The sequence below is a fragment of the Fundulus heteroclitus genome, chromosome 19 (assembly GCF_011125445.2).
Source record: "Fundulus heteroclitus isolate FHET01 chromosome 19, MU-UCD_Fhet_4.1, whole genome shotgun sequence".
Lineage (NCBI taxonomy): Eukaryota > Metazoa > Chordata > Actinopteri > Cyprinodontiformes > Fundulidae > Fundulus > Fundulus heteroclitus.
This window is the reverse complement of record NC_046379.1, coordinates 469976-610913: the sequence shown is the minus strand read 5'-3', so window position 1 is coordinate 610913 and position 140938 is coordinate 469976. Positions and strand designations below refer to the sequence as shown.

Genomic DNA, 140938 nt, shown 5'->3' with positions numbered 1-140938 from the left:
TTCTGTAAAGTTGCATACATTTTATTTATTTGTTTCATTTAAAAAAGGACGTGCCATGCTCCTGGATCTTTTGGAAATGAAAGCTGTTGTAAGAATCTTGATCTTCCCACGCTGTTAGAACAGATGCAGAAACAGTGACCACATCTGGATGTGTCCTCTGAAGGAGCAGAGAAGTAGGAGCTGCTCTCCATGACTTCATCTGATGCATTAAAGTCTTTTTACAGGTGATTCTTCCTCAGGTGTAACTCCTCTGTCAGCAGAGCTCAGATGTTTGCATCCATGTTCTCCCACAGATTAGTTCATCTTTCAACAGATTATGCCTCCATTTATTAAACAGTTGAAATCTTGCAGGATTTCACAGCAACAACTTTGTGTTTGAGTCATTTTTACATTCCTAAAGTTACCAAAAATGAGATTATGGTGCAAATAAATGCGATTATTTTATAAACCTTCTCTGAGTAACAGATGTAGGAGAGTGTTTTCCTCCCCTAACAGGTAGGGAATATATTTAGGTGAACTATTTGTGGACATTTGGACAGGATTTATCTGCTTATAAATATAATTTCTAGGGGAGAACAGTGTTGGCCCAGTTCTCCATAAACAGGCAGACGATCCGGCAACGATAGCTGCTCCCACAGAGCTACCTGATGGAGGCAGGACTGTAAGTTATTGAGGTGAATCAGCCGTTTCAGAACAACACCAACAATTTGCCCTTCTCCCCCGAAGCCGAAATGAAATCTGCGCTGAGCGGGTCAATATTTTTTACCAAGATAAAAGCCTTCAACAGCTATTTTTCCCAGAATGAAGTGCTCCCTGCTCCGCCGCGTTCCTCCTTCCCCTGGAGGAACATCTTTTAGCCATAATGGGTGGCCATATTTCTGGGAGGTCTTTTAGTGGCGTTCATGTGAACTCTGCAGCTCTGCAGCTCCGAGGCTCTGCAGCTCTTGCTATTTCTATCTCTGCACTCCTTGCCTACGGAGCCTGGTGAAGACTCAACCCCCCCCCCTCAGTGCTGCTGTCCATAGTCTGCAGGAATGAAATGACAGAAAGTCAATAGAACCAAACTTTTATGCCCAAAAGACAAAATTAATCTGGACGTCTAGCATCTTGAGATATTAGCAAAGGGGAACTTTCTATGTACCACATCTGGATGGTTTGGCTGCAGAAGAGGGTAAAACAGAGCGGAGAAGAATGACAGCTGCTTCATGACGATGATGATGATGATGATGATGATGATGATGATGATGATGATGATGATGATGATGATGATGATGATGATGATGATGATGATGATAACGAGCTATAAGAGAAAAAGTGAGACTGATGAGATGAGAGGGCCAATCAGAGCGAGGCAGGTGAAAGGTACCGTAGAGGTGAGCAGAGTGATGCTGACCCACAGCCTGGAGGAAAGGAGCGAGAGAGGAACCAGTGAAGGAGCCTAATGTGGTCTACAGTGTATGTTGGTGCTCCACATGTCTGAACGTGCCTTCCTTATGGTCCTGTGACAAATTAAAGCCCTTCTACTTGTTCTGTGCCGTCTTCCCTCCTTTTTAAAATGTTGGTGGGGTTCTGAAGGCAACCTGGTACCAGAGAAGGTGGAGAAGTTTCCTAAACCAGTGAAACCAAACTGGAGAAGATCAGCTGACTCTCTAAGGCTGATCCTCAGAGGCTTCTTAATATTTCAGAGCCAGCAGATCAGAAAGCTAAACTTTGAGGCTTGTTCTGCGTCTTATTTACGGACCGGTTCTCTGGCCTCAGTTGTCGGTTCCTCAGGTTCTGTCATCAACAGATTTTAACGTCTGGTATTTTTCTGCTAAGCCGTGTTGAGGCTGTTCCACTTCAACCATTTGATCAGTTTTAAAGCTTTTAAAGGCTGTACCGTCTCATGCATATTATTATTTAGTGTTGTCTCTTCTTCAGGTCTTCAGTTCTCTGTGAGATGCTGGAAAACGACTTTCCTTAGATAGCAAACGTTTTGTCCAATCTCCATGAATTAATTTGTTTTTGTAAAGTTCTTGAGATTATGCATGTTGTGAATTGGTGCTACATAAATAAAATAATTGATATTTGAGCCATGTCGCTATCACATATCATTTATTCTCTGGACTAAGGATCTTCCAGATGTTCTAAGCCATCAGGAGGAGGAATTGTTGGAGAAAATAAATTTGTGCTCTTCATCTTCAATCTTCCTACAGATTTTTTTAGGTTGTTCTTGGACAAAAGTAACTTCTTAGCTTTTTTTCTGATCCAAAGGTCTGTGTACAGTGCAGACATGTCCACTGCAGCTGAGCCTCTGAAGTTTGTAATGAAGAAAAATGCTGATTTAGTTTCATCATACCTGACTAACTGTGTAAAGGTTTGAAACAAAACTTAAAAATTCCCAGCATCATTATTGGGGTAATCCATATTAGTTATAGAGAAAATATATATCCACTATATTTAAAATAAAACATGCTAGAATTCACTGAGGTTCACTTTTACATCAAACATAATATTTAAAGCCATAAAGCTACTACTCTGATGTGGAAATTCAAGTTTAAAAACCTGCTTTGATGACAGTTTCACAAATGTTTTGCAAGGTGTGGAAACACACTGATTGATTTAAGCAAAGTTTATGCATGAACTAGTTTAAAAGGGTATAAAGAAGGATTTATCTGCGTGTTTTCACCAGTATTTATCTGATAATCCATGAGTGGTTTCCTATATGCAGATAAATTACAGTCTATAATCATTGTTTGGCAGATCATTGGGGTTACACAACACAAAAAAACAGTAAGTATTATAATATTAGATAAGCAGCGATAAAGGAGTGTATGCATATTATTATTATTATTATTATTATTAGGGTTATTAACTTTAATCTGAGCAGTTTCATCAGCCAGCAGCTGTGTCCTGGATCTACAGTCATGGTGGCTGCATGCCTTTCATTACTTTCATGCACATCTGCCTTTAAGGAGCGACCGGATGGTTTTTAACACTTCAGCTGAACTGAGTCTGTAATTACGCAGAGCAGCTGGGTTTTATTGGAAAACTGAGCTCCTCTGAGTTATTCCTCAGCTGACGATGAAACGAAAGCATTTATTTAATGAGGGAAATCAGAACTTAGCCGACGTTGATCCATGACTGAACGCCCATCCGACGGTTTCCTCGTCAGCCAGAAGTTTTGTGTACCAATGATTTGTTGAGCCAGGAGAGTAAACCCAGATATTAACCTCCCATCTGTTTACACGGCTCTCCATTGGCTGCAGTCGTTCTCATCTAAAATTAGACTCTTCCTGGGAATTTTACCCTGCATTAGCTCCCAAACTCCTAAACCCTTTGCAAATTTATCTGCATAAAACACACACCAGGATCAAAAGGAGAGTTTGTGCAGAAAGAGGAATGAAGGTTTGCACGATGAGTTCCAGGGAACCTCCTGTGGATTCCAAATGCTGTCCAACTTTAGCTGAGCTGAATTTATGAGTTTCTCGTCACCAGACTTTCAGGTTTGGTTTCTTAAGCTCTGGGGTTGGCGTGTAGGCAGACTGACAGGATATACTGACTCACTGAGGGAAAGCTGGAGTTTCTACGGCCCAGAAAAGGCTGCAGCAAAGCTGAGCAACATAACGCTGTGCCTGTCGGATGTCCACGCCTGGGCTGTACCTCTTAAAATAAAAAACCTTCACACGGGCTAATTTAAAGGTAAAAGATCAGCCAGGTGTGTCTGCAGAGAATATTCTGATTAATTTGGTATCTGCTGCTGCTGTGTGATCTAACCTTCAAAATCAAAACCGGATTTCTGCTCTGCTCTGAGAAGGAGGGAGAAAAGCCACAAATATAATCTGTTTAAGTCAATAAAACCAACAGCAGCGCAGTAAGGACAAAGAAATACAGGAAAACAAAGAACTGTCAAAAAAGTTAGGACAGAAAGCAGAAGCCTGGGGGCGGCAGTCGGCCCACGGCTCACCAGGCCAGCATCTGCTGACTTAGTGACGTAAGGTTAGTGAGCAGATAAAAAAAAAACTGTGAGAATTTTCCAACAGTCTTAAAAATAAGCCATAATTTAAAAGGATTTGGTGGAGAAACAAAACTTTATTTTTCAAACAAACAGAAATTCCAGCATTCATTTTGCCATTATTCCCTTTATGAGGACAAAAGTCACATTTTGGGGCTAAACTTTCATTAATATCAGTGTATCCAGGTTGGCTTTTTTCAATGAAACTTTAATTATTTAATGTGGTAGTTTGTTTTGTTCCTGTCTGCATTGATTTTGTGTGTCAAGGACTGCAGATGGAAACGTGCTTTCTTCTGAGATTAATTATATGTAGTCCCTGTTTAATCAACTAGAAAAATAAAGAAAGAAACAGACAAACAAATATAAAAATTAAAATGGTTTTGGCTGCATAAAGGTTCCTTTTTCAGAGTCTTCTTGGTAATGTGGATAATTATTGTTTAAGTCCATCCTAAAAAGGCTCTTGCATTGAAATTTAGCTGAAATTTCCAACATCTGATAGATTTCTTTCTGGATTTTTCTCACACCCTTCCTTGCAGCAGGGGACCTGAACTAAATACGACGATGAGCTGCAGGGAAGGGCGCTGCAAAGTGGTCGGCTCAGTCAAGGGCAAGGCTGGCTTTGAGAAACGCCGGTCCCTAGAAGGACGACTGTCAGAGAATATATTTAGATTGCAGCTCTGGGGCTCCTGCAGACTGACCAGGTGAGGCTGATGGAAAGCTTCCTGTCGCCTCTTTGCCTCAGGTACAGAGGTACGCCTCTGTTGTCCGCTGTCCTGCCGTTAATGTGTGCTGCTGTTTCCAGATGGCTGACAGGGAAGCGTAATGAGGGAGTAGTGATGGAGGTGAGCGCTCAGCGTCCACAGGTAAGGGACCCAGTCATATTTAATGTGAAGAGACTTTCTGTTGTTGAGCTCAGTGCAGCTTTGGACCCTGTGTGTCAATCAGAGCAAACAGCGTAATTATATTAGCACATTTTAAATGTTCCACTTTTGGAGGTTTGACCATAACAGCAGAGACGATTCTTCGCCTTCCTTCCTGCCTCTCACCTTCACTCAGAAGATCCTGAGCTGCTTTTATTCAGCAGAATCAATGCATGGTGGAATTATGTGGCAGGAAAAATGTGAAACTTGTCTAAAATGAGTCTTTAATTAGGAAGTAAAATGTTGGTTTCTCTACCGTTCTCTTTCTGAAGCAGAACACATCCAGAGTCGTTGCTGAAACATTTCCATATAAAGCAAGAAGTAAAGGCCTGAAATGCGTCTGTAGAGGCTAATAAATGAATAATCCATGTTTCATGCTGGTTTCCTGGGCTTTAGTTCTGGTAAAGTCCACCGTGTTTCTGGCTTTGCTTTCTTCTCATTTTCTGCAGAGGTTTCCTGACTTTATCAAGTGTGAAAGGATCAGCGGAGCAGAAAAATGCTGCATCTGTAGAAAATCAGTGTCTGCCATGTCCTTGTGTCAATGTCAGGACTCTGCAGCTCCATGGCTGTCTGTCCGACCGCCGCCGAGCCAAAGTGTGTTTGTCACGGCGCCGATGAAGGAGTAATGGGACAAGCTGTACAGGATAATCAACACAAGTGTCTGCATGCTCTCACACAGGGTCCTGTTTTATGTTAGACTGGAAATAAGGTGTGATCAATATGTGTGCAGTGATAAATATGCAAGTCTACACATGGGGTAAAGAAATTATGAAATATGAAAACTTCTGCCTCTATTTTTTGTCAAAATAAAGGAAGCAGGAACCTCGGTGAGCATGTTCCACACGGCGGAGAGTAAAATCAGGAACAACTTGTAACCATTAGCTTGTGAAGCTTTGGTTTTACTTTTATAATAGAAGCATTCCAGGTAAACTCTGGCATGATGCATGTTTTGCCTGACAGGTTAACGGGGGCTGCATGGTGGTGCAGCTGTTTGTAGAAAGAAGGTCCTAATTTATTTATAGAGGTTGTCTTGATGAGATCCAAGATCTCATTTACAACAGAAGGCTGTTTTGATTTGAGTTTACCTGCTGAGTGGTTGTTGGACATTTCTTCCTCTCTAAACAGGCCAAAGAGAACCTCCACCTGATGGAAAATGATCACTTTTCAAAAAGCTCACAAATCTGCCTTTACTCCAAATCAGGACCAATCTTGTGTCTTGCAGATGCTGGAACAGACAAACATTAACACTTCTGCTGCTCAAGTAGCAGAATCTAATTCTCCAATGATATAACTTTGGAAAATCAAGTTTTCAACCAAAACACTGTCCTCCATCTAGTTTAGCCTAGGAACCCCATAACGTCCCTTACCGGCACTGAGAAGCCTTAAGGTCCCACAATCCTTTGCATTACATGACGTATCACCACAGCCTCCTCACAGAAACCAACTAAAACCTCCGTAGAGCAGAGAGCGTCTCTCTGTAGCTCATGTCCAGAAGGCTGTAGGATCTGACTCCATCCTCCATGTCTCTGACAATGGAAGCTGGTAGAGAAGAAATGGGAGGAACCATCATGGAGGAAAAACCTCTACATGGGATGTACCACCGACAGACAGCTGAAGTGCTGATATAATCCTGCCAATGACCAGAGAGGCTGGACTGAAGAACATCCCTGAAACTCTGATCATGGCAGCACAGCAGCAGAGCCATAGAGGCCTAGATCTACCTGACCAGGTAAGATCCCAGGTGAAGGCGATGCAGAGAGACGCAGAAACCATCCAGCATCTCACAGCAGGGAGTAGGATTCTAGCAGGGAAGGAACACATGGAACGCCATGACCACGGCGCTGGTTTAGTGGACAGAAACATCTGTTCAAAACATCTGGAGACCCCCAGGTCAGCATGGGAGTCACCTCCCCAGGTGGTGGAGAACGACAGAAGATCCTGTGGGACTTCCAGACACAGACAGACACAATGGTGACGGCCAACCAAGCGGACATTGTGATCATTGATGAGCAGCAGGGCAGTCAGAGCAGTAACCTCCACTCTGGAGAAGTGGCTGCAGAAACCTGGAGAAACATCAGACATCTCAGTCCAGAAGATCTGAGGAACAGCTGAGAAGAACCCCATATATATATATATATATATATATATATATATATATATATATATATATAAAACATTTTACCACATTAAATCAAAGAAACAGAGCTTACAGGCTGGATTGGCGAAGGTAACGTCCAGGAACAGAATGTGAAGCTGACAAAGGATCCGACAAGGAGAGAGAGGAAGCTGGCCGTTTAAATAGGAGAGAATGAGAGAGGAATGCTAGTGGAAGCAATTAGCAGAGGTGGATGATAGGATGGTAATGAGCTGAAGTTTAATGAAGGACAGGGACAGGAGGGAGGACCTAACAAGACAAAGAAGACTACTGACTGAACTGAGGACAGAAGACAGGCAGGCAGTAGCAGATCTAACAGAAGTAGAACAAACTAAATCCATAAGGAAGAGAAAACTAAATCATGACAGGGAAGGAGAAGGAAGGAACAAAATCTGCAGACTATTAAACCATGTATGCAAAATGCACCATGCATTAAAATGTGAAAGACAGAAAGATGGGCAGGGGTCTGATATATATTATTTTACTGTTTATGCATGTGTATTCTACCAGTTAGATGTCTATAGATCTATGCCCGGCAGATATCTGAAAACTGTTTGTGACAGTCGGCCTGGAGTTGTATCCTCCAATCAAGCGGATCCTGGCTCTTGGTGAACAATCAGACGATTCCCCCTGTCACTTTCAGCTACATCTGCTATGACAGCAGCTCTTCACAGGGCCACAGCTGGCCAGTAAATTGCCTGACTTTTATTTTTAGATCAAGTTGTCAACTGAACAGGTCATTTCCTGGGCTGCTGAGGGATTTCAAGAAACACGGCACGGTAAATCTGCCTGGCTTTGCCCCGAGAGGATTCAAACCGGCGAAAAAAAAGAGTCAATGTTGTTTTCTTGCAGAATGAGTCACTAAAATGATTACCTGAGCACCGTGCAAAAGTTTTCAGTCATCCAACAATTTATATATTCTTGCATAAAGTGGCCTTGAAAAAGATTTAATCTGGTTTGATGGAGGATTTTTAAGTTTGTTTTTTGTCAAACCACTTTATTTTCCCAATGAATCATTCAGGGATAGACTGACTCCTGAGCTCAGTATGAACCAACGCTGTCCCTAAGTAACAATGACATAAAAATGGGTCTGTAGGCTTTTTGTTAGCTCCTCTCTTCTTTGTTTCTTAAAGAATGGACTTTCAGATAGATTATATTATTATATTCTTCATTTGTCCTTCATGAGTCTACTTCCCTTATTTTCTACAGACTGCACAGTAAGCTGCAGTGGTCAGGACTGAGGACTGGGCAGAAAATGAAAGGTCAAATTAAAACCTTTAAGGAAGTGTGATGAACTATCAATGAAGCTCATTTTAAAATAGTGTGACTCTCTGGAAGCCAAGTAGAAAGGGTTTCTAAGTGTAAGGAGAGCTGTAATTCCCCTTTACACTGAACAGCAGCCTGGGTTTGTCTCCTCTCTGACTCAACGTTTATTTCAGGAACCAGACGGCAACTTGAAGCCTATACTGAGCGTAACGTTCACACTAAACCCTCTGCAAATACCTGCTCACGTCACTCACACAAGCACAGGTAGCAATTTGACTACCAACAGAACGAGATGAAAAGTCAAGACATCAGAGCAAAGGTCTGGATCAGATTATATGGCTGTAAGTACCAGAGCGGGAAAACCATTTTATTTTAAAGGATAAAATACCTAAACCTAAATGGATGACAGCAAAGTAAAAGTTAAAGCACGGCCAGTGATCACCTGATCAGTTCAGCAATAGGAGGAGAATATAGAGCTCATTGTGTATATATATATATATATATATATATATATATATATATATATATATATATATATATATATATATATATATATATATACATATGTGTGTGTGTGTATATATATATATGTATATATGTGTTTATATATATATATATATATATGTATGTATGTATATACGTTTATGTATATATATATGTATATATATCTGTATATCTGTATATATGTATATATATATATATATATGTATATATATGTATGTATGTATGTATGTATGTATGTATGTATGTATGTATGTATGTATGTATGTATGTATAGATAGATAGATAGATAGATAGATAGATAGATAGATAGATAGATAGATAGATAGATAGATAGATAGATAGATAGATAGATAGATAGATAGATAGATAGATAGATAGATAGATACTCTTACTCTTTTAGTCCATATATTGTCTAACATTAAATCCGACAAAAGTTTTAGGTTGGTTAGGATAAACAATCATTGATATTTGCAAAGATTTTTATATATATATATATATATATATATATATATATATATATATATATATATATATATATATATATATATATTTAATATACTAAGTTTCCACAAATGCCCCTCAGTATTTAGTAAATTCCTTTTTAAACTCTTAAGTCAGCTGCTTTGGGTTTCCTTCTTTGTTGGAAAGAACAACAAACCAGCAATATTTCTGAAGAACACTCCAAAGTCATGACAACATCACTGTGTTATTCTATAATTGTTTGAAGGCATAATTTATGTAAATCCCTAAATTAGAAGAAAGTAATAAAACAAATCAATCCATATATGTGTCTACACAATCTTCTGAGCAATGTCATTTTGCTTTCTCATAAGTTCAAAGACATTAAGTTTTCCATTACAAAACATCATAATGCTATTTCCTGTCAGCAGAGGGCTGAAATGTTCCTCCTTCAGAACAGTTAATGATTAGTATTTTCAACAAATGGACCTAACCAGAACCCTGGCCGGTACCAGACACCGGAATGTGTTTCCTCTTCTGCTCTGCTTTGTTTAAACTTTTCCCTCATCAAGGAAGACTCGGTGTCTACAGGGTTAACGAGGAGAAGATGGAAACAGATGGAAGGAAAGACGAGGAGTGTTCCTCGACCGCACCAAGACCGAAGTTATGTAGAACCTTCCCGTCATCAAGTTCTGCTCGCTTCAACAGTTTTACTGCAAATTTGCATTAAATTACAGACCAACTATACGTTGTATTATTTCTGGAACATTCCTGTTTGTTTTAAATGAGACTAGAAGGACCCATTATATTTTTTTCTCAGTATTTCTTACAACCAGACCAATTAAACTCCTTTTTCAGCTGAATATTACCAAATATTTCCAAAGTAGTGTGAAAAATGACAGTCATATATTAGCTAAAGAGGTTATCTTAATTGTGGCCCCTGTCTCAGTCTGAACCTGGCTAGAAAAACTGCTCACAAAGCCTAACTGTGAATCTAGCCAATTAAAAAGTCAACCACTTTGCCTAACATCAAGCATACTCTAATTTAACTGCTGTTAATTAACTGATTGCTAATCATAAGACTTCCATTAGAAAGAACGAAGGGTGAGTGCCTTCTCCCGTCTCTTTCAGAGGAGTTGGAGCATTGCGGGCATCCAGCTTCGCCTTATTATTAACAATGCTGTTCTCGGTTTTCATTAACGCCGCATATTGTTGCAGCATTTACCCACAAATCTTGTGTTAATTAATTAAACTCATGAACATGTGTCTGGGTCGTGAGAGGGGCATTTTCCAGGACTCTGTGTGGGGAAAAAGTTTATTCTCACATTCCCTTCCTCTTAAACAGAGGGCCATATTATTACTACCTTCCTATTTCCTTAAGTAAGAAAATCTGCGTATTGGAACTGATTTTCTCATATGTTGTCCGTATTTGGGATGTATATGGACATATCACCACCTCATATATTACCGTATTGTTCTGCTTTTAGTCCAGTGGATCCGTTTCCATCTTCTCCTCAATAACCCTGTAGACGCTGACTGTTATTTTAAAGATAAAACCAGAAACAAAACTGATAAAGCGTACGTATAAATGAGGTCACAGCCAAAGTCTTACAGGCCAGAGTAAAAGTTGGATAAGAAAAAACTCACCTTGCCTTTGTGTTTTTATCATGAAACCTATGGACGTCTGTCTTGTTCTGGACTAAGCTGAAGGGAAACCTGATTTATTTCCTCATTGATACTATGAACACAATCACTGAGTCGCTTTAAGAGACTGTCTTCATGTGACAGAGAATAATTAATAATTAAGTAGTGTGTCATCAGCATAAGTTTGTTCAGATAAACTGGAACATAACAAAGCCGGGGGAGCGTGCTGGTATTGAAGACAGAGGCTCTGAGATGGGAGCCTGAGATTTAAAACCGGCACATTAACTCTTCACAACTACAGGTTCATATCTAACCCAGCATTTGTGCTAAACATGTTTGTGATTTATCCAGTTTTGATGCAGTTTTTATATCAATCTAGTTCAATTTATGGGACTCAACTGATTTGATTGCATTATGACTGTATTGTCCAAGTTTGACTAAATGATCAGATTGAATTAAAATGTTTCCAAACTGTTCATCACATGCAGAAAATCAGTCCAAAATGGCTGAGACGCCATATTAGCAGATCCATACAGGAACAAACAGCCATGATAACTGTATTAATATCTTTAGTTTTAAAAGTTTGTTCATCTCCTATTATAGTTATAGCATTAATCTGCAGGTAAAAATCATTTTCAAAAACATAAATAGATTTCTTTATATGACCAGCGATGGCTGGTGATTAAAATCTTTTGAAGACAGCAACATCAAACAACAATAAACTTTACTTAAAAATAAATCCATCCACAGTCACTCGCTTCTTGATGGATCTTTAAATCTGGTCCAACTCCTGTCCAACTCGTACATGGAGCGGTTGGTCTGGTCCAACTTCCTTTATCCATTTTCTCCTCCGGTAAAAGTCTTATGAAATTATTATTTATTAAATAAGTGACTGAATTTAGTTTTTTTGTTTTTTCTATATTGTTTTTCTGCTGTCTAGTCGTTGTTGTTGTCTGACTCTTCTGTTTGCATCAATATGTTTAAGGGCTGTTTGCGCATTAATCAAAGGGAATATGTCTTTAAACAACTTGGTTGGGATTGGGTCTAACATGCAGGTAGAAGGTTTAGATGAAGCTAAAATTTTAGATAGCTCAGAAAGCTCTACTGCTTCTAAACAGTTCAAACACTGCGCAGGTTCTTAAGATTCCTCCAACGCTGCCTCACTTACTGAGGACGAGGTAATCATGTTTGGGAGGATGCCAATTATTTTATTTTTAATGGAATCAATTTTATTTATGAAGAATCCCATAAAATCATTACTACTAAGAGCTAAGGGAATGGATGGATCAACAGAGCTATGGCTCTGGGTAAGTTTGGCAACTGTACTGAAGAGAAATCTAGGATTATTCTTATTCTCTTCAATTAATGATGAAAAATATGCTGCTCTAGCTCTGCAAAGGGTCTTTTTATACAACAATAGACTGTCCCTCCAGATTAGGTAGGATTCCTCTTGGTGTGTAGAGCGCCATTTTCTCTCCAATTTCCTAACATTGTGCTTCAAGGAACGCAGCTCTGAATTAAACCAGGGAGCCAGCTTCCTGTGAATAATCACCTTCTTTTTCAAGGGAGCTACATTGTCTAATGCAGAACGCAATGAAGAAGTCACACCGTTAACAAAGACATCTATTTGTGAATGGGAAGAAACAACATTGCTGTTATCTGCAGGGCATTTCTGCAATACTGATGATATTAAAAGGGGGACAGACTCTTTAAAGTTTGATGCAGCATTATCCAATAAAGATCTATTATAATGGAACCCTCTTTTGGAGGTGGAGAACTCAGATTAATGTCAAATGTCATTAAAAAATGATCAGACAGGACAGGTTTGTGAGGAAATACTGGTAATTCTTAATTTAGCTCACAAATATTTGCAAAGTAAAGATTATTGGTCTGATTATTTAGGTCTGATCACCTAGATCAGACCTAAAACTGTAGGTCTGATCTAGGTGAACAGGCACTTTCACAATGATGTCCTCAAAGTAAAGGCAGCTTCAAACTGAAGGCTGGTAACCTGGTTCTCCTACACCTCACTGCAGCTGCAGCCAAGAAAAACGGGCATTATGTGACAAAACTCTTCAGTCCCTGAAGGCAACATAACAGAAAGGTAATTATAAAAATGTCAACGCAGTGAGTGGCTTTGACTGTACAATTACTTGGCATAAATAGTTTTAAGTGGAGTGTTTGGATTCGTGACTATCACCACAGTTTGTATTGCTGTTGTGATGAACTGTGTGTGCAGGGCTGTTTTTCTCCTGTTTGCTTTTAATTTAACAAGCAGGCAGATTATTTTCAGGTCTCCCTCTTCAGTGGCTGAATGGTTGCGTTGCATCCGGTCCTGTAATGAACACCATAGCGCTTCATTCAGACGTCTGATTTGCTTCATTGATTTGTGAATTACGTGTTTACAGATGGAAATGTTTTCATGCCTTTTAGGTCAATAAAGAGGCTCTGATTGCTTTGTTTTAAGTGGCATCATATATAATACGATAACAGGAGAGAAGGCTCTCTTCTAGGCTGTAAATGGTCTAAACAGACGTTAAAAATAATAGAAGCTGCAGTTTTTCTTCCTCTTCCTTGTTTTCAAAGACAAACTGAGAGCTGCAGGCTACTGGGAGGAAACTTTGATTCCTCAGAGACAGAATCAGATCAGGAGCCACTTTCAGGCCTCAACACAGCTTCTGGACTCTTCCTTCATTTTGCACGATTTTAACCGACTGAACACCTGGACAACACTGGAGCTGCACACCTCTGTTTTTCCAGGTACAGTGAAACACAAAATGATATTATCTGCTAATATTGGTTTATTGCTGTAGCTGAACTTAATGTTGCTTCTGTTCTTCCTCTCTTTTTAGGACTGTTACTGACGTCTAAGCAGACGATGGGTCTAAATGAGGAGATCAGGGCTCCAACGCATTTTAAATGTCATTCACAGTGCGGCTAAGGCAGATGTTTCTGCAACGGTTAGGCTTTAGACGTGGAGGGAGGGAGGGAGGGATGGGAGGTGGGGCACGAGAAGAAATTACAAAATAAAAGACAGAAGGTCGAAAAAGCAGGGATAAATAAATATATGAGGGAGGAAGGACACACTTAAAACAAGGTAGAATGAAGGATAACAAAGGACATAGGGAAGGAATGAAGGATGAAAGGAAGGAAAGACGTGAGGAAAAAGGAAGAGAAAGAAAGACAACTTTTGGATGACGATAGGGAAGAAAGTCTGGAAATCTAAGTATTTTTCTGTTTTCTGATTTCTTTTTCCAGATTTTTCCAGACTTTGAAAGCGACCAAATCAAATCCCAGAGTTTCCCAGTCTGAGCAGAACCCTGTGAGACGAGAAGTTCTTGTATTCACAGTGTTGCAGCTTGCAGGGAACCTTAATCCATCCATTGTTTACACCCTCCTGCCTCTGCAGGGCGGCTGGTGCCTAACTACACCAGGATGGGGTTGGGAGACGAGGAGCGATTAAAAGAATCTAATAATCCTTTAACAGGGTTGCATCCAGGCATTGACACGTGATTGTGATGTTGGCATCTCATGAGGTCCTGGTTTTAAGTGATTGCACTTTAGCTTATTAACTCTGTGACTGATTCTCTTGTTTTATCTGTTACCCCCCCCCCCCCCCCACCCAACACACACACAGGTGGTCTTTAATTGGCAGAATGAGTCAGATTGGATTTCCAGAGAGAATCCCTTTTCTGTATGTCTAATGTTAGGATGGGGTAGAGTCCACCTACTACAGGAGATGGAAAACTTGATGATGCAGCGGAGACTGAAGCTGTGAAGCTGAGATGTCCCTGGACAGGGGACATCTCAGGTCTCCACTACGTGTGGAGCCCATCCCCCCATCCCGCTCTCCTCCGCTGGCTGGCACCCCTGTAAATTATTCAGTGATGGTATCAAAGTGTTGTTTGTTCCTGTAATACTTTATCAGCTGGTTCTGCTGTTCTTTATATCTCTCTCTGCAGGTGTAGAAGCAGACTCAGAGGATGTTATATTACTCTCTCCCTTTCCTCTCCTCTTTCTCTTTCTCCTTTTCTGCCTTTTAGCATTTTGTCTGTTTCTCTCCTTTTTTCTTCTTCTATCTTCCTGTTTATGTCCATTGAACATGAAATAGTCCCAGATTTATAAATTAAGCAGAGCTTTATGGTGAAAGCAGTAAGGCTCCACCACTGGTGAAAGTAAAATCTGTTTTTGGCATTAAGACAATAATTCTTAACACTACACTGACAGACAGGAAACACAAAAAGAGACTCCATATTAACAGTTTCATGCAGGATAAACAGCCTTAACAACTCTTAATATCTTTCGTCTTGGCAAGTTTGTTAATGTCCTCTTACAGTTATAGCGTACATCTGCATCTAGAAATCATTTTTAAAAATGTAAATAGATTTCTTTACATGACCAGTTGTAGCTGGTAGGATTAAAATCTTTGGGGTGCTCACTAGAGGTCGCCAACATCGAACAACAATAGACTTCACTTTAAAATAAGCTGTTTAAGTATGGTCGGTCCGCTCCAAGTTCCTTTATCCACTTTTCTCCTCCAATAAAACCCTTCAGAAGTTAATATTTAGTAAATAAGTGATTTTCTTTAGCTGCACCATTCTCTCCTGTCTTGTCGTTGTCGTAGACTGACTTCTGTTTGCATGAATATGTTTGAAGGACATCGAGCATCTAAGGAACTTTGAAGAATGAAACAAAAATGCTGACTGGCTGCAAGGAGCTGCAGCAGAAAGTTTAAATAACTGGAGAGCAGCAGGAAGCCAGACAAGGAAGCCGGATGTTTGAGGTGAGCCTTCATTTAACTCAGAGGCTGTAGATAAAGAAACTAATGACATCTTCATTTAGGCTATCGCAAGTTATTTTAAGCCACAGTAATGTTAGCATATGTGAATCTGTGACTTTGAAGGGACAATAAAAAAATGATTATTCTGGCATTTAAGAACTAGAAATGATTAAATTAAGCCTAACTGACCTAATACAGGAGGAGTGTCTTAAGGATGGTTTATAGACAGGAACAGATCAACACATGCAGAGAATTTCACTCCTAACGAGTTTCCACCAGCAGAAAAACGTGAGTCCAGCTCTCAGCCATGCTTCCCTATCTTCATCTTCCTGTCAGCAACTTTCTCTGGACGCATCTTAACCATTTTCCTGATGACGTCTGTCACTAACAGGCACGGATTTAATAAGCTCCTTCCTGTATAAAACTCATTTAGTCAGTGGGTAGAAGATGTCATTGAGAATTAAACTATAACATTTATAGCATCTTTGATACATTTATCCCATTTTAAACTGTTTCAAATTATATTCAGTTCAGTTCTGAAAGACATTGTTTAATATCTGATGGTATTTTGCTCCTCATTTTCCACCTTCACAGCTTGGTTTTTCTCCCAGAGATTAGCTTTGCTCCACAGGTTTAGTCTAAAACAGCAAAAGGCGTCTCTGCTCTCATGATGTCTAACATTTGGACACCAGACCAGCAGAAAAACAAGGAACTCTGGCTGCTTTTAATGCAGTCCTTGGTTTTTTGGTTGTTGCAGTCTGATGAGCAGATGAAATGGAAACATGGAGGAGAAGTGCTCTTCAACAGTGCAGACATTTTTTTTACTTGTTTATTAAAAGGAAATGAACAGAAAAAGGAGAAACATGGGACGAGAAAGCAAGAGGTGAAAGGAGGGAGGATGGCTGAGCAGCTGAAAGCTATAAAAGTCCCATTAAGCTCTCAGGCTTGATTGCTCTACAATTAAATGTCCATTTTCTTTGCCTGTATTGACAAGGTTGCCAACTTCACTTCACTGCTGGTTTCCTCTGCGTGTGCGTGAGTGGGAGGGAGCACTGCCGGGTGGAAAAGTCAGCCATGTTTGTAGAGTCTGAGTGGTGCGTCCTCTGCAACATTCACATTTCTCTGTCTGGGTCCAAAGTACCAGAATCCTGGAAACCGTGATTCAGGTCAGAACGAGTTAATTTAATAACAGCTGAGCTGTTGGCTTTGGTCACTCTGAAGGGGGGGGGGGGGGGGGGGGCAGGATCACGTGAGGGTGAAATCCTTCAGCTGTTCCTGCATCGAACACAGAGGATCTGCAGCCTGACGGCTCGGCTCCAGTAGAACCGAGGCAGCAAAACATCGGACCTGCAGGCCGGAGGCTCCAGAGCAGCTGCTGGTTCTGGTTCTGGTTAACCTCACATCCACCGGACGGCTGATCTGCCGTTCAGGCTCCTGCTGCCTAAGCCTGGGAGCTGGTTGTAAAGTTTTATAAACGCTTTTATAAATCCACCAACAATGATGCTGATGTTAAATGAGGTCTACTCCGCCTCAGACAGAGACTGTTAGTCCAGAACCGGACCGCCAGGACCGGCGCCATCTATCTGGATTCCTCTTTTTATTTGGTCCTGTGGTGACATCCTTCTATCCATCCATCCTTCCATCCATCCATCCATCCATCCATCCATCCATCTTCTTCTGCGTATCTGAGATCGGGGAACGGGTACAGGAGAGAACCAAAGCAGCTCCCAGGGACTCTGACCTTCCAGCGCAGAGCAGCAGAACCTCAGCGTAGCGCTGGGCTGAGTCCTTTGGAGGAAGTTGACGGTTCCTGGATCTCGTTGTTCTGGTCCTGATCCAGACCTGACCGGTGAACTGAACTTCTTGGCTCAGCTTTCTGCATCGCTCTTGGAGACTTGCCATGTTTCTCTCCACATTGTGTTTGTATTTGGTTCAGTCTAAATGTTTACTGCATGATTCTTTTTCCTGCATCCGATAACAGTTCTAATGTTAAAAGGTCTGAGGTGAGCGCTGCCTGGAGCGTTCACCTGGACTAAAATCAAACATAAAGTGATGAATTGTTTGAAATAATAAAAAACCTCCTGAAATCGTAACGGTCTGCTGAGAGGGAACAATTAACGGCTCTCTGTCTGGGTCTCGGTTTCTTTTGTCATCTGTAGACTTTACAGCAGTTTTAGTTCATATTTGGTGAACTTCTGGCTCTTCTTGAAGGTTTCTAGTCTAGTTGCTGTTTGGTTTCTCTGTTTCAAACTTTGTTTTAGTTAACAGCTTCTCTGGTCCTGGTTCTGACTGCTTGTTGATCCGTTCCTTCTCACCATTCCTGTTATCCTCCTCCTGAGTTTCCCAGGTCTCCCACATATTTTCTTCTCACTGCGTCTGCAGGGTTTCCCTTCAGTTTGACCTGTTGTTTTATTATTGTTGGTCTCTTTCCTGCACCGGTAATATATTTCCACTGTATTGTCTGTCTGTCCGTTAATCTCTGCTGCTCCATGGTGAGTCCTGAATCGGGTCCTCCTATAGATGCTCATCAGGATCAGAACAACATGCTGAGTAAAAGCAGGAGAGAAGCAGTCAGGTTATGTTTGGATCTTCAGTGTCAGAAAGAAGGTGAATAATTACATGTAAACTGAGATTAATATGATTACATTTGAAGGCAGAAGATTCAAATTAAGATCAAGTTTCTTTTATCAAGAATATTTTTGTTGTTAACTGATTGGAAAGAACTGAATGTTGGCTGAAGAGTGACACAAATTCTTCATGTTATTTTATTCATATCAGATCATCATAAAAAGCTTTGTTGGTTCTAAAGTTTTCTTGAAAACGTCTTTTCCCAGCGTAGTGATGCTCTTGGTTCTTTAACCACCAGCAGTCACTGCAGGAAGGAACCAGGGGGTTCCTGCCTGATCTCTTAAGCTGCACATTCACATAAAGGCTCTTCTTAAGACAAGCTTTTTCCTACAACGATTATAAAGCAAAGTATTTTCTCTTTTTTATTTTGTGAAGGTAATGAAGGCTTTCATCACCTCTCAGACTATTGTAACTCCTCATATGTTCAGAGCACAGCGGCTCATGTTTTAACCGGTACAACGAAGCATGAACACAGAACTCTGCTCCTAAAATCTCTTAATTGGATTCCTGTCTCTCATTGCATTGATTTTAACATTTTATTGCTCTTTTAAAGTCTTAAATAGTGGAGCTCTATCCTCTCGGTGTTTAGAGATCAAAGTTAAGACGTAGAGGTGATCGAGCGTTGGTTTGAATAGCTCACCTCTACATGTTCACACCACACACTCCCTAGAATCACTTAAATGTCGGCTTAAAACTCGTCTCTGTTCCCCGACTGTCACTGGTTCAGATTGAGACGCTAAATAGTTCTTAGAGATCTGAACTGGTCTGTGTGTTGTTTATTTTTGTGACTTTGTTTTTGTTGTTTGCTGTCATGGTTGGTGTGATTGTAACCTCTTTGCTCAGCTGTTGTTGCTGTAAATATGCTTTAGCAATAAATAATAAGTGAGTCTTATTATGTGCCTGATGAACATCATCATCTTCTTAGTAAAGCTGCAGCTTCATCACTTTGCATCAAAACAGTCTCGTTTGTAGGAAAAGTGCAGCTACAGACACTGCAGCAAGTCTTCTGGATCATCAGGAGCTTCACTCTGAGAGGTCCAGCTGCAGAGAACCAGCTTCAGGACGTCCCAGGTCCAGAAAGCTCCAGGGCTACAGGTTTGTGTTGCCACCGGTGCAGAGCTTGCTCAACACTGGTAGCGAAAAAGACTGAACGCATCTGCTTGAACACCCTTGGATGAAAAGAGCAGCAAATAAGCTACTTTGGTCCAAGAAGACAAGACCTCCAAGGACAGCAGAAGGTCTGCAGGAAGAACAGGGATGAGCAGCAGAGGACAGATTATTTGGGACATCTGGAGAAAAGGTGAAGAAAAGATGAGCTACCATGAGTCCATGTGGTGCCATCAGTTAAGCATCGTGATCCAATCCATTTGTGGTGTTGATTGTGCTGCAGTGGAGTGGACCTTCTGTAGATTCTGCTGAAGATCACAGCAATAGATAGAAATTCCCAATGTCCTACAACATTAACCTCTTCCAGTGATCCAGAAGCAGTTTGATGAGGATCTGTAGATTTTTCAGCATGAGAGAACAAATTATTTTACAAGAATAAAATAATAAAGTGGCTCAGAAATGGAAACGTTAATATTTTGGACCAGTGGTCAGGAACCTGCCAGACCAGAACCCCACGGAGAACCTGTGGACCGTCCTCCTGAAGCTGGAGGAGAAGCTGGAGGAGAAGCTGGAGCCACCAAGCTGGGATCAGATGGATCAGATGACTGGAATAAGTCCCAATCAGGCAGGATCTGGTCCACAGGTTGATCTCCATCAGTTCATCTCAGATGCCTACATCCAATTTGTTTCCCCTCTATTCATTTTCTGTGCAGCCCTGCTGACTCTACAGCTGTAATAACCCAATCCTCCCACAGGGAACATTAAAAATGTATTTGTGCCTTTTTATTTCTCACACCGTTTGTTCAGCAGTTAAAGTGGAGAAACAAACTCCGCTTTATGGTGATTGTCACTGAAGCAACAGATAAAAAGTCTACCATGTAAATGTTTCTGTATGATGACAGAACAGCTGAGGCTTTGCATGTTTATTATAGAGAAGCTGCCGTTTGTATTTTCCACCTGGAAAAACTGGCAGACAGAACAAATGCGGTTTTAAACCTCCTTTAACTCTCCACTGAGATCCAGACGGACGTAAAAAAACTAAAGTTGTATGTTTTTGGCCCACGTTTACTGTGTCTGATCATCTTTATGTGTCTAAGCTAACCCAGGAAGCTGCCAGGCTCAGGGCGGCGGCCCTGAAGGTAATCACCCACTGAGGAAGAGAGAAGAGAGACGGAACATAGAACCAGACATTTTCTTTTGCTTGTTGTCACTTTTTAAATCACTCAAATGTGTCCAGGAATAGCAGAGAAAAGTTGGTAAATATATTAGATGAACGCTAAATTAGCGCATTTATACGCCATCATGTCACTTCAGCTTTGTTGGTAAAAGGTTTATTGCAGAATGTGAACAGTGGCAGACGAGGCCGGCAGTAACGAGCAGAAGACCAGAGGATCCAGGTGGGGTTAAGGTGGTGTAGGTGGGGTGAACCTGACCAGGGGGTGCAGACAGTGACGGGCCAAACCAGTGAAGAAGGCAGGAGCTGACCAGAACAGGTGATGTGGAGCGAGGAACCTCAGAACGGGCAGAACCACCAGAACGGGCTGAGCGAGCGGCTGGAGCTCAGGAGGAAACAGGCAACATTCAGGAGAAGAGTCCAGGTGGCTGAGCACACAGGAACTGGTGGAGGAAAAGTCCAAACCAAACCAACAAAAACCTAAATCATGACAAGGAGAGCTGTACCGGAGCTTTTTATTACGGTCAGGTGGGACGTGCTGTCAGCACACATCCCCGTGAATGGGGCGACTCGACCCGTGCGCTGCTTCAGAGGTGCTTTGGGTCACCAGACCACGGCGGTGAACCTACATCTCTGCCTCACCACAGAGTCGCTCTCTGCAGTGTGACATGAGACATCCTAACTCGCTCTTTCCTGGTCCTAGTGAGGCTCACACCTCCTGCCAAATCAGTGCTTTAAACACTGACGGCCCCAAAATTACAAAACCGGCTAAACAATGTACCCATATTAAATTAAAAGCTGCTCTTGAACCCTTTGGAGTAGAACAGGCCCGGATTATCCATAAGGGCCAGTGGGCCAGTGCCCAGGGGCACCAACCATGGGGGGGCACCACATGACACATGCTTTAAAAATATATTTTTCATAAATTATTATGAATTATTTATAATTTACTTGAAATTGTTGAAATACCATGCATTATTCGTTTTGTGAACACTGATGTCACAATAATAATAAAAGATAAATAAATCAAGATTTTTTTTTGATTTCAACATTTTAAAATGAGATATTTGATTATTGCTCACTGCTCAAATGACTACATGTAGTTGTGTAAGTTAGTAAATAGTAAATTACATTACAGAAATCCCCTTGATTATGTCTGATGTTTTTGACCGGAGGACAGCACGGGTAAGGGGGGGGGGGGGGGGGGCACCACATTGTCTTAATACGGGCCTGAGTAGAGGCAAAAGCTTGGTGTGTATGTAAAGGTAACACTTTAAATATTTTAGCTAATAAGTCCAGTATGGGGTTCTGGTAACCAGTTTTTAGTTATTGACGTTGGAACACACAAATTGTCCATTTTTTACTCCTGTTTTCTTTCTTCGACGTGCAGCTGCAGGCTGATGCAAGGAGGTTTTAGCTGGAAATGAGGAAGCCAACAGAGAAAAGTCTTCTGTGTGACAGGTTCAGATTTTAATGCATTATAATAAAAATAACCGTTCTAGACCTGTTTTTTTCCTGTAGGTATGTCTAGGTGCTCCCCAAATCTTTTCTGATAAGTAATCAGAAAAACTCATTGTCACTCCTGACAAACTCCACTGCTTCTTCTGTAGCTACTCGGGTCTTTCCAGAAGCTTTACACACATTTCCTGGTGAAAATGTACGTCTAACACCAAAAGCTGACTTTAACACACAAAGATGCACTGAGAGCGCAGCGACCGGATGAGCTTTACGCATCTGCTGCTCCACCAGCGATACGTCCATGTGTCGCTAATCTCACCGGCTGTAATCTCCACACGTCACAGTGAGAGTCTAAACTGACCGGTCAAAGCAGGAGGAGGGAAGGTGATGAGAAATGAGCTATGGTGAGAAACTGAGGATCAACATAGTTGGTCAACAAAGGTGTCAATGAAAGGAGGGCCTGGGCAAGCGCCTTAAAACAAGAGTTTATAAAACAGAAGTCTATGGCAGGAACTACATGGCTTTGAAGTCTAAAATACCTTCTGATGGCTCATCGGTTAAATGGTTTTAAACTCTTTACTATTGCAGCAATAGTTAGTTACTGCTGTTACTCAAAATGACTCTTTAAATTCATATTTCTAAACGTTTTAACATTATGACTCTCATCCTGTGAGGTCCTGGCTCTCACCTGGAACATTTCTAACTGGTCTCTCCAGGTCCGGGTTGAGTCTCCATTAGTCGGTGGATATTAGGTGGAAAGACCGAGCGGAGCGTCCTCTGCAGCAAAGTCAGGCCGTTACTCTGGTCCTCTGAGGGGCAGAAAGACCTGAACTATGAATTTACTGTTATATCCATGTCCTAAAACTGATTAATGGCAATGAGATGCACAAAATAATGAGACGCTGGATTGTGACTTCTCAATCTCCTTTGTTTCTTTGTTGCTGCTTTTATTCTTCTGCTCACAATCTGAAGCGCCCTTTTCTTCATCTGCTGTGTGACGTCGGCTCCTATTGTCCCTGTTTGCCCACACAGCAAAGGGGAGACAGGATCTACACGGCAGTGGGTCCAGAGACACGTCCATGTGGGCAGGTGATTTACGTCAGACAGGCTCTGTGGTCGAGCAGATAGACGAGTGGACTGGGAGGCATCAATCAGCCTCTGGAGGATCCGTAGAGCTTCTCCTCGTCAAAGGAACCAGTTGAGATCCTGTTGCTCCAGGACTCGCTCAGATAAGTGAGGGACAACATTAAACTTCTAGAGGAGCAGCTTGCAGATTTTAATATTACCTTGACATTTTCTCTGCTAATTTAAGATGTTAAACTTCACCAAACTACAGATAGATCACCAGGATACTGAGTGCAGACAGTGCAGCCTGCCGGAAGGTGACATATATGGATGTAATTCACACATACAGCTTCAATTTACTACATCATTTTACGCTACTGTAAAAACGGTTTGAATAATACAATTTTCCAGACCTTTATATCATTTTTCCAAGTGCTCTTCGTTGGCAGTTCTCCAGGCTTTAAAAAGAGAAAACACGCTAAAGGTGAAGTACCTAGAAGTCAACTTTGGTCCAAGAAAGGGGAACAAATTCTGTTTTTATCACAGGCTGCTGTGAAGTGTTAAAAATCATTATTAAAATGAGTCACCTGCTATGGTGTGTGAACTTTAGTGACTCACTAAATAAAAACTTTATAGTTTTGTGTCTGTAAGATGAAACTGCAGCACCTCCAGGAAACCAGGGTGCCCAAACAATTCAACGCATGCCTCAAAGTTTTTGGACTGAGGCAAAAAACCGAATGAGCAGAAACACACATGCAAGGTTTTTATGCATCTGTGCCAGTAAACCAGAGTCCTCAGATAAAACCCTGCTGTGGTTTAAGGTTTTAGACTGCGGGAGAAACCAGAGAACCAGCAGAAAACTTCTCTACTGTGTGAAAAGCTTCCATGTCCTCAGTCTGAGTTAAATGTACCAACACACAGGATTAATCTGATGATTTAAAACTTCTGAACACTAAAGCAACAATCATCATGTGGTGAAAACTACTCAATCAAAGGCTGGAATCCAGACAACGCTCCCCGAAGAAAAGCTTTTTAACAATGGATGATATGCAGCTGAACCTGGACTGCTGAATCAAACTTGAAAGTGTGGATTGATCTTAGGAGAAAATGTGTGCTGAAATATTTAACAGGCTGGTGTCAGCTCAATGAAAAGATCAGCGACTGGATGAATTATGGACGCTGAAACGCTCTGGCCACCACATCATTTCTTAAATCTAAAGACGGATCCAGGAGCATCCTTAACGATGGGTCCATTATACTTTAGGCTCCAACTGAAGCAGCATACAAAGAAATAAGGATTTGATTAAAAGCATGAAAAGCAGCATCCTCACAGCGAGTTAACCTTTTCAGTTTAGCTCTGTTAGATAGATGTCGAGCTCTGAGCCACCACTTCAGTGCTGTGTAATGAGACTGAATCATTCAGCAGGCAGCTCATGCTTAGCCATTATTAATGCAATATGTTTCCAAAGTTATTTAATTACGTCCTTATCAGCCCCAGTCTTTGAATTCCTGATTTAAAGCGATTAACGCAGCTAAGTTAACCGTTGGCTGATGCCAAGACGAAAACCTTTCCTCCCTTTTCCTTCCATGCAGTCATCCTACTTCAGCACTAGAGTGACCATAATCTACCAAAGCCATCATCACATTAAAGGACAGAACTGTAGACGGTCACCAGATGTGATGGAGGAGTGATCCACATCCCTGCTTCCCTCCACCTCTCCGTCTCCTGCTCCTTCCCTGCTTCTCTCTATCTTTCTCCCTCATGAATACTGAGCAGCACATCAAATATTCATAGCACACACTCTCTTCCTCACATACACACACACACACACACACACACTGCGCACACACACTGCGCACGCCCGTCTTCGCCCACCCTGTCTCCTGCGCCTGAACGCACCGTCCACACTCATACATACAACACTGCGGTTATTCTCACGCTGTGAGGGAAGAAGCAGCTCCAAACCAAGCGGCCATGAAAGTTTAATACAGCGAGTGTCCGACGGATTTACAAACAGCCGCGCAGCGAGCCACGGGAGCGCGCACCGGGCCGCAGGAGCGCGCAGCGAGCCACAGAAGCGCGCTCAGGGCCGCAGGAGCGCGCAGACCCAACGCTGCTCCTTCTTTTAATCGCTTCATGAAAGTTTCATACGAGGGATGTGAAGTGATGCATTCTGCTGAGAGCCTGAGCTCTTCTTCTAAACAATCAGTAAATATTTCGGATTCCCTTTTCTTGAGTACCCACCACCACCATCATCATCATCATCATCACCACCATCATCATCGCCTGGCCCGCTCAGAGCTCTGGGACAGATTCATATTCATCAACGTGAGAAAACAGTGATCTGGCTCCTTATCATAAACTCCCTGAGGAACTGAGCTGTGCCAAATGTTACCGCCGCTGCTCCACACACACTTAACCTTTGCTCAGCAGCCCTGCTGTGGCTGGCCATGAGACTCACAATCACAGAATATATTTCACTGGATACACATGAGAAGGCCGTGTTGTGCAGGGTAAACCTGCTCGTTTGCAAAGGCTTAAGTGTTTCAGCGTAATTTGCTTCGTGTAAATCTCAGCCCAGAGATGATTCTGCTGTTACAGACGCATCTGAAGCAGCAGAGGAGCAGCGGCACCCTAAAACATTTCTCTATCCAGTAATCTTTAGCACTTTGCTTTTATGTTTTGTTTTATTTTGCCATTTGTCCCTCTTTGCTTTCCTTATTCAGTCAATTTCTCAGTTTCAAGGTTTCTCAGGTTTTGGTTCAGCTCTTGGATTTAATTTCTGCTCTAAGTTGCAATCTTTAGTTAATCTTAGTTCCTATTTTATGTTCCATTAACTCTGTATTTTATTCACATCCTGTTGTTGTTTCTGACTTTCTTTGTCACCTCTTGGTTTGTGTCTTGATTCACCCTTCGGTCGTGCCCTTGTCTCTGGCTGCTGTCTCTTAGCTGCCCTGGTTCTCTCTGTGTTCTCCTCACTGCTGACAGACACCCTGCTAACTAGACCCATCTGGGTTCAGTCCAGTTCTTCTGTCCACAGTATTTAAGTCTCTGAGCTTCTGCCGTTCTTTGTCAGGTTCTGTTCTTGCTCTTGTGCTCTCAGGGTTTCAGTTTTTGAATCAAACCTCCACTCAGCCGTCCATAACCCTTTGCTTTTGCTCCAGCCCAACGGCAGCAGGAGCAGAACTGATTGGTGGTTTGGGTGGTGTGACGCAGAGCGAGGCTACAAACGCACTAAATCTTCTGTGAAACTAATGAAGGAAAGGTTATCTACCTTTTGCATTGTTTGTTGTTATGTCAGCTTTTAACTTTTTGTTCTCTGTCATTTTCTCTTCATAGAAGGTACACCTGGTCTGGCGTTCTGTTAGCTGTGACATCATCAGGGGAGGCAGATCATCCTCTATTACCATCTAACATAGAAAGTACTCCTGGGTCAATGTGAGCTTCTGAGCTTTCTGTGTTTCTGCTCTGTCTTCTCTACCATAGAAAGTACTCCTGGGTCAATGTGAGCTTCTGTGCTTTCTGTGTCTCTGCTCTGTCTTCTCTAACATAGAAAGTACTCCTGGGTCAATGTGAGCTTCTGTGCTTTCTGTGTCTCTGCTCTGTCTTCTCTACCATAGAAAGTACTCCTGGATCAATGTGAGCTTCTGTGCTTTCTGTGTCTCTGCTCTGTCTTCTCTAACATAGAAAGTACTCCTGGGTCAATGTGAGCTTCTGGGCTTTCTGTGTCTCTGCTCTGTCTTCTCTAAGCCCCAGTGGGTGGAGGCAGATGAGCGTTCACACTGAGTCTGGTTCTGGTTCTGCTGGAGGTTCTCCTCCCTGTTAAAGGGGAGTTTTCCTCTCCACTGTCGCTTCATGCATGCTCAGTATGAGGGATTGCTGCAAAGCCATCAACAATGCAGACGACTGTCCACTGTGGCTCTACGCTCTTTCAGGAGGAGTGAATGCTGCTTGGAGAGACTTGATGCAACCTGCTGGGTTTCCTTAGAGAGGAAACTTTCTGACTATATATAATTATTATAATATTTTGAATATAATCAAAATGCATATAAACATGGTTGTTTTGCTTAAATGTTACTTAAATTATGCTTCTCCACGGCAGCGGCAGCCATGTTGTTTTTTTCACTGGGGGAAACCTGATAGTAAATCTGCCAAATAAAACATAGGAGCTAAATTATGACAAAACTGCGTTTCCCCCTGTGGACCAATGTGGATATTTCATTTTTTTTTTTCAGCAAAACAGGGTTGGAAGAATTGGGCTGTACTAAAACCTTGTTGAAGCACCTTCTCTTTTAATTTCAGTATTGTTTTCTTTTCCTGCCATAAATTACAGGAATTCAGATTAACCCCAAAAAATCATGTTTGTTGGCAGGCTTATGCTGACCTTTCCAGGTTGGGAGAAAGGTTACAGGGAATCAGAAGGATCTCATCAATCAGTGAGGAGGAAGCTTGGTGTGAACATCTCCACAGCACCAGGAAACAGTTAAGAACAAAAAAACAATGTGGAATCTGTTTTATGTGCTGTTCTGATTTGAAACTGTAGGCGTTGTTATTCATTTCTCCTTTAACTCGTGCTGAAGAAGACTGAATGCTGAAAGTGATTGAACAGTTTTTGTTTAGGTTAGTACCAGAGGTAGAGTAGCCAAATGTTGTACTCGTGTAAGAGTAGAACTACTTCAACACATTTTACTCAAGTAAAAGTAAAAAGTAGTCAGCCAAGAAATTACTCGAGTAAGAGTAGAAAGTATTCAGTAAGACGGCTACTCGAGTACTGAGTAATCACAGCTCATTTAATACTAAAACGTATGTAATTGGACAGACAACAATATAACATTTATGTACAAATTATGGTATTTTAAAGACAAAAATGAAAAAGTATACAAATAATAACATAGTTAAACTTGAAAGCAATACTTACAGCAGTTAATGTATATATAGAATGGTAGAACAATTTAAAGTACTTCCAATGACAACATCTACGTTCATCTGACCTCCAAATGGCTCAATAATCTCAGCAGGTAGAAAATAACATTAATACTATAAAACTTTAGTTAAAATAAGAAGTCTCACTTTAACATAAACTCCAGGTTTTTGTCTCTCTGGTGCATTTTTGGTTAAAACAAGTTTGTTCTTTGTTAATGAAATTACTCACAGCAGGTGAGTAATTTTATTCAAGTAAGAGTAACGATACTTGAATAATAATATGACTCAAGTAAAAGTAAAAACTACAGTCCGGTAAAATTAATCCTAAAAGTACATTTTGCTCAAAATTTACTGAAGTAAATGTAACTAGTTACCATCCAGCTGTGGTCGTTACACTGTTAACGTAGTTTTCTAGCAGCTCTGTCTTCCAGGTAACTTGTGCAGGACTGAAGAACTTTTAAATGATTCATGGTGTGTTCACTGACCACGTAAAGCTGGGATGTTCAGCTGCTGTGACCGACTGGAGGAGTAAACGTGAGCAGAAACCGTGGCTGGCTGTGTGACCCTGCTAAGGGTCATCTCTCCCCATCTGGCTCCAGATTTCAGAGATCTGCTCCAGACCTCCACGCCCCACAGACCTTCTCATGGACCTTTCTTTGTTGCTTGTCTTCCTGCATTCTTGGAGGCTTTTTAGCAAAACACAGCTTGTCTTGTAGTAGAAAATCTGGAGGTGTATTTAATTTATTTAAGAGAAAGCTTGGTGCAGAGGCAGCGATGCAGGCTGCCTAAACGCAGGACAAGAGCGAGAGAAATGATGGTTAAAAGAGACGACTGCTGCAATATTACAGCTGCTCTTATCTTCACTAACACAAAAAACATTTGCTGTTGTGTCTGAACTAAACTCATGGTATGAAATGTGTTTCACTTCTTCTATACCTGTTTACAGCGTAAGGACGGGGATCATTCAGGAGTCATCACTGGCAGAGATCCCCGGGCTGAGAACGTTACCCCAGGTGATGTCTGTTGGGGGAAAGGTGAGCACTTTTTTTTCTTCAGGAATTAAGAGTATCACTTAAAAAAGAAGAAGGTTCAAGAGAGCCCTTGATTCAAGTGGGAGAACATAAAGACTTCAAACACAGGATCAAAGTCGCAGAGGTCTGGTTTTGAAGAGAGCAGAAAGAAAGAGGGAGAGAAGGAGGGCAATGCAATCAAGGAGAGAGGAGAGTCCAGAGAGGAGGCAAGAAAAAATGATTGCAACAATGAATTCAGTCCAGACTTATCAGTAATTAGTGTACTGCTTCTGAAGTTTAAAGAGGACCCTCACATTCAGTCAGTAGATGGCTGGAAGTGTCCTTTATTCTTTATTGGATGTGTTAGAAGAGCATCTTATTCCAATAAAACCACCAATCTTCTCTGGCAGTGGAGCTTTTTCAGCTTAATTTAATCACAGAGTTCTGATGGATTATAAGGAACCTGCCGTCGCTCACCTGGTCGAGCGCTTTTCACCTGAAGGAGACAGGAAGTGACGCAGAGGAGGCCGTCAGTCTCATCTTTGCTCTTTTACAGATGCATTATATTTCATTTCTATTAAACTAAACATGTGGGTGCAAAGGTCCTCTGGGAAAACCGTGAAGAGCCAGAAAAATCCTTCACAGCGCTTCTTCAGTGTCATGTAGAAGTTCTGCAAAACCTCCAGAATGTTCCCATTTTCTGCTGGAGAGCAGCGCTCATGCTTTCATCCTGGTCCAGACCCGGATTAGAACCGCCATGCTGGACTCTCAGCGAGGCTGCGTTAGTTTCCACATCCTCCAGAAAGGTCCACCTTTGTCTCGTCCGTCCACACAGGAAGTCCAAAAGTCTTGGGTCTCGTCACGGTTTTGATGTTATCTGTGGTAAATGTAAGGCAGGTCTTTTTGATCTTTCGGGTCAGCAGTGGTTCTTCCATTGAGTCCATTTCTGGCCCGTTTCTCTCTGTTATTGTTAAAGCATGACCTCTGAGCCTAACTCAGGCGGTGAGACCTGCAGCCGGTTCTTCTGGGACCTCCTGCATGAGGTGGGCTCTCCTGCGAAGGTTCTCCTCTGTTCCGTGTCTTCTTCATTTGAAGATGTCGGTTCTCACTGTGGTTCCTTAAAGATGCTTTGGGATGTTTCCAGGCTGATTGATGCCAGTGACTTTGTTTCTCATCAGCTTTAGACTTTCTTTAGATTGAGACATGCGTTCTTTAGCCTACTTCCTGTTGTGAGACAGGTTCTGTTTAAGTGATTTCTAGAATCTGACCACAATCAGGCTGGTTGTGCTGCGGGGGGCAAGAGAAAGTAAAATTAGAACTTCTAAAAAAGGTGATTAATCCCAGTTAATTTGTGATGCAACAATGAGAGTATTTATATTTTCACATTGGGTCAGATTGGTATGGAGACTTTGTTCCCCTTAATAAATAAGATCATTTGTAAATGTTTATTGCCTTGGAGCAGACTGCTTTAATCATCAATCTTTAACATGTAACTAATGGTTTTTATTCCTGTTCGTATGATCAGAACAAAGAGAAAGGCTTAGATTGTCGTCCCAGACGCTTAGCAGCCAATCAGAGGCCACCACAAGGACTTTCACTAAATTATAACTTTAATAGCTTAATGCGGTGTTTTTTCAACCTTTTTTGAGCCAAGGTACATTTTTTAAAACAAAAATGTTAAACAAATGATACTCTGTAGCCGCCAATATTAACAATATAGTCATTCTTATCAAAAGTGTCTTCAATAGGAATCAAATAAACACAAAAATGTATTTTATCATCTCTTATATTTCCTCTTTCAAATAAAAAATGCACTTAACATGTCCACTTCTAAAATGCAGCTGGAGCAGCGCCACAACAATGTGCTCTTAAACTTAAAGAGGTAGTAGAAAACTTCAAAGTGTTTTATAAACTCTAATTCTGTCCAAAAGCATTCTGTTAGCAGGAATACAGAAAATAATGCTTATTCTGACAGAAGCAGTAATACTTGGCAAAGATTTCACTGTTACTATATGAAGAGAGTTGCATGTAGAAAATGTTAATCTCAGTCTATTTTACTCGCTTAGCTTGCTGTGGAGATGGCGTTTAAGCCGGCGTGGCACCACAGCGCCGTAGATTTTCACCTCATACCAAACACAACGCAGTCGCTGGGGATGACAAATGAAATGTAACTCTCACAGTATCTGCCTTCTTTTGACATCCACTCATACTAGAACCTTCATCTGAGTTTGAATTTTGTCCAGAGTTAGCATTTCACTGACACTTCATCATCTCCATCATCACTGTCCTGCTAGCCACAACGTTCTCACCGCCACCCGTCACATCCACGCATCACTAATTCTCTGGTCTTAATGTACAATTCACTACCTGCTGCAATCTACAGAAATGTCTCTGAAAATTAGAATATTGTGATAAAGTTCTTTATTTTCTGTAATGCAATTAAAAAACATGAAATGTCATACATTCATTACAAATCAACTGAAATATCGCAAGCCTTTTATTGTTTTAATATCGCTGATTATGGCGTACAGCTTAAGAAACCCAAATATCCTATCTGAAAATATTAGAATATCGTGAAAAAGTATACTAGTAGGCTATTCAACTAATCACTTGAATCGTCTAATTAACTGGAAACACTGCAGGGTTTCCTGAGCCTTGAAAAACACTCAGCTTGGTTCAGTAAACTAAATCACAAGTATGGTAGTGGTTAAGAGACGACATCAGATTCTCACAGTAACTGGTGTACTGACCATGGCATTACTGTCCTTGATTGGCCTGCCAATTCCCCTGACCTGAACCCCATAGAGAATTTGTGGGCTATTGTGAAGAAGAAGCTGAAAGACACCAGAGCCAACAATGCAAATGAGCTAAAGGCCGCTATTGAAGCATCCTGGGCATCCATAACACCTCAGCAATGCCACAGGCTGATTGCCTCATGCCACGCCGCATTTATGCACTAATCTGTGCAAAAGGATTCCCAACCAAGTACTCAGTGCATTAATGGACATTTTCAAATGTTTGATTGTGTTTTGCTGTTAGAATATTTCCTCAGACCAAGTAAAAACAAAAAAAATTTATAATATTTTGAGATAGGAGTTTTGAGTTTTCTTCAGCTGTACGCCATAATCAGCGATATTAAAACAATAAAAGGCTTGCAATATCTCAGCTGATTTGTAATGAATCCAGAATGTATGACATTTCATGTTTTTTAATTGCATTACAGAAAATAAAGAACTTTATCACAATATTCTAATTTTCTGAGACAGTCCTATAGAGATCAGGAATTATTACACGATTACGCTGCCAGGCACTCTACAGCACAGACCCTCAACAACGCCATATTATTTGCTGATAATAATAAATTAGTTTTCAAAAAAATCCTTTTAGACCAATTAGTTGAAATTGGATAATTTTCCACGGCACACCTGACAATCATTCACGGCACAGTGGTTAGAAAACACTGGCTTAATGGGTCACACAGAGGCTGTCCTACAAAGCGCCTGAATGAAAATGAAGTAACATCCATGGTGTCCTTTATCATTCAGGAACATGCCAGAATACATTTGGCATAATACATGTAGCAAGGGTCATTTTCAGGGTTATACTGAGCTCAGGATGTGGTGCCTATGGGTTTATTAATAATGCAGCATCCCTTATATATCCTACTGTGGAGAAATTCAGTGTCACAGTGCAACTGTTATTTTATAATTAAAATTAACATGTTTCCACTAGAGGGATTCCATGACCCAGGTGGGCCCAGACCCTCGTTAACGTGATCCCTGGAAAAAAGTTATGTTCAGGTGATTTCAAACACGTCATTATAGAACATCTGCTTATTTATGCAATCCTGAATTTTACAGCAACTTTACAGCTTTCTTTAACTTGCTGTGTTTGGTAATTGCAGCATTTCTCGACGTTTTTCTGAGCATTTTGTTCTTTGTGTTCTGGAGTTTGCATCATTCATGTGTGTGCAGCATGTTGGGCCCTTAGTGGCACATTCAGCCGCTTTCTGCACCTTTGCTCTGGTTGAATGGTGACAGAGTGCCGTTAAAACGCAGGAGGACGGGGCCGAGCGATGTGAGCGAACCGAGAGGAGAGAAAAGAGAGAGCAGAGCCAGTGACAGCGGAAAAAACAGCAAAATCACACAAATTACATATTTGTCAATTCTGATTCAGACGCTAATGATTACCTCCTGAAGACACGTGGCATTTGGAGCGACAAGGTTTTATAATATAGGATTATCAAATATCGATTTTGGCCATGCCATTTTAACCAAGTTAATCACCAATTATTACATCTATTATGTTTACCCCCCCTACAATGAAAGGGAATCTCCTCCTTAAACAGTTTTAATGATACTCGAGGTGCCTGATTTATTCTGAATGTGTGGTTTTGGAATTGTTGCTATGAATACTACTTTATAATAGTTTGATATGGGTTAAAGCTGATTTAAATAAAGGGAACAATATTTTTTCAGTAATTAGTAATTTATCTACATTAAGTAATTTTCTGTTGCTCCATGTCCTAATGTCAAAATCAGATAGTTTTACTTACTTTTTATAGATGAGATTTAAAAAGAAAGTGAATGTAAAAAGGATCCCAGACGAGCCATGTAAAATATTTATTTAGTTTTGACATGAATAAAACCAAATAAATAAGGTTTTGTAATGAAAAGCCACAGAAAGTGTTTAAAACTTTATCGTCCCCATAACTGAGCCGACTGAAACCAGAACTTTCTGTTTTGTGCCCTGGCTTTAGGTTCATTCTACAGATTTAGCCTCTTATTGCATTAGAAACAATAATAATTAAAAAAGCACACTGCTTGAAATCAAGCTGTGTTTTTTTCAGCACTTAAACTGTTCTCCCTGTAGTTTCCTTCATCCATCCCATCTCCTTTCAGCTTCACCTCTCCAGGCTTCATCTCAGCACTAATTGACTTAATTAAGTACTTACATTAAGGAAACACTCCTATTATGGTTTATTGTCTCTCCTGTTCACCCACAAACAAGAACAGACGAAACAGGATAGTAGATAATATGAAGCAATCTCTCTAAGGTATATCTGCTGTGGAGGTGTTTCTTTGTGGTGGATTAGAGAAAATGGCTGCAGTGAGAAAAAGTCCTGGAGTCCAAGAGTTTCTAACAAATGACGGTGTTTGTGATGCAGGGGCCAATAAATACATTTTATTTTATTTCATTGGCCCCTTTCATTGCTTTTATACTTGACTGACATGAAATGAAAATCTATGGCATTAGAAATGAATAAAGCTGCAGATTTTACTACAATAAGCTCATCTTTTTATGCATTGATAATCAGCACACAGGCCGTTATTTAATTAGCTGGAACGTGTGGCTTCAGTAGAAGCAGGTTTACTACAACTATTCAGCCATAAACGCACTAAAACGCTGACATTTATTTTACCTCCCGCTGCCAACGGGTGTTTTCAATAAGCTTATATAGAGTTATGAACAAGAAGAAGTTACTGTTATTAATACTTGCATCTCAAAGCATTAGAGCATCATGAAAAAGTTACTTTTCGTTTCAGAAAGTGAAACATTTCAACTCTTTATTTCTTTTAATTGTGATGGTTCTGGAAACAGAAAATTAAAACCCAAAATTAAATGTTTCATAAAATCAGAACATTACATCAGATGAATAAAAAAGGATATTTTAAAGAAGTCTGTTCATGTCTCTGCTCTCAGAACCGGGTCTGGGCTCGTTTTGCATGAATTCCTGCGTCATGGCGGCGTGTTGATTCACCTGAGGTTCTGCTGAGAGGTTCTGGATTGTTAATGACCTTCAGGTCACCGTTGGTTCTGGTGTCTTTCATCGTCCTCTGAACACTCCACAGGTTCTCTACGTGGTTCTGGTCAGGCCCGTTTGCTGACCAGTCTGTTTGGGTTACAGATCAGGAAAACACGACATTTAAATTAGAATATTACATCAGACCAGAAAAAAAAAACCTTTTATGTAGGTTTGATGAAAACTACGTTTGATATCTTCTTAAGGGCTTTATTTTAAAAAAGCTCCTTTTAATCTGACAACCGAGCCTCGTTGGATTCTAATTTATGAAACAGGACCGTATTATTCAGGTTTTTATCCACTGCCTCTCATTTCAGGGCCAACAGAAAACTGTTGGTTATCCATTCCTGCCATCTTGTGGCTGCATGCAGTTCCCTGTGATGCTCTAAAAGTCCAACAATAAGCCCTCAGCTTCTGTAGTAGAAGTAGCAGTTCTGGGTGTAATAATAAAGGCTGAAAACCTGGAGAATCAACATTTATGTGAGCAGTTTTCCTTCTGCTGTGAATTAAAGACGTGCATTCTCTGTATAAAAAGCTGAATATCAGAATATTCTGTGTATTTATCTGTTTTTACTGCTTAACTGTATTTATTCATGCAGATAAATATTGAAGAAATGTATTATTATAATGTATTTCTTTTAGTCAACCTGTTGGTTCAGTTTATTTAAAAGCAACTTGTCACCGTTGCTTTTTTTTATTCTCTTGCCGTTTATCAGACGGTTTACTTTTTCTCTTTGTTCCAAGAAATCGGCTGACTTTTCAAAATGCTCCCAGAGGAACCAGGAGGTTTTCCAGTCACAGCGCCGCCATCCAAACAGCAGGAGAGAAACTACAAAGAAAGGAAAAACAGAAAAGGTAGAAAAATACTGATGGAGAGATGGAGCGGAGGAGAGGAAAAAGGAGAAAAAATGACACCGGTACCACAGAACCCAGTTCAAGGCCACATTTAAAAAGCAACATCAGGCCTTTCTCTGAGAAATCTCCTCAGCTGCTGCTGATAAAAACAAAATTCAAATTCTGATCTCTGATCCGGTTAATCCATCGGTAAGAGTTTCAATCACTCCTTTCAGTTTATTTTCTATTTAGAGCCGATTTGCAAAAGAAAGCAGCTCACAGACAGATGTGATTAAAATAAGGGAATCAATGGTTGAGTCCAGTCCTGCATGAATCAGGAAGACGCGTCCCGTCTAGTGATGAAAAGCACAGACGCAGAGTTAGAAGCACGTAGAAGAGAAAGAGTGGAGCAGGAGAAGAACTCATCCTAAAGTCTACAGATATTCACTACAAAGGAAGGCAGAGGGTGCAGAGTCCAGAACCACGGTACCACTGGGTCTGTTCAGGACTGATAACGTGTCAGGGAGGGGCTGATCCTGTAAAATGAGCTCCAGCGTCTGTAAAGCAGACGGCAGGTCAACATGGACAAATGAGAAATGAAGCCATTTCAGAAGGAAGCAGTGAGGAGAACAGATTCACTGAGGGACCAGACATGTGATCAACCTGCTGATCCCTCCTAGAGAGAACATCCACATCTTCATCTGCCTCCTCCTCTTCCTCCTCCTCTCTGCTGACCACCAGCACCAGCAGCAGGCATAGTTAACCCTAAGCCGACCAATCTGGTATGAAGTTATTGACTCTCATGGTAGAGGCAAACATTTCAGTCTAAAAAATAATAAATCTTCATAAAAGCTGAAAACTCTTTTCTGCTGCTGATCATGAAGCTGAGTCACGTCTGGCTGCAGTTTCTTAGTTTAGCTTTCAGCTGGTTTTATACTTTACACATAAATGTGAAGCTGTTGTTATTCTGACCATGACTTTAGGTAATCTGCTGAGTTGGTGCATTAGTAAAATAATAAAAACTGAAATATGGATGTTTTGATGAGGGAAGCTGAATGAGGCTCTGTGATTGGCTGTCAGCTTCCTGCCTGTAGCTGCAGAGGCCCTGATTGATTGGCTGCTGGGGTTTCCAGAGAAATCAGTTCAACAAATGAATCTGATTCTGATCCAGAGGTGTGAGGCTCAGCGTTGTCTCTGATTGGCTGTCCGGTTAAAGCCGGGCTGTGCAGACAGAGAAAACATGTTCACATTCAGGGAGGTGAACATATCACCTTCTGAGCATGATGTTAGTGGTACAGATAGAAAAGCACACTTTCATACTTTTAGTCATTTATTTTTAACATACAAAAGGCATTTTGCTCTATTATCGAACTATAAATCTGTTTTCATCGCAAGGCTCCGCCCTCTCCTCCACCCCCGGTCACTTCGGTTCCCCCCATGTCGGCATCCCTCCATCTATTGCCACAGCCAACATGGTTTTTAACTTTCTGTCTGCAGCATCTGTATAAAAACATCAGACCCACGCCAGCGCAGACAGCGGAGACGATGACGGCGACGTCCTGGATCCTGCTGGACTTATCGTGGACCTGCACGCGGTACCGGACCACCGTCCTCCTGTGCTCTCTGCCTTTCACCTCCTCCACCGTCTCACAGGTGTAAAGGCCGGCGTCGGTGGAGGAAGGCGTGACGACGAGGCCCTGGCTGAGCAGGACGAGTCGGGGTCCAGGCTGGAGGACGCTGCCAGAGAAGCTCCAGCTGACGGGGAGGTTGGTGTCTGGGGAACAGGGGAGGAACTGTGCCACGCCAGCAGCCAGATGGACGGCGGTAAACGGCTGTTGCCCTGTGGGAGAAGACAAGAAGACCATGGAGATTCTCCTACTACTCTCCTCACTAGGGTAAACATGTGTAAAGAGCCTCATATGAGCAATCTTTGACTTGCAGTCAGCGTTGGGGCAACTTCCAACGTCTCCGTCAGCGAGGCTCTGCACCCTGCAACAGAGGAAAAGTCTCCTTTGGTCACAGAGAAACACCCTGAACACACGTCTCGGTTTACATCACATACATGGAGGCGTCTGAGGCGCCACCAACAGCAGCACACAGGCCTCTGAGAAGGTCCCAGCCACAGTACGGGTCTCTGGCCAGAAGGCAGTCGTGACAGGACGTGTAGCGGCTGCAGTCCCTCACGCTGAGCTGGACCACCGCAGCTCTGGCTCCGCCGTACAGCTGGCCCTACAGGACACCACAGGTCAGGCCTGCTCTGCTCCATCGACTCTGGGCTCACACAGAGGAAACCTACACTTCTGGAGGAGAGCTGGAGGAAGTAGATGGGCTGGGCGTCGTGAAACAGCTGCAGCTCCTCCACGATTCGCCCTCCTTCGCCGTTAAGCCACACCCCCTTCTGCAGCCAACCCGCGGCTGGAGGAGAAGCCAGAGTTCACCGATGCGGTTAGCGTGCGTGCTCCAGGCTGCGGTTACTCACTGGTGCCGATGAACATGATGTGGTGCTGCTGTCCATCCAGGGACGTCACTTTGTCCACAACAATCCTGGAGAACTGCGTGGCGGAGCGGACCAGCAGGGGCCGGCCGGTTACCGGCGCCACCGCCCCCTCCATCAGAGGGTGGTGCTTCACAAACAGCAGGGTGGTGTCCGACAGGTTCAGGGAGCTCACCACGCCGCCGGCCCGCATCTCGTCGTTGATGCACTGAAGACACAGAACACCGCTCAGATCGTGGGCTGAGCCTCGTTAAAGCCGTTTTTGTGCCAGTCTGGGTTCCAGGCTTACTGAGCCGGGGTAGATGAAAGGCTCTGCTCCCGCGTACGTCACCCAGCCGCCAGAATCGCTCTCAGTCAGGAAGCTGCCCCTGAAAACCTGACGGACGTCCGACAGCTTGTAGGCACAGACGGCAGACTGGCTGCAGGTACTGGACGGCTCCCTGCCAACGATGTCCCGTTAGTTCCAGCTCAAACACAGCGGAAACACCGGAGCACCGTTAAATACCGCAGCAATACAGATTCATACGGAGACGTCCAGGTCAGCCCGGTTTATACAGAGAGCCAAAGATCTGAGCCAATCTGCATAATCTGATTAAATTTGACTTTGGAAAGTGCCCTGAGATGACATGTTTCATGAACTGGCGCTATATAAATAAGATTTAATGGAATTGAATTGAATCTTCAATTCAATTCTCCCTGTAGCTCTACGCTACTCTCCCTGTAGCGTAGAGCTACAGGAAGAGTCGTCTGTATTGTACATGGCTTTTCAGCAATCTTTCATACTGAGCAAGCATGAAGCGACAGTGGGAAGAAAACCTCCGTCAGAACCGGGCTCAGTATGAACGGTCATCTGCCTCGACCGACTGGGGTTACAGAAGACAGAACAGAGACACAACAAGAGAGACAAAAAAGCACAGAAGCACACATTGATCTAGTAATCTGTTCTACATTAGATGGTAGTAGCGGGTGAGCCGTCTTCTCTGGATGATGTCACAGTTAACAGAACGCCAGACCAGGTGTACCTACTATGAAGAGAAAAGAGAGAGAACAGAAAGTTAAAGCAGAAATGACGACACGTAATGCATAATTGAAGAACAGGAGAACTCTATAGAGAGAGAAAATTAGACCCTGATGTCCTCCAGCAGCCTAAGCCTATAGCAGCATAACTATAGAGGTAGCTCAGGGTAACATGAGCCACTCTAACTATAAGCTTTGTCACAAAGAAAAGTTTTAAGATTAGTCTTAAAAGTAGACGGGGTGTCTGCCTCACGGACCAAAACTGGGAGTTGGTTCCACAGGAGAGGAGCCTGATAGCTAAAGGATCTGCCTCCCATTCTACTTTTAGAGACTCTAGGAACCACCAGCAGACCTGCAGTCTGAGAGCGAAGTGCTCTGTTAGGAACATACATCTTCACAGATCTCTTCGCTGTGCTAACTCTCCCCTAACTGTGGTGTGCAGGAGCTGAGAAAGTCTGTTCCAGCAAATCCAAGCAAAGATCTGAGCGTGTAATACCCAGAAAACAGAGCTCTGGTTTAAAGTTCATGACAGCACAATTAGAAAGACTAAACAAGTACGGAGGCAACGGGAAACAAGAAAAACTTTTATCTTAATGAAGGACCAGACTTCTGGAACCAGGTCTGTCGGGACAGAAGTAGAGATGTTTGCAGAACCATGTTTTTGGAAATGAAACCTAGACACAGACACCAGCAGCTGTTGAACACGGCGGTGACGGCTGATGATGTGGGCTCGTTTCATCGTTCATTAACTCAGTGGAACGTGAACTCCTCTGCAAAACTGAGCATCATGAAGTCAAACCGGAGTCCATCGGTCCAACAGCCGGAGCTCAGACCGAACTGGGTCACCAACAGAACAATGACTCCAAACACTGGTGTAGCAACGGCCTAGTCAAAGTCCCTTCCTCAACAGGACTGAAAACGCTGCGGTGGGATCTTCAGAGCGCCAAGCAGAAACTTCAGTGAACAGAACCACTGCTGAGTGGATCAGGGCAGTTGATCAGCGATGCCTGAATCAGGATTGATGCGGTTTTTGGGTGATAAGGTGATGTTAGCAGCATCAATGCTGACATGAGCTAACGTTCAAAGCCGTAACAAATACGTATACAGTACCAAGCTGCTGTACCGTTTAATCCAATAGGAAAATTCAACTGCAGTAGCCACGTTTCAACCCATAGAGGTCAGCACTGAGGCGGTTTTAGGAAGAATAAAACAGGTTTGCACAAAAATGTCAAAATTTGCACAGTAACTTCAATTAAATTCAATTCAATTTAATTTATATTGCGACATTTCATGAAACATGTCATCTCAAGGCACTTTACAAAGTCAATCAGATTATACAGATTGGTAAAAAATAAATCCTATAAAGGGAACCAGTTGATTACATCAAAGTCGTGATAAGCAGCATTCACTCCTCCTGGAGAAGTGATAATACCCATAAGGCCCAATTTCTACAGTTTATCAGCACATTTGGGGTTTATCTGCTCTTTAATGAGGGTTTAGAAGCTGCTTACTTCTTCCACGCAGCTTCATCTGTTTTACATAATTGATGACGCCTGGTGAAGCTCAATGAAACTAGAACAGTGTTCTCACTTCTTACCTTTGACTTAATGGCTGCCGGACAGCAGCTTCCAGTCTGTTTGCTCTAATTAATGATTTATTGGTTCATTTGCCCGTTAAATCCAGCTGCCTGCTCGTTAGGCAGGTTTAAGGCCCATTCATACCTCACGTAAAAGACGGATACGGATACGTGTGGAGTGTTTCATACGTTCGTCCGTATTTTGACACGAAAATTGGGAGCTTACGATTACGGACGAAACGGATCAATACGGAGCAATACTACCGGAAACGGTGGGGGCGCTATTGAGTTTGTAGTACAAAATGTCAACAAAATCACAAAGAAGGTTATAATTCTACTACCCACACATATATGATGTTTCGTGTCCGGGGCACAGGGACAAACAAAAAGTTTACTTACGGAGCAAATACAACAAAATCACGTCTTGGACGAATCATTGGCGCCCAGCACTGCCACCTAGAGGAAATATTGGTTATTGCGCACCTCAACGGACGGAGGTATGAAAGAGTCAACGGATAGAACGTACGGACAGAAATACGGACGTGCAGGCCAAACGTAGGGTATGAATGGGCCTTAAGGAGTTAACATCGTCCCAGGCAGAAGGGCCGAGATCTGAAACGTTTGTGGCACAGGAAACCTGAGCAGAGGCGACTTACGGGTTGGAGGTGAAGGTTGCGTAGAAAAGGCTCTCCATCCAGTTGTCTTCATCTTGGAGGAAGAAGACGTCCTGCACTAGAGACGGTGAACCCGCATCTCCAAACGGGCAGTCCAGGCGGGCCTTCAGGAAAGACGTCCACCTTCTCTGTAAAGTTCTCATGCCTCCCACGTCGCTCTGGGTCAGAACAAAAGTGCAGCATTAATGCTGACTCTAGGCGTCTGTGGGGGGGGCTTTGACTGAGACGTACTTTACACACGCGGGCCACCCTGGACAGCCGCAGGTCGCTGCGTCGCTCCTCCACAGCGGTCTCAGTGAAGAACAGGAACACGTTGTCATCCTCGCGGTTCTCTGTGGTCTGGTTGAGTTTGGCGAGGTTTATGGAGATCATGGTGGGTTCTGGGATCAGATCATTCCAGATGTCAGGTCAGGTGTGGCCACAACGTTTCAGAGAGAAAGAATAAAGAGGCGGCACCGTTAACCGGGCCAGCCTGCCGCCTCACCGTTGAGCCAGGACCGCTTGGCTTCGGTCTTGATGGGGTTCTGCCCGTGTCTTTGGAAAACCATGTCTGTGCCCAGGAAGTTTGAAGAAGCTGCTGAATATAAGGTGTTTCCTGTGGAGCGCAACGGAAAGGGTCACATTTTCATTCTTCAGTGTTTCCACCACTGTTGCTGAGTCCGCTGAGCCGTGAGGCTGGTTCTGCTCACGTTCCGGACCTGAGAATCTACCTGACAGCTAAAGCTGGTCAACAGCAGAACCGGGTTGGACATGAGGAAAAGACGCTTTCTGCTGGATCCAAAGCAGAATGAGTCTGAGCTTCAAACAAGAATGAAGAGACAAAACAGAGTCAACTCTCTAAAGATTGCATTTAAACTCAAACAGGCTGTTTATCAGCTGATTAAAAGCTTGAAAAAGTCAGATTTGAATAAATCTGGCCTTCACAATGTCACAGAGAATGTCCTGTGGTTGACCCACAAACCGTCCTCTGCCCTGAGCCAGAAGATCCAGGTCTTCCTGGTGCTGACTGCAGCCCAGAGACCAGAAGATGGCCTCTGCAGCAGAAGGGCTTAAAGAGGGGAACACCAAAGGTCACATCTCCTGCTTGGACCTTGCTAGGAGCTCCAACGTGGGACCTTCACAGGTAGAAGAAGGAGTAATTTTCTGATGTCCCGCTGGAGAAGCAGGCGCTGTTGGTCCTGGAGCTTTTCCTTCGCTGGAGCAACAGAGCTTCAGGTGCTGCAGGAGCATCAAGCTGCTGCTGGCGCTGTGGAGATGTTGCTGCTAGCTGAGGACCTTCATCCATGCAGAGATGACTGGGTCTCCAACCAGAACCACGCTGCTGTTCACACATGAGAATAACCTCCATCTTCTGGACCATCCTGCATGTCTCCCTGACCTGAATCCCATCTAGAACCTCCTGACCGTCCGTCCAGACTGTAGAAGACCTTCATGGAGCAACGTTCCACCAACAAACATGTCTCCACACGTTTGTGAAGTAATCCGGGTTTCTGTCTTAAACTTGTGATTAAATTGATAAACAGCCTGTTTGAATTTAAATGTCTTCAGTCGTAGATCAACTCTGTTTGTTTCGTCTCTTGCTCTCGTTTTTCTGCTTATAACCTTGTTACAAAACTTAGACTTTACTTTAAAGGTCTCAGAGGGGCAATTCTTTCACAACGGGCCGTTGCAGCAACCATCACCCGAGCAATTTCACAGGCAACTGACAAGACATGAAGATGCAGCTTCACGAAGGAAAAACCAGATCAATATAAAAAATACAGCAAAATAAAATAAACCACAAACTGGAGCTGAAAGTTAAAATGCAGTAATTTGATGGAGACTTTAAATCAGCACATTATCATCTACAGTTAGTTTAAACTTTAAACTGACAGCAGGAACAAAGGTCTGCTGCTTCTCCACCGTGGTGGGACAGAGGGGCTTAAAGGTGGGTCCACCAGGACTTTATGGCTTTGGTTAGTGAACCGGACCTGAAAAATGTTTTATTTCTTTTGTCTTTAGACATGTTAAGGTCCAAACAACAGCTGGCAGCGGTCCAGAAGGTCCAGAAGGTCCAGAAGGTCCTGCAGAACAGCGCTGCAGCCGGTCAGGGCCCCACCATGCAGCAGGCATCAGAAAACGTTCTGATGATTCTGACGCTGACTTTGACACATGTTTGCATGAAGGACAAACAGCAAAGGCAACAAAATGCTGCTGCTGGAATGACATGCAAATGCTTTTAACTAGAAAATAAGGTTTCTGACACGTTCACTGTGTAGATCTGTTCTGGTCTAAACCATCATACAGCTGCAGGTCAACGACTACGCAGACGTTTCTCTGTGCAGCCCAGAGGACGCCTGCTGGACTAATAAGTTACTATTAAGGATTTCTGAAAACATTAAGAGAGGGAAGCATTAATTACTGCTCCAGCTGTACTCAGGATTGGGCTAAATAACAGAGATGATGAGCAGTTTTGCACCGACCATCCATCATGGAGGCAAAGTCCTGGTAGGGGTCAAAGGGCACCTTCCCCCTGCCATCCTGGACGGCGGTTTCCATGGTGAGATTTCCTCCTTTGAACGTCTGGAGAAGAAAGTTTAAATGTTACTCAGTTTATTTTAAATGTTTTATTTTCTATTTATCAAAAACTCAAGTTTAAAACTGCAGAAGTTATTTCACTCATTCTTCCATGCAGCTGTTTTTTTTTCTGAGGGTTAAATGAGAAACCAAAGCAACCTTTCTACACTTTGGTGCACCCGTCATTTTATTACCATAACCTGAATTCTTCTGATTAAAAACGACCCACTGCATGGTCTGAGCCAAAGGTTCTGGTTTTAAGCTTTCTAGTTCTGCTCACACCCAGCAGGTACCTACCAGGTATGAGCAGGCCGGGCTGAAGGCGTTGGTCCCACACGCCAGCATCCTGCCATCATCCAGGGGGTGCAGCATCCTGACGTAGTTTTCACAATCCTGTTGGGAGAGCAGCTTTTCCTCCAGACACAGTTTCCAGCAGAGGGAAGAATTATTTTACTACTTCTAACGTCCTGCTCTGTACCTCGCTGCTCCGGCCTTTCATCTCACAGACGCCTCTGTCTGCAGAGCTCACCGTCCATTTCACCTGAAAGCAAACCAGGAGGTTAACGGGGAAATGTCTGGAGAAACCCCTTCATGTTTTAAAAATACAAGGGATCAAGTATTTAATTAAGTAATTTATTAATTTTAGTAATTTCCCTCTGAAAATAATTAAAGTATGTCTGATTCTGATCAAACACGTGTCTCTTTCTGTTTTGGGAACTTTGCAGTTTTACCAGCCCGGTCCAGGTCCTACCTCATTGGTCTTGATCGTGATGTCATCCAAACTGAGCGCCAGGACTTTTCCTCTGGCGCCGATGAAAAGCCGACCGACGTCGTCTCCGACCATCAGAGAGCTCAGCCCGTCAAAGTCAGCCTCCTTGAACAGCTTCAGCTTCACGTCTGTGGGAAATCAAACCAGCAACCTCAGCTTACCGTTTAAACCGAAGCATTTCATCGTTGGCCTCTGTGTGCAACACAGATGATGTAAACTGTACCATATTTATCAGGTCATAAACCTAAATACTCCTGTCGTCTGTCCTTTATTATTATTTCATAACATTCTGTGTTTTTTTTGTTTTTTTTTTTACATAATGTTTACTCCAAATCTATTTACAATGAAACCAGATATTTCCATATATCACATTTTAAGACGTAAGCTTTTTTCTCATAGTCTGACATAAAATCAGACTAAATATTTAGTGTTTTAGGTCACTTAGGTATCGAAGCTATCGCTACACGTTCAATGCCAAAACAATGAGAGAAAATCTTTCTTTAAATTCAAATGTTAATGAGTTTAGTGATATCAGACCAAAAGGGTCAGAGTAAATATTCATGCCACACTTTTCAGGTTTTTATTTGTGATCAATCATAAAAACCCATGAATTATTTTGCATCCAGTCCACTTCACAGTTACGCTTCACTTTGTGTCGGTTTGTGACATAAAATCTCAATAAAAGTGTAAAGTTTGTGTTTGGAATGTCTGAAACTCTGGCAAAGGTGACAGGGTGTGAATACTTCTGCAAGGCTCTGGGCAGTTCAGTCATGTCTATTATCTCACATTATAATTATTATTATTATTATTATTATTATTATTATTATTATTATTATGTCCCTGTGGTTTCCATCTGACGCCCTTCAGACGTCCTACCTGAGAAGACAACACTCCTGCGGGGTCTCTGGCCTTGGGCTGCTCTTTCACCCACGATGATCAGGACCCAAAGGAGCGCCACCAGACATGTCATCATAACCTGAACCATGGCATAAAGAGAAGAGACTCATAAAAACACACATTTACCGTCACAGCTGTTATGGACTCAGCAGCTTATTTCCTTAGTTTGGACCTTTTTAACTTGCTTTTGTAAAATTAGGCGTCACATCTGAAGCTTCCCTGGCTGAACATCTCACCTGTAGCAGCACAGAAACAACATAATCCCTGAATAAGTCTAATTTAAATCATTTTGTTTCCTTTTCCAGGAGGATCTTCAGCATCTATAAGTCTTCTTCACAGCTTATAATGCACTTTAACGCAGAACCGTGCAGGTTCTACATCCAACCACCACAAGGGGGCGCAAATGGACCACGACACCAGCCGTTTCAACTTTGCAGCAAATAGAAATTTAAGAAACTAATTTAAAAAAATTATCAAACGTTTATCATGTCATAAAAAATATTTTTTAGATTTATGCTGTTAATCTTTAAAAGTAAAAGGATAATATTATTTCTCAAGATTTACAAATATGTTTATGATTTACATTGTTTAGGTAAAAGCAATTAAGACATGACCTAATTCAGAGATTTAACAAATATAATTCTTTCCAACACCCCAAAAGTGGAAAAATGGCTTATTTTGACTGAACAAGACTAACTCCTAAAATTAAACAATAAATATATAATCATAAACGTGTTTTAAGTGGTTATGAAGAGACAAATCACTTCAGATAACCAAGAGAAACAGAAACAGGTTTCCTCTTAAAAACCTTTAAACGTGAATAACTCCTCCTTCAGCAGAATTTTCAGTGGACCAGAACAGAATCCGAGCTTTATTGTGGCTCTGCTTCCCCTATAGCTTCTTCTACCCTTCTTCTATAAACCAGGTTATAACATTGTTCTACAAGGACAGCTCAAAAAATTTAAATTGTGAAAATGTTCACAGTTTTTTGTCCCTTGTTTCAGAAAGGGAAACTTGTATATTTATAGATTTATTAAACACATGGTGAAATACGTCAAGCTTTTTTTATTATTATTATTATTATGGTTAAAAAATCATAGAAAGTTTAACGGAAGGAAAATGTGGTAAAAAGGAACACCAGCAGCTGTGGCATCCCTGCATTAGCCACAACCCCCACCTGCAGTTTAGTCCCTGCAGAGCTCTATGCTCACAATAATCAGCGGGACAGGATTGTTCTGTATAGAGCAATATTGTAAAAAAGAGTGATTCCCTTACAAATAAAATGCTGCTATAAACATTGTGTCTATATATCTAAGTCTGCTAGAAAACTGACAAACTCAGAGGCTAAATCCTCCTGAGACGCCAGGATATTTGGGCCCACCAACGTTTGTTTAAGTAATGAACATCTGAAATCACAGTGAGCATGCCCAGTACGCTCTCAGCAGACAGACGTGGGGAATAAATCCTACGGCCCCAGCAGTGCTTTGGTCTGAATTTCTTGTATTTTTGCCCCACAGCCCCTCCTTTTGCCCATGTTCTCAGCTGTGTCTGAAAGCAACTTGTTTTGGTGCCGTTCCTTTAAATCTAAAGGAGGCACTTCACACTCCGCCACCCTGCAGGTCGCAGAGCGTTCAACTTCACCCAAAGGCCTAACGGCCCAACGGCTTGAAAAATATGACCCAATCAGAGTCTAAAGAAATCTACGCTGCTACTGGAGGGACTGTAATCAACCATTCTTCGCTCCTAGAGACTCAGCAGACACAACAACATATATTTAAAATGCTGCATATGTATATGTCACCTTTAAATTATCTTTTCTGTTGTGAACTGAGTTTCAATTGAGTCCTCTACAGACTTTTAGTCCTGCTACATTTAAAGGGACAACCGCCTGCTGAGGAGGATGAGGTCTGAGGGGTATACAGGCAGCTGCTAAGGACATTCCTGCATAAAACATGAAAAATGTGTTTATGGTCTGAAACTATTTTGCTATTCTGGAAACTCTTTGATCTACTAGAGGGGGATGATGCATTGTCCACCACTTTCTCTGATTTCAGTTCCCAAGTCGTCACATTTGACAATCCTTTAGCTGAGCTGTCATTTTCTGCACTTCTTTACCTTTTGTTTCCTCTACAATCCCAATTCTCATCATAGCACTCAGTTCTTCTAAGCAATGCCTGGAAAAGCCCATTTTACTCCATTTTTCATAGAACACCACCCTCTAACCTGCAGGTAGATGCCAAACGGCTTTGTCAAATAATTTGACTTGACTTCACTGACTGTGCTGCACACCACAGGTCTGGACTTATAGACTTGATGACTTAGTTATATCATAAAACACTTTGGCTTGAGCGTCTTTACTAAAAATGACTTGATGCTTTGATCAAAGTCAAACACCTGGTCAGGAAGCCTGTCCAGGTGCCAACAGGTAAACGGTGCATCACGGGGCTAAAAGCTTTTATTAAAGAAGCTTAACATTCATACCAAACATTTTTAGATCCTCTGTTTGATGTTTAAACACTTTTTTTGTGACATTTAAACACTTTTTTTGTGTTTTATGGGTGGTGTTTTAGGCTATATAGCTCATTACTTTTAATTAACAGAGAATTAGCAACACGCAATATCACTGTGGCTCTGCTGGTTTTCTACTATTTTACTGCAAGCAAATGATTTGGCATCCAGAAACCTTCATAGATCCAGTCAGCATGCTGGACTGTTGTCATTGCGTCTGCTTAGGCCCCGCCCCCTGTGGCTGCCGTGGCCCCCCCCTGTGGCTGCCGTGGCCCCGCCCCCATGTGGCTGCCGTGGCCCCGCCCCCTGTGGCTGCCATGGCCCCGCCCCCTGTGGCTGCCGTGGCCCCGCCCCCTGTGGCTGCCGTGGCCCCGCCCCCTGTGACCGTTGGTTTCCGGTGTGAGGAGCATCTGCAGGTCACTCTGCCCCGTGTTTATGTGTGGCTGAGCGGGTCGGACGTGGAGGAGAGCCGCCCAGCTTCGCATCCTGTCCCCGCTCCGTACCGCAGGCGGCCCGCTGCATACATGCCAGATACCGCCGGGGCTCCACGGCCGTTTCCCAGCGATGACCGACAGCCCCGCGTCCAAAGCCGCCGGCTACGGGGGAGCGTGTCCGCATGCGAGGAACGGACCGAGGCAGGAGCGGAACGGCTTCCCGAAGAGCCTCCGCCTCTGCCCGCGGGAGCAGAACCGGGACCAGGACGGGGAGGAGGTGAGGCCCCGGGACGGGACGGTGGGAGAACCGCTGCCGCTTCGGTCAGAGCTGCATGCGCACCGGAGCACCGGAGCTCAAAGTTGGGACGCAGGACTCCGTTTAAAATAGTCGCGATTGCTCGGTTTGAAGCCGTTCCTCGGTCACCGGACCGGAGCTCCAGGCAGGTGCAGCTGGGTTTTGGTCCCGACGGGCTGCTGCTTAATTCGGCGCAGTTTGTGGACGGGTCCGGGCTGCTGGTGCCGCCCTCTCAGCGCTTTTCAGGGAGCGGCTGTTCCGCTGGAAGGGCGGCTGCCATAAATCTGAAGTGACAACAGGGCTGATCCGGATCAGTGCACATCCGAATCCGGGCTTTCACACACACACACACACACACACACACACACACACACACACACACAGAGTAAATCATTTAGACGTCTGTCAATTATTGGGATTATTATAGAAATATGAAGAATTCAAAACAGTTTTAATGCACTTAATCTGCCACTGCTTTCAAAACTAAAACCTAATAAAGCTAGTTAGTGATCCAATGATTGGTTTCTGTAGCAGCGGTCATCGGTAGGGCCGATTCTTACTCTTGGACGGCCCTTATCTGTGAAGTAAAACCCAACTTGTTCCTGATCAATGTGCAGTAAGAGCTACTAAGTAGCACTGGCAGCAGCCTCTCCTGAGTTTAGTAAAGAAGAAGACCTAACCTCATCTATCTGTGGTGTCAATGAGCTGCTGTGGGCCACTGGAGAGGAAACAGTGTTTTCTGCCGGGGTATGTCCACTGGTGAAGCTGCCACAACCTGACATCAGGGTGGCTTTGATTCATGCTCAGAAATCACATTTCTCTGTGATCCCAGGTGGAAAAATACAGGAGAAATGTTGAGTTTGGATGAACGGATCACATTTATCCTGGCTTTTGTTTAACATGGACCCCCCCACCTCTGACCAAAATCAAACGCATCTTTAAATGTCAGCAGGTAACGGGAAGCTGAACATATCTATCTCTATCTATCTATCTATCTATCTATCTGTCTATCTGTCTATCTGTCTATCCTTCTGTCTGTCTGTAGATATATAGATATAGAGATATAGACATATAGATATAGATAGATAGATAGATAGATAGAGATATAAACATATCGAGATAAATATCGTATATCAAGATTCAGACTAAAAACATTGAGATATTATTTTTGTTGCATATCCCCCAGCCCTACACCTAACCTTTTTGTCCCTGTTTTAAAACAGTGGTTAAATTCTGTTTAACTGCAGAGCTGTGTAACAGCCACTGCCCTCTGGGTAACGGCTCCGTCCCTTCATGGGGACTTTCAGTGCAGGTCGGCGTTACCGTCTGCATGGTGGGAGTAAAACCCTCCAGAGAGCCTTCCATCCCTTCTACCGACTGAGACGTTTAACACGGGAGGCTCTCCTGGCTGAAATATCTGTTTAGCTCTGCACTAGAACAACCACCAGAACGTTTAATATGGTGGTGGTTGTAACGTCTGTGTTGTTTTAAAAACGTTCTTCTGGCTGTTGGAAATGTTCTGCTGGTTTTACCGCTCAGGAGAGGCAGTCCCAGCCAGACTATCAGGTTTAGAGACTTTGTCCTAAGTTTGAAAAAGCAAAGCGTCAGTGAAAGGTGATGAGCTGGGATCATATTCACATGTGATGAGTTATGTGTGTAATAAGCACTCGTTCAGACGTTTCCTGGAAAACTTCACTGCTGGGTATCAGAGAACAACCAAAGTTCTCCAGAATGAAGCTGAGATGATGATGATGAAGGCTAGCGAGGTCTGAGGGCTTTTCTCCGACGTTTTATCGCCACATTTCTGGAGGGAAGCAGCTGTTGGCTCCCAGCGCGCTCTGAGAAATGGACACACCGAGCTTAAAACGTAAAATGTTCTGTTTCTGGTTTTATGCTGCAGCGTTTTCCTACAAGGCAGCAGAGCTCGGCTGCTTGCTTTGCATGTCTGCTGGCAGCCGCCCTGCTTCCTGTCCACAGAGGGGGGGGGGGGGGGGCATGGTTGTCTCGTTTATCAAATCAGTAAAACTCTCCTAAACAATCCCCAGAACTGACTCTATCCTGACGGTTGCTGTTTGAATCACGTGTTCAGACATTAAAAAAAATGAAATAATGTCCGTTTATGCCAGTGGTGACCAAAGGTTGGGCCAGTGGGCAGAACTAGCTAAGTTTAAAGTTGTGTTTTTCAGTTAAAATACTAAAATAATGTCATTTTTTATATTTACCTGTTCATTAATGTTAACTAGCCCTGGTTTATTCTAGTTAGTGGTCCACTGACTGAACCGGACCCAGTAGTCACCTGAGGTTCTGTTTGCAGAGCAGCATCCATGTTCCTGTGGTTCTGCCTGATTTACACCCACACTCTTTCTTATCTTCACTTTTATTCTGATTGCCGTAGAAACCAGAGAATCAGGAGGAATGTGAAGTCGGTGCCACCCGCGCCGTGGCCCGGCAGAATTCTGCTGCTAACAGAGACGCCGACCCGCAGCACCTGTTCCTGCCCGCCTGCAGTTTTTCCAACACAGGCTAATGAAATGTTCCCCTGGGCGCGCGGCGTGCTGCCTTCACGGCCCGGTTAGCTGCTCCCTTCATGCAGCGCCACAACACGCTGCTGCTGCTGCTGCTGCTGCTGCTGCTGCTGCTGCTGCTGCCGCTCACAACCAAAACATCTAAGCTCAGAAAGTTGGTTTATTTAGAGCTTTGCAAACGATCTCCTGCAAGAACAGAGAGGTTTTCTCTGCTCCGCTGGTTTGGATCATCAGAGAGAAACCGCGCTCCTGATAAAGTTCCTGCACATGACGGGCCTGCTGCTCGTTAAGGCTCCTGGAGCAGCAGCATGACGGTCACATGCTCCGCTGCAGCGAGGCCAGAGGAGAGCCACACGGCTGCAGAAATGCACAATGGAGAGGTTCTACCCCCCCCCCCCCCCCGGTTAATGAGACGCCCCCAGGATCGGCTGGTGGAGCGTTTTAGATCAGAACCACCAGCTCCTTCCTGTTCAGCTCGATCCAAACATAAATACGTCACATCAGAGTCATTTCTCTGGCCAAACTAACCCAACCTCAGCCTAAATTCATCTTTACTGAAAGGCTTCACGTGTGAAGAAGATGCTCCAGTTTTCTGAAAGCTTTAAAAAGCCGTGAAAATGTTACTTTGGTCCTAATCAATTGACCGGGTTGTTAACTTCTGGTGGTTCGGTTTCTCTTCCGTACTTCTTAAAATTTCCTTAATTCTAAGATTTTTCTTAGAAATGTACCTCAAGATAAACCTCAGAGAGCCCCTAAAGGGGAAACTGTTAAAGAGGACGTTTAGCGAGGCTAACAGTGTCTGAAGCAGGTGGAAACAGAGAGAGCTGATTGGCTGATCCACCACCTCAACAGTGGAGGAAATAAGCTCATAAATGTATTTAACAAACATGTAGATAAGATAAACTTTATAATGTCCATGAGGGGAAATTAAGTAGTTTCAGCAGCCTGACGGGTTAAAGGTGCGGCTCTAATAACGTTATTTTATTTAGGGTAAAAAATAATAGGAAAAATGTTGAATAATCATGAATACAAATTGGTGAAATGTTCAGAAAAATCTATTACAGAAGAATGTTTGTATTATTTGCAGACTGTAAAACATTTTAAAAGAATTGGATAAAATCTCTGCATAAACACACTGTAGACAAGATAAAGCCCAATAGAATCCACTCTGTACACATAATAATACATACTGTAAAATGCTCTAAACATTTTAAAAGAATTGGATAAAGTTGCAGATAAAATCTCTGCATAAACACACAAGATAAAGCCCAATAAAATCCACTCTGTATACACAAAGAGAAGATTTAAAACCAGTTTACCTCCAACTCTCCTCTGTTCTCTGCCCAGTTCAGTTTTATCACCTTTTTCTGGTTCATTTCAGTCGTTTTGTCAAATCCAGCGTTACACCAGCAGGTGATCCCAGTAAAACGCCGACAGGTGAGTTTATATTAAATCACAATGCCCCCTCCCCCACCTGTTGCTGTGCATTACCTGTCAGCTGGCTGAAAGAAGGTTTGACTTGTCCCTCGCTAGTTAGAAAAATGAATTTCTTTATGGAAAAATTGGGTTGTGAAACACCAGGAAAGTCTTGGTGTGGGAAATAATCCTGGTTTGGATTCGTCCCAGAAATAAAGCTGCAGGTGAGGGATTTACTTGTTGCCATGCCAACACCACATCATTTCTCTCTGAGTTCAGAAAGCCAAGAAACGGCCGGAGAGTCGGAAGCAGCGGGTTTATAAAATATCGTAGACATTCTAAGGGTTTAATCAAGTGAAAATGATTTCTACCAGCCATGTTCTGACCTCAGCCGGCCTTCCTGGTGTTTTTCCAACTGGGAATGTGAAAAATCCAACTTCTGAGCATAAAGGGGACAAAGAAGGTCCAGAGGCCCCCTTGATTAAGGCAGGCCCGTTAAAAAGCACCAGTGAGGTCTCTGAGTCCACGTCTGGACCAGAGCTGTGCAGCTAGGCGTGGCTGAGATGTATCTGTACATGCAGAAGATCTCATCATCACCGGTCTGAGCCTGGGTCTGGACGCCTTTATGGACGCCACAGAAGCTGGAAGATGATGCACAGAGCCCTGCTTTAAGCGGGCCGACGCTGGAAGCACAATGTTTAATTAGTCCCTACACGAGGCGTTATTAATGAGCTCTCAGATGCTCTGTTTGCCATGAGATGGAGATCCTGTAATTAAGGAAAAGGTTACGATGGTCATTACTCATGGCTTCACTCTGGAGGATGGAGGTGATGGCTGGGCTCTAATTAATCTAATGAATATCAGACGTGAATATCAATGGAACAAAGGAGCCAGGCGCTAATTAAATGTTTCGTTTTCTGCAGCCTACATGAGCTCCTAACGTCTCCATGGATGCTGCTGTCTGTGTTGTGCAGGGCCGAGCGGCGCCGCGTCATGGCGCCTGGTGTGGCCGGCCCGTCGGGGAGTCCTTTGAAGAGACGCCCATGCTGGTGGCCGTTCTCACCTACGTGGGCTACGGCATCCTCACCGTCTTCGGCTACCTCCGGGACTTCCTCCGCCACTGGAAGATCGAGAGGTGCCACATCGCCAGGGAGAAGGAGGAGCAGAAGGTGAGGAGGAGCGCAGAGGGCTCCTGGTGGGTTACACTGCAAAAATAGAGCTAAAAATAAGAAACTATTTCTTGAAATGAGAGTATCTCTCTTTGATTTGAGAAGGAAAATAAGATTATTTGCCAATGGAATAAGATTTTTACACTTAAAATAGGAACAATCATCTCCATCCTATTTCAAGTTTAGTATATCTAATTATCTTATTTTAGGGGTAAAATACTCGTTCCATTGGCAGATAATCTTATTTACCTGCTCAAATCCAGGAGAAATACATTAATGTCAAGAAAATGTAACTTATTTTTAGTTCTCTTTTTGCAGTGTAGGGCCTCTGGCAGCAGCTCTTCCTGCACAGGCCTCCGTTCTTTCTCCTTCAGCTTTAAACCGCCGGATTAAAGTCATTCTCACCCCAAGCATGTTTGTTCCACCGAGACATTTGGGTTCTGCATTGCAAAAACGGATCTAAAAATAAGTTAAATGTTCTAAAATTAGTGTATTTATCCTTGATATGCACAGGAAAATAAGATCATCTGCCAATGGAATGAGCATTTTTACCCCTAAAATAAGATAATTAGACATCCTGCACTTGAAATAAGATGATTGAGATGATTGTTCCTATTTTAAGTGCAAAACTCTTATTTATCTGTTCAAATCAAGGACAGATTCACTCATTTTAAGAACATTTTACTTATTTCTAGTTCCGTTTTTGCAGTGTGATGGGAAAGGAAACGAGCCTCTCCTGCAACAATGAGCTAGGATAATTATTACAGCAGTGAACTAGCCTGGTTTCCAGCATAAACCCAGAAAAGAGGGTTTCATCTCCGGTGCTTCCAGACGTCTTCCTCACTAGACGACAGGTTGCAGAGAGAAGCAGAGAATGTAACGGCGTAACGTCTGCTAGGGAGGGCCATTGTTTCTGTGGAGGAGGTTAAGTCGATCCGGGGAAGGGATTTAATCTCTCTGAGGGTCCAGAAGCCGTTTTATCACATTCCTTTAAGCGCTCCAACCCCTGTCCGTCTCTCCGGCCCTCTGCAGGACTTTGTGCCGCTCTACCAGGACTTTGAGAACTTCTACACCAGGAACCTGTACATGAGGATAAGAGACAACTGGAACCGGCCCATCTGCAGCGTTCCTGGAGCCAAGATGGACCTGATGGAGCGGGTTTCCCACGACTACAACTGGACCTTTGAGTGAGTGACTCTCTCCTCCCTGTCCTGGTCCTGTCTGCTTTCTGCAGCTTCCACGCATGAAGCCTGCCCCCTGCAGTCCGTAGCAGGAATATCTGCTCCTAACGCCGTAAACGTTTAGCGCTCAGGTCTGCTGGAGCTGGACGGGTTGGACCGGATGCTGCAGGTACGCCCCCCACCTGCTGCTGTAGCCCAGAGGAAGTTAGGAGGCAGTTTGTCAGTGAAAACCCTCCATGTTGTATTAAAACGATAAATCACCCTCACAGAACCAGACCAGACTGTTCTCCCTCATGGTCACTCATCTGGCTGCTAGCTGTTAGCGGTTAGGTTTCCATGAGCTCCTCGTTAACTTACCTGGATGGAGACGCGGTGATGGAGCTTCCTGCTTATTTCTCCTGCTCTTTGCTCACAGGATCAACCTGCTGCTTCCTCTTTGACTTTCTGCTCCGCTCCAAACCTGCAGGCTTAGCGTTGATGGATGGAGGTGTGATTTCTGCTGCACAGGTGGCACGTCCTCCTCCAGACTGCGTAGACACGTGGCTCAGACCAGCGGAGTCAGAGAGCTGCGCTGCTCTGCTGCTGGCTGCAGGTTTGGGTTTTGTTGTTTTTCAAACAGCAGAACCCGTCATGGTGATGAAGAGGAAGCCAGCAGTTCCAGAGAGAATCCCTGAAAACTGCTGTTCTTTTCATATTTAGGTTCTGCTGAGCCTGATTAACCCTGATCTCCTGTGAAGCTGCTCTAAAGGCCATAATAAGGTGTTATAAGGGAGGCGCTCAGGTAAACTGGGCCTCAGCTTACAGACTACAGTCCATCCAGAACCAGATGTGATGTTTCTACTTCTTTCTATTGTTTCTTTTTAAATCAGACATTTCTCATGTGTGAACGACTCCTGGATAAAAGCCTCAGTCAGTCAGTTCAGGGACGAGGGGACGTGTTTGGAGACGTGTCCTCTGGTGGACAAGTCTTTGGACATTATGAGCAGTGATGGAAAAGAAAAGCCTGAGAATAACGTCATAGCTGTGAAACACAGATACACAATCCTCATGTGTCCTTTGTTTCTTCCTCGTAGACTTCTGTCCTTCCTTTCTGGCTTCCTCTATTCTTCCTTCCTTCCTTCCTTCCTTCCTTCCTTCCTGTCGTTCCTTCCTTCCTTTCTACTTCCTTCCTTCCTGGCTTCCTGTTGTTCCTTGCTTCCTTCCTTCCTGTCTTCCATTGCTTACTTGCTGGCTTCCTTCATTCTTCCTTTCTTCCTGACACCTTTCCCACCTTTCTTTCCTCCTTCCTGGCTTCATCCTCTCATCCTTACTTCCCGTCGTTCCATGCTTCCTTCCTTCCTGTCGTTCCTTCCTTCTTGTCTTCTTTCCTTCCTTTCCTGGCTTCCTCTATTCTTCCTTCCTTCCTTCTTTCCTTCCTTTCTGGCTTCCTCTATTCTTCCCTCCTTCCCGTCTTTCATTGCTTGCTTGCTAGCTTCCTTCCTTCTTCCTTTCTTCCTGACACCTTTCCCACCTTTCTTTCCTCCTTCCTTCGTTTCTGGCTTCATTCCTTCCTTCCTTCCTTCCTGTCGTTCCTTGCTTCCTTCCTTCCTGTCTTCTTCCTTTCTTCCTGACACCTTTCCCACCTTCCTTCCTTCTTTCCTTCCTTCCTTCCTTCCTCATCTCCTTCCTGACCTCCTTGTTCTCTGTTTCCTGTCCTCTGTCCTCCCTCCCTTGTCTCCTCCTATCATCCTCTGGCCTCCTCTGGCCTCCTCAGGCTGTCTAATCTCAGATGACTGTAAATCCAGCTGTTTAACCCAGATTAGCCTGATGAATGGATCTGAACAGACGAGCGTCTTCTTTCCGTCCTTCCTTACCTTCTTCCACTAAGTGCTCGTTATGAGACCAGCAGCCTTCTAGCCTCCTCTGTGTCCTCTGCTCTCCTCCTAGGTACACAGGTGAGGTGGTGAAGGATGTCATTAACCTGGGCTCCTATAATTACCTGGGCTTTGCTGAGAACACGGGCCGCTGTGCTGACGCTGCAGCCGAGGTCAGCGTGACGTACGGCGTCGGGGTGGCGAGCACCAGGCAGGAGATCGGTAAAGACATCAGAAATATCCCTCCTTGCCCCCCCACCCCCACCCCCCACCCCATAGTCATCATGGCTGCTTAACTGTTTATTCTGGTCGATACAGAGAAATGTCATTTATCACTCAGAAAATAACCCGGGTGCTAAACTATTAAGATAATACTTTAGTAGCGTTTCAGTTTCCACATTCAGCCTTCATCCTTTCCTCCCTCCTTCCTTCCTTCCTCCTTCCTCTTCTCTTTATGTCCTTCCTTCCTTTTTCTACACCTTTGTTCCCTCCCTCCTTCCTTCCACACCTCTTTCCTCCACCTGTCCTTCATGTCCTTTCCTTCCTCCTTGTACACTACTGCCTTCTTGTGTCCTTCGTCTCTGTCCGTCTTTGTCCTTTAACGAACTCGTCCTCCGTCCTCCTTGAGAATCTGGCCTGAATCTCAGATGTTTTTTAAATGTAAATCCGTTTATACGCTTTAAATCTTTCAGTCTGTCAGGACGTCTCTTGTTCCCAGGGAGAATATCTCGCCTCAGGTAGATTTTCATGCAGATGCATTAAAAAAGGGTCAATAAAAAGTTCAATAGAATAACAGTTTTCCTTCCTTTTCTATTCTATCATGTAGGTTAATATTAAATCATTACATCCTCCCAACCAATCACAACGCAGAGCCAGGAACTAAGCCCCGCCCCCTTCAAAGAGTTCAGAGAGCATGCGTTCTTATTTATTTTTAAACTTACAGTTTTGGTAAAAACTTGGTTGAATAAAGGGTTGAGTTTGAATTTGGTGTTTATATGACTTTATCGCATAATATGTTGCTAAGCAACAGCATAAACTGTCCAGGGCTGCATTTAAAATATATGTTTTAATATAATATATACTAATGTGTTGTGATGATGCTAAATGTTCCTTTTCTGCTGAGCATCCCTTAGATTGGCCTTAATTAGGGCGGCAAAATCTCCTTTTTAAATGACCTGACCGCAGTATATTAGTTAATTCTTTAAGCATTCAGGCACGTCATGCCTGCAGGATATTTGTTGTTTATTGCATCATTATTTACTGTAATAGTTTATCTAGTTATTAAACACAGCTCAGTTGTTTTGAAGCTGAAACGGCAGACGATGACCTGAAGCAGCGTCTTCAATAAAACCTTTTTAGTTTCTGTAAATCACGCTCAGGTGTGCTGGTTATAATGCTGTAATAACCTAATAACACTCCATCATTATTAATGTCCGTCGGGTCAGTCTGAGGAGGACATGCATGTTTTTAACAGAGGAACGTTTTCACTCTGCTTTCATGGTACGTAGCAGCAGTAACACCTGTCTGTGTGGCATCCAGGTAACCTGGACATCCACGAGGAGATGGAGAAGCTGGTGGCAGAGTTCCTGGGCGTGGAGTCGGCCATGGCCTTCGGGATGGGCTTCGCCACCAACTCCATGAACATCCCAGCACTGACTGGCAAGGTAAGGCGCTCCAGCTTTAGTTCCTGCTGTTCTACTCTGTCTGCTGAAGATGGCGCTCTGCTTAGCGCCGTCCTGCACCTGGAGGCGGCCGCTGGGCGGAGGCAGGCCGCTCCATCAGATCATTCAGAGCGAGGCGGCCGGCCGCTTTCTGTCCTCCTAAGGCCGTGCAGACCACTCAACCTGCTGCAAAACACTCAACCTGCTGCAAACCACTCAACCTGCTGCAGACCACTCAACCTGCTGCAGACCACTCAACCTGCTGCAGACCACTCAACCTGCTGCAGACCACTCAACCTGCTGCAAACCACTCAACCTGCTGCTAAACACTCAACCTGCTGCAGACCACTCAACCTGCTGCAAACCACTCAACCTGCTGCAAACCACTCAACCTGCTGCAAAACACTCAACCTGCTGCTAACCACTCAACCTGCTGCAGACCACTCAACCTGCTGCAGACCACTCAACCTGCTGCAGACCACTCAACCTGCTGCAGACCACTCAACCTGCTGCAAACCACTCAACCTGCTGCAGACCACTCAACCTGCTGCAAAACACTCAACCTGCTGCAAACCACTCAACCTGCTGCAAACCACTCAACCTGCTGCAAAACACTCAACCTGCTGCTAACCACTCAACCTGCTGCAGACCACTCAACCTGCTGCAGACCACTCAACCTGCTGCAGACCACTCAACCTGCTGCAGACCACTCAACCTGCTGCAGACCACTCAACCTGCTGCAGACCACTCAACCTGCTGCAAAACACTCAACCTGCTGCAAACCACTCAACCTGCTGCAAACCACTCAACCTGCTGCAAAACACTCAACCTGCTGCAAACCACTCAACCTGCTGCAAACCACTCAACCTGCTGCAAACCACTCAACCTGCTGCAAAACACTCAACCTGCTGCAGACCACTCAACCTGCTGCAGACCACTCAACCTGCTGCAGACACATAAAAAGCCACGGCGGCCCGGCCAACCAAATGAGCCGGTTTATTTTTAGGCTGGCTCTCTGCAGAAGCATGTCTGATGGAGGAACACACCTCATGAATTTCTGATTGGTGCCCTGCAGGGATGCCTGATCCTGAGCGACGAGCTGAACCACGCCTCTCTGGTCCTGGGAGCCAGACTCTCCGGCTCCACCGTCAGGGTCTTCAAACACAACAGTGAGTCTGATTCACTGATAAATCCTCCTTATAGGAACCGGGCTGAACGTTTAATCTGCTCTACAGCTGAACGTTGGTTCTGCTCCAGTCTTTTATTTTACCAGGAAAACATGCTGATGTGAAATAAACCAGGCTAATCATTTCTAACAGGATGTTTCAGCCTCAGTCACTGTAATTCCTCTAAACTGTTCCAGACGTTCTGCGCCGTATTTTAGGCCTTTTTCCCTAATTCTGCATCAGATGCTGAAGTCAGGAGAACTTCCTGGTACCGAAGCTGTGATTCTGGTGAAATGTTCCGGTGCTGAACATCCAACAGAAGCACCAACCTTTTAATGTGATAAATGTCCATCAGAATCAGAACACATTGAGAAGAAGCATCTGTTGTTTTCCACCCATGCAGCCTGAGATCAGCGGGTTCTTTGGGTTCTCTAATTTCTCTTGGTTCAGTGGCCTATATGTTTCTTTTAATGCTGTTTCTGCCACCTTAGTCAGAACCAAGGTTATCGTTTACTAAAATGAAAACTAGAAGTAAAAAACATTTTAGTTTACTGAAACAAAAATAAAAACAAGACCTTTAAAAAAAAACTAACTAAACAAAAGAAAATAAAACTAACTGAATTTTAACAGAAAATGTTCTTAGATTTCATTTATGTGTCTTTTTCATAACGCGTTAACATGAAGTCCAATTTCCTGTTGCAGTTTTTGTTTTCGGGGATTTTGTTACAACTCTTTCTGTTTTTCAGTCGTATTACATTAAAAAACTAAAACTGTAACCAAAATTAATAAAAACTAAACTGAAACTATAAATAAAAACTAAACTGAAGCAAAGCATAATATAACATAAAAACTGAACTAAACTAGCAAATGAATACTTAAAATGAATTAGAGCTAAACTGGAATTGAAAGTCTGAAGTCAAAACCAAATAAAAGTAAAAACTAATGAAAATCTGAGGACATTTTAGACGGTGCGTCTGATTTGGACCGGTTCTGTCTGTCAGACATGCAGAACCTGGAGAGGCTGCTGAGGGAAGCCATTGTTGGCGGCCAGCCCCGCACCCACAGACCCTGGAAGAAGATCCTCATCGTGGTGGAGGGCATTTACAGGTAGAACCCTCTGAGAACATCCCTGCTGGTTCTGATGGAGCTAAAAAGAACCGTGTTCTGTGTGGAACGCCTCATTAGGCGTGGCGCTCCAGTGTCTGCAGCTGATGTCTGTGTCCCTGCAGCATGGAGGGCAGCATCGTGCGGCTGCCGGAGGTGATGGCGCTGAAGAAGCGCTACCGGGCCTACCTCTACCTGGACGAGGCCCACAGCATCGGGGCCCTGGGTCCGGGGGGGCGGGGCGTGGTGGAGTACTTCGGCCTGGACCCCCGAGACGTGGACGTCATGATGGGCACCTTCACCAAGAGCTTTGGAGCTGCGGGGGGGTACATAGCTGGGAAACGGGTGAGGTTCTGGTGAAGAGCTGCTGATGTTCTTTCCTTCCAGAACGCGGTTCTGAGCAGAAGGCGGTTCTGAACAGAAGGCGGTTCTGGGCAGAACGCGGTTCTGAGCAGAAGGCGGTTCTGGACAGAACACGGTTCTGAGTAGAACGCGGTTCTGGACAGAACACGGTTCTGAGCAGAAGGCGGTTCTGTTGACGCTGCTGTCTGCTCGTGCTTCAGGAGCTCATCGACTACCTGCGCTGCCATTCCCACAGTGCTGTCTACGCCACCTCCATGTCTCCTCCTGTGGTGGAGCAAATCATCACTTCTGTGAAGTGCATTATGGGAGACGACGGAGCAATAACAGGTTCGTATCGTTCGTCTGTTTAACTCAGAACCATGGCGCCTTTAGTGACTTCTTACTGGGCTTTCAGAACCTCTTAGACTCTTGCAGATGTATTAAAAACTCTTTTTTTATATCTATTAGTGTTTAACAGGAATATTTACCTGCACTCAGTTGTTTTTCTGTTTTATTTTCTAAGATCAGATCCTGTAAGTCTCACCAGTAGCCACCAGGGGTCAGTACAGTCCCTCTACTGCAAAGTCTGACGTTTTTTAAAGTTATTCTTAAGGCCAGCTGGTGGTTTTTGGCTCCCACTGGTGAAAATACTGGTTCTGACTTTTACACGTAGAGTTCAAACTTGACCTTTTTTTAAATCCTTATTTTTAGCTGGAATTGGTGAAATGTGACCTAAATGTGGTCATCATTAAAACAAAACGTTATAGTAGGATTTCACTTATAGAGACCTGAGTCCTGGTGTTAGTCAGGATGGAAAGACCTCAGAGCAGCAATTAGTGCTGCCCATCAACCTGGGAGGGGAGACCAGAGATGCTGGACCATGATGGACAGAACCATGAAGGACAGAACCAGGATGGACAGAACCATGAAGGACAGAACCAGGGTGGAGGAACCATGATGGACAGAACCATGATGGACAGAACCATGAAGGACAGAACCAGGGTGGAGGAACCATGAAGGACAGAACCAGGATGGACAGAACCATGGTGGAGGAACCAAACAGCTGATTCAGTACAAACACCTCATCATGTGATCAAGCACGGTGGTGGAGGCCTGGTGATGTGGGCGTCTTCTGCAGCCTGCAGGTCCCCCTGCAGTTCTGAGGTGGACCATGTGAGTCCATCTGTCCAGCAGCTGAAGCTTGGTCCAAACAGGATCATGGTCAGAACCGTGATCCAAACACAGCAGCAGAGTCAGAGCAGCTGAAGGAGAAATGAACTGATGGTGCAGCGGCCTAGTCAAAGTCTGAACTGAAGTGAAGGACATGTTTCAGTTCTCGGTCGGCTCACAGTACTGAGCTTTGGACGCTGGTCTTCTCCAGACATGAGGACGTGTCTCCTAGCAGGACTGCGTGCTGCAGACTGGAAGCAGCTCCGTGTTTGTAGCTCCGCCGGCTTCCTGCTCCACCCGCCGCTTTGCTTCGTGTGTTAGATGCAAAGAGAACGTTTGAAAGGAGCCGTCAGTCTCCTGGTGTCTTCTGGGAGCAGCAGATTAGTCTTCAGAGCAGGTAGATCACCTGAAGGCTGCTGGATGCTGCAACTCTCTGACATTTTCTCACACTCCGCCTTCTTCCATCCTTCAAAGCGCTCCGCTGTGAAGAACAAAGTTCTGCTCTCACACCGTCACTCCTTCCTCCTGCTGTTCTGAGCGGGTCAGACTAGCTGTGAGGTCTGTAGGTGTCACTGCTCTCTGTAAATCTGCTGCTTGTCCAGGTCGTAGCCGCGTCCGGCAGCTGGCCCACAACACCGTCTACTTCCGACGGAGGCTCCGGGAAATGGGCTTCATCATCTACGGGAACGACGACTCCCCGGTCGTACCCATGATGCTCTACATGCCCGCCAAGATAGGGTGAGCCTGGAGCTGTGCTGCGACCTCTGACCCCCGCTGGCTCGCTCCTAACGTTCCCTCCTGTGTTCCCCGCAGAGCGTTCGGCCGGGAGATGCTGCGGAGGAACGTGGGCGTGGTGGTGGTGGGCTTCCCGGCCACGCCCATCATCGAGTCGCGGGCGCGCTTCTGCATCTCTGCCGCTCACTCCAGAGACCTGCTGGACCGGGTGAGCTACCAGCGCCGCCGCCGCTGCCGCTGCTGCTGCTGCTGCTGCTGCCGGACAGACGCTAGCATACAGAGAGTTCAGCATTCATCCAGATTAGGCAGCAGGTCCTCCTTAAAACGGTTTTAAACGCAACACTTTTCCAAACCTCTGTGCAAGTTTTGCAGAAACATGTTTGGATGTTTGCAGAAAGAAGCCGTTCCTGCTCAGGGAGCCCCTCTGGGATGTGAGATCGCTCTAATTAGTCCCAGGCCTCCCCGCTCTGAGCTCGCTGCTGCTTTTGCGTTTCTGTATGGCTCCAGAGGGCTGAGGCTAATTACTGAAGTTATGCAGATGCAAAGTTTGCTGCAAAGTTTTCAGCATGCGGCCTGATAGCTGGACTGGAGCAGCAGGAGTCCTTCTGAGTGGGACTGATGGAGCCAAAGCAGCAGGAGGTGTGACCTCCAGGGGACTAAAGCGAGAGATGAGAGGGACTTTCACACGAAGCATTGCTCTGTGATGAGCTGAGTGATCCTCTGCCATGAAAAGACAGCGAGGCGATCTGGTCTGACCTCAGGTTTCTGTCTTGAAGTGTCCTCAGGCGGTTTGGCTCTTACTGGCGCGGCTCGGTTTAAAGAGCAACGTGCAGCGTTAGCTCAGCGTCTGCAGCTTAATGCATAACTTCACCTAAAGCTGTTCTCATTGTGATCATCTGTGGAGGTGCAGACAGTCCAGCTCTGATTAGCATGGAAGCATAAGTTAACGATTCCTCCACCATTTTCTAATTATGGGCTGGTATTTGGGTGTTTTTGGTATTTGGCAACAAAAAGAAACTGAAAGTATTTCTGTACACGTTGGGCGAGGCGCCACACTGAAGCCAGCCTCCTCTAATCCTAAAATACTTTATCAGGACAAAAGTGAACTGAATTATTTTACACAACCTAAAAATCCTCTCAGCAATATTTATGATTCATTAACAGAAAACAAACAGCAGATTTCTGTCCCACTTCTTGTTTAACTGCATTTGCTCTTCATCACTGATGAGATGTATTTCATTTTAATTTATGCAGAATTTATTTGTAGTTATTTTGATTTAGATACACAAAATGGAAAAAGGTAAGAATAAACATTGACCTAATGTTTTTTTTTTCTAGAGCAGCAGTGGGCAGCAACAGGTGAGGGAGGGGCAGGGATGATTGCTTCATTAGGCCAGACTGAACTTGGGTCTTTCTGGTTCTTTCTCCTTCATGACTTCAGACTGCAGGGTCAAAGTGAATTTATTTAACAAGGAGTGGGGGGGGGGGAGTGGTAAAGGTGCACTACACCTCCAGACCAGCAGGTGGCAGTAATAAAAAACCAAAGGCTAAAGAAGCAAAGTCCAGCCGAGAAGCCCGTGTCCCGCCGTTTCTTCACGAAACACGATGGACAACCAGCGTTCTCCTCTTTGGTCGTTCTCCACCACAGAACGCAGGTTAGAGATGAATCTCTCATAAAGTTAAAAACAGCATGCAGGTCTTAGATATGAAGGCAGAGCGGAGGTCAGAACCCTGCAGTGAAGGGTCCGACCAATCATCATTCAGCACGTAACCAACTCAGTAATGCCAGGGTCACCTGAAAGTCCTGCGCCCAGACCAGGAACTTTTATCTGGGAGAGGTTTGACGCGGGAATTTAAGTTGTGTTGAGACACACAGAGGGTTTCTCAAACCGTGGGTGAAAGTCGCTGCAGTGGAAAAGAGACTAACGTCTGTTTTGACACGTAGTAAAAACCCTAAAACACCTGAACACTGATAACGGCTCATTTTGACCTGGTCGTTCACTTCCTGTTCACTTCTTGGTTTCCTGTACTGCAGGAAGAGAAAAATCAAACTAAAAAGGACGATAGGAGCCTGGATGGAGAGGTCAGTGGCTGCAGAGTGGGACTGTTGGTTGTTGGTTTGAATCCCAGCCTGGGGTCTGTCTGCATGGAGTTTGCATCTTCTCCCTGTGCATGCGTGGGTTCTCCAACAGTCCAACAACACGACTGTTGGGTTGAAATGAGTTTCTGGATGGCTGGCTGTCCTGTGTGTCTCTGTGTTGGACTGATGGACACGTCCAGTAAAGGTCCACTGATGCAGGCATGCGTTCGCTGATCCATTAGCGCATTCTGCCGCCACGCCTCCACCAGGGTCCTCACCAGCATTTCTCTTCAACGTAGCGGTGGACGGCTGGTGAGGATGCATGAGTGTGTGCTGGAGTGTCGTTCTGTTCCCCGGATGCGTTCCTAAAGCGAAGCGTGGCGCAGTGCAGCTCCAAAGGGGCAGATCGTCAAGCTATTAAAAGCTAGCGCAAGCTAATGTGGTTCAGGAAGTTTATAGCTGCGCTGATGCACGTTCAAGAACTTCACTGACCTTCTGACAGTTACGCCCATAAACAAAATGAGCGTAACGCTCTAATTTCAACGTCTATTCCACTGAAATGCGCTGCAGAGAACCCTGTTGACGTCACATGACGTGCATTCGTTAAAGCGGCTGGTGTTGTCAGACTGATTGACAACAACAAGTTTTCAACTTGTATTTTAACAGCTAATTTAGCTGTATTCACTCTTTGAATGTCTGTCTCTGTTTCTCTGAGAACAGAGTTTTACTTTCACTGAAACCGACGTGTCAACGTTGGTTTTTAAATGATTGAGCCGATTAAAGTGGGTATAAAACTCACTGTCTAAAAACCGACGTCTGAAAACAATCACTGCGCTGACAGCGCTGAACTTTGCAGATAATAATGTTCAGCGGTGGTCAGCCTGTTTTCTCCTCCTCTCCACAACTAGAAGCTCTTTTCTCGCTGTGACACGTTCATTAGGTTTGGTTTAAGAGTCGCAGCGTAGAAAGATGTGACAGTGGTGGAGACTGGCTACCAGCGCTCTTCCTCTCTGAGTGTACATGCACTCGTCTTCCTCTCTGAGTCCATCTCTGACCGTTTCCTTCAGGCCAGTTAGAGCAGAATAGATTGGATAGTAAAACATGGTCATTTAAAAAAAAAAAACAAAAAAAAAAACAAGTTTAGTTTATAAATCAAACAGATGTTCTCAGGAAGGTAATTTTCATTGATGACCTGGTGTGTAAAAAAAACAAACAAAAAAACGCCAAGATTTATATTGTTCACATCTTTAAAATTTGTTCCTATATTGCAGTTTACAAATGTTCTTAGGAAGGAACACAAACACTTGCTTATTTTTTTATTGTTAGATTTTAAATCTTCTACATTGTTTGCTACCATTGTTAATGTTTTATGTTTTTCTTAAAGGAACTTTGCACAAGTTAGAAGGTTTTTCTTTCTTTCTCATACATGCCTGACATGTAAAATGAGTTTTTCCTCCATTTCCTGCAGTTTCCTCTACAGATTGGTCAGTTCATGAGGAAACGATCAGGGTCGTGTTCTCTGCGACACGCTGCGCTCTCATTCACCTGCTTACTCTGTTCAGTCTCTGTTTTATCTCAGAAGACATGACGCCTTTAAACAAAGAGCTGTGCAGTTGCAGCAGCAGATGCTTTTCCTCTTCAGCGCTGGCGTCATTTCATCTTCTGGCCAGAAGGGAAACTCAGGAAGTTGTGCTCCTTTGATAAATGGTTCTTTTTGTTTAAATTGACACGTGTGTAACATTTGTTATCAATGTGCCATTTTTCTCATGTAAATGGAAGAAGAAAAAACAATATCAGCTTCAAGAATCAACCCAAAAGAATCGTCCCCGCGTATCGGTTATCGGTATCGGCCTTAAACTCCTGTGGTGGACCTGGACCATCCAGGGAGGACCCCCCCCCCCCCCCCCCCCCCCCCCCCCCCTCTCCACTGACTGCGGGGGACGGACACCAGCCTGCTGAGCCATGCAGGCGTTCCTCACATGACCGAGAAGAAATCATGGACCTTCATCAGGTCTAAGAAATAAAGATGTAGAAACATCAGATGTTTCATATCTGGAAGCTTCTTTTGTTCTGGAGCTTTTCTCTTTTCAGCCTCTTCTCCTGTTTCTTCAGTCGCGTTAGTTTCACCCTGACTTAGCGGTAAAAGAGGAGACATTAGGACAGTTCTGGGCTTATTTATTCCGGCGTCTGAAATAATGAAATCATCTGTGGCTGAATGGGTCTCTGTGGACCCAGACGGGTCACATTAGCTGTTAGCAGAGCCAGTTCTTCTCCTTTAACACCAGCAGAACAGAACGAGCTGAAGCAGAGGAGTGGCAGCATCCCTTCATGTGTCAGGATGTTCAGATCCGGTTCTGTTGGTCTTCCTACTTTGGAGTCGTAGCTTCTAGAACCTCCAGAACCAGAACCACGATCCTGAACCAGAGACATCAGGAGAAAAACGCTTCGTTGACCGACTGAAAACATTCGGCTGGCTTAGCTTGTGGCAAACGATGGTCTCCCTCTGATGAATGTGGGTCATAATAAAAATAATAATTCATTTTTAATAATAAAGAAGTCAGACTGGTCAGAGAAACTGATGTAGGTAAAAGTTTCCCTGCTCAAATCAAAGGTTTTAGATCAAATGCAGGAAAGTGGTCTGAGTCCAGTCAGCTCAGGGAAACCTGGTTCTGGTTCTGCTTTATTGGCCGGAAATGTTTCTATTGGTTCAGCTGCAATTAAGTTCTATTTCACACACAGCAGGCGCCGTGAGAAAAACAAGAGTTAATTAAATCCTGAAAAGTGTAATATCTGTGTTGAAGCTGCAGGCCCATAGAGCAGATGTGACTGATGCTGCGGCTAAACGCTGACATGCCTCTGAAATGTCTCCTCAGGCGCTGGCTGCCATCAGCGAGGTGGGAGACCTCCTCCAGCTCAAGTACTCACGGCGCCGGCTCCAGCTGACGGCGCCGCGGCCCTCTGATGACGCCGTCTACGACGACATGGACGACTAGAGCGGATCAGAACCCGGGTCCAGACCATCGGGTCCAGACCATCGGGTCCAGACCATCGGGTCTTCCATGAGGATGAAGACGGTTCCCCACAGAGACATGGACGCTGACGTCCAACCTCGCCTTAAACAGAACACCTGACAGCAGCTCCTCCTCCTCCTCCTCCTCCTCCTCCTCTTCCTCCTTTATGTCTCTGGCTGGTTTTCATCACGCTCTCCGTCGTGTTTCTGCAGATTTCAGTTACCAGAACCAAGGTTCTTGTCGTAACAGCGGAGCTACCAGGAAGCTGGAGTTCATTTTAAACCTTAATCCCATTTGTGATCCAGAACCTTTCAGCTGCTGTCAGCAGAAAGTTCTGGATGTTGCCGTTTTTGCACAGAACCTCCAGTTTCCTCTAAATCTAGAAAATTTTTCTAAATATTTCTGACCAATCACCTGTTTGCATCTTAGCGGTCCAAACACATCCTTTAAGCTCTGGGTTCTGGTTTCTCTTCCTGCTGCAGAGGTTTGTAAAGGTCACGCTCCTGAAGATGTTCCTTCATAGTTAAAAAGAAAATAGGCCAACATCAGAACTTCCACATAAAGTTCTGGTACAAAGCAAAGAAACCATGCTTCAGTTCTCTGGTTCTCCACATCAGAACCAAACAAACTGACCCGGTCTTCCCCAGGTTCTGAAACTTAAATCTGATTAGAGATTGGATCAGCTGGTGCACCACCATCACGGACCGCTAGGAGGCCGTGTTGGTAGGATGTTCTATTTCAGCATCTGGACGGGTTGGTCCATCCTGGCTAACACCCACCTGCACGCTGCAGAAGGTTAAACGGAGCTTGTGTGGGGTTCTGCACACTTTGGGTCAGACGTGAATAATTGTAGAACCTGGAGAAGAGCAGAGGATCAGATTATGTTCTGAAACAGAACCGGACCTGTTCAGCCTCTGGTAGCTGATTCTGATACAAGCCCACACCACCACCCTCTGGTCCCTGGAGCTGCTCTGCACTCATAGAGCTGCTCAGACGTTGGTTCTGCCGGAGCAGAACCTCTGAGGAGCTTCTTAGATCCTGATGGTTTTCTCCTCATCCAGTCACAGGTGGCCTAGGAGCTGAAAGCTTTCTTATTATAGTTCTCATATCTAGATGAGCTGCTTTTAAATATTTATGTTTGCAACTACACAACCTCATGGTCAGACAGACAGAACCTCTACAGAACCCTTCATGGTTCCTGCTCACACACTGTTACTCCTACACAGAATAAATGTGGTTTCTGCTTCGGTGAAGCTCACCTCTGTGGAATGTCTGTATCATTTTTAGAAACTCGCAGGAGATCGCTCATCAGATCCAGATATTTTCTTATGTGCTTTAGTGCCTTTATGTCTTTTTTTAAGGGTCTAGACGATCGTTGGTACTTCTGTTCGGTGCCAGAAGTCTTCAGCGCTGGATGTGGTTCTGCTGACTGATGCCGCTCATTCGTCACCACAAGAAACACTGCAGCCTACTGCTAATAATGCAGCTGTCACTGTTCAATCAGCACATTTCCAAACACTGACAATAAAGATCTGGAGACGCCTGCAGCTCTGTGAGGATGTCTCTTTATTTCAGCGTCATTGTCAACATTTCTCTGTACCAGCATTAAACCACAGCAGGGTAGCTTTACCATCAGCCTTTTTACTTTTCTCTAACATAGAAAGTACTCCTGGGTCAATGTGAGCTTCTGTGCTTTCTGTGTCTCTGCTCTGTCTTCTCTACCATAGAAAGTACTCCTGGGTCAATGTGAGCTTCTGTGCTTTCTGTGTCTCTGCTCTGTCTTCTCTAACATAGAAAGTACTCCTGGGTCAATGTGAGCTTCTGTGCTTTCTGTGTCTCTGCTCTGTCTTCTCTAACATAGAAAGTACTCCTGGGTCAATGTGAGCTTCTGTGCTTTCTGTGTCTCTGCTCTGTCTTCTCTAACATAGAAAGTACTCCTGGGTCAATGTGAGCTTCTGTGCTTTCTGTGTCTCTGCTCTGTCTTCTCTAAGCCCCAGTGGGTGGAGGCAGATTTGCATCGATTATTACATTAAGCGCTTTCAATTATGTTTTATTACATTTTGAAGCCCGATTTTATCACATATTGCGGCTTTATTAAATAATGAGGTGTTGTAGGGGAGTTTTCCTCTCCACTGTCGCTCCATGCATGCTCTGTGTGAGCGACTCAATGCCAGCAGCTGTCCTCTGTGGCTCCACGCTGATCCAGGAGAGCGCTGCAGGTCAACGACTGGATGCAACCTGCTGGGTTTGAATAAACTGAATTAAGATATCCAGAACTAATAGTTTTTCCTGTAAATTAAATCAGTCGTTCAGCAGCTGCCTGAACTCACCCCTGAAACGTTGCAGGGCCATCTCTATAAATTAGTAAATCCAATCTGATCAATCTGGCTTGCAGACGATGAAAACTCATTTTTGTTTCCCTACATTCTCTCAAAGCTGCGGCTGTCCCTGCTGCTTGTTCACCTTTTTCTTCCACACTTTGTCCTTCCACTTAACTTCCCATGAATGTGCGAGGATGCAGCATTCTGAACAACAAACCTTACCATCCTGGAGGCAATAGTCTTCTCCATGATTGTGTCAAACATAACTTGGACCTACGGGAACATCTCTGGATTAGAAATGTTCTCTTGATTGGCCTGATGCGATGTTTCTAAGACACTAATCTTTAGATTTTAGAACCATCACAGGTAACAGAAACAAATGCTTCCATTATTTCCCTCAGATGGTATTTAATCCAAATTCTGAGTTTAACTTTTTGTAAACTGATGTGTTTTCTGTAAAATTCTAATTCCCTGAGCAGAAAGGTGAGCTCAGATGTTACCTGTAGAGCTGAAGGCCGTCCAGCCATCCGTTAGACCTGCACTAACCTGAGGAGCAGAGGCGGTACCGGCTGCTGGAGGGAGACCCAGACATCCCTGTGTGAGACGGTCTGGACCTGTTCTGATCCTCTATGTGACCAAATGAGGAGGTTAATAAGGCGGCCACTTCATTAGGCACACAGATAGCATATCAGCCAATCACAGAGCAGCATTTGGACCTCTGAGGACGACCTGCTGAAGTTCAGACTGACCATCAGGATCAGGAAGGAAAGAGGTTTAAGGGACTGAGAACGTGGCGGTTGGTTCCATACGGGCTGGTCTGAGTATTTCAGAACCTGCTGGGATTTTAACCAACAACCCACCTCAGGTTTACAGAAAAGAGCTCCAGTGAGCAGAAGCAGGGTGGAGGAAACGCCTTGTTCCTGTTGGTGGAGAACGGGCCATCTGGTTCCATCAGCTCTAATAACCTCTGGTTCCAACCAAATTCTGCAGAACTTGTGGAACCTTGAAGCAGATGAGCTACGGCAGCAGAGGGCAGTGCTGACAGCTGAGACTCACCAGAACTGGGCCAGAATGCTGCCGGGTCCGATGAGTCCGTTTCCTCTGCAGCATTCAGACGGTCTGCTCAGAATCAGGGGAAATGACCCAGTTGATGGTTCTGGTTGGTGGAGGTGGCGTCTAGGTCCACAGTGGACCATCTCAGCCCGGTTCCTGAACAGATTTCTGTTTCTCTGACCTCCAACGGTCTCCAGAAGAGCTCCTCATGAATTCAGAGCAGGGACCCCGGCACCAAGGACGGGACCTGTGGACTAAACATCAAAGACGTGACTATTTCACCGTCAGTTCATCCAAGAACAAGAACCAGTTCTAACCTGAAGTAGTTTTCTCTCATTTATCACATTTTGTCTAAAAAAGATAAATATATACATCATGACCTCTGGAAAAGGACAGCTGACCAGTAACCCGGGTTCTGAGACAGAACCACGCCGGTCCAACGGTTCTGCTTCCTGCAGTTCCCACACAGCTTAAACAAAGGCGCTGGTTGGAGATGTTCCTCCTGACCAGAACTTTTCCAGAGGGACAGTCATGTTCTTTCAGAACATGAGAAGCTTTCCAGGCCTTCAGAGGAAACTGCAGCGCTGAGAGCAGAGAGACGTAAGCTAGTCAGGAGGCAGTGAAGGAAATCCAGTTCAGGGTATTTAGATGCTCCACATATGACTTAAAATGTTCCTCCTGATGGTGGCTGTGCACATCCAGATGATTAGAGCTGGACTTTCCTCTCCATCCATCTTCCCCCACTAAGGTCAGGTTAGGTGAGATAGCCGCTGTGGTTGAAGACATCTGGCCTCCATCGTCTGCTTTGCACCTTTCCTGTGTATTTGCCCTTAATTTGAGCAGATAAATAAGATTATCTGCCAATAGGAGTATTTTCACCCCTAAAATAAGATAATTAGATATACTGCACTTAAAATAGGATGAAAATCTTATTCTATTGGCCGATCATTTAAACTTGCTGCTCATAAAGGACCATCACACTCAGTAAAAACTTTTAGTTCCTTCTTGCAGTGAAAGTGTTTGTGTGCATAGCTTCTAGTCTGAGGGTGTCTCTGCCGTTCTCTTTCTCTCTGTCAGAGATGGAGAATAGATCAGTGGGCTGGTAGTAAAGCGATGTGGAGGTAATTAGATCTGCTGAGGAACCTCCCCCCATCTGGACAGTTGCATAACGTCTGTTTCAGGATTTAAGCTCCACTCAGATTTGACTCTTTCTCCTGCTGCTGCTGTTCTGCACCTCCTCACTTCTTTCAGGCTTTGCTCTGCAGACATGGCTACAGCTGGTAAGGTAGGTCAGATATAAAGTGTAACTACCCCTCCTCATGCATCCGTAGATTTTAAATGTCTACTGTAAACTTAGCTACAGTTTGCATTCAAATAAAAACATGGCATCAACATCTGACTTTATAAAACTTATGGAGGTTTTAAGTCTTAAAAGTTGTAGTTTTTTACTGAGCTTTAATGGTCAAAGCAAATAATCCAGCCCGTCTGTGGTTTGAGGCATTCTGACTTGGTTTCTAACTATCCTGATATCCTATCCTGTTTTGCGCAACAGCAGCTAATGCCAAGCATGAAGCAGCCAGAGGCTAGAAAGGCTGGAAGGAAAAAAAACTGGTTAAAGGCCAAAAGTTCATGTTTCAAATGTGTCAAACAACTATTTTCTGAGTCAGAAATACTCGTTTTCTCAGGGTTTTATGCAGTGGTGAGAATAAAATGTCACTAAATTGTCTCAATGAGGCGTGACTGCCACATAAAAGATGGACTTTGATCTGTTGTTTGTCTCATGTTTGCTTTCCTGAGAAATAGATTGATTTCCCCCCTTAAGGTGAGATTTAAACATCAACTGGCTAAAGCCAACGCAGATGAGAAGAGATGTTCCAAATCTGACCTGAAAGCTTTTCACTTCCCGTTTGTCACATGTTCCGCTCCTCTGAGACGTCCGGCAAATTGTTCAAGCGCCTCTCTGGCTTACAATCTAAGAGCAGCAGCAGCAATTCACGCCGATGTCACCGCCGCTTTAGGTCATCAGATGCAAGGCGGCGGTGGCCTGGGAGCCCAACAAGCCGCTGGTGATGGAGGAGATTGAGGTGGCGCCGCCTCAGACCAACGAGGTCCGCATCAAGGTGAGACCACCGCCGTCCAGACGCCACTCCACATTTAGCTGCTCCTTCTTCTCACTTTCAACCAGAAAGCTGTGCAGCAAGATGGTCCTAGGTTCAAATCCCAGGTCAGGCTCTTTCTGCATAGAGTCTGCATGTTCTCCCAGTGCAGGCGTGGGTTCTCTCTGGGTACTCCAGCTTCCTCCCACAGTCTCTTATCCTGACTGTTGGGCTGATTGGTGGCTGTCCTGCATGTCTCTGTGTGTCCCTGGGATGGACAGCAGCCGGTCCAGGTCTCTCACCCGGTGACCGCTGTGCTCCAGAGGTCACTCCTGCAACGACAAGCGGGTTTAGGCAATGAATAGATTTCTATTTTGGTCATTAAGAAAGAAACTTTTTCTGTCATTTAAAGGAGAGAGAAAGGCTAAAGTCCAGGTTCTGTACGCAGAGACATCCCATAATCCCATCCGTTAAACTGCAGAGGTATGTTTGTGCTCAGCTGAGGGGGGGGAGGGGGGGGGGTTCCATGTGAACGGCCCACCTGGGTTCACTCGCTCTGTTTCCTGATAAGACGCCGTTTAAGGTCTGTGACTAACCTGCAGAGCCCCATGTGGTACCAAATACAGTGGCCTGCAAAAGTATTCATACCCTTTGAAATTTTCCACATAACAACCACAAACAGAAGTACTTTAAAAGTGAATTTTATGTGAAAGACCAACACAAACATGTATACAACTGTGAAGTGGAGATAAAATTCTAGACGGCATTGTGAAAAGTATTCAGCCCCCTGAGTCGGTATTTTGTGGAACCGCCTTTTGCTGCATTTCCAGCTGCAAGTCTTCCAGGGTTTGTTTCTACCAGCTTTCAGCATCTAGGGACTGAAATTTCTGCCCCTTTCTTTGCAAAGCAGCTCCAGCTCCAGTCTGGACTTTGACTAGGCCATTCTAACACATCAATATGTTTTAAACCGTTCCACTGTAGCCCTGTCTTTATGTTCACTGTGGTTGTCCAGCTGGGAGGAGAACCTCCGCCTCAGTCTCTAGTCTTTTCACACTCCAGCATGTTGTCTTCTAAGATGGCGCTGTATTTGGCTCCATCCATCTGACCATCAAGTCTGACCATCTTCTCTGTCGCTGCTGAAGAGAAGTAGCCCAGAGCATGATGCTGCCACCACCATGTCTGACAGTGTTAGCTCTCCATCACTATTGGTTTACAGCTGTTACTCTTTCCATTTCCAGATGGCTTGAACGGCGTTCCATGAGATGTTCAGAGCTGCTTTAAACTTTTCCACAACTTTATCCTGACCCATCTGCTGTGTTGCTTGGACTTCATGATGCTGTTTGCTCTCCAATATTCTCTTAACCGACCTGTGAAGCTGTGACAGAGCAGCTCTATTGGTGCTGAGATCAGATCACACACAGATCGACTCTATTCAGTCATCAGCCACGTCAGGCAACTTCTGGAGGCAACTGGTTGAAAAGAGATGTGAATACTTTTGCACACCACACTTTTCAGTTTATTTGTGAAAAAAATGTTTTTAGATCATGTATAATTTTATTTCTACTTCACAACTGTAAACCACTTTGTGTTGATCTTTGACATAAATTTCATATAAAATATATTCATGTTTGTGGTTCTAAAATGTTATAAAGTGTTCCACGGGTGTGAATACTTTTGCACGCCACTGAATACAGTGTGAACCAGGACCAGAAGGCTTAACGTAAAAATCATCACGTTGTGGACAACCTGCTGCGTATGTGTGGCTGACAGCTCAGTAATCAGGACTTCTACAGAGGAACGGCGTCAGCTCCAACAATCATCCTGATGTGACGCTTTGCAGATCGTGGCCACAGGTGTGTGCCACACCGACCTGTACCACCTGTTTGAGGGAATGCACAAAGACGGCTTCCCGGTGGTTCTGGGACACGAAGGGGCCGGCATAGTGGAGAGCGTCGGCACCGGGGTCACCGAGTTTCAGCCAGGTGAGGAAAACCAAACCTAGCAGATTGTTCGCTCTGTTTGCTGCAGAATATGTCATTTATCATCATTTCCCGAAATATTAGAACTGGTGTCACACTTCTACTTTTTGTTCTAACTGTATTATTTCCTCAGGCACCAATGACTCTGAAATCAAGTAGAAAGAAATTGCAAAGATTAGGATTCCTGTTGCTTTGTGGACCAGATCTGCTGTTAACTCATAGAAAGTGTCACATGATGCTGCTTTTCACCACCAGCTTCTCTAAACTGACTTCTCTAATGTCCAGGAGACAAGGTTATTCCTCTGTTCATCTCCCAGTGTCGAGAGTGCCGCTTCTGTAAAAGCCCAAAGACCAACCAGTGTGTCAAAGGATGGTAACTCTGATTTCCTCCCCCAGAATAAGGTCAGAGTATGACGGTGCTGACGCTTTAAAGCAGATGACCCATGCTGTCTGCAGGGCTGCTGACCGCTACGACGTCATGGCTCTAGAAGAAAGCAGGCTCACCTGTAAGGGCAAGAAGCTGCTGCAGTTTCTGGGAACCAGCACCTTCTCTGAGTACACCGTGCTGAACCAGATCGCCGTGGCTAAGATCGACCCGGCTGCGCCTCTGGATAAAGTCTGCCTGCTGGGTTGTGGGGTCTGCACGGGGTATGGAGCGGCAGTCAACACGGCCAAGGTGAGCGCCGCCCTCTGACCGGGTCCAGACCCGCCCTGTGACCGGGTCCGGACCCGCCCTCTGACCGGGTCCGGACCCGCCCTGTGACCGGGTCCGGACCCGCCCTCTGACCGGGTCCGGACCCGCTCTGGACGTGAAAGCGTTCTGCAGCCAGCCTGATGTGAGGTCTCCTTCAGGTGGAAGCGGGCTCCACCTGTGCTGTGTTTGGTCTGGGAGCCGTGGGCCTGGCTGCAGTCATGGGCTGCAAAGCTGCAGGAGCCCAGAGGATCATCGCCGTCGACATCAACCCCGAGAAGTTCGAGAAGGCCAAAGTGTTCGGTGCCACGGAGTTTGTGAACCCCAAAGATCACAGCAGACCCATCAGCCAGGTTCTGGCTGAGATGACTGATGGAGGAGTGGACTTCTCCCTGGAATGTGTTGGAAACGTTGGAGTGATGGTGAGGACTGCAGCTTTGGTCTCCTAACAGAGGTCCACCTACTGAACCAGGTTCTCCGCTCCGCAGCGCAGCGCCCTGGAGTCCTGCGTGAAAGGCTGGGGCGTCAGCGTCCTCGTGGGCTGGACCGACCTGCAGGACTTTGCTGCTCGGCCCATTCAGCTCATCGCCGGCCGTACATGGAAGGGCACCCTGTTTGGAGGTGAGACCAGAACGTCTTGTTCACCTTCGTCTCTGTTCAGTCGTGTTTGCAGACCGCCTGCAGCCTCCGCCTGTCTGTAAATGTTACCTGGATCCTGCTGTGGACCTGTGTGTGGGATCATTGTCCGGTTCCAGTGTGTCCAGAGTTCAAACTGTCTTCCTCAGGTGAAAGATAAACTAGTTCAGCCTGGGAACCACCAAGACTATCCAGAACTGGAAGGTGATGTTTCTGCCAGTGGACACCAGGAAAGGAGCCTCTGCTCTGAAAGCAGCGCTGCCACATTTAAGCCAAACGCCTTTTAGATGCCAGACAGACGTAGGTTTGTCACTGTAGCAGCATGCTGAGACTGCAGGCTGATCAAAAGTGGGTTTGACCACCAGAGATTCTTCATACGGCTCAAATCAGCAGCTAGATGTTTAAACCTGGACACTGATCTAAAACCAGAGCTGTTAACTGACTCTGTGTTGGTTCCTCTCAGGGTTTAAGGGTAAAGACGGAGTTCCTGAGATGGTCAAAGCCTACCTGGACAAGAAGGTGAAGCTGGACGAGTTCATCACCCACAACATGACTCTGGACCAGGTCAACGATGCGGTGAAGCTGATGAAGAACGGCCAGTGGTGCGTTCCTGACCCGGCTACAGCTCTTCACTCACTCATTAACAGCAGAACCAGTGAAAATGTTCCGTTTCTTCCTCTGCAGCATCCGCACGGTCCTGAAAGTCTCTCCAAACTGAGTCAACAGACGCTGCCAAACTGTTCAAAGCCCCAGAGCCACCAGGAGAGCATTCATCATCTGCTGCCAGGATGCAGCTAAAGCTCATCAACCCTGCCTGGTGGCTACGTCTGAGCTCATTGTTGGCTAAAGGGAAACAGTTTGGAGCGAATAAAGTCAAATAAACCCAGTGTTTTTCTCCTGGTTTGAACATTTTATTATTGTTTAGCTTCTTTATACATTTTTGGTAAATTATGAAGCTGCAGGAGTTGAATTCTGCAGGTCTGCCTGCTGAAATGAACGAGTTGTTGCAGCTGATGCTGAGAACCAGACGGCTGTCAGCAATGGAGAGGAGACCAGGCAGCTGAGCAGGAAGCAGCTGGTGGTTCAACCGTGAAGCAAGAACAATGTTCAGGTTTCACAGGAGGAACATCCAGGAAGAGCGAGCAGGACGTCCACGCTTCCCAGCAGGAAACTCTGATTAATCTGCCTTTAAATCAAAGAAACGCTCAAAAAAGACGGGACAGATAAACATTCAAACTCTTCTTCAGGAAAGAAGCAACCAATCAGCTCGTCAGCTGGAGGCCGACGGCTGAAACTTCTCATCTGCTGTAGGAGAAAGTTAGAAGATCCCCCCCCCCCAGACTGAAGCTGCAGTTAGGGCGGAGTCACACAGTTCACCACACCCTGACATATTTAATGTGCCCCCTGCTGGCAGGGGTTAGTAATACACCCAGAACACTTTAACGTTGCATTTCCCAGAGTGCAACAGGGGGAGGCCCTGAAATAAGCGGCTGTAGAGGCAGAAAACTACTAAACAATGTACAACGGTGCTGACTGGACAGGCTTTTTATTGTTTTATTTAAATGGTCACGTGTTACAAAGCCAGGGCTGTCAGCTGATAACTGAAGTTCTTGTTTTTTTACCTGCCTGCACCAACATACCTGGTTAAAATGACCCATGGACCTCCTCAGCAGCTCTTAATCACCCAGAGAAATCTGGTGTGATGAACCAAAGAAACATCCCAAACGGCACCGAGAACTGCTGCTAGGAGTGGAACAGAGAAACACCTTTTCCTTAGATTTGAGTAGAAGATTCAACATTTTCTGTCTCGTACTTTCAGGCTAGAAGTAAAAATCACGTTAGTGATTAAAAACAACAGAAAAAACAACTCCTTGTTGTACAAGGAAGACTTAAATGTGAGCTCATCCAGTAGCGCCCAGAGCCTTAAATTGGTATAAAGTGTTTAATTGTAAATCTAACATTTACTTTGTGTGAAAGTCTAGCTGTCAATTTCAAGCTTTTTGCTCCATTTATATTTTAATTCACTGAACTGTTTCAGTTTATTTTTCTTACACTGACAGTAAAAACTTTCTCACTTTTAGCTCAGAGAGCATGCTGGGATGTTCCAGATCAGGCTCCTCGGCTCTTTTCTCACCAGATAAACTGGTTTTCTCTCAGAAACATCTGATGTCATCAGACGGGTTCGTTAACATCGTTAAGGCTGACCTGGTTCACCTCTGAGCGTGCTCAGGTCCTGCTCAGTTCCCCTCCTTCATCTGCCCTGCAGCAGTTTTCCCGTAGCACTTCTGGGCTGTGAAACCTGCATATATTCACACGTTTTCATCTCACTTTGGTCCTTCATGGATTCTTTATTGTCCTCCAAAAACACCATGTGAAGAGCTTTGCTCCATCACTGCCAGAGATGATGGAGACGGCAAGGAGATCCGGATCAATGTGAGAGGAAACAAAAGGAAGTGACCATTTAGAGTAATTTAAACCAACGTCAACGGGTACTGACTCATGATTTTCCATTAATTTTCAGATTTCATGAAGTGTTCGTTAGGCTGTAGATCGCTAGAGGAGTAAATTAACTGATGCTGAGGATGCTCTCCTGGCAGTTATCGACACAGCAACATGTATAAGTGAGCCTGAATGATGGGTTCCTGAGTCTAGGAGCCAGGCACCACATGGAGGCTGTGAACTCCTCTGAAGAATTTACCTTTCATCAATTTCACCTCTTTCTCCTCCCAAAGCCGGTGCTCCTCTCGGTTTTCTCCACCTTCTTTCTCTGTGTCCTGTCGGTCGTTTTGCCAAATCCAGCCGCTTTATACCAGTAAAACGCTGACAGGTTAGTGTGCATTAATATCACATGGATGAAGTAGTAAAATGACCAGAAATCAGCATAATATGTAAATAAGGTGCGTCCCAGCATTTAATGCTGTGAGACAATTATTTAATTTTGCTACATTTCTTAATCCAGTCCAGGGCTCTCAACTCTCACGCATTGACCATGTGACACACGCAGCACAGGCATTCCTCCTACAGAAAAATACCACCGTCAACGGATGATCCGTTCACAGAACTGTCCATTCTGAGTCTAAACCCGCCTTCTGAGGAGATGTTTCAGCTTCATTACTGCGATTCAGTAATTCCTGCTGCAGTTAATGGGGCAGCAGGAAGGGCCATCAGTTCTAAATAATGTTCTTAACTTTATTCAGTTACCTGTCCTGTGACAGCTGACGCCTCCCCAGTACGATAGAGGAGAAAACCTCTTCCATCACTAAAAGAATAACAACAGAAAGCAGCTAAATTACCTCCAGGGCCGATAGTCAGATCTCAGAGCAATCCCCCGTCTGAAGCAACCTCAGCCTGAAGAACTTTCTACCACCAAGTCACTAAATATAAGCTCATTATCAGCAAAAGGACATAATATGGATGTTATGTTTCTAACTGAAAGATGGTTGGAGGACCAGAACCAGAACCTGGACTAACTGGATCAGCGCCTCCTAACGACAATTAATTCATTAAGTTAAAATAGGAAAGATAAGCTGCAATACTTCATGATTCACTGAAGTGTGAGAAAGTTTTCACTGGAAAATGTGACTCTTGATTATTTGGGAATTGACTTTAATGAGCTTTTATGTGTTATATGCATTCATTATGACTTTTTTCCCAGTGTCCTGTCTAGTAATGTGGCAATAAGAATTGATATCTTAATGCCAGATAGAGCTCGACAGTTTTTACTTTTACAAGTGGAGCGAACAGCTTTCGCCATAATGCTCCGCTTGATTTATGCATGTAAATAGTTTTATTGTGATTCCTGCAGGGAGAATTTCAAATTATATGGACACTACAATGGGAAAGTAGGAGAGTAAAGGAAGAACAAGAAGAGAAAAAGAAAGAAAGAGAAGAGGTGAAAGAAAGAAGAGATAAAAGGAAGAGAATGATAAAACTTCCTCTGTCTGCTCCATCACCTGGAAAGAGACACAAAAAGAACAGCACAACCAACAGACATAAAGCAACAGATACAATCGAGTAACACCTTGATACCATTGCTAAATCATATGTATTATTATGTAAGCTGACATGTGTAATGTGATAGCAGAAAAAAGAAAGTGAAAGAACATAAATAAATAAATTATAGGCTTTCTGTATATAAGTGAACATTTAATACCTGGGACCCAGCACCTGTGGGAGTTTGTGAGAGTGCACTAGTTTAGGTGAAAATTATACAGAAGGATTATGACAGTTTAATAATTGTGGCAGAATTTAACCTCCATGTGGACGAGCCAGAGACGCAGAACGCTGTGCTATACTTGATAACTTTGGTCTGACTCCACGTATCAAAGCAGCAACGCATGGAGGACACGCTCTGGACTGGATGATCAGCAGGAGGGGGAATATTTCACCGTCTCTGTGACTGATGCCGTCCTGCTGGATCATTTCTCTGTTATCTATGAAAGTACGATCTCCATCAGCTCACTTAGTGAAACAGTTATTAGGACAAAAAGTTGTTTTACAGACAGAACAGCTGAAACCTTTGATCTAGAACCCAACAGATGAGTTAGTAGAGTAGCTTAACCCACCTTCCATCATATCAATGAGCTCAGCCCACATTCCAAAGTGACAGGAAGTTTTGCATGAGACCTGTGACCTATGACTTATGACCCGTGACCTGTGACCTCCTTAATGATTACCAGGTGCATGCCTGTCGGCCATTTTGAGGCATTCAGTGACCCTCCTGTGTTTAGCGTTTATCCATCTAACCCCGCCCACAAACCTAGCTCTGGGTGAAGTGTTGCCTGATGGGTGCAGCTTGAGGCGCTGCAGAGGAACCTCATTTCCTGAAGAAGCTGGAAACTGATGCTCTGGTGTTTATGTGCTCCATCTAATGTCTTTATTATTCTTTATGCCAGTGGCCTTCATCTGATCTTTGGTAAAAAAAAAAATATGACCCAGTTTATTTTCCATGGTCAAAACTTTCTGTCATAGGACAGGATTAATCTTTTCTGTGTTAAGTTCTCCTTCTATCCTTTTAAATTTGATCTTTTTGGCTTTCTAATTTCAGGTTTCTCACCTAGGTTCCCTGCTTTGTGTAATTAAAGGCCTTGTATAATAAAATGTTTGGTTATTTGTTTTTGCACAATTGACACATGCCTGTTTTATCACCCAATATGGTTTTAACCAGAAACTGTTTGATTTAAATTAGCATTTTAGTTAATTACTAATATACAATATGCACAATCAACTACTCAACTATAAAAGCTTAGAATAAATTATAAAGTTTATCTCCTCCTGCTGCCATCTTGGTATCCTACCTACAACCTTCCTTGAAGTCCAGCCTTTCATTGCATCTGACCTGTTCCACTAAATTCATCTCACATGTGGGGTTCCCCAAGGTTCCATGCTGGGACTGCTATTAGTTATTATTCCTTCTGTTCTATATCTATACGCTCCCACTGGCTGAAGTTAGAACAAGAAACTAGATTAGTTACCATCACTATGCAGATGATCCTCAGCTCTACATCACCATGTCACCAGGTGACCATTAACCTGTTAGAACATTGTCTAGATGCTTAGAACAAACCAATGCATGGAGGTTCCAAAACGTTCTCCAGCTGAACAGAAACAGAACTGAAGTTATTATCTTTGGACCTAAAGAGGAACGATCCAGAGTCAGCAGCAGCTTCAGTTCTCACAGCTACAACCTGGAGATCAGGCCTGAAACCTGAGAGCAGTGATGGACTCAGACCTGAACCTCCATCTGGAGACAAAGTGGACCTTCTAGAACCTGGAGAACATTTCCAGGACCCGGTTCTGAAGTCCTCACTAAGACTAAGAACGTAGAGAACATGGACCTGGTTCTGAGCAGCTTTCAGCCATAATTACAGCTACACTGACCAACATGTTGATGTTTTCACCTGATATAATTTAATGTTGGTTTCAGAACCAGTGACCGTTTGATGTGTTTCTGATGTTTTTATGTTTTCATGATGTAAAGCACTTAGAACGCCTCGCTGCTGTCATCTACCATTACTAGACTGTGATGGACAGCTGACCTGTCCAAGATGGCTCCACCATCACCCAGAGACCCATGGAGACGTCTGCTAGCGATTAGCAGCTAAAGACGATGGATGGATTTTAATCAGAACCGTTTGCCACCCAGATCCCCCCCCCCCCCCCCCCTTCATGAAGTCAATTACATCCTTTACTGTAGTCATTTTGTAAATTTCATTATTAGAATACATTTAATCTCCCATTTAATGTTCTCATGCATAATTGTCCCCATATTCCTTCACAAAGTGCTCTGGTCAGTCTTCTCTTTCTAAAGTTATCTCTCCTCTGAACTCGTAATTCTCGTTCTTTCTGAGAAAATCGTTTTATGATTCCTTTTATCAGATTATTTGCTACAGTATTTGAGGGGATTTGAATTTGACAATATTCATTAATTTCATTTAGTTTTACTTTAAAAGTGATGAATTTGTGTTCCAGATAACCAACCTGATTTTATACTGAAAAAAAAAAAAACATCAAATGAAAAACAGAAATGTTCCAAACTCTCAACATGAGTTTAACTAAAACATAATCACCACTTTACGAAGCATGGCTCTATTTTTGGGATAAAGTGTTTTATAATGGCCGTTTGATCTTATTTTATAGGGAGTGGAAGAGAAATAAAATTCGTAAATCCTATTAGCGCCACCTGCTGGTCTGTTTGTTCCTGTCGCCCTCTTGACTTTGAAACATTGATTGAGGAAGAGGTCAGAGATGATGTGTGATGAAATCAGCAGTATCGGCTCATCAGGACTAAAGGAATGATTCACTTCTGGACACAGAATCATTGGGATTGACTCTTTATCAAGAAAATCCCTGATTTATACCCAAAACATGAGATACTGTGATGCAATCAGCCGTAAAACCAGAAACTTTAAAGCCTCATTTTTAGAAGGATTTAGAAAAAGTGACTGTTTTTGACCTAAATTTAAAGGTAGACTAAAAAAAGGGGTGTGGCCCGTACCGGTTTGCGTGGGCTGAAGGGGTTTACAATCAGCCAGGCTTAGTGAGTGTTTGCTGCTTAAAATGTAACCTGGGTTAGCTGCTCTGTCAACTTGGTGGAGGATTATCACCTGGACCTGAGGAGGTTAAAGTCCCGGACTCTGTGGTTGGAGCCGCCCTGCCTCCATCTGAGCCGCTGACATTTGCCTGCAGCAGCAACCATGGCCACAGCTGGGAAGGTGAGAACAATCACACTCACATCTTTTCTCTCTGGTAAGGTTCATTAAGGTGACTTTACCTTTAAAAAGCATGCAAACTCATTGCCTCAACAACAATGATATATAGTGAACGTTAGAAAATGTTAGTATGTGGAAGTTGTGCACATTAGGTTTGCACAACTCTAAGAACTTAATCATTTTTATTAGACCTAACTTAATAGTGCTGGTGAGCTGTTTTTGGGGAATCAGCCTCAGGGAGAATCCTGTCTGGATCCTAAGCTACTTTTCATATTTCTTATTATGTTTTTATGTTGATTAATCTTGCAATTGTGCATTGCTCAGGACACTGGACCTCTTTATGTGAGTGAAGCATTTCAGAAACATCTCATAGTGTTCAGTTTCCTAGGAGGTCCTTTATTCTGTAATACTGACTACATCCCTATAATCATAACAGCCACTTTGTTCATGGCCAAAACATCAGCCAATGACGTTAAACTGATCTGCACGAGTCTCCGCCTCTTTCAAATACTTCATTTTTTATGCGCAGACTCAGCTTAAATATTTTATGCTATCAAGCATTTTCTATCCCACAGTTTATGGCATTTATTTAATATGAGTTTAAACAACATTTTGATGAGAATTGAGTTTTTCTCACTTTACAGTGTTAGGTTTTCTCATATTTTGTGCAGGAGTAATGAGCAGAACAGTTTAATATTTCCTGACCAAATAACTACATCTGCAACACTGAGGTCTGTTTGATTAGGTTCTGGTTCTGATCCTGTTGGTTTGTTAGTCAAAGGAGCAATAAGTAACAAATTTACTGTAAAATCAAACTTAATCATTTTCATTCGTCACCTGGGATGTTAGTAACGTTCCCTAGAAACAGTCGGTTCTCTCCATCAGCGACGTCTCAGTCACGGTTTTCTCCTTTGAAACCCAGAACTACGGTCCAGAACTACTTTGGTTCAGAGTGTAGCCGTGTTTACTTCCTGGTTCCTGAGCCAATCAGACGAAAGTTCCCAGGGTTCCCAGTACAGAGCTTTTGGTATTTTATGTTGGTAAAACGGCAGCAGCCTGCAGCCATGGCAGCCAGTAAGAGAAGCGGACCAGAACCAGAACCAGAACCAGAACACGTCATCATGGACACGTTCTGTGTTTCACAGCAGCAACGCACCGTTGAGGAAACGGATGTTCTCTGTGATGTTCCTAATGGCAACACTAGGTGTCATTATCAGTTATTGCTCCTTTAATGCAAAAATTTAAGTTTATTTAAAACTGGTTTTAAAGAGCAGCATTAGGAAGTAAACGTACAAATAAAAGTGATTTTATTCCTGCATGCCACTAACCTGTAATGAACCCTGCAGCAGGAATGTTTGCCTTGTGAGGGCTGGACTTCAACCTGCAGCTTGTGCAACAGTATTTCTGTCCAGATGTGTCTGCCATTTAGTCTGCTAGACATTTGGGAAATATATTGGGTAATTATTTTCGTGTCAAATGAGGTAACCTTCCTTTAAAGAGATCTTTAGATAAAGCTTAAGCTTATCATAGAAATGAGCTAAAACTCTTTTTGGTTGACTCTTTGTAAAAATGACTATTCCTGCTGCAAAGTCTGTTTAGCTCCTTCTAAAGGGAAGATGCATCTGTGGCTGGGCAGCAGAACGGAGCATGAGGGCTGAATCCATAAAACACTTTGGATTCCCTCTCCATCAGTGCCAAAGGTTTGGTTCTGTGAATCCCTGGACTGCCGACCAACGTGGATGTCTCTGCAAGTCACGTAGAAGATAGGTGGACTACCTCAGTATCTCTGCCAGGGGACAATAACTCAGGCCCCGCCTCCATCAGCAGAACCTTAGAACCTGCAGGTGTGCTGTGCTCCTACCTGAAGGTTCCTGTCTGGCTCCTTATTGCTGCTGTTCTCCACCTCCATGTCAGCAGCAGCTCCACTGCTGCCCTCAACATTTCATTTTTTCATTTACTAATTGACTATTTAATGCACATTTTCCTAAACTCAGTGGGATTTTACCAGGTTAAGCAAAGTAAAACACATTAGTATAACAATGATTTCAACATTTGTAGAACGTGAGTTAATGCAGGGTACACTAAACCTGAATTCAAGGACATTTTAGCATTACATTTCTTTTCCATTGGCTCCTTGTTAACCGTACTTAAACATTTGCAGTACCTGAAAACCTTTGTTTATAACTGAGTCAGATTTAAGCCTTGGTTCCTCACAGTGATACTAACCTCCTTCTGTAACTACTGTGCAGGATCGGCTGCTGGACTTTTCACTCTTCACCTCTAGTCTTCTTCAGCCTCTCCTCTCTGCTCCTTTTCTTTCTTTCTTTCTTTCTTTCCTTCTTTCTTTCTTTCTTTCTTTCCGTTCTGGCTCCATTTTACATGCTCTATAAGGGGTCCAGCGCACACCCTGCTGTGGATCTCTCTGCACTGCATCTGATACTTTTGTGCAAAGTGTAAATGGACTGGAGACTCTTTGCTCCGTCTGCAGGGCGTATGAAGCTTCATATGCGGGTTTGCAGCCAGGATGAAGCAGCAGCAGCTGTCTGTCAGACTGGCTGCACAAAGAGAATCACGGCTCCTTCAAGCCGTCGATCATGCAGCAAAAGACGAGAAGCAGTTTTTGGAACAGTTCAGCGACAAACAAACAGACATGATTACACTAAAACACACAGGCACACACTGTGCTTTTCCCTGTTTTGTGTTTTAGCTCTAGTGTCAGATCAGAGACCTCAAACTGCAGCTTTCTTACGATTCTTAGTGATGAATCTGTTTGCTTTCTGCATGTTTGTTAATGTATGAAATAATTCTAGTCAAGGATTTATTTAGGCTATTCCTTTGTTTTTCCTTCATCTACACCACTTTGAATGTCTTATTGCTGAAAAGTTGCTATAGAAATAAACTTTTCCTACCTTACCGGTGTTAGGAACCCTTCAGGTATTGATGACAGATTGATCGCATCCAGTTGCGGTTCTCTTAGGTTCTTTGCCTGAATAATGTGGTTTTCTCAAATTGTAGACTTCAGAGACTCCTGTAGTAATAAAAATAATCTGGAAACAGAAACTATGCTTCAACATATTTAATCTAAAAAGCAGAGAGAGGTTTACGGCTTCAGTACTGGACTCTCATACACACATGTGAAAACGTGTCTCACTCTCGGTTACGTCAGATTCTGTGGATGAGCAAAGCTGCTCATCATTGGTCGATTCCCCCGTGTTGTCTTCCAGGATCCACATCACCATCTGATCCCAGGGATCTCCACATCCACTGAGAAGAGTCCATTAGTTTATGCATGCCACACTCCTTGGCTTTGTCAGTTCTTCTCAGCCTCCACCTCTGTTATCTCATAAATAACCATATCCCACAATTCTTTGGGTGCCATGATGTATCAGCACAGCCCCCTCATGTAAATCAATGAAAATATCCAGAGAAAAGAGATTGAGCACTTTGTAGTTGATTTTTGGAAGGATATAGGCCCACATTTCATTCTCATCATCTATGAGCGTTTCATCACATAATGACGTGGGAGTTAAAGGCCGTCTGAATTCAGCACAGCAGTCTGAAGCTCCTTTCCCCCCATGAGAAGAGCTGTTACTGCTGAGCCTGTGAAAGGTGAGGGACCAGCAGCTAGAAGCTAGAAGCTATCATTAAGGCATCTGGATGGAGCCCAGCCTGGTTCTGAGAGAGAAAACTGTCTGGCCCGCCTGGCTGGAGATAATCTGCTTCCTGTCCTGTTAACTGATGTAAAGGCTTTAAGAAGCAGCTAGACCAGAATCAGGAGGAGACTGTAGGTACCTCCTGATGTCTTAGACAACGCAACATAAAGTTCTCTTCTTTCAATTTTCATACTAAATGTTTAACATCATATGAAACTGTTTAAATAATCCCAGAAGAGCCACAAATGATTTTACAAACCTGCTTTGGTTTTACTTCCCAAACAGCTATACATGTTTATTAATGCATGTTTATTAATGCATATTTATTAATGCATGTTTATTAATGCATGTTTATTAATGCATGTTTGGGGATAAGAACGCTTCCTCTGATTTAGTAATGTAAAGTTTAGAAAGCAGAAACCCACAGGTTCAGGTGTTTCAGGAAGTAAAGAAGCCGTACCGCATCTGAAGAGCTTTGCTCCATCACTGCCAGAGATGATGGAGACGGCTGGGAGATTCACCTCTGCACCACTTTCCTTTAGGTCATCAAGTGCAAGGCAGCAGTAGCGTGGGAGTTCAACCAGCCTCTGGTGATCGAAGAGGTTGAGGTGGCGCCTCCTCAGGAGAAGGAGATCCGGATCAAGGTGAGAGGAAACAAAAAGAGGTGATCATTTAGAGTAATTTAGGATTCCTTTAGATATGGTGCAGGTGTGCTTGGGTCCAGTCCTGGAGAGCTACAACCTGCAACCTTTAGCTGCAGAACGTTATTACCAGGCCTCTGAATGCTGATGAGGACGTTCAGTCATTTAAATCCAGTCTGTTGGAGAAGGGATGCATCTAAAAGGTCCAGGAAAGTAGCTATTAAGGACTGGACTTGGCCTTTAAATTAATGGATCTCTGGCAAACATATCAAATCTAGAGTGGGATGAGAACATTCCTCCCTGAGGAAAGAAGTCCATGTCCTGCCACACGCTGAACCTTAAAGAGAAGACCAAACACCCTGAACATCTTCACTTTCATTGTTTCTCTGCAGATTGTGGCAACAGGAGTGTGTCAGTCTGATCTATACTTCCTGTTAAAATGCATGAACAAAGCCATGTTTCCAGCAGTTCTTGGTCATGAGGCCGCTGGAATAGTGGAGAGCGTCGGACCCGGAGTAACCGAATATCAGCCAGGTCAGTAAAACCACCCAAACTCCAGGATCTTTAGTCTGGTCTGTAAACCCAGAAAAAGTTGGTCCGTTTTCTTTTTCCCATGTCTGGTTTGTGCTGCGGAGAGATCAAATCTTCTAATACTCTGTGATTTAGGAGACAAGGTGATCCCGTTGTTCATGCCTCAGTGCCGAGAATGCCGCTTCTGTAAGAGTCCGAAGACCAACGTGTGCGTCAACGGGTACTGACTCATGATTTTCCATTAATTGTCAGGTTTCATGACGTGTTCGTTAGGCTGCAGTAAATTAACTGATGTTCTCTGTAGGATTGTTGCGCGGTTTGATGAGAAAGAGTTCGAAGCCTCCAGGATCAGCTGTAAGGGGAGGAAACTGCTGCAGCTGGCAGGAACCAGCACCTTCTCTGAGTACACGGTGGTGAAGGAGATCGCCGTGGCTAAGATCGACGCCGCTGCTCCTCTGGATAAAGTCTGTCTGATTGGCTGTGCCATCTGCACGGGGTATGGAGCAGCTGTGAACGCCGCCAAGGTGCGTAAAGATGACATTTATAGTCAGACAGCTGAGGTTAAGAAGAGGAACCATCTGTATCTGTATGGCAGTCAATGAGAGCCTTAATTTGCCAGGATGGGAATGACAGTGAGGTCTCCTTCAGGTGGAAGCGGGCTCCACCTGTGCTGTGTTTGGTCTGGGAGCCGTGGGCCTGGCTGCAGTCATGGGCTGCAAAGCTGCAGGAGCCCAGAGGATCATCGCCGTCGACATCAACCCCGAGAAGTTCGAGAAGGCCAAAGTGTTCGGTGCCACTGATGTTGTGAATCCCAAAGATCACAGTGAACCCATCCAGCAGGTGCTAACGGAGATGACCGACGGAGGCGTGGACTTCTCCATTGAATGCATTGGAGACGTGGAAGTTATGGTGATCTTTAATGTTTGAGCTTCATACAATGTCATTAAGAATGTTTACCCAACTTTAAGCTTTCAGATCATCAACAAACATGAACAAAATGATTCAATAATTCATTAAATCAGTCCTGAACAGCCTGGATCCATGTGTAAAAGTGATTACCCCCAACAATAAGACGTAGCTGAGCCTCCTTTGCAGAAACAGCTGCAATAAATAAAAGCTTGAAATAGTTCATTGTGTGTGTGTTGAATCATTCATTTAACTTTCTCACAGAAAATATTGAACATTTTCATAATATTATGATTTTTTTTTAGCTTTACCTCTAGTTGGTGTTTAGGTTCTGAGCTTTTATCCCCCATTCGCTCAGGTTATCTGTGTTTGATTAATAAAATTAGCTTTGATTTGACATAAAACCTGATAAAGGTCTCCTGTGACTGGTTTTCTCCTCTTCTAGCGCAGCGCCCTGGAGTCCTGTGTCCAAGGCTGGGGCGTCAGTGTGATTGTTGGCTGGACCACCCTCCAAAACATCAGCGCTCCGCCAGTCCAGCTCCTGACTGGACGGACATGGAAGGGCACCCTGTTTGGAGGTGAGACCTGCTCTGCCCTAATTAGTTCCCCTAATTGTTCAACCTGTGGCCCACTGCCTATCTGATGGACCTCCTGCTTTACTTTCAGGGTTCAAAGGTAAGGACGGCGTGTCTGGGATGGTCAAGGCCTACCTGGACAAGAAGCTGATGGTGGACGAGTTCATCACTCACAACATGACTCTGGACCAAATCAATGAAGCTGTGGAGCTGATGAAGCACGGCCAGTGGTGCGTCTCTTCTCCTGCCACAACCTTTGCTGCTAATTAACTCCACAAACCAACATTTTCCTTGGTGGAAATCTTCTGATTAGATCTTTTTATGTCGTTCCACAGCATCCGGACCGTCCTGAGTGTTTGTTCTCAGTAGGAGCAACGCGGTTCCTTCATGACATTAAAAACAACAGTAAGACAACCTGAGATATTTCTTACTTTCTCAGAGATTAGAAGTAACATTCCAGAATTTTCTTGGCTACTTTTGGTTTTTCACATAATTTCCAGGGTTCTGAAGGTGCTGAGCAGTCCAGGAGCGTCAGGAGTGGAAGGCGTTACCAAAACCCGCAAGCGTCGCTCAGAAAAACCTTTCAGTGTAAGAAATAATGGAGGAAACTGTCATGAGTTCATAGCTGAAGTTTGAATAAAGATAAAGGAGCTGATCAGGTGGAGTCTGACTGTTTCTTTATGTTTAGCTGAATTCTGCAGGATGGAGCTGGAGACACGATGACTGGGCCTAATTTAACAAATCAACTACACTAAATCAAATATTTTCTAATAAGAATCAACCTATTTATCCAAAGTAAATGTTGGTTTATGCTATTTAGTCCACAGACATTGTCTTTTGAGACAAAAATAAAATTAAGAACAGAAACTTTATTCCTACCTATAAACAACATATCTAAAGAGGAGCAAAAATAAGAATAAAACCAGACAAAATTAAACCATTAGAATCAGTTTGAAAAGAAGTTTTGCCAAAGCGAAATTTTAATTTCTACATTTTATATATTTATACCTATAATTTATCTTATTGTGCTCTACACCCTATATATTTATATCTATACACAGTTTCCAGTAAAATATATACATTTCATAGTGATTTTCAAATAAAATACCTAAAGTGTATCCAGTCTTTTTCCATATTAATTGTTATTATATTAAATATCATCACCTGACACCTGAGAAAGATGATAATATAATGCATGGAGTATCCATGTTCTCCCTGTGCATCCTTGGGTTCTCTCTGGGTACTCCAGCTTCTTCCCATAGTCCAAAAACTCGACTGGTTCTGGTCATTACACCCAGAGTACAGTTTAGTGCAGGAATTTAAGCAAGTAGTAATTAAAGCATAGATTAAAGTCGTTAGTCAGCTGTCTCAGTTTGAAAAAGCTGGACTGGACCACAGATTTTAACTGAGCATCAAAGTTAGGATTATTCTCTAGTCTTACTCTCAGGTCTGTAGCGGTCAGTGTCAGATGCTGACTTTAAGGTCAACACTGATGTTAGAGACATCAATGACCCAAAAAAGATAAACCTTTGAGAAGTTTATTTTAGAGCAACTATTTTCCTTTTTAGTGTCATAAAAGTCTGACTGTCTCCTGCCTAAAAAAGGCTAAAGACTGGTTTATTATAACTGACTCCTGAGGGACAGGGAGAAGAGGAAGAGGTTGAGAATGAGTGAGACTCTTTAATAAAATAAAATGGCAGTTTTCTATTCTTAAAGAATGTAATAATACCGGCAAGAACTTAAAACTACTTTATCTCTTTATTCCGTGATTATTTGTACATTTGGGGTCTGTTTCATTTGATCCATTCATGCGGGTGTATAATAGATATTTTTAGGGTTGGTTTATTTTTAGTTTCTAGATAGACCGTCTATCTAGAAACTAAAAATATTTTCCAAGAATAAAGCAGCAGCTGAATGGACTCAGGAAGGTAGAGTTTTGGTGATGAAAAGGTGCAATACTGAGCGTAGATGTTGTAGATGGAGATTGAACAGATATGATTCTCCTCATATAAGGCAGTCTGGTTATGTTGAAATAATCACGGGAGAACAGTTTTGTGTTGTTTTTCTGTTTTAACCCACGAACTGAACAAAGTGTTTCCTCTCCTCTAGTTGGTTAAAAATGAGACAGAGTTGACTGGTTCTGTTCTTCCAGCGTCCGTTTGCATTGACAGGGAAACCACCCTACCCCGCTGAAAATTAACATGATCTCACTGCTAACTTTCCAGAAAAGTTGAGAAGTCTGTGCATAATGCAGCTGTGAGTTGTACAGTCTCCGGTACGCACAGCAACCAGAGACTAACACATCGGACAAAGACGTGCTCCACCTCGTTGGAAAGGCCAGAGTCTCTAGTTTGTAATGATACCCACCATGGGGGGGATGGGGCGGAGCGTCAACAACTTTTGAGATTTAAACTGCATCTCATGGGTTTAAAGTGCCGTAAAACCAGAAACTTTAAAGCCTCATTTTTAGAAGAATTTAGAAAAAGTGACATAAATTTAAAGGTGTAGTCCCGCCCCCTAGCGGCCCGTACAGGTATACGCGTGGGCTGAAGGGGTTTACAATCAGCCAGGCTTAGTGAGTGTTTGCTGCTTAAAATGTAACCTGGGTTAGCTGCTCTGTCAACTTGGTGGAGGATTATCACCTAGACCTGAGGAGGTTAAAGTCCCGGACTCTGTGGTTGGAGCCGCCCTGCCTCCATCTGAGCCGCTGACATTTTCCTGCAGCAGCAACCATGGCCACAGCTGGGAAGGTGAGAACAATCACACGTACACTCACATCTTTTCTCTCTGGTAAGGTTTTCCCATATTTTCTGGTGATGTAATTAGCACAGCTGCCTAATATTTCCTGAGTAGAAAAAATGTAGAGCTGCAAGACTGAGACGTGTTTGATTAGGTTCTGGTTCTTACCTTGTTTGGTTTGTTTGTTTATGCAAAATTTGGAAAGTCTCTTTATTTAAAATTGGTGTTAATGAGCAACATTGGTAAGCAATCCTACAAGGAAAACTAAATAAGTCATTTTATTTCTGCATGTCACTAACCTGTATAATTGTATTGCTATAATAAACCCTGCAGCAGAAATGCCAATGTTTGCCTTGTGAGGGCTGGACTTTAAACTGCTGCTTGTGTAAGAACATTTCTGTCAGATGTGTCCGCCATGCATTGGATAAAGCAAGATAAAGTTATGTTAATTCAATAATAATTTTCATACTAAACATTGTATATTTTACACTATATGAAACTGTTGAAATAATCCCAGACAAGCAAACAATTAGTTTACAAAGATGCTTTGGTTTTGCTTCCCAAACAACTATAAATGTTTATTAATGCATGTTTATTAATGCATGTTTGGGGATAAGAACGCTTCCTCTGATTTAATAATGTAAAGTTTAGAAAGCAGAATTTTCCTGAAGTATTTCAGGAAGTAAAGAAGCCGTACCGCATCTGAAGAGCTTTGCTCCATCACTGCCAGAGATGATGGAGACGGCTGGGAGATTCACCTCTGCACCACTTTCCTTTAGGTCATCAAGTGCAAGGCAGCAGTAGCGTGGGAGTTCAACCAGCCTCTGGTGATCGAAGAGGTTGAGGTGGCGCCTCCTCAGGAGAAGGAGATCCGGATCAAGGTGAGAGGAAACAAAAGGAAATGCTGTTGATAATGCTCAACATCTGTAAATATTCACACATTTATTTATAATTCTGTAGAAACGTGACACTACTGTGGAAACACACAACAGGAGAACGGCTTCCTAGTTACATTTAACTATCACTGCCACGCTTTTCTTCTCTGCTACCTGCTTGTGTGCATATTTACATTTAAACTTCTTTTCTCCTAGGCAAAACTGCAGTAAAGTTGGGTGAAACAAACCTTTGATTTTTGTCTTCATTCAATTCAATTCAATTTTATTTTATTTATATAGCGCCAATTCATGAAACATGTCATCTCAAGGCACTTTACAAAGTCAAATTCAATCAGATTATAAAGACTGGGTCAGATTATACAGATTGGTCAAACATTTCCTATATAAGAGAACCAGTTGATTGCTTCAAAGTCCTGACAAGCAGTCTGTTTTTATCTGTTTATAACAGCCACCAAGAAAAATCTCTCTACAATTACATTGTCGCGCTGCGCTAAAGGATCCTGTCTATTGCACAATATGCGAATAATTCGAAAAGCTCTGCTAATTATTCATGCACCTTCTGCAACAGGTTGCTGTTGTAAAAATGGACATGGCTATGACAGACTTCCCTCTTTCCTCTGCTTATAAAGCTGCAATTTAATCCTGTTTACATGAAATAAGCCTGTTAGTGAGCAGGTTTAAGCTGGCGCACATGTTGCTATGACAACAAGTCCAGGATGAGTTTCGAAGAACCGAACGATCCAAGATCATGCCAAATCGTCAACAATCAAATCCAGCAAACTGAGTTAGCGACGTACGAAGAACGGACCCCTAGTGTACCTACTATGAAGAAAAAAGAGAGAGAACAAAGAGATAAAAGACAAAATAATAACAAACAATGCAAAACTGGAGAACAGTAGAACTCAGCAGAGTGAGAGAAATAGACCCTGATGTCCTCCAGCAGCCTAAGCCTATAGCAGCATAACTATAGAGGTAGCTCAGGGTAACATGAGCCACTCTGACTAGAAGCTTTGTCACAAAGGAAAGTTTTAAGATTAGTCTTAAAAGTAGACGGGGTGTCTGCCTCACGGACCAAAACTGGGAGTTGGTTCCACAGGAGAGGAGCCTGATAGCTAAAGGATCTGCCTCCCATTCTACTTTTAGAGACTCTAGGAACCAGCAGCAGACCTGCAGTCTGAGAGCGAAGTGCTCTGTTAGGAACATACGGGGTAATCAGAGCTCTGATATATGATGGAGCTTGATTATTAAGGGCTTTATACGTTAGAAGGAGAATTTTAAATTATATTCTTGATTTAACAGGAAGCCAGTGAAGGGAAGCTAAAATTGGAGAAATATGATCCCTCTGGTTGATTTTCATCAGAACTCTTGCTGCAGCATTTTGGATCAGCTGAAGGCTTTGAACTGCATTTTGTGAATTCCTGATAGTAAAGAATTACAATAGTCCAGCCTTGAAGTAACAAATGCATGGACTAGTTTTTCAGCATCACTCCTGGACAGAATGTTTCTAATGTTGGCGATATTCCTGAGGTGAAAAAAGGAAACTCTGGAAACCTGTTTAATATGGGATTTAAATGACATGTCTTGGTCTAAAATAACACCAAGATTTTTTACTTTATTACCAGGGGCCAGATTAATGCCATCCAGATTAAGTGATTGGTTAAGAAGTTTATTTTTTGAAGACTCTGGCCCAAAGATTAAAACTTCGGTCTTGTCAGAATTTAAATGCAGGAAATTTAAAGTCATCCAGCTTTTGATGTCATCAAGACATGACTGCAGTCGAAGTAACTGATTGGATTCATCAGGATTTATGGATAAATATAGCTGAGTGTCATCAGCATAACAGTGGAAATTAATCCCATGCTGTCTGATAATTTTGCCAATCTGAAGCATATATATAGTAAAGAGAATTGGTCCAAGGACTGAACCCTGTGGTACTCCACAGGTGACCCTAGAGTTTGAGAAAGATTTATTATTAACATGAACAAACTGGAATATGTCCGACAGATAAGATTTAAACCAGCCTAATGCTTTCCCCTTAATCCCTACAGTATGCTCAAGTCTTTGTAGGAGAATATTGTGATCAACTGTATCAAACGCAGCACTGAGATCTAACAGGACAAGTATAGACACAAGTCCATTATCTGAGGCCACGAGAATATCATTAGTGACCTTCACCAGAGCTGCTTCAGTGCTATGATGAGCTCTGAAGCCTGACTGAAACTCCTCAAGTAGGTCATTACTTTGTAAATGTTCACAAAGTTGATTAGCAACTACTTTCTCAAGAATTTTAGATAAGAAAAGAAGATTAGATATAGGTCTGTAATTTACTAACTCATCTTGATCAAGAGAAGGTTTCTTAAGTAAAGGTTTAATAACAGCTACTTTCAAAACCTGTGGTACATATCCATTTACTAAGGATAGATTAATCATGTCTAAAATAGGACCACTGATCAAAGGGAATACCTCCTTAAACAACTTGGTTGGGATTGGGTCTAACATACAGGTAGAAGGTTTAGATGAAGCTAAAATTTTAGATAGCTCAGAAAGCTCTACTGCTTCTAAACAGTTCAAACACTGCGCAGGTTCTAAAGATTCCTCCAACACTGCCTCACTTACTGAGGACGAGGTAATCATGTTTGGGAGGATGCCAATTATTTTATTTTTAATGGAATCAATTTTATTTATGAAAAATTAAATTCCATAAAATCATTACTGCTAAGAGCTAAGGGAATGGATGGATCAACAGAGCTGTGGCTCTGGGTAAGTTTGGCAACTGTACTGAAGAGAAATCTAGGATTATTTTATCTAGGATTATTCTCCTAAATTAATGATGAAATATATGCTGCTCTAACTCTGCAAAGGGTCTTTTTATACAACAATAGACTGTCTTTCCAGATTAGGTAGGATTCCTCTTGGTGTGTAGAGCGCCATTTCCTCTCCAATTTCCTAACATTGTGCTTCAAGGAACGCAGCTCTGAATTAAACCAGGGAGCCAGCTTCCTGTGAATAATCACCTTCTTTTTCAAGGGAGCTACATTGTCTAATGCAGAACGCAATGACGAAGTCACACCGTTAACAAAGACATCTATTTGTGAATGGGAAGAAACAACATTGCTGCTATCTACAGGGCATTTCTGCAATACTGACAATATTAAAAGGTGGACAGACTCTTTAAAGTTTGATGCAGCATTGTCCGATAAAGATCTACTATAATGGAACCATCTTTTGGGGGTGGAGAACTCAGTTAGATTCAACTCAAATGTTATTAAAAAAATGATCAGATAGGACAGGGTTGTGAGGAAATACTGTTAATTCTTCACAATCAATGCCATATGTCAGCACAAGGTCTAAAGTATGGAGCCAAGAGTGCGTCGGTTTATGCACATTTTGAGCAAAACCAATTGAATCTAGGATAGTTTTAAAGGCTACACTAAGGTTATCACATTCAGTGGCAACATGGATGTTGAAATCCCCCACTATAATAACCTTGTCAGTGTTTAACACCAAATCAGATAAGAAGTCTGAGGATGGAAGAGTAGGGGAAGAAGCCATTGTAGGGCTAAAGCTAGGCTAGCGCCCTCTTACCACGCCAAGAAAAGCAAACCGTGTGAAACACGAGGAGTTCCCAAACGTGATGTGCAGCAACAGAGAATGTTATGTTACAGCAAAGAGATTAAAGATAAAAGCGAGAGAGTCTGGAGCAACAGACCGTAGTTCACACCGTGAAAACAGGAAGTGACACAATGCGCCTTACCGCAGGAAGGATTACTGTTCATTGGGTTACTGTTTAAGGATTTTCTCCATGTTATTTTAATCTGATCTGAGAGAAGGACGAACCAACATCAGCTAGCCAGCTTTGAAAAGCTTCTCCAGAAAATCGCTGACATTGAATTGAAAAGATATTGGCTTGAAGTCAATGCAGAAGTAAATGCTGGTTTTGGAACTGAATCAATCCTGCCAGTGATTCTAAACAATGACATAACTCCACCGATGGTTTTAAAAAATAACAAGTCAGAGCCACAACTAACCAGCACAAACAAGGAACATGGTGCTGATTCCAACGACAATAAACCATCCAGCAGTTCCCCCTGGAACAGTCTTGGCATAAAGCCGAAGAACAAATACCTAAACCCAGAGCCAGGAAGACGCCTTACTGGGAAAACATCTCCTCTAAACCTTAAAATCTTAAAAAGGAGACCAAACTCTCAAAGCATCTTTACTTTCATTATTTCTGCTGTTTTCTCTGCAGATTGTGGCAACAGGAGTGTGTCAGTCTGATCTATACTTCCTGACAAAATGCATGAACAAAGTTGTGTTTCCGGCTGTTTTTGGTCATGAGGCAGCTGGTATAGTGGAGAGCGTCGGACCCGGAGTCACCGAATTTCAGCCAGGTCAGTAAAACCAACCAAACTGCCAGGATCTCCTTTTAAAGTACTAATTCTGTTGGTTTGGTATCTGCTGTATATCAAGAAGAGATGGTTGTGATTTAGGAGACAAGGTGATCCCGTTGTTCATGCCTCAGTGTCGAGAATGCCGCTTTTGTAAGAGTCCGAAGACCAACCTGTGTGTCAATGGGTACTGATCTTATCGCTGTCCTTCCATTTTCAAATCATTTAATCAAAATGTTTTTTTTAAGGATGTGAACGATATTTATGGAATAAACATTGTGTTCAGGTCCGCTGGTAAAGTTGATGAGAAAAGCTTTGAAGCCTCCAGGATCAGCTGTAAGGGGAGGAAACTGCTGCAGTTCCTTGGAACCAGCACCTTCTCTGAGTACACGGTGGTGAAGGAGATCGCCGTGGCTAAGATCGACGCCGCTGCTCCTCTGGACAAAGTCTGTCTGATTGGCTGTGGGATCTGCACGGGGTATGGAGCAGCTGTGAACGCCGCCAAGGTGCGTGAAGGTGGCATTTAATGTGACAGCCGCTCTAAGAAGTGCAAATTTTAATGTGTCAACCAGGGTCTCCTCTATACACCGCCTGATAAAAGACGGTGGCATGTCTGTGGACACCTTTGCTGAAACCCTTTTTGATTTAAGTTCTGCGTTCAGTTTTCTTTGACAACATCCCACAGCTTGACCTCCTGATGTGTACTGACTCACAATCTGTCAGCTGCTGAGGACGTCTCATGTCCACAGCCCTCTGCAGGTGACCCACATACCCCCTTAGATTTAACTAGGGACTGTTTTTTATGGTCCTCCGTTGAAGTTATTCTTTTATTATGAAGGTTTTGGGTCAAACCTGACTGGTCAGTTTCGTCCACCTTGAGAAAAGCTCTGGTTTTATCTGAGGAACCACAGAGCATGATGCTGCCACCACTGTGTTCCTGCTATGGGGTTCTTTCTGTGCTGGTCTCGGTGCTTTTTACTGAGCCTGACGGGTTTTGGGGTTGATCTCCAGTTTTTGTCATGTTTACTTGGGACTGAAAGGCTTCCGTCTTTTGTGTGGAAATACTTGCAAATCCCAACCTGTACTTGCTGGAAACAGCAGCAGGAAGGTTAACCTGAGCTATCTGTATCTTTATTTATTTGTTTTGCCTACAGGCTTAGGCTCCCAGAGGACATACTAGCTACTTTGCTACTTTCTCCTCCTACTCCTCTATTTTCCATTATCCTTTATTTCAGCTTCACAGCTTTATGTTCTCTTCGTTTTTCTCCTCATTAAAGCTAATTCTGTGTTCTGTTTAGCTTGTTTTTCTAATCAATTTTGGGGGAAAATATTTTTTTTTTTTTACTGCATTCAAACATTTTCTCCAATTATTGACACTTTCTGCAGCCGTCTGACTGATACCTGGTGATAGTTCTGCTCCTGTAACGACGCTGCATACCGATCCAGTTGATGATCTAGTCAGATCCATCACATCTACTGTATTCTCTGGTAGCTGTCAACTCAAGGAGACTGAACGCTGAAATAAAATAAAAAAATGGCGGTTCATCTTGGTATTTTCAGTAGGTTTTAAAGATGTTCTTATTTTAAAAGTTTAGCTAGTTTTGAAGTGGTTCTGTACAAGATATTTGTCACATTAGCGGTGGAAATGATTTATCCAGATTTAAATGTTTTTATGTGTGAAACAGCAGGAATATTGACGGGGTTTGTACATGTTTAATGAGCAGGTACGTTTTAAAACTCTTTGTAGCTGTACGGCCTTAACTTCCCAGGATGGGAATGACAGTGAGGTCTCCTTCAGGTGGAAGCGGGCTCCACCTGTGCTGTGTTTGGTCTGGGAGCCGTGGGCCTGGCTGCAGTCATGGGCTGCAAAGCTGCAGGAGCCCAGAGGATCATCGCCGTCGACATCAACCCCGAGAAGTTCGAGAAGGCCAAAGTGTTCGGTGCCACTGATGTTGTGAACCCCAAAGATCACAGTGAACCCATCCAGCAGGTGCTAACGGAGATGACCGACGGAGGCGTGGACTTCTCCATTGAATGCATTGGAGACGTGGAAGTCATGGTGAGCTTTAACTTTTTACTGTTACCTGTGAGCGGTGCGTGACTCGGTGTGTCTCCTGGTGTGCAGCGCAGCGCCTTGGAGTCCTGCGCCCGAGGCTGGGGCGTCAGCGTGATCGCCGGCTGGACAGACATGAAGGAGTTCAGCGCTCAGCCCATTCAGCTCATGACTGGACGGAAATGGACCGGCACCCTGTTTGGAGGTGAGACAAATAAAGCGATGTCAAGATGTAGCTCAGTGTGAACAGCTTCTGGTTTTATCAGCATCTACAGCTGCTGTCCGCGGTTCAGACAGCCAGACGGTGTGGCCTTTACCAGACAACTTCAGTATTTTCACTTTAAAGGTCTGCTTTCCTGTGACTTTGGATGATAAGTGGAAATTAAACTAGCAGAAGCTCACTATTTTATGACATCATTGTCTGGCTTTTAAACTATCTTGATTTTAATTCTTGTAAACTTCTGCATTAAAAAAAATCTATACTTCTTTGTTATTTTGGTGTTCAAAATAACAATAAATGACCAAAAGCAAAAAATGACCAAAAGCAAAAAATGTTTAGTGTGATTTAAAGGCAGACACAAGTTAAACATGTGGACCTCTGTCTCTATAGAAGGTGTGTAATTATGTGGCTTCAGCTTCATTTATGGCAGATGCTTTCCTTTTAATCTAACCTACATCCACATGTGGTGGTGGCTGGCCTGCGGGGCCCGGCCCTCGCTCTCTCAGTCCTGGACCCGTCCCTGCTGATGATGATGCTCTGCTCTGTCTCAGGGTTCAAAGGTAAGGACGGCGTCTCTGGGATGGTCAAGGCCTACCTGGACAAGAAGCTGATGGTGGACGAGTTCATCACTCACAACATGACTCTGGACCGAATCAATGAAGCTGTGGAGCTGATGAAGCACGGCCAGTGGTGCGTCTCTTTACCCGCTCAGATCCTCGCTGCTAAATATCTGGAGAAATGGTAGAATATGTTTTAATAGCTGGAACTATTCTAACGTGCGTTTGATTTTATTCTGCAGCATCCGGACAGTCCTGAGTGTTTCTCCACAGTGAGACCATCGTGGTGACATCAAACCATCGTCTCACTTTGAAACCACAGGATCGCTCACCTATGATCCCTGTTTTATACTGATGCTGAATAAATGAGCTAAATTACTGATGTCAGGCTGTTTTCACTTTTAGCACTGAACTGTCATCTTTTAATAGGTTCTACTTCAAACTGTTCGAGTTCGACTGTACTTCTTGCTTGGAGATTTTTTTTTTTTTTTTTTTGTAGCCTTGCAGGAAATTTGTAGAAGCAGCTTTATTACCAGCCGTTGCTTGAATGTGATTTATTTTACTCATTTTCTCATCAGACTCTTGAGAGATAAAAATATTTAATTCAAGCCTCTGAAACCAAGGTTTCCATTCAGCTTCTTATTTTAAGTGACAGTAAAAAAAAGGAAAAGGTTTCTGCACCGATTGGAAGATGTAACGAAGAAAAAGACATTTATTTTCCAAAGTGCTGGTCTGATTGTAAAGGAAAGCAGCGGGACGCGGTTAGCAGTAGATAATTAGACCCCCGCAGTGATAGATGGGGTAAGCAGGGTTTTATGTAAAGCAGGATTCATTTTGGAAAATTAGTTTAACAAAAATACTCAGAGTGAATTACATATATCTCATTTCTTATTATTGCAAAGAAGTTCAAAAGTAATATTAGCAACAGTACAGCTAGCTGGTGCCTTCTAGAGGGATAAAAGGAAGAAGGTCCAGCAGGTTCTGATCCGATCATGAATCATTTACTTCCTCTCAGATGCTAATGTCCATTTGCTCCTCTTTAGCTACTCCAGAGTAACTGTGTGTGTTTTTGCCACTGTCACGCCTGAATGTCCCCATTGTGGGACAATAAAGTTATTTCTTATCTTATCTTAAAAGCCACACCAGCGTTAAAGTGTGTGAAATAAAGCACTAAACCTTTTAAAGTAAAGTCAGGGGTGAATACTTGACTAGAGGCCAAAGTGGGACAGGATTTGGACACGGCTCAGAGCCTCAGACATCAACCAACCGTCTGAGCAACAAGTTGGCCTGAGCAGCAGAGACAGCTTTAAAACAGTTAGTTAGTAGTAAAAGCAGCTTGTCGTTGCACGGCCTCTTCCTTTTTCCATTCCACGCCGGCGTCTCCAGAGCCGTGAGTAGGTGGGACCTGGAGGTTAAAGTCCTTTCCTGTTCCGCTGTTTGCAAGGTTGCACAGATCTTTTGCTGTTTCCTGCAGCCCATTCTGCTCGATTGCTGCTGTGATCGTCTCTTAACTCCCTTCTAGGCCGGGATCAATCTGTCATCTCTGCAGGAGAAATGGCCACAGCTGGGAAGGTGAGAAGAATTACATATCTGAACTAGACCTCTCAGGAATCATTAGTCTGCGCGTTACACAGCAGATGTCCAGCTTTTCTCAGTGACACTCAGATTACAGAAGAGAAAGAACAAATAGTGTCCCAGCAGCGTAGCAGCTAGACGTGTTGTTGTGTCAGACTTGTTCTTTTATTCCAGCTGCTGCAGGAGGAAAACAGGGAAAATGACCCTGGCTGGTGGCTGCTGCATGTCACGTCGCTTCTGGGAAACAGAAAGCTGAAATATAACCTACAAGCTCTAATCTGGTGCAGACAGACCCCCCAATGTTTCAGCCTCATTTCATCAGTCTAGCTGTCATCTGGCAATACCATGTTGCTTCATTACTTATATGCCGCAATTGATTTTAATCTGGATAATTCACTGCCTGTAATTAAAAATGTTGTAGATTTAGTTGTTTTTGGTTCATTGAACCATTCCCTGGTGGGAACAATACCGTAGGGTCTGGTTCCCAGGCCAATTAAAAAAAAAAACCTTTGGCATCTGAAGGGCAGCTCAGGAGAAACGTCTCAGTAAATTCACCCAGAGGTGGGACCACTCATTAATTATTAAGAATCATGAATTTACATGATGTCTTTTTAAAAACAAGCATTATCCATGACCAGAACTGACCTAGTATTATTACCGCTGAGCTAAATCATTCTGCAACACTGCAGGAGAAACCCTGCATCCTTCCTGTGAAACAAGGAAATGTTTTATCTGACAGAAAGTCCTCGCTGTCCAGCTGTAAGACATTGTTTCAGAAAGGAATTATTCCTCACCTCCTGAGGGATCCTGGTGCTTATTAACCCCAGACTCTGCATCAGTCTGGCCTCAGAAGACTTTTCTACTAAAAGACAGTATGGAGATCTCCCCAAAGCGCAAAGCTTGGAGGAACCCAAACAGAACGTCAGCAGGAGAACCTCAGACCGACTGTGGAGCACGGTGGTGGGGGGCTGATGGTTTGGGGTTCTGTTGGATCCACAGAACCAAAGTGTTGCTAGAAGGGAGGCCATCTTTAAACCTGTAGACGTTCTACTAATGAAATAAAGCACTAATGATCAGATAGACACTACGGACACCGTCAGCATGAAGCGCCGTGGAGTTGGTGGAAGAGAAGACAGAGCAGAGACACAGAAAGCACAGAAGCTCACATTGACCCAGGAGTACTTTCTATGGTAGAGAAGACAGAGCAGAGACACAGAAAGCTCAGAAGCTCACATTGACCCAGGAGTACTTTCTATGTTAGATGGTAATAGAGGATGATCTGCCTCCCCTGATGATGTCACAGCTAACAGAACGCCAGACCAGGTGTACCTTCTATGAAGAAAAAAATGATAGAGAACAAAAAGTTAAAATAACAACAAACAAAGCAGATTGGAGAGCAGTAGGAGAAGTCAGCAGAGGGACAACAGAGTGGTCCTTTAATCTGCTTGCAGCGTCTTTCCATTGCTCTGTGAGCTCCAGGATGATCAGGTGTTTAGTAGACTTGGAGGTAAAACCACATCTGGACACGGTGAGGTTCTATCACTGAGGGATCTTCAGCAGGATTCCTAGGTCAGCCTGGAGTTGCCAGTAGAAGGCTTTGTGGAGGAGACTTGAAGTTGTCCTGGGTCATGTCTGACATTTCTCTCCCTCTGTGATAAGGTACTTTCCTCCTTTTGGCCGTCAAGGTGTTTGCTGGGCTAATCAGTCCAGAATTAATCTTTACAGTCACCACGTGTTGCCATAGTGAGATCTTTGAAGAGACAGACAGAATTACACAGGTTACATAGAAAATGCAGACACACGACAACATTTCCACACTTTTTTATAAAATCAGTTGATTGGACACGCTTCCAGAAAAGCTTAAAGTATGCAAATCGTCCTTAGGGTCTGATAAGACTTATATCTGGGTCCACACAGTCCAACAGCAGTGCCTTTATGAACAATATGAATTACTGTGCTGTTGCATGGCTCAGATATCAGCTTGGCCTTTGGTTTTTGGTCATGGGGACACAGAGAGCTACTGCCAGGGATCAAATTTTTCCCCAGGCATGAAGCTTTGGCAGCACATCATAGACCCTCTGCACTAAGAAGACAATAGAAGTCCACCTTATAATATAAAGTAGTTTACTTTTTCTTTCTTTGCTTGACTTCAAGGTCATCAAATGCCGGGCAGCAGTGGCCTGGGAGCCCAACCAGCCTGTGGTCATAGAGGAGATAGAAGTTGCTCCACCACAGGCCGGCGAGGTCCGCATCAAGGTAGGAGATGTTCCTGCTCACGCTTCCTTCATGAAAGTCTAAATCTGGCTTGTTCTAGTTAAAAAGTCAATAAAGGTGACACTCACTGCCACGGTTACTGTCTCTGGTGCAGATAGTAGCGACATCGGTGTGCCACTCGGACCTGTACCACCTTCTGGAGAGCATGAACAAAGATGGCTTTCCGACGGTCCTCGGCCACGAGGGCGCCGGCATCGTGGAGAGTGTCGGACCTGGAGTCACAGAATTCCAGCCCGGTCAGTTCTCTGATGGATGAGAGTCCATCTCTGAAAAATTTACTCTTTTTGGGGATTTGAAACTAAATATGTTCCTGTTCTTCAGCGTCACACACGTGTATTCTAAATAACGTTTCAGTAAAGTTGACCAGATTGCAGAATCTTAATCAGGCTAAGCTTTTACCTTCAGCAACACGATGGCGGACATCATTGTCACAAAGGAGAGAAACTGCTGGCCTGGTCCTTTAGCTGTCTCTGCTGTCCTCCTTGGTCACACCAGCCAACAGTACTTTCTCCATCTCTGCATCCATGGATCTTCTTAGTGTGGAGCTCGCTTTCCTTTCCTACTTCACGGAAGATCAGTCCAGATCTTCCGTGGAGATCTTCTGCACCCCGTCTTTAACCCTGGGATTTATGGAGGGACAGATCTCTGTGTCCTCTTTCAGACCATACTGACCGTACTGTTCTCCTTTCCTGTAGGAGACAAGGTGATTCCTCATTTCCTCTGCCAGTGTAAGGAGTGTCGTTTCTGTAAGAGTCCAAGGACTAACCAGTGTGAGAGAGCATGGTGAGACCTCACCTGCTGCTGTCCACTCCAGTGTCTCCTCATTCTGAACTTTTTCTGTGCTGCCTTTTTCTAGAACAACTCACATTCTTCTACCTCGTTGTCTTGACCAGGACCAGAGTCCGTCAGGAGATTATGGCCGGAGTTGAGTCCAGGTTCACCTGTAAAGGGAAGAGAGTCCACCAGTTCATGGGGACCAGCACCTTCTCCGAGTACACGGTGATTAACCAGATAGCTGCCACCAAGATCCACCCGGATGCTCCTCTGGACAAGGTCTGCCTCCTCGGCTGTGGGATCTGCACCGGCTACGGAGCAGCAGTGAATACCGCCAAGGTGTGCATCACAGGAAGCTGTTCAGAGAGAATTATTAATGACGTTTGTATCGCCTCAATGTGGCCTCCAACCACCCTGAGATGCTCCTAGGCCAGAAGAGTTATTCACTCAACACTCACATTATTAGGTACAGCTGTTCAGATGTTTAATTGAATCAACCAGTTACCTCTCAGCAACGTAATGCATTTAGAGATCTAGACGTGGTGAAGACGGCTTGCTGAAGCTTAAACAGAGCAGCAGAATGAGGAAAAAGGAGATTTAAGGTACTTTATACGGTGCAGCAGAGCTGCAGAGCTCTCTCAGTGACAGACGGCTGCATCCTGGATGCTCTAAGCAGCGCTTCCACAGATCCTTCCTCCCATCTACTGCTCCCAGCAGTGTTCACACCATGCTGATGTTGATCTGGTCCAAAATCATTTACACTGTCTCTCAGATGCTGATGTCCATGTGCAGAAGTTTTAGCTACTCTGGATGCATATTGTATATTTTGTCTCACGTCGTGTAAATAAGTTGCAGTATTTCCTCTGTTTAACGTGAATATTTATTTTTTACTTGCATATACTACTTTATCAATAGTTGAGCAATACTTACTTATATTTTTGCCTTTCTGATGAGTTCCTCCTGTGTTGCTTTAGAACCAACTTTAGATTAGCTTGTTTTTCATAGTGTCAGGAAGAACTAAGGCTTTTCTGAGGGTCCAGCCTGATAATAGACGGGCTGGTGTACACGTCCCATCCACCCTGGACTTCACCTGGAGAAGCTGGAAGGTCTTGATGGAGACAAGCATGTCTGGACTTTCTTGTTGGACCTTGAAGACATCTCCCCTCATCTATGCAATGTTTCCTGCATAGATGGGGAAAGATTACCTGTAACAGTTAGAAGACTAATTATGACTGAAATAACTGAACAGACTGTAAGATGAAGCGGTTTGGACTTATTTTCATAGCTTCTCCCCTCTCCTTCAGGTGGAAGCGGGCTCCACCTGTGCTGTGTTTGGTCTGGGAGCCGTGGGCCTGGCTGCAGTCATGGGCTGCAAAGCTGCAGGAGCCCAGAGGATCATCGCCGTCGACATCAACCCCGAGAAGTTCGAGAAGGCCAAAGTGTTCGGTGCCACTGATGTTGTGAACCCCAAAGATCACAGTGAACCCATCCATGAAGTGATTGCTGGGATGACCAATGGGGGAGTGGACTTTTCTCTGGAGTGTGTTGGGAATGTGGAGGTCATGGTGAGGGAAGCTGATGTTGTGTTAATGCTGAAGACCTGAACCAGGCCCACATCCTGCTCTGTCTGTCCATGCAGCGCAGCGCGTTGGAGTCCAGCATGGAAGCCTGGGGCGTCAGCGTGATTGTTGGCTGGACCGACATGTACGACATCGCTATCCGGCCCCGGCATCTCATCTGTGGACGCACGTGGAAAGGCACGGTGTTTGGAGGTGAGATCTGTCAGCGGCTTCCACGGTTCTGCTGTTGTGGGTTTGGATGCATTCGGACCGGGTTTGTGTCTCAGGGTTTAAGGCTAAAGACGGTGTGGCAGCGATGACTAACGCCTACCTGGAGAAGAAGGTGAAGCTGGACGAGTTCATCACCCACAACATGGCGCTGGACCAAATCAACGACGCCATTGAACTCATGAAGAACAGCAAATGGTACCAGTCCGTCTTTCTGAATGGATATGTTGAGAAAAAAGCAGCTCTGCTCAGTTTTCTCTCTCTTTGCTCTGCAGCATCCGGGCCGTGGTGGAAGTTTCTCCTCCATAACTCCAAGGCGATGCTTTCAGAGGCGACAAACATGACCAGCACAGAATGATGAGAAGATTTCTACTCTAATCAGATGAAATCCCACCGGGTTGATCAGCCAAACAGCCGCCGGTGTTTTTATTAATAAAGAAAGAAGCAGATGCTTCCTGACATCTTTGTTTGTTTTCAGGTATTATTTGAGGTTTTTTGTCCACAGCGCTCTCTTTGCTGAACCCTAATGATATTTTTATTGTGTGTCGGCTCAGGTTTACACTGGCCAGACTAATTATTTCTGTGTTTGCTTGACTTGGACGGCGCTGATTTCCTCGTCCCGCTTGGACGCCTTTCCAAGTTCCTTTCTGACTGAACCTTGTGTCTTTTTTTTTTCAGGATAACAAAGTAAATCACATTAAAGTTGTATGAGATTTCTAAAATAGCTTCTTCAACCTCTTTGCGTTTTAAAATTTCAACAACAAACTCTGCTTTGCTCAGTAAGCTTCAGTAAAAACTGAAAAAAAAAACAGATGTAGCAGAAATGAATCATTCTATTACTAAATCAATCAGTGTTATACAATTATCAATGTATTTATCCATCTGACAAGAACTGTTTTAGTTTTCCATTGAATAATTAGAGGTTTTAAAAAAAACAAAGTTGGATATATTTCTTAGTTTTGGGATCAACTTTTAATCAGAGAGCAGAAAGCCTGCTCAGAGGAGGAGGAGGAAGGACTCCACTGTGGTGAATGGGGGGACTGCAGGGGGAGGGGGAAGCTGTGTACTCCCTGAATTAAAATCTCTGATTTTAATGCTGAACTCAAAGTTGTCCTGACTGCACTAGGTCACCAGATGGTCTACCTCCCACCTGAAGGCAGGCTTGTCTCCTTCACATAGAGCCCATTGAGGGTGGTGTCATTCAGGAGGGACAACTATCTTCTTCCTCATCTCTTGGCTGATTTCTTATGATTTCCCCATGATGCCACAAGAAAGCAGCTGATTAAGGTGTTGCCTTAAAATACAATCACAGGTGTGCCTCCATTTAACTCACATCTTGCTAATTAACGTATCAGAGACCTAAAAGGCCATGACATCATCATCACCATCATGAGGGCTTTCACCGAGTCTTCTGATTTTGAAGAAAGGAATAAACAACATATTTTTCATTTTTCTTAGCAAATTAAATTAATTCAGACAAAGCAGTGACAGTTCAGTGTGAATTAATATCAGTGAGCAAAAAGAGGATGTCCTTTCATACCCGGTCTAAATATATGCTCTCAGCTCTGTGTTGAAATACAAGAATCATCGAGTGATAATGAACCAGCCTCTGGAAGAAGGACCCGTTTTTAAGTCGGATACTTTGACTACTAACTGAATTAAGTGTCAGCGGACTCCAGGAAATGACATTTAAGCACATTTTCCAGTTCTTGCAGCTGCAGAAACATTCAGCATTAACATGTGTTAGAAACCAGCAGCAGCACTTCAGACTGGACGTAACATCGGTGTGTACTGGAGTTATGAAAGCAGACCCAGGAGAGGAACAAGCATTCAGACCCAGAAACAGGCTTTTGAGATCAACGAAGAGGAGAAAACAACAAGGAGGGAAACCAAAACCAGAAGACGACTGAACGCTAATGGAAGATTTTCTGGCAAGGCCAGGTCTGATGCCACTGCTGGGAAACCTTTATTTATAACTTTTATATTCAGTTTCACCTTCTATAACAAGTCTTCAGACTTGTTGGCTACAAATGCTGAGAGATGTAATCAATGGTGCAGGTTGACACAGAATGTAATAACCTAAGTGTAGCCTTTAAAACTATCCTAGATTCAATTGGTTTTGCTCAAAATGTGCATAAACAGACGCACCCCTGGCTCCATACTTTAGACCTTGTGCTGACATATGGCATTGATTGTGAAGAATTAACAGCATTTCCTCACAACCCTGTCCTATCTGATAATTTTTTAATAACATTTGAGTTTAATCTAACTGAGTTCTCCACCCCTAAAAGAGGGTTCCATTATAGTAGATCTTTATCGGTCAATGCTGCGTCAAACTTTAAAGAGTCTGTCCCATTTTTAATATCGTCAGTATTGCAGAAATGCCCTGCAGAGAGCAGCAATGTTGTTTCTTCCCATTCACAAATAGATGTCTTTGTAAACGGTATGACTTCGTCATTGCGTTCTGCATTAGACAATGTACCTCTCTTGAAAAAGAAGGTGATTATTCACAGGAAGCTGGCTCCTTGGTTTAATTCAGAGCTGCGTTCCTTGAAGCACAATGTTAGGAAATTGGAGAGAAAATGGCGCTCTACACACCAAGAGGAATCCTACTTAATCTGGAGGGACAGTCTATTGTTGCATAACAAGACCCTCCGCAGAGTTAGAGCAGCATATTTTTCATCATTAATTGAAGAGAATAAAAATAATCCTAGATTTTTCTCTCACAGGTTTCCCTGTATCGAGGTGCCAAACTCATAAATACCACCAAACCACCACAAGTTTAATGACAGGAGTAAAGAATAAATTCAAATACAAATTTTGATCTGAAATAGAATTCAAATGCTAACATGGAGAACCTGTCTCTATTTATTACTTTTAAGACCTGCAGAGACTCTGAAAGGTTGAAGTTTTTGTAGTGTCTGATAACACACTAGCTTTGTGGGCTCAGGTGATTCTTGGAAAGCATCTCTAAGCTAAAAGATGCAGAGAGCTTAAATAGCAAGGTGAAGGTCTGGAAGCTGCTTCAAGGCTGTTGAAGCTGCAGGCTGAAGGACGTCACATAGGGAAATATGAGTCTGTAGAAAAGATTTTGCTAAAGAAAAGTGGAACGTGTTTGGGGGGAATGCCAAGGACAGTACGGTGTAGGCGGTGTTTGAGGAGCAGCAGGAAACCAACGCTCAGCATGAGTTTCCTCCACATCGGTGCAACCCAGAATTAAATTCTATAATTTATGACGGCACCAAGAGCTACTCCTAATCTTTTAGGATTCTTTGTGAATACGGGTCCTGATGGTTCCTCTCTGACGTTCAGCTCAGCTCACGTTTCCTGAGGGATTCAGATCTGAGAGAATACGTTTTATTTAGTGTAAAACCGTGTTTTACTTTTCAGATCTTCCTATAGATCACTTTTCTACTCAGAGGTCTCATTTATCTTTAGTGCATATTTTTATTTATTATTGTATCAATTGCATTATTGTGGAGCACGGATGGATAAAGAGACTGAATTAATTTCCCTTTAATGGAGGTTTTACTTATTTGCAGGACGCCCCGACTGACCATTGTCGCCTTCAGGAGGAACAAGCTGATCTAGAAAGTGGAGATAGAGCCGCCTTCACCAGCTCCTGGTGTCATTGGGCCTTTTCTACCCGTCCTCAGCTCAGTGTCCTCCAGAACTGAAGACGTCCTTCAGGTGTGGACGCAGGAGCAAAGAAACGGATCCTGCAGCATGTTTACGCAGCTCAGTTTCATGAATCTTTCATTTCCCTCTTCAAGCTGCACACAGAGAGCTCTTTGATCAGCACCCCCCCGCTGCCTCCTCCTCCAGCAGACAAAACGAGAACACGTGAGACAAAAGAAGCAGAACCAGATTATTCAGACGCCCTTTGATGCATTTGCCCTCCTCTCCAGGGGGGCTTGCGACATTCTGCTGAATATTTTGGGTCTGTCAGCAGCGTGATCCTCTGATGGACAACCTGGACCCGCTGGAGACAATCAGGTCAGAGTCACTGGGGACGCCACAGGTCCAGATCAGCCTGGACACCGCTCCCCAGATATTATCAGGCGTTCATCATCAAGAGACTTTCAGATATTCTTTCTTCAAGTTCTGCAAAGAATGTGCAGAAAAGCTCCAGTTTGACAGAGTTCAGTAAAACCCAACCGTTTAAAAGCCCCTTTAAGTGATTTGACTCCATATTTGTTTGGGTCGGTTTAATCTTCATATTGGTGATAACTAACCGCCGTAGTGGATCGTTCCTTTTCAGCTCTGACAGAACGTTTCACATTTGCATTTTGCTTGAATTCTTTGTTCTGATCACTGAGAATCACAGATCCCATCAGTAATATTCTAATTTTAAACAGTGTAAGTTCACTTTCCTCTGATTAAAGTCTAAAGCAGGACTTTCTGACTTCCTTCACTCCTCAGGATTGATAATTGGTAGATTTGGGACTGGAGGCTTCTGGAAACATAAACCAGCCGCCTCATCAGTCCATGCATTTAACGGCCCACCGTTAACGAGGCCTCACCCTCTAACGAGCTGAGACGGAGCTCCTGGGTGTCCAGGTGTCTCTGAGCAGGTAGACTGGACCTGCTGGGTCTACCTGTGGAGGACGGAGGACTCATTTCTGAAAAGGTTCCCAGATTTATGGCGTCTGCTCCTCACTGCTGACCTTCTCCCACCCTGGCATTGTGCTGAAACATCTGTGTCGTCTACAGGAACCCAAACGACGGTCAGAGGACATTTAGCCTCGTTAAACTCCTCCTCGTTAGCTGAAAAAGAGGAAAGCTTTGCATCACCTGGTGGACCGTCCAGCTCAGAGGTCCCAGGACAAAGTGAGCCACACAGAGCTACAGAAGAGTCCTTTATTACTCCATCAGAAGTACAAAGAGTGCAGAGAAACAACGATCGGTCCTCTGATGAGACAGAAATAACGAATGCAGAGGCTGATCACAGCATGAAGGTGAAGGGCGCAGGCAGCTTCAGCTCAGAGATCCATTAAGGCTCGTTATGCTACACCAGGGCTAATGGTACCGTGGACCGGCCGAGGAGGACCCACGGGTCAGAACCTCGCCCCCGTCAGCAGCTATGACCCAGACCCAGAGCCCTGAACCCGTTACGCTGGTTCCGCTCGGTTCTGAAGAGATGACCGCCGCTGCTCACTGATCCCAGAGCAGCTCTAACCTTCGGACCTTTCTTCTGTGATTTAAAGCTCTGCCTTACAGCAAACCTGAACTTCTGAACTTCTGCAGCCCCAACCGGACCCGGTAGCACTAATAACAGTCCGCGCGGTTCCCAGAACCTCCCTGGAGCTTACTGGGAACCTCTCCTACAGGTTCTGTAGTTCCACAAGGTTCCCAGTAACGTTCCAGGAAGGCTTCTGGTACCTTCCGCATAAACTCTGAACGGAACCAGCTACATTCTGGACCTTCCTCTGGTTCTGGAACAGCATGGGTTGTATTTATATTATGGAGCGTTGCCAATTGTTCTAGGTCCTGCTTGGTGCCGTTTGTTGGTCTCTCCTCGGCGCCGGTACCGCGGCTCCTCTTCAGCCCGTCTCTGGCAGTCAGAGGCGGACAGAAAAGACGGGAACCGTGCGGTTCTGGCCGAGTTAGCTCAACAAGAAGCGGCTGGACCGCGCGGTCCGGCGAGACGACGGGCCTCCTCCACAGGATGGAGCTAATAAAGCTTTCTTCTCGCGTAAGACATTCAAGTACTTCCATTTCATTTGAGGAACCGATTTTAATTTAGAGCCCCTCGGAGCCCGGGAGCGGTGCCTCTTGGTTTGGGTTGTGGGTGTGTTTGCGTGACAGGTCCAGTCCCTGCAGCCGGTTCCGGCGGAGCCTACATCTGGCTCAGGAAGTGAGCGCGTCCGTTGTCCTCCGGGCGACAGGTGAGGATCTCACAGCCGGTCTCCGTCACCAGCAGGGTGTGCTCGAACTGAGCCGACCGCCTGCCGTCCCGGGTCACCGCCGTCCAGCCGTCGGGCCACGTCTCGTCCTGCCAGCCGCCTGAGACCCAGAGACACGCCGGGTCAGCCACAGCACCGAGCACCGCACACACCCCCCCCCCACACACCGTCCCTTCTACTCACCCTCACAGATCATAGGCTCGATGGTGAACACGTGACCCGGCTTTATGACGCCCACCGCCTTGTTCTCTGTGAAGAGAGGAGCAGAAATGAGGCTTCTGCAGGAGGCGGCTCAGCGCTCCGATGGCGGCGGCCCACTCATGACGGCCCACTCATGACGGCCCACTCACTGGCGTAATGCGGCACGTTGGGCGCCGTGTGGAACAGCCTGTGGATGCCGTGGCCGCAGTAGCTCCGCACCACTGAGAAGCCGTTGGCCTGAGCGTGCTTCTGGATGATGTTACCCAGCTCTCTGTAGCGAACGCCAGGCTTCACTGTGGGGGGAGGGGGGGAGGGGGGGGGTCAGTTTATTCTGACATTTTAATAAGTCAGAAACGGACCACACTGCAAAAACGGATCTAAAAATAAGTAAAATGTTCTTAAAATTAGTGCATTTGTCCTTGATTTGAGCAGGTAAATAAGATTATCTGCCAATGGAATGAGTATTTTGACCCCTAAAATAAGATAATTAGATACCCTGCACTTGAAATAAGATGATGGAGATAAGTTGTTGCTATTTTAAGTGCAAAACTCTCATTCCATTGGCAAATCATCTTATTTACCTGCTTAAATCAGGGACAAATGCACTAATTTTAAGAACATTTTACTTATTTTAAGTTCCGTTTTTGCAGTGCAGAAGCCTTTCCTCTATCAGGCGGCCTTCTCTTCCTGCACTGCAAAAACGGAACTAAAAACAAGTAAAATGTCCTTAAAGTTTGTCTATTCGTCCTTGATTTGAGCCAGTAGATAATATTATCTGCCAATAGAATGAGTATCTTTACCCCTAAAATAAGATAATTAGATATACTGCACTTGAAATAAGATGATAGAGGAATTGTTCCTATTTTAAGTGCAAAAATCTGATTCCATTGGCAGATCATCTTATCTACCTGCTCAAATCAAGGACATATACACTCATTTAAAGAAAATATTACTTATTTTTAGTTCTGTTTTTGCAGTGTGACTGAGAATAACGGCCATCATGTGACCCGCCATCATGTGACGCGCCATCATGTGACCGGCCGGCGCCTACCGGAGTCGATGGCTTGCATGAGGCACTCGTACGTCGTCTGCACCAGCTTCTTGGCTCCGTCGTCCACCTCGCCCACGAAGAAGGTCTCGTTCAGGTCGCCGTGAAAACCGTTGTGGTAGACGGTGATGTCCACTGAGGAAGACCAGAGAACCGCGTTAGGCCGTAGAAACCGGACCCGGGCGGACAGCAGCAGCAGACAGCATAATGAAACCATCCGTCTTGTCAGAGCGCGCGGCGGGAGGCGAGTCGCCCGACGCTCCGTCAGACGCTCTGAGGGGAGCGGCGCCTCGGCACAAACATTCATAAAGAGGCTAAAATTGTCCTGGCTCCTGCTGACAGCGGTTGCTGCAGCAAACATTCATCAGCACAGAGAAACAACTCGTTAACAGAGCGGTCCGCTGCTCCTGAACTCATCTCTAAACGCCTGCAGAGATCAGACAGAGAGGTGAGGAGCTGACCGTTGAGGATGTCTCCGTCCTGCAGAGGCCGTCTGTCCGGGATGCCGTGGCAGATCACCTCGTTGACGGACGTGCAGCAGGACTTGGGGAAGTTGTAGTAGTTCAGAGGCGAGGGATAGCACTTCCTCGCCACGCAGGCCTGAAAACAGAAAGGAAAGTGGTGGTTTGCTCCTGGAGGACAGCCCTGCAGCCTGACCCCAGCCTCTCACACTGGAGTCAGGATGTCAGTCCATAAAACCTGGGTAATGAGCCGTTAGGGGGGATAAACCACCAGCATCAAACTGCTGACACGGCATAAAAACACTGACGTTAGCAGGTTCCTCCCTGGGGAAGCATCAGCCTGTTAGAGCCTAAACGCTGTAATTACGAGGGAACGCATGGAGCGCTGATGCTGACGGACGTGTTCAACATCAGCCTAAGATTAGCTGCCACTAATTGAACGTAAGCCTGTTAATATTTGTTGATGGTCTCATGGTGAAGATCCCATCAGATGCTTCATAAACGAGCCTCTGATACAGCAACAGAGATGCTCAGAAGGCTGAACTTCTCCACACACGGCGCTCAGTGCCTCCACCCTGACGCCAGGCTGACATCACCGCTCACACGTCTTCATTTGACCCCGAAGGGCCGACAGAAAACAGGAGAATGGAGCTGCCTTACAGAGAAGACTCCCTAAAAGCTCAACCACAGCTGTGTCTGCAGATGCCTTTAGTTAAACGTTTATTCAAGACAACACATTAAATCAGGATTACAGTATTTTTCAGATTATATATCACTTTTTCCCAGTTTAGCTGATCCTGAGACTTTTATTCAGGTGTGACTTCTATATTAAATTTAAATGATAACTAGAAAAAGCTGTTCCTGCGTAACAGCAAATGAGAATGCTAATCTGCAGAATGATTGAGCAGAAGATGCAGAAAGCATTGAAATCAGAATTGAAGAATGAGAAAAAAAAAAGAATTTGAAGAAATTTGAAGAATTTGAAGAAATAGAAGAATTTGAAGAAATAGAAGAATTTGAAGAAATTGAAGAATTTAAAAACATTGGAGAATTTGAAAAAATTTAAAGGAATTTGAAAAATTTGAAAGAAATTGAAGGAATTTGAAAAATTTGAAGATTAAGAACAATTAGAAGAATTGGAAGTATAGGAAGAATGTGAAGAATTTGAAGAATGTGAAGAATTTGGGGGAATGTGAAGAATTTAAAGGAATGTGAAGGAATTTGCATTGATTTCAATGGGAACAGCCCAAATAAATAAATAAATAAATAAATAAATAAATAAATAAAAATCGCACAAAAAGTGAAATATTTTAAAAAGTGTAAAAGTTAGCATAAGCATGAGTCATAGCAGGCATGCCGGGAACGAGCCGAACGTTTTGACACCAAGACTGTTGAAATCGGTTGAAGTATGCGGGAGACGCCGACGGAATAATTCTAAGCAAAGGGAGCCTGTCCCTGACCTGTAGTAACCTCTGGCCAGCAGAGTTCTGTTGTCATGGAAACTCACTGACACCTGCAGGTGTTCGTCTACAGCAGGCAGAGACTTATGGTCAGACAAGCTCTAATTAGAATAAAATGGCATCACTTTGCCTTGAACAACTCTGGATTTTTCGTCAACCGTTAGGGTTAGAGACGTAATTTTTTCTGCGTTTATTTCGGAACGGATAGGGGAACAAGACAAACTATCGTTTTTTTCTTGAAATATTTTAATGTAGGCGCAAAAAATCATGAAATAAAGGGGAATATTGACGAAAATTCAAAAATCCTCTAAAATCGGTCCCGAACAAATTGCTCTAGCTGAAAAAGTATGAGAGATATCAAAATAATTCTTTCAGCGTGAGCATCAGAAGGCTTTTGAGGACTGTGGAGCTCATTTTTATGTTTGTACAAAAATCAGCGTAGGCATGGCAATGATGTAAAAAAGTGCATCATTTAGAAGGATGCAGTTCCAAAGTGTTTTCAGAATTTTGCACATTCGCTACTCCCGAACAAATTGTTCCTGCGGCAAAACCCTAACAGTTATCGTCAAAATTCCTTTTTTGTGAGTGCCAGGAGGGTCGGGACATGAATGTGTGAAAGTGTGATTTCTGTACATGAAATGGTTTAGGAGTAGTGACGATGTAGAAAAGTGCCTCATTTGGGGGAATGGAAGTCTGATCCTGTTTTAGCATTTTCCCAAAACGCTACTCCCGAACAAATTGTTCCTGCGGCAAAACCGTAACATTTATCGACAAAATTCCTTTTTTGTGAGCGCCAGAAGGGTCGGGACATGAATGTGTGAAAGTCTCATGCCTGTACATAAAACGGTTTAGGAGTAGCGACGATGTGAAAACATGTGTCGCTTGGGAATGTCAGGTGTGATTTTATGCCACACCTCCATAGATAATCAATGGAGAGCTTTTAGGTTTCGTGGTGCTCTGGGGTGATTTGCGAAAAACCTAAAAAAAATCCCACACCAATGATGGTTACATTTCCAGAATCCAGACAAAAATTCCTACGTTTTGGTGTATAATTTATGTGAATAGACTAAAAATTGAGCGAGTGAGAAGAAGTTGTTCAGAGAAGGAAAATCTATAGGAACGCTAGAGTGGCCACTCTAAATGAACTCCCTAGCCACCATAGCAACGCATTCATTTTTCTGAATTTTATGAAAATGCTAAATTATTTTAAGGAGGTACTATATGAAAATGGTGAAAGATATGAAAAAGCTGAAGTAGCTGAAGGTAGCTGAAGGTTATTTGAACATTTTAAAAGTTGAATGGCTAGCTGAAAGTAGGCTGAAGCAGTAAGATGTCAAAAAGCTGAAAATTTTGAAGAATTTGAAGGATTCTCCATTCAATTTCAATGAGAGCAATAAATTCCCAAAAAGTTAAATATTTTAAATATTATAAAAGTTATAATTACCAAAAGACAAAGCAGTAATGTCGTGAACGAGCTGAATGTTTTGATACGAAAATTGTTTATCGTATCGGTTGAAGTATGCAGGAGTAGTTGGATGCCGAAAAAAGTACGGAATAATAATTAAGACCTGAAGGAACTTAATAAATGAGAATGCTGTATAGCATTCTCACTGATTATATTGACCAACATGAACCAAGGAGTAAACATTACCATTTGTAGCCACAAGAGGGCGTTCTAGGTTTGTGAAAACTATACGCTGTTCTTACAACACTAAATTATTTAAAACATTAACTCATAGACACAGACTGATCACATGCTTGTTGTTTCTCTGTTTCAGTCTCATTCAGGCAGCAGAACGTTACGTGGAGCAGCTCTAAGGAAACAGACAGAACCGTTACTGAGCCATGAAGCTAACAGCAGCTAGCGCTAGCTTACATCTCTGATGTCTGGGAGGGAGGTTACAACTTCTCTGATCCATGTGAGCTTTAAGTTGCTCTGAAACATCCGTGTCGTTAGCTTAGCATGGAGCACCGTTATGCTCACGGTCTGATTTCAGCGTAATTAGACCAAAATGCTCTGAGGGGAACTTTGTGGTCTGGAGCCGGTGGAGTTAATGTGCTAATTTACTCCATGCATCCTCCCAGGTACGTTTCATGTTATCCAGCAGATTGTTGATGCAGCTGTGTTATTTAATAAGTTACCATACCAGAATAAATGCCAGCTTTTAGTCTTTGATTGTGTGAAATGAATTTCTAAATAAACGCAACTTATAATCCGGAACATACAGAACATCATAACATTCCTCAGGTAGAGGTGAAAGTGGCCCCGGCTCTGATACGACGGGGTCACCTCCTAGATAACAGCGTCCTACCAGATGAACGGCGTGGTCGATTTCTTCTGTCGTGACCCCCGGCTTCACCATCACAGCTGCGATGTCCAGCACTTCTCGGGCCAGCTGCAAAGAGGACGCAGGACAGGGGTCAGAGGTCAACAGAAGCAGAGGGACAGAAGACGGCAGCAGGGAGGTCAGCGGAGTCACCTTGCACACCAGCCTCATGGCTTCGATGTCCTCGGGGGACAGGATCTTGATCTGAGATGTCCCCTTCAGGAACTGCTCAGACTCAGACATCCCTGTGGGACAGGAGACAAGGACATCAGGAGACAAGGACATCAGGAGACAAGGACATCAGGAGACAAGGACATCAGGAGACAAGGACATCAGGAGACAAGGACATCAGGAGACAAGGACATCAGGACGGGCATCAGTCACACGCCGCTGCGCAGGCCTCCACAAAGCAGCTGCTGTCAGTTAATTCATCATCTGATCCACGCTGACACGCAGCGGGACTTTAACCGTCCTCATCAGTTCAACGTCAGAATGGCTGCAGTTACTCTGAGGGAAATATTCACATTTACAGGGAAGCACCTCGCTTTACCGAGTATCATCAGAACAAAGTACGTCACAGCTTTACCTTCTGTGGCGCCCGACTCCTGGAGGCTTAAACGGGTTAAAATCACAATTAAAGATGAAAAGCACCACAGCAGCCGTCTCTACAGCAGGAAGCAGACTACCAGCAGAAAGCCAACGCTGCAGGTTTCCCTGATTTTACACTTTCCATTAGATCTGTGACTGAAAGCAGGACGTTAAAGACGCTCCACTGTCTCATCAACGACGGCCAATATAATAAAACTCTGTCGTCATCCATTACCAGCGATGGCATTGCTCACAGAACACCGGATAATATATCCCAGGGAATCTTAGTTTTCATGCTCGGGTAAAATTTGGCTTGCTGGACAAACAGAGCAGCAGAGAATAACGACATTAAAGCGCTGAGATGGAAGCAGAGGAGAGAACACTGTAAATAAAATAGTAGTAAATAGTAGTAAAATGTTCTTAAAATTTGGGTTTTTGTTCTTGATTTGAGCAGGTAAATAATATTATCTGCCAATGGAATGAGTATTTTACCCCTAAAATAAGATAATTACACATCCTGCACTTAGAATACGAACAATTCATCTCCATCTGCGTATTTTAAGTGCAAAAATCTTATTCCATTGGCAGATCACCTTATTTACCTAGTCAAATCAAGGACAGATACTCTAATTTTAAGAACATTTTACTTATTTTAAGGTCTGTTTTTGCAGTGAAGAAGAAAACAGGAGACTTTATCTGCTCTGATCTCCAGCTCGTTTGGGTCGCTTTTATTTAAAGAACATTTATTAGCTTTTAACTGAGAAACCAACATGTCACGTTTCATTGCTGATCTGAAGACAAACATTTAAAGCGTTTTTGTTGTGATTTCATTATCTCAGATGTTTTTTATTAATCTCTTTTTCTGGCGCTGAGCTCAAGCTGGTCTGAGAGGCAACTAGAGCAAAGCTTGGCCCTGCCAGCTACTTTTAGCTGACGACTATTTCTATGCAGCAGCTAAAACATGGAGGATAAACGAGGTCATTAATAGTGGGAGAGGAGACGAGTTGCTGTCTAAGACCGTTTTATGAGTTTAAACCAGAGACACGATGATTAGAAAGTTAGCATAAAGCTAAGCTAGCATTAGTTAAACGCGCTAATCGTAGAGAATATAGACTTTAACCTGAGATTTTCAGAGAAAGCAGCTTGTTCCATAACAAAGAAGCTGAGAAGGGCGAAGCGTTGCTGCCTTCCTGTTATCTGCCAGCGTCAGGATCTCTCCCTCAGCCTGAAGGAAGCTCAGACGTCACGTTGGAGTTCAGAAGCTCCTCTTAACGAGTTCTCACCTCGTTGTGACACCAAACTCAGCTCACTTTAGTTCTTCTTCCCTCAGCGACACGTCGTCCTGCTATTTATCATTTATTATTATCCTTTACATTTATTCTCTGGCATAAATAAAAGTATTTTTCAATTCATAAAAGCACGTTTTCGTTAAAGATCTCCAGAAATGTACATGTTGACCACATTTATTTCAATAATTTGACTAATTGTGTGATTACATTTTCCACCTTATATGCTGCTAAAAACATGAAGACCTGATTTCAATTAAAACTAATTTTTGCAGCTCTTTGCTTTCTCGACCGTTTCTCACACTGCAAAAAGGGGAATTGAAAGGAAGTCGAATTTTCTTGAAATTTGTATATTTATTTCCTTGATTTGAGCAGCTAAAGAAGACTATTTGCCTAAGGAATGAGTATTTTTACTAAAATAAGATAATTAGATATCCTGCCCTTCAAATAAGATGATTGAGATGAATTGTTCTTTTTTTAAGTGCATAATTCCAAAGTCCAAGTCAACTAAAAAAGACAACAGTTAAATGTAGTTTGGCTTTATTGAGAATGAGGATCTAATCTAATCTCTAATATTAGGTGTATTTATACATATTTTTAAAAACATAAATAAATCCTAACGTATTTAATTAAAAGGCTTTTAAAAATACTATCAGCGTGAGGAATCTAAAGCGGTCCTTGGAAACATTTACCGCTGCTAAGGGTCCCTGTCCACGAAAACTTTGAGAACCCTCGGCTTAAAGCAACGATCGTTTTAATAACACGTCTAAACATTTTTAAAAAGCTCCGGCTGCATCTTAACCAGCGTTAAGGAACGTCTTTTCCAAATATCTGGTTTTTAATAAGATGTGGAACCACAGCTGAGATCATCTTATCTTGTAATAGTGAGATTGTTACATTTTCTGTGAAAAAAAAACAAACAGGCTTCCTTAAATGAACCCGATGGAAACGGCGCTCCTCTGGTAATCGTGTCAAACTCAACTAGACGACTCTGGAGTTTCTCATGAGGAGCGTTTGGCTCACACTCATCTTGTTGTGACAGTTTTTGCAGCTTGAATCTTAAACAGAAGGAAGATGAAAAGAAGCCTTGCGGTGCTATGAATAACTAGCTGCTCCTGCAGAGACTAAGGCTACGGCGTCAGGCCCGAGCAGCAGAAGCCTCTGAAGACACTCACGCTGCCGAGTCGGAGGACCAGAGCGGCCACGTTGCTGCGGTGAGAAGAACAAGAGCAGCACGTCATTACGGGCCTGCAAGGCGTGGAACAGCAGCGTATGGTGAAGCAGTGCATGAACCGCGGCGTGCAGCCGTGGCGGTGCAGCGGCTGCCTGCGGGCGTGCAGCGGCTGCCTGCGGGGGTGCAGGGGGAGCAGGCGTGCAGACGCTGCAGCTGGAGCTCAGACAGCGGCTTCACAAGACGTCAGCCGTGCAGATCTGATCCTAACAGTCGCTCGGCTCTCTGAGCTGAAATTACAGGAGGACGACGGGAGGCGGTAGCCATGACTACCTGACGGCGCAGCCATGGATACGACGGTTGCCATGGCGGCGCCGTGAAAGACTCGGCGGCGTAAATAAAAGTAGGAGACAGGATGCCATGGAGGCGGTGTGTGCGGGGAGGAGAACGGCTCCGTGAAGCCTGCAGAAATCCCAGGGAGGAGCCGCCTGTAGCTGCGAGACTCAGCTGGTTCTGATAGAAGCACACAGGGTCCGGTCCATCGACACGCCTAAGTCATGCCTACATGCCACTAAAAACTGACACGTTTTGGTGCGTAGCTACCATCGGTCTACGCCTGAAAACATCCTGGTCTCTGCTGTCTTTGGACTGGAAGCCCTGAAATCTGCAGTACGACCGTCTGAAGCTCCAGCTCCCCACATCAACCACGTCTTTAGAATATCAGGTCCCTGATGGGCAATTCACTTACGACATAATTACATAATTAAAAAAATAAAACTGGACTTTTATTCTGAAGCTGAAGACGTTTCTCTTCACATCCAGGAAGCTTTAACTCAAAATGTCTTGGATTCACACGTAGATTGACCTGGAGCTGATCGTCCCTCACAACAGAGGGTTATTAGACTCTAAGGAGGCCTGCAGGTCCATAAAGCTGGAACTTCTTACTACTGCAGACATTTTGGACTGAGAAGCTTCCTGGATGGAAGAGAAACATCTTCAGCTTCACAATAAAAGTCCAGCTGTTTCATGTTTAACTGATCCTGACCTGAATGACTGAGAATCTTCACCAACATAATTACATTAACAAGACATTAAGCTAACAGGACACGTCACATGTCATATAGGTAAGAACAGATGGATCTAAAACAGACTTTTAAAAGAATTACTGTAAATTGAAGTTAAACCTGAAGTGAAGAAGCAGTGACTGTAAATCAGGACATTTCTCCCTTATTGAAACGACACCACAGCCGCTGCAATGACCAGTTATTTCTGTCAAAGCTTTATGGATTCTCCCTGATCCAGACGGGCTCAGAATTATACATACGGGTTAAAACATGGACGCACTCCCTCTGGCACTGGGCTGAGCGCCCCTCAGCAGGTTACAGAGGAAGCCTGCGTCTCCATGCAGCTCATCTAAACCGGTCAGAGCCTAAAACTCCTTCAAGCTGGACGGAAATCTGTTTCACTGCCTCTAATGAGTCGGACCCAACGCTCTAGTCAGAATTATTCTGTCAAGCTTTTTATACAAATAAATATCTGAAAACTTTAACGCCGGTTTTTCTTGTCCTCACAAATTGAATAAAAGGTTTAAAGCAGGAAACAAACCGTCACCTCAACCAAAACCAAAAGCATAAATCTGCTCATTTTAGCCCCGGGACTCAGAGAGTTCAGAGTTACTGATCAGCAACGCTGCCCAAGCAGCCAATGAGCCCAAAAAGGTTCTGTTACCTCTGGGATGGTCCGCATAGTCGGGTCTTTGGATGTCCCCTGGAACAGGTCTCAGAGGAGTCTGGCAGAGGGACACAGAAGACAAGTTTAGGCGTATAGCTCGTCTCAGCTAGCCCCACTCTGGCCAGATGTGGACGCCAACATCTGGCCAGAGTGGGTTAGGTTTCAGCAGCAAAGCGGGTCAAAGAGCTTTAGGTCATGAAAACATCCTAAAAACATGAGAGAAGCTGAAGAAGACCAGTGAGAACCAGTCTGTGGTTCCCTGTTCACCCTAATGACCAGAAGCTGATTATCCCGCCTCTCTGCTGACCTGTAACTTATTCTTACATGCAGTTATGAGCCGTTTATGGTTTTTAATAATTCTGGATGGCCCGTTTGGACCATGGCACAGAGAAAAGTCTGTAAACTCCACTGTTTTCCATAATGTTGTATTCTGTCCTGCACACTGACTGTCAGGAGCAGACACACAGGTGAGGCTCACCAGGGGGTAGTGTGGCCGCAGCTTTCCTGTGTAACGGTATCCTGGCCATGGGTCTGTGTTGGCGTCCTTCTCCACACAGTTCTTAGCTTCCGTCTGGTTCTTGTCTTCCTCTGAAGACGACAAAGCGGCACAGCGGTCACTCAGTCGCTGCTCGACTAAACTCACCCTGAACAAAAGCACGCAGAGCGGGAAACCTACTGGCTTTTTTGTGCAGCAGCTTGTGGGACGTCCAGCTGCCCTTAAAACATTCCTGCAGAGGGAAATACAGAGAACTATAAAAAACACTGAAAAACATTTTAGGAAACTGATATTTTAGGAAACTAATCCCTACAAACTGGTCCATGCTAGGCTCTGATGACTGCAAATTAAACTTCTTCAAATGGTTTAAATAAATTATCTTTAGACGGTTAATAAAGTAAAGAAAATACAACTAATATTTCAGCTTGAAGTATTAGTTAAAAATGTCTTAAGTGGAAAGAAATATCAAACGACTAAAATTCCTCCTCAGCATCCAGTCACTGTTCTGCAGGCAGTCACCTGTGCAGGTGAGCTGGTGAAGGGATGCGTCTATTGGCCCTCTGCTGCACATGAACGCTTCTTCATATGGGATGCCAGAAAAGCCCAGACAGGACATTTTAGAAAGAATAAAGCATCTTAATTACTAAAACCCTACAGTAACACACCTGGCCAGGTAAAGGTGGCGTAACTGCAATCAGTTCAGTCATTGCCAATTAATCACAGACATTATAACTGCTTCCTGTTACTAAATGACCTTCAGCGTCTGAGCTGATAAAGGAGCTTTATGGAGCCTTAGAGTTTGTTCAAAAGAAATAATATGAACCTCCCCCCACCTAAAAAAATAAAAACTGGAAAGGTTTTGCAACTAAAAGAAAAGATAGACCACTTATTATCACGTGGTCCCGTACAGGATTGTCTGAACAGATTAAATGTCCAGCTCCATGCTCTCCAGCCTGTGCAGCTCTGTGCTCCTGCAGGAGGTCCAGGTCCGGTTCTACCACCCTTCTCTGGACCGGCCTGAGACCCGGGGAGCCGGGTTCAGGAGGCTACCTGCAGCACAGGTGGCTCTCACCTCCACCTGCCTCTGACGTCATACATTTACTCCGCATGTCACCCCCCTAAACGTGCCTCCACCTCCGGTGCAGATAAGCGAGCGAAGCAACAGCTGATCCCAGTGATGCGGAGACTCCGGAGTCCGGTTACCGGCACCGAACCCTCCCCTGACCCAGGGAAGGGTTCGGTTTCTGCAGACTCAGAACCGGCGGGCATGTTTTAACCCTGCTGGCCAAACAGCTCCAGCTCACCGCTCCATCACTCACTGTAGCCGCCGCTAGCTAAGCGCCTCTCCTCGGCCGTAAACCGTGAAAAATAAGCCGCCGCCGCCTCCGCCCTGACCGCCGCACGTCATCATAACTCATGTGCAGCTAAATAATCCACATCTGCCCTCAGACCGTTTACCGGCGGGTGTTTCCCGGCGAGCACGCAGCTGCGGAGCCGTTAGCCGCCTGCCAGCTGAGGCAGCAGCCTCGTGACGTGACAGCGGGCCCCGGTCGGCTCTGCGGCCGCCGTCCGCGGCCCCCGGGCCGGCCGGCGCGCAGCGGGCCTCCGTACCTGCGAGCAGAAGTAGGAGCCCTGGATGCCGAGCTTGATGCAGGTGGGACACTGGAGCTTAGCGTCGCTGCTGCAGCCCTCCGTCTCACACTCCCTTCTGGCCTCCGTGCTCGCCATGCCGTCGTCTGCAGCACCGGGGGCACAGGGGGGCGGAGCCAGCCACCCGGCGGCCAATCAGCGGCGGCCCGGTCACGTGTCCCAGCGCGGACCAATCAGCGCGAGCCTCCCCTCACAGAGATTTGTAAGATGGCTACCGCCGAACCGGTGAGTACTTACTGGCGAAGAAGGTTTCTAAGCATATGGAGAGAGTTTAGCGGCCGAGTTAGAGGCTGAAAGGCGACCCGGAGTTCACCGGCGGCTCCGAGAAAGGTTTAGATGTCGGTTAGGACTAGTTTCTGTCATCACGGCGCGTGTTTGGCGGAGTTTTAAAGCACTTATCGGTGCCACGAAGGTGGAGATCTCCCAAGTTGTCCAGCGAGCCGCCGCCGCTGCAGCGACCTGAGTCCGTCCCGGTCCCTGCAGCTCCGGTCCCTGCAGCTCCGGTCCCTGCTGCTCCGGTTCCTGCAGCTCCGGTCCCTGCTGCTCCGGTTCCTGCGGCTCCGGTCCCTGCGGCTCCGGTCCCTGCTGCTCCGGTCCCGCACGCCGATCGGGTCCGGGTCGCGACGGGACGGTGGATCGTAGCAGCAGGTGGTGACTGGAGGCCGCCGGAGTTAAAGGGTCGGTGGGTGACTAGCAGCTGGCCGGCTGGCCTGTTCTGGTCCGGGCTGACCTCTGGATCCTCCTACCTGCAGCCAGGTGTTCACCTCTGGGTCCGTTTTAGTCAGAAAAAAAGTACAACCTGGAAGCTTTTCATTATGCAAACCTCTGGTGTTTAATGCAAATGACACAACAGAAACAAACACCATTAAAAAAAAAAAACAGCATTAAAATCAACTAAATGTAAATATTGCATCATGCAGCCATGACAGGCGGCTCATTGGGAGGTCCGCGTGCTGGTATTAGTAAAATTATGTATAATTTAATGGAATATTAACTGTCCAGTTACATAAATGTGCAGGAAAGTTCAGATTTTACTGCTTTGTGCAGAAATCTGCTTGATGCTCTGTCCAGAGAGACATTAGTGGAAATCTGCTGTCACACAGTGCAATAAGTCCCTGAATGGGGCAGAAAGAGTTTCTGTGCCTTGATGTCTGGTTTTAACGGGACTCTGAGGCATTTGCCTGGGATAAAACATCCCAATCTGATCCGACCGAGAATTATTTACACTAATGTCTGTTTCTGTCTGGTTTTGCTGAGTGGACCTTGAGCTCCTCTGTGTACCAAAGTGCTCTTGAGCAGAACGTGGCTGCTGTCCTCAAACCTCCCAGTGCTGCTAACTGCAGTTCTACCAGCTGGAGGGGGGGGCACTTTCTGTTCTGGCGGTTCAGCCGTTAAGAATAAATGTGGTTGTCCGCTTTGGTTCTGTAGATCTGAGCCTGACTCACGTCGTGGTTCTGCTTGTGTTCTGTTCAGGAAACCAAGCCCAGTCCGCCCCACGCCGATGAAGACGGAGCCGAGGATCCTGGGAAGGAGCTCGTGAGCCCAGAGGCCTACGTCAAACATCCGCTCCAGAACAGGTCGGGTTCTGCAGACCAGCCGCTTAGAACACGTGTTTAGATCTGTCATTTGTTCAAAGGTCACCCAAGGGATCAATAGCAGCGCTGCAGAGAAAGGAGAGGGACCGTGGGAGGTTCCTCAGGTTCCTGAGGTTCCTGAGCCAGGAAGCGTGTCAGAGCCTGCAGTGGATGGTCTGCTGTGAGGCCTTTACCTGTGGCCCACCTCAGGTGTTGCTTTAAGGCTCAGTGGAAACTTCTGCTGTGGAATCCTCTGCTGCCTCACAGCGTGGAGTGAATGTCTGTAGGTCATCGTCTGCTAACGGAGAACATTAACAACCAACAATGTTTGATAGAATGTCTGAGTCTCAGCAAAGGCTCCACAATTCTGATTTAGTACATTTGACATCTGAATAAGTTCCATCTATCCATTCATCCATCTGTCAGTTTATTATCCATCCATCCATTTATTTATTCATCCATCCATTTATACATCCGTCCATCTTTTCTCCAGCAGGCTCCATCTTCACTGCAAAAATTGATCTGAAAATAAGTAAATTTTTCTTAAAGTTAGTTATATTTGTCCTTGATTTGATCAGGTAAATAAGATTATCTGCCAGTGGAATGAGTATTTTGACCCCTAAAATAAGATAACTAGACATCCTGGACTTGAAATAAGGTGATGGAGATGAGTTGTTCCTATTTTAAGTGCAAAAATCTTATTCCATTCGGCAAATCATCTTATTAACCTGCTCAAACCAAGGACAAAAGAACATTTTACTTATTTTTAGTTCCATTTTTGCTGTGTTTATAGGTTGACCAATGTCTAAAAAACTTGCCAAGAATTTGTTGTAAACTTTTAGACTCTGAAAATCGTCTAAAGGACAAAGAGGTTGAGATATTTTTATTTGACATTAAAGTTGTGCAGGAACAGGATTCCAGGATCAACAGGTAGGTGAAACCTCTTTAACTTTTAAGCCCAGTTGTCTCCATGAAGAGAAGCCGAGTCAGAATCATCAGCATCAGACTGGAATCAGGTGCTCAGATAGTTAAGAAGCTGCGTTCCTTCTCCTCTGCTGATAAAATCCGTCAGACACCAGAGATGTTAGCAAAGCTGTCTCTCTTCTCATGGTTTTCATCCTCCCTGTGCAGAAAATCCACATTCAGCCGGTGGATCTGGTCTGGTGACTTCTCCACGGCCGCTCATCTTTCTCTCAGATGCCTCCTGTCTGAACTCTTAGCTGAATGCAAATAGGCAGCGACTGAATATTTTATGTATATTGAAATCCCACCAGGATGTTTATGTCCAGCAGGGTCAGCAGAGAAGCTAAACTCATCAGACGTCCAGTCAGCAGGAAGGAAAGCTGCACCTTAACCTGCGCCTCAGACTTTACCTTTCCAGAAATATCAATGAACTAAATGCATTTTTTAGGCACTAGCATTATAATCAGAGTTAAGGAAACAGCGTAAACTTCCAGGCATTTGGTCCCAGATTGCAGCTTGACGTCCCGTTGTGTCCCTGAGGGTGAGGACTGTCGTTATCCACCAGAGCAGCTGTGAAAATGTCTCATGATTGTCTTTAGACTTTCTGCTGTTTGACAGAGAAACAGACTCAGTCATACATCCTCTGTCAGACGCTCTACGTGTTTTCAGCTCCACTTAATTTGCATCATTTAACCGTTTCTCTCCTTATTTGGCATTAATTCAAACTCTGCTCTCGTTTGAACTCACCGCTGCTTTAATTCCGGTTTTATTTGTCATTCTTCAGCCAACAGAGTGCCAGGAGCTACAGCAAGACGTAGACTTGATCTAATATGACACAGCACAGCATTTTATTCAACTAAGAGAGCGCAGATGTGATTTACTGAGCAGTTCTCCTGCAAAGCACCCAGTAGATCCATTCACAGGCTTTCTGGCTGCATTTCATCTCTTTTCCACGTGTTGGTAATTTAAACCCTGCTATTCTGCTCCAAACAGATGGTCTCTGTGGTTCTTCAAGAATGACAAGAGCAAAACATGGCAGGCCAACCTGCGCCTCATCTCTAAATTTGACACGGTTGAAGACTTCTGGGCGTAAGCAGCAATTAATGTCAGCTCTACCTTGGTTTGATGGAGAGGCTGAAGGAGTTAAAAGCCTCAGCTGCGTGCTGAACGTCTTCATATCTCTGCTCTGTGTTTCAGCCTCTACAACCACATTCAGCTGTCGAGCAACCTCATGTCAGGCTGTGATTACTCCCTGTTTAAGGTGGGTCGGCTTTATCTCATTTAAAACAGCAATAGAAGAACATTAAGAGGTAAGAATCAGCCTTTTTATTGCAGTTTCATGTAAATATATCCAGTAATTTAGGTGTCTATGCTGAATCTAGAAACCATTTAATAGTAATAATCTTAAACTGCCTTCAAACTACCTGTGGTTGTGCCAGATAACCTGCAGCACGTTGTCCTCTGATGGCCTCAGAAGAAGAAAATCCAGCTCTGATAACTAATATTCACTCATGTTTACTCACACATCATCGATATTTAGGTCGACATATTGCGTCTGCTGTCATGTTCCTGTTAGCTGTCCTGTTTTTAACGATTACGACATCAGATCCAGTGGATCTGGAAACTAGCTTCATGCAAACCTGCAGGAAACTCCATGAAGTCATAATAATCTCAAGTTATTAAAAACCAGCAGAAGATCTAATCGAGAGAACGAGACAAGTTATCAAGATGTAATGGTGGAAGCAAACCAGTATAGTATAAATAACATAATAATTTCATTATAATAATAATAAGACAATCAAACTTTAAAATAAACTAACTCTGCTGTTTAAACCAACAAAATAAGCCTGAGATTTTATCTTAAAATAACGTCCCAGAAACTCAAGTTATGTTGAGATGAGGGCAGAACAATGTTTTTACTCACAGCGTGTTTAAGATCTTTGAGATAATGAAATAGTCAGATCTGTCGCAGAAAAACCAGCTTCAGATGTTTTATCTCCAGATAACGAGGCGGAAAGATTTTTCAATAAATAAACTTCAGTTATGTTGAGATGACGAACAAAACCAGAACAAAAACAAGTTTTAGATCTCAGTTCAGCTCTTATCGCTGCAAAAACAAGCTAAAGATTTGATTAATATTTTATTATCTCAAGATAATGAAAGAACAATATAAACCATATGAAGACACATTTGCTAAATATGCTGCAGCTGTAATCTCCACATACAATAATCTGCCAGGTTCAACACAATAAAATGCATCTTGGTATTTTTGACTAAAATAAAAATCTCTGTTAAACAGTTTTGACTGAAGACCTGCTGACAGGCGCATGTTTCAGTTTTAGAACAACGGTTCTGTGCTTTCAGAGCGTGGAGCTGAACCAAAATAACACGAAACATGTAAAGTTTGAATATGGCTGCATATTTAAAGTCATCAAAGAGAAACTGTGATGAATGAATCCCGTCTAAGTGGCTTTAATCTGTGAAACGTTACATTACTGACTTTAACTCGTCTCTAAGTTCTCTGCAGAGATTAACTCCAGAACTAGTTTTTCATCCATGTTTTATGAGATTTAATGAGAACATGAGTAAAACCTGTTAATTGCTGGATGTTCCTCCTGATTCTGCTGCGGCTGCAGATATCAGTGTTTCATGGCGGCGCCGTGTTTTGAATGCATGTTGACGGTCTGACCGCTGTGCTGCAGGACGGCATTGAACCCATGTGGGAGGACGAGAGGAACAAGCGTGGCGGACGCTGGCTGATCACGCTCAACAAGCAGCAGAGGAGAGCCGACCTGGACCGCTTCTGGCTGGAAACCGTACGTTTTCCCCCCATCGAGCCGAACCGACACCTCCATCAATCATTTCTGCTCTGCCTCCCTGGAGGAGTGCATCCATTACCTGCTGGCAGTCATAATTAGAAGCAGCTAGCTGTTGTTACACTTGTTGGTGCAGAAATGGGTGATTACATCCTGCCAGGCCCCTGAGCCACGGATCAGAGGCTTTTATTGGTGTTGCCATCTGCTTGATCAATGTCTCACACGTTGTGTGAGCGTTGGCCTAAGCCTTACGGATCACGCTCTGATCTGAAGCAGGTAATGAGAAACTGTTGCTGCTCACCTTAGAGCCTCAGGGTGGCGGACAGTGAAACCTGACGCCGCTCACCAGCAGTATGCTCACTATAGTTTGTCTCTTATCGGTAAATCACGTCTTTAAAAGCATCCTGTCAGAGTCAAACAGTGGGTAGCCTAAGTAGCATAGCCTCGATGTCCAGTAATGAAGTTTGATAACTTGGAGTGACGTCAGGAAAAGGGGAGAGAGTGAGATGAAAGGCATGGCTCCTACTGAAGTCTGTTTAATTAGAAGCAGTCCTGCCTCTCCCTGCAGATTAATATGTGGTGGTTGAGGCCAGCTGCTGGTCTAAATGAAGACGTCTGATTAACACGAGTCCACAGAAGAAACATCTGACGATGCACAAAGCCACCGAGCTCTGGCAGTCCCTCCTCAGGCTCTGACCTTTTTATTAATCAGTTATTCTGAGGATTAAACCTGTAATCAGATAAAAATCCCAGCAGCTCTCTCTGGTTGAGACGCGGTGGTTCTAAAGGCGGGTCCGGTTCTGGTTCTGGAGCGCTCCCAGGTCCAGCCGGACTGATGGCAGCAGAAGCAGTGTGAGGAAGAACAGGGTTCCCACGGGTCCTTGAAATCCTTGAAAGTTTGTGAATCTGAAAAATTTCATTCAAGGCCCTTGAAAATTTTTGAAAACAGCCAAAAAAAACACCTTGTCCTTGAAAGCCCTTGAATTTTTTTGTGGGGTTGAAAGTTCACACGGATGACGACTCGTGTCATTATTTTACTACCACATGATCTTTTAAAATTATGTTGATTCCGCAGACTTTTAATTTGCAAAAGTACGTTCGCTCTTCTTCGTTAGTTGCTAGGCTATGGTTTAGGCCTACGTGCGTTTAATAGGTTACATTCACGCAGTGTTGCCAACTCAGCCACTTTGTTGCTATATTTAGCGACTTTTCAGAGTCAAAGTCCAAAACTAGCTTAATGAAAGATGAAAGTAAGTGAAACAAATTGATATAATTCTGAACATCTCAATGCTGCACTTTTTTCCATAAAATTCCATGAAGCGGTAGGCTAATGTACATCTTATATGTAATGTAGTATGGCATAGCATAAATGTAGGCTATGAATATGATCAATATCAATGTAGGCTATAAATTAAGTCCACTTTCTTGCATTGCTTCTGACCCAACAACTTCTATGCCGTTTAGTCTTTTATTGAATTTGCATTGTATTAAAATATAATAACCTATTCAGCGGTCACAGTAGGTAAATGCCGCCACGTGTGGTCCTTGAATTTGAGGAAATTGGTCCTGGAAAGTCCTTGAAAGGTCCTTGAATTTGATGTTCACCAAGGTGTGGGAACCCTGGAAGGAGGAAGCTGTGGAGCCTGCAGGCTGCAGCAAACATCTGCTTCCAGAGAAAATTAAAGTTTCCTTTCTGTATTTCCTGGAAGTAACGGTCGTGTCTGATGATGGAAGCTTGTGACCAGATCAGGAGGAAACGTCACGCCTGAACTTTCCCTCCTCAACAGCTCCTGTGTTTAGTCGGAGAGGCCTTTGACGACTTCAGCGACGACGTCTGTGGCGCCGTCGTCAACATCCGCAACAAAGGGGACAAGATCGCGGTGTGGACCTCGGACTACGAGAACCGGGAGGCGGTGACACACATAGGGTGAGGCAGAGCGACGGGGCGCGTGCAGATGACGCCTGCAGCTCCTCTCTGAGTGACGGCGCCCTTTCTGCTCCACAGGCGGGTTTACAAGGAGCGCCTGGGCCTTCCCATGAAGATGACCATCGGCTACCAGTCCCACGCTGACACGGCCACCAAGAGCGGCTCCACCACCAAGAACAAGTTTGTAGTGTGAGAAATGAGCCACCTTTGTTTTTCCTCGTCTTATCTGTCGGTGCGTACGTTTACTTTGCTGCAAAGACTCTGCGAAACGCAATCTGGAGGAGGGAAGGAAAGTTCGACTAGATGCCAAAATAACCCCAGCAGCCCGTCTCCTGTTTGACTAACACGTTTAAAGTGAACAGAGGTGGGCCTCGACACTAACAGCCAGAGCTATCGACAGTGGAAAACACTTCAGGCTCTGCTAAATAAACTTTATTGATTTTAAATGTCTTTTCTGTGGACTGGCAGGGAATCCTAGAATAAATAAAATGTATATTTCTCTCCTGTTTTTCTACGGCCTCTCTGGTTTGCTGTAATCCTTAATTACATTAAACACGTTTAATTTATTATCTTAATCCGCCTGCATATTATTACAGACCTAAACCTTTGATTGTGCTTTTTTGTGCCTTGAATTGTTGCAATGTTAAAAGTATTTCATGACTCATATTCATTTGAGTGTTAATATAAATAAAACTGGTTTTGCAATTATCAGCCGTGCTCTTCTGTTTCCTCGGATCGTTCTGAAATGCTGCCATAAGAGGAGATTTTAAAGAAAAAAGGCTTACTTTGGGGACCGGCAGCAGAACAGACTTAAAAATGTCAGAGCAGCGTGACAAATGCCGTCAGGTTTGTGAGGAGCGGCTCTCGTGCCGGCAGCCGACACACGTAACCACGTCCCGCATTAAGCGACTGTTTTATCTGCTACTTGACGGGAACGTTTGTAACCTTTAAAGGCCAGCTGATTAGTTACACGTGATCCTGGGAAGGCGTGCACGCACCAGGAATACAGAAACAAGTTAGACGGACGTGACGGAAAGCAAGGAGCTGCCTGGTTCTGACGGCGACGTGTTGCTTATGAATAATAAACGGCTCACTGCAGGGCGACGGCGGTGCAGGACATAGAACCAGAGGTCCGCTTTACGTCCCGGGGTTTCCAGAGAAAGGCCCGGGTCTGGAAAGCTGCTTCAGCGTGAAGGACAAGACTTCTGGATCAATGTCATTTGGTCAGATGAGACCAAAGCTGAGATGTTAAACTAAACAGAAGATCAGCACAAACATCTCACAACCCACTGTGGTACGGTGGTGGATGGCTGATGATGTGGGCCTGTTGGGGCACCATGTGGTCCAGCTGAGCCCAAACTGGGTCATCAACAGAACAATTAATGACAATCAGCTTTTAACATTATGTTCTGTCATTTTTCTCTTCATAGAAGGTACACCTGGTCTGGCATTCTGTTAGCTGGGACATCATCAGGGGAGGCAGATCATCCTCTATTACCATCTAACATAGAAAGTACTCCTGGGTCAATGTGAGCTTCTGTGCTTTCTGTGTCTCTGCTCTGTCTTCTCTAACATAGAAAGTACTCCTGGGTCAATGTGAGCTTCTGAGCTTTCTGTGTCTCTGCTCTGTGTTCTCTAACATAGAAAGTACTCCTGGGTCAATGTGAGCTTCTGAGCTTTCTGTGTCTCTGCTCTGTCTTCTCTAAGCCCCAGTGGGTGGAGGCAGATGAGCGTTCATACTGAGCCTGGTTCTGGTTCTGCTGGAGGTTCTCCTCCCTGTTAAAGGGGAGTTTTCCTCTCCACTGTCGCTTCATGCATGCTCAGTATGAGGGATTGCTGCAAAGCCATCAACAATGCAGACGACTGTCCACTGTGGCTCTACGCTCTTTCAGGAGGAGTGAATGCTGCTTGGAGAGACTTGATGCAACCTGCTGGGTTTCCTTAGAGAGGAAACTTTCTCACCAACCTGGAGGATCTGATGGAGTCTGACTTTGGAAAGAACATTGATGATGATGTGATGTGGATTGGAGCTATATGAATAAAACTGAATTGAATTTAATTTAACTGAACAATGATCCCAAACACAGCAGCAGAACTGGAACAGAGCTAATGGGTCAACGGCCTAGTCAAAGTCCAGATCAAACGACTGTGGAGGGACTAGAGCCATTCAGACAGAGGGAGCTACAGTTCCTCCACAGCGCAGTGAGACTGAAACCTCTGCAGACAGTGGTTGCATCAGGGGGGTGCACTTAGTTTTTACCCACAGCAGATGTTGACGGAGTGGAATCCGGTCTGAGGCTCGAGAACGTGGTACAGATGAGATCAGTCATATGTTGTCCTCAAATGTAGAACCCTTAAAGTATGGTCCGTTTTGGTTCCTGGCCATCGCTGGTATCCAGGTGGGGAAACAAAACCAGCTTTTTAAAGAACTACACGATGAAGGCTTTTTATGTTCCAGCTGTATTTTATAAAGGTGCAGTCAGAGTGAATAGTCTGAGCTAAGATTTTGATCGGTCCTGGTTTTGCTCTGGAGGGAGCTGTGACGCCGTGTAAGCGACTGGACCAGGGAAGCCTTACAGCTTTAAGTCTGCATCCTGCAGGCTCTGGAGTTAAAAGGCTTTGATTTAGCAGCTTATCATTATGTGAAACACACACACCACACCTCTCTGTGTGCCTGGCTTATTTCCCACCTCCAGCTTTGATGGTGGCAGCTCACGGTTCAGCAGGAAGCACAGATGAGCTAATATGTATTGTTGTGCAGAGGTGAAGGGGGAACTTCAAAGCAGAAAAGGCAACTTTTTCATGTTGCTGTAACTTTAGATGCTGTTGTGAGCTTTTAAACGAGGAGTTGGTGCAACAAGAAAGCATCACAGGTGTGAGATATTACGCCTGAATGGAAATCTACATGTTTCCACCAGCTAGTGTTAGGAGATCAGACACCATTCTGATCAGGCTTCATGTGAAATACAGGAATGATCTCACTGCTTGGATAAGAGGAGGGGATGGATGGACGGATAGATGGATGAATTGACAAACTGATGGATGGATGGATGAAAGAATTGACAGATGAATGGACGGATGAATTAATTGACAAATGGATGGATGGATGAATTGACAAATGGATGGATGGATGCAAGATGGATGGACGGTGAGGCTGATGAAGCAGCCGTTAGCTTATTTTTAGCTTGTGTTTAGCTTGTTTCTAGCTTGTTTTTTAGCTCTTTTTAGCTCTTTTTTAGCTGGGGTTTTTTAGATTGTTTCTAGCTGTTTTTTTTTAGCTTGTTTCTAGCTGTTTTTTTTAGCTTGTTTCTAGCTGTTTTTTAGCTTGTTTCTAGCTGTTTTTTAGCTTGTTTCTAGCTGTTTTTTAGCTTGTTTCTAGCTGTTTTTAGCTGGTTTCTAGCTGTTTTTTAGCTGGTTTCTAGCTCGTTTTTAGTTTGTTTCTTGCTTGTGTTTAGCTGTTTCTTTTAGCTTGTTTCTAGCTTGTGTTTAGCTTGTTTCTAGCTTGTGTTTGGCTGGTTTTTACCTTGTTTCTAGCTGGTTTTTACCTTATTTTTTAGCTGTTTTTAGCTTGTTTTTTAGCTGTTTTTAGCTTGTTTTTAGCTGGGTTTTTTAGCTTGTTTCTAGCTGTTTTTTTAGCTTGTTTCTAGCTGTTTTTTTAGCTTGTTTCTAGCTGTTTTTTTAGCTTGTTTCTAGCTCGTTTTTAGTTTGTTTCTTGCTTGTGTTTAGCTGGGGTTTTTTAGCTTGTTTCTAGCTGGTTTTTACCTTGTTTCTAGCTGGTTTTTACCTTGTTTCTAGCTGGTTTTTACCTTGTTTTTTAGCTGTTTTTAGCTTGTTTCTAGCTGGGGTTTTTTAGCTTGTTTTTTAGCTGTTTTTAGCATTTTTTAGCTTGTTTCTAGCTGTTTTTTAGCTTGTTTCTATCTTGTTTCTAGCTGTTTTTAGCTTGTTTTCAGCTTGTTTCTGCCTTGTTTTTAGCTGGTTTCTGGCTTGTTTCTAGCTCGTTTTTAGCTTGTTTCTTGCTTGTTTTTAGCTTATTTCTGGCTTGTTTCTAGCTGCTTTTTAGCTGGTTTCTAGCTCGTTTTTAGCTTGTTTTTAGCTTGTTTCTACCTTGTTTTAGCTTGTGTTTAGCTGTTTTTTAGCTTGTTTCTAGCTGTTTTTTTTAGCGGTTTCTAGCTCGTTTTTAGTTTGTTTCTTGCTTGTGTTTAGCTGTTTCTTAGCTTCTGTCTAGCTGTTTTTTTTTTTGCTTGTTTCTAGCTGGTTTTTACCTTGTTTCTAGCTGTTTTTTAGCTTGTTTTTAGCTGTTTAGCTCTTTTTCAGCTTGTTTCTAGCTCTTTTTCAGCTTGTTTCTAGCTTGTTTCTAGCTGGTTTTTAGCTGGTTTTCAGCTTGTTTCTGGCTTGTTTTTAGCTGGTTTCTGGCTTGTTTCTAGCTCGTTTTTAGCTTGTTTTTAGTTTGTTTCTAGCTTGTGTTTAGCTGGGTTTTTTAGCTTATTTCTAGCTTGTTTTAGCTGGTTTTTAGCTGGTTTTAAGCTTGTTTCTAGCTGCTTTTTAGCTTGTTTTCCAGCTTGTTTTTAAGTTTGTTTCTAGCTGGTTTTATTTTGTTTTTAGCTTGTTTTTCCACCACATCTGACACGGTCAGTCCTGAAAAACACAGCCAGTGAGCCCCAGACAGCAGCACACCAACATCCAGAGGTTTTTCACTATTGATCGATATTCCCCAAGCAGCTGTTTGAGGCAGACTCCTGACATTCAGCTGCACAGAAATAGCGTATTATCCTCGTGTTAGCTCCCAGCGCAGCACAGGATTGATTTTAACATTTATTGATCATCCTGGAGACACGTCTGGGAGCAGCCGCTGGGTATTTCTCTAAACTAGATGAGGGACCTCGAGGCAGAGCCGGTCCAGCAGTGATCAACGTCATTAGATCTCATCAGCGTGAAGAATTGTTCAGGTATGAGCTGCAAACATAAAAACTATATGGTTAGTCATAAAATGGCCTTGAGTCAGGCTTCATACCTCATTGCTCTATCTGTAAATCTACATTTCTGCCCACATCTGTGCTAGTTAAACACAGCTTTTGCTCCCTCCTCCAGCTTTCTACTCGTTTATTTTCCTCGGTCGGATCTTCTGGGTTAAAAGAAGGGAAACATGTGGTGGACTGACCCCTAAAGACGTTTCTCTACAGCAGCCAAACTTCTGCTTCTATGGTGATATAATTGAGGAAACGTACATTTTTTAGGTTTATCATCTGCTGCTCTGAAGGACGGCGGTTTGCTGAAGACAAACATGTGGCTTTGGGGGTCACTTTAGGTCAACAAGTAACAAGCAAAATATGTGAATTATGCATGTAGAGCTGCATAGAAAACAAATGACACATTTCATTTTTAAAAGATGTAAGACCCATTGTTAGCTTTAGTTGCCTTTTCCCCGTCTCGTTTCACCTATTATTTTATGTTTATACTCGTGTAAAGCTATCATTTAATAATATGGTTCTGCTTGTTTTCATTTCTCAAGATCGTCAAAAAAAGGAAAAATTACGTCTGATAAAAAAAAAAATCTAAAACATAGTTAATAGGTGCAACTAAAATTAGCAGCAAATTATAATGAGTTGTGTTTTGTTTAAAATGAAAAGTGATGAAAATAAGGTGAAGTAAAAAGAGCAGTTCCTGGACCAGTTTCTCTTTTATTGCTTATTGAAAAACCGGTATTTAGTTCATTAACTCAGTGATTGTTTGTGTTCATCTCAATGCTGTCCCCAGGATCTCTTGCTTCCAGTAATCCATCATCCTGGGTGGTTAATTGCTGTTAATTAGATTCACCTGGCAAAGCTGCTGTCAATTAGCCCCTCGTGACAAGGCTGGACTCTTGATGGAAAACCACTGCAGAGAAGAGCGGAGCACAGAGAAACAAGAAAAATGTTATTTCATATTTAACAAGTGGGTCACTCAGTGAATAGTTTCAAAATAGCCAAATTGATAGAATCTCTCATTAAATGAAGCCTTGCATTCATCCAAGCTTCAAAGGGGCGGTCACATCTGGCAGGGTTCATACAAGCTGCAGATAATTAACGTCTCCTTCTCTGAAGCTTACGGTGCTCGCACCAGTAGTTCTGCATTGAATGGGCTGGGAACCATTGCCCTCCATCCACTCCTCACATCCTTCATGTGTGACAAATGAGCTCAGGAGACTCAGCAGTCACACTGCATTTGTCATCTCAGTTTGGTGATGTGAATATTTTCCATTTAAACGACAGCAGCAGCACAAGGTCCTCCTATAAAGGACATCTGATGCCTTTTGGGTTTGGATGTTACAGTAAAATGGCACAAGAAGAAACAAGAGTCTGTTTTTCTATTGTGACGCATGAGCCAAAGCTGCTTTGGTTAAAGAAAAATTATTAATAACCATTAAAATTAGTTACTGATATTTAGTAGTAATTCATCAGCCAATATTCATTATCAATTAACTAATGAATTATTTAAATAAACAATTACTTAAAGGACAAACAATGACCAGTTCAGTTGAGGTTAACTAATGATGAACTCAACAGAAGTGAAGGACAAAGATTACCAGAAGGCACCTGCTACACACACTAACCGGGTCCAGAGATCACATAAATATCCAGACTTGGTGAACTGATTGAGAAAGGAAGAAGAAGCGGAGAACATCCTCCTTCCATGTGTGGTTGGGGTATCAGAGACACTAAAGGGTATTTCCCAACCAACAGCATTCTCAGACAGAACCGGCTTCAACCCAAGGTTCAAACGCCAAGCTGAAGCTGAGCAGCGTGGGATCTGCAGTCCAGTGCAGTGAGGAACGTTTAGACCTCACTGCACGTTTGCACTATTGTGGACAGGGAAGACAGGTGAGTAGAAAAGGAGTGACCAGATGAGGTGTCCTCAGGTTTCATCTTTCTAACACCTGCTCTGCAGCCCTGATTCGCCTACCCAGGCGGTTTTACATCCAATCACACCTTGGCACCTTGACATTTGACCAAAGCAGCTCCCACATCACCATTAGAGACATATTTGTATCGTCAAGCCATTTCTGTCAGCTGAGAACAGAACCAGAACCAAACAATAACTGGTTAGAAAAAAGTTGCCTCATCCATTGAGTTTCCTGCTCCTATCACCTGTTCCTAGCTCCTAGCTCCTTGGAGCTAGTAGCTTCAGCTGCTGAGCTGATTCCAGCCTTTAACTCTGACGTCATTAGTGACGGAAACATGGAGGATGGAGTCAGAATCACAGAGGATGGAGTCAGAGACACGAAGGATGGAGTCAGAAACATGGAGGATGGAGTCAGAGACACGGAGGATGGAGTCAGAATCACGGAGGATGGAGTCAGAGACACGGAGGATGGAGTCAGAATCACGGAGGATGGAGTCAGAGACACGGAGGATGGAGTCAGAATCACGGAGGATGGAGTCA

The 140938-nt window shown here is 44.0% G+C and overlaps 8 protein-coding genes across 16 annotated transcripts; 6 read left to right on the top strand and 2 right to left on the bottom strand.

The window, feature by feature from the left end:
- Positions 1–37099: 37099 nt before the first annotated feature.
- On the bottom strand, positions 37100–55824 carry LOC105939740 (semaphorin-4E). Of its 3 annotated transcripts, none has more exons than XM_036150876.1 (14): positions 55594–55824; positions 45688–45787; positions 44794–44939; positions 44521–44583; positions 44340–44435; positions 43949–44048; positions 41971–42081; positions 41718–41866; positions 41469–41644; positions 38509–38659; positions 38205–38427; positions 38022–38140; positions 37788–37954; positions 37100–37714 (listed from the first exon to the last, which is right to left on the bottom strand). In XM_036150876.1, exons 2-14 carry the CDS (start codon positions 45782–45784, stop codon positions 37111–37113), a joined length of 2202 nt encoding a protein of 733 aa, XP_036006769.1. In that variant the 5' UTR covers positions 45785–45787; positions 55594–55824; the 3' UTR covers positions 37100–37110. The 3 variants fall into 3 exon arrangements, with proteins under 3 accessions (XP_036006769.1, XP_036006770.1, XP_036006768.1); XM_036150877.1 differs by lacking the exon at positions 55594–55824 and having other exon boundaries at positions 37100–37565; positions 37665–37714; positions 45688–46003; XM_036150875.1 differs by lacking the exon at positions 55594–55824 and having other exon boundaries at positions 45688–46004.
- Positions 48587–68872, top strand: LOC105939739 (serine palmitoyltransferase 2). Of its 4 annotated transcripts, XM_036150878.1 has the most exons (13): positions 48587–48927; positions 53861–54055; positions 55088–55242; positions 57163–57311; positions 58629–58753; positions 59826–59919; positions 60918–61023; positions 61146–61365; positions 61584–61710; positions 63135–63270; positions 63346–63475; positions 65303–65350; positions 68221–68872. In XM_036150878.1, exons 1-13 carry the CDS (start codon positions 48781–48783, stop codon positions 68338–68340), a joined length of 1752 nt encoding a protein of 583 aa, XP_036006771.1. In that variant the 5' UTR covers positions 48587–48780; the 3' UTR covers positions 68341–68872. The 4 variants fall into 4 exon arrangements, with proteins under 4 accessions (XP_036006771.1, XP_036006772.1, XP_036006773.1 ...); XM_036150879.1 differs by lacking the exon at positions 65303–65350; XM_036150880.1 differs by lacking the exons at positions 63135–63270; positions 63346–63475; positions 65303–65350.
- Positions 68873–72879: 4007 nt separating this feature from the next.
- On the top strand, positions 72880–78034 carry LOC105939742 (alcohol dehydrogenase 1). The gene is made up of 9 exons (XM_012882018.3): positions 72880–73017; positions 73751–73852; positions 75669–75810; positions 76093–76180; positions 76264–76483; positions 76660–76920; positions 76987–77119; positions 77598–77736; positions 77819–78034. Exons 1-9 carry the CDS (start codon positions 73000–73002, stop codon positions 77850–77852), a joined length of 1137 nt encoding a protein of 378 aa, XP_012737472.2. The 5' UTR covers positions 72880–72999; the 3' UTR covers positions 77853–78034.
- A 6127-nt stretch (positions 78035–84161) lies between these two features.
- Positions 84162–91306, top strand: LOC105939744 (alcohol dehydrogenase 1). Of its 2 annotated transcripts, XM_036150872.1 has the most exons (10): positions 84170–84348; positions 88541–88642; positions 89032–89173; positions 89306–89390; positions 89475–89694; positions 89819–90079; positions 90522–90654; positions 90743–90881; positions 90987–91056; positions 91152–91306. In XM_036150872.1, exons 1-9 carry the CDS (start codon positions 84331–84333, stop codon positions 91018–91020), a joined length of 1134 nt encoding a protein of 377 aa, XP_036006765.1. In that variant the 5' UTR covers positions 84170–84330; the 3' UTR covers positions 91021–91056; positions 91152–91306. The 2 variants fall into 2 exon arrangements, with proteins under 2 accessions (XP_036006766.1, XP_036006765.1); XM_036150873.1 differs by lacking the exon at positions 89819–90079 and having other exon boundaries at positions 84162–84348.
- A 1972-nt stretch (positions 91307–93278) lies between these two features.
- On the top strand, positions 93279–101885 carry LOC118556073 (alcohol dehydrogenase 1-like). The gene is made up of 9 exons (XM_036150874.1): positions 93279–93401; positions 94170–94271; positions 98536–98677; positions 98777–98861; positions 98961–99180; positions 100473–100733; positions 100800–100932; positions 101499–101637; positions 101747–101885. The coding sequence occupies exons 1-9, from the start codon at positions 93384–93386 to the stop codon at positions 101778–101780; spliced, it is 1134 nt and encodes a 377-aa protein (XP_036006767.1). The 5' UTR covers positions 93279–93383; the 3' UTR covers positions 101781–101885.
- A 637-nt stretch (positions 101886–102522) lies between these two features.
- On the top strand, positions 102523–108380 carry LOC105939743 (alcohol dehydrogenase 1). 2 transcript variants are annotated; one of them, XM_036150871.1, is made up of 10 exons: positions 102523–102894; positions 102979–103076; positions 105234–105335; positions 105448–105589; positions 106049–106136; positions 106247–106466; positions 107432–107692; positions 107767–107899; positions 107974–108112; positions 108190–108380. In XM_036150871.1, the coding sequence occupies exons 2-10, from the start codon at positions 103059–103061 to the stop codon at positions 108221–108223; spliced, it is 1137 nt and encodes a 378-aa protein (XP_036006764.1). In that variant the 5' UTR covers positions 102523–102894; positions 102979–103058; the 3' UTR covers positions 108224–108380. The 2 variants fall into 2 exon arrangements, with proteins under 2 accessions (XP_036006764.1, XP_012737473.2); XM_012882019.3 differs by having other exon boundaries at positions 102523–103076.
- A 4380-nt stretch (positions 108381–112760) lies between these two features.
- Positions 112761–126344, bottom strand: metap1 (methionyl aminopeptidase 1). Its single transcript, XM_012882023.3, has 11 exons — positions 126201–126344; positions 124770–124821; positions 124572–124681; positions 124091–124151; positions 119471–119562; positions 119303–119386; positions 115531–115669; positions 115073–115204; positions 114171–114314; positions 114004–114069; positions 112761–113920 (listed from the first exon to the last, which is right to left on the bottom strand). Exons 1-11 carry the CDS (start codon positions 126315–126317, stop codon positions 113754–113756), a joined length of 1164 nt encoding a protein of 387 aa, XP_012737477.2. The 5' UTR covers positions 126318–126344; the 3' UTR covers positions 112761–113753.
- A 14-nt stretch (positions 126345–126358) lies between these two features.
- Positions 126359–134230, top strand: eif4eb (eukaryotic translation initiation factor 4eb). 2 transcript variants are annotated; one of them, XM_036150438.1, is made up of 7 exons: positions 126359–126464; positions 127713–127816; positions 129770–129865; positions 129974–130037; positions 131479–131592; positions 133380–133519; positions 133598–134230. In XM_036150438.1, exons 1-7 carry the CDS (start codon positions 126447–126449, stop codon positions 133710–133712), a joined length of 651 nt encoding a protein of 216 aa, XP_036006331.1. In that variant the 5' UTR covers positions 126359–126446; the 3' UTR covers positions 133713–134230. The 2 variants fall into 2 exon arrangements, with proteins under 2 accessions (XP_036006331.1, XP_036006332.1); XM_036150439.1 differs by lacking the exon at positions 126359–126464 and adding an exon at positions 126973–126995.
- The last annotated feature ends 6708 nt before the right edge of the window (positions 134231–140938 follow it).

Coding starts and splice junctions, on each gene's coding strand:
- LOC105939740 (XM_036150875.1), bottom strand. CDS start 45,796: ATGGTTCAGGTTATGATGACATGTCTGGTGGCGCTCCTTTGGGTCCTG. Junction 42,082..43,948: donor CTTTGCCTCCATGATGGATG/GTCGGTGCAAAA, acceptor TGCGCTCCACAG/GAAACACCTTATATTCAGCA. Junction 38,660..41,468: donor GCAACCTTCACCTCCAACCC/GTAAGTCGCCTC, acceptor CATCGTTGGCAG/GGAGCCGTCCAGTACCTGCA.
- LOC105939743 (XM_036150871.1), top strand. Junction 105,590..106,048: donor AGTCACAGAATTCCAGCCCG/GTCAGTTCTCTG, acceptor CCTTTCCTGTAG/GAGACAAGGTGATTCCTCAT. Junction 106,467..107,431: donor CAGCAGTGAATACCGCCAAG/GTGTGCATCACA, acceptor CCTCTCCTTCAG/GTGGAAGCGGGCTCCACCTG.
- LOC105939739 (XM_036150878.1), top strand. CDS start 48,781: ATGACCGACAGCCCCGCGTCCAAAGCCGCCGGCTACGGGGGAGCGTGT. Junction 61,366..61,583: donor GGTACATAGCTGGGAAACGG/GTGAGGTTCTGG, acceptor CTCGTGCTTCAG/GAGCTCATCGACTACCTGCG. Junction 61,711..63,134: donor AGACGACGGAGCAATAACAG/GTTCGTATCGTT, acceptor CTGCTTGTCCAG/GTCGTAGCCGCGTCCGGCAG.
- LOC105939744 (XM_036150872.1), top strand. Junction 89,695..89,818: donor CAGCTGTGAACGCCGCCAAG/GTGCGTAAAGAT, acceptor GGTCTCCTTCAG/GTGGAAGCGGGCTCCACCTG. Junction 90,655..90,742: donor GAAGGGCACCCTGTTTGGAG/GTGAGACCTGCT, acceptor CTTTACTTTCAG/GGTTCAAAGGTAAGGACGGC.
- eif4eb (XM_036150438.1), top strand. Junction 127,817..129,769: donor AAACATCCGCTCCAGAACAG/GTCGGGTTCTGC, acceptor TGCTCCAAACAG/ATGGTCTCTGTGGTTCTTCA. Junction 133,520..133,597: donor GAGGCGGTGACACACATAGG/GTGAGGCAGAGC, acceptor TCTGCTCCACAG/GCGGGTTTACAAGGAGCGCC.
- LOC118556073 (XM_036150874.1), top strand. Junction 94,272..98,535: donor AGAAGGAGATCCGGATCAAG/GTGAGAGGAAAC, acceptor TTTTCTCTGCAG/ATTGTGGCAACAGGAGTGTG. Junction 100,734..100,799: donor TTGGAGACGTGGAAGTCATG/GTGAGCTTTAAC, acceptor CCTGGTGTGCAG/CGCAGCGCCTTGGAGTCCTG.
- metap1 (XM_012882023.3), bottom strand. CDS start 126,317: ATGGCGAGCACGGAGGCCAGAAGGGAGTGTGAGACGGAGGGCTGCAGC. Junction 119,387..119,470: donor CCATGAGGCTGGTGTGCAAG/GTGACTCCGCTG, acceptor TCCTCTTTGCAG/CTGGCCCGAGAAGTGCTGGA. Junction 115,205..115,530: donor GGACGGAGACATCCTCAACG/GTCAGCTCCTCA, acceptor GGTCTTCCTCAG/TGGACATCACCGTCTACCAC.
- LOC105939742 (XM_012882018.3), top strand. Junction 73,853..75,668: donor CCAACGAGGTCCGCATCAAG/GTGAGACCACCG, acceptor GACGCTTTGCAG/ATCGTGGCCACAGGTGTGTG. Junction 77,737..77,818: donor CTGATGAAGAACGGCCAGTG/GTGCGTTCCTGA, acceptor CTTCCTCTGCAG/CATCCGCACGGTCCTGAAAG.